Below are 144,179 nucleotides of genomic sequence, written 5' to 3'. Positions count from 1 at the left end.
GAGTTGTAATTGTTGAGTTATAAGAAAACTAAATGTGTGATGATCATCATTATTAGAGCATTGTCCCAGTGAGGAAAGAATGATGGAGACTATGATTCCCCCATAAGTCGGGATGATACTCCGGACGAAAAATAAATAAAAAAAGAGGCCAAAGAAGCCCAAATAAAAAGGGGCCATAAAAAAAGGAGAAAAGGCCCAAACAAAAAATATATAAAAAAATGGGAGAAAAAGAGAGAAGGGACAATGTTACTATCCTTTTACCACACTTGTGCTTCAAAGTAGCACCATGATCTTCATAGTAGAGAGTCTCTCATGTTATCACTTTCATATACTAGTGGGAATTTTTCATTATAGAACTTGGCTTGTATATTCCAATGATGGGCTTCCTCAAATTGCCCTAGGTCTTCATGAGCAAGCAAGTTGGATGCACACCCACTTAGTTTCTTTTTGAGATTTCATATACTTATAGCTCTAGTGCATCCGTTGCATGGCAATCCCTACTCACTCACATTGATATCTATTGATGGGCATCTCCATAGCCCGTTGATACGCCTAGTTGATGTGAGACTATCTTCCCTCCTTTTTGTCTTATCCACAACCACCATTCTATTCCACCTATAGTGCTATATCCATGGCTCACGCTCATGTATTGCGTGAATATTGAAAAAGTTAGAGTATGAAACAATTGCTTGGCTTGTCATCGGGGTTGTGCATGATTTAAATACTTTGTGTGGTGAAGATGGAGCATAGCCAGACTATATGCTTTTTTAGGGATAACTTTCTTTGGCCATATTATTTTGAGAAGACATAATTGCTTTGTTAGTATGCTTGAAGTATTATTATTTTTATGTCAATATAAACTTTTGTCTTGAATCTTTCTAATCTGAATATTCATACCACAATTAAGAAGATTTGCATTGAAATTATGCCAAGTAGAACTCCGCATCAAAAATTCTCTTTTTATCATTTACCTACTCGAGGATGAGCAGGAATTAAGCTTGGGGATGCCTGATACGTCTCCAACGTATCTATAATTTTTGATTGCTCCATGCTATATTACCTACTGTTTTGGACTATATTGGGCTTTATTTTCCACTTTTATATTATTTTTGGGACTAACCTATTAACTGGAGGCCCAACCCAAAATTACTGTTTTTTTGCCTATTTCAGTGTTTCGGATAAACAGAATATCAAACAGAGTCCAAACGGAATAAAATCTTCGGGAACATGATTTTCTCACCGAACGTGATCCAGGAGACTTGGACCCTGCTCCAAGGAACAAAAGAGGCGGTCACGAGGGTGGGGGGTGTGCCCCCTGCCTCGTGGGCCCCTTGTTGCTCCTCCGGCGTACTTCTTCCTCCTATATATACACACGTACCCCCAAACGATCAGAACATGAGCCAAAAACCTAATTCCACCGCCGCAACTTTCTGTATCCACGAGATCCCATCTTGGGGCTGTTCCGGAGCTCCACCAGAAGAGGGACGTCATCACGGAGGGCTTCTACATCATCTTAGCCTCTCCGATGAAGTGTGAGTAGTTTACCTCAGACCTTCGGGTCCATAGTTAGTAGCTAGATGGCTTCTTCTCTCTCTTTGAATCTCAATACAAAGTTCTCCCCCTCTCTTGTGGAGATCTATTCGATGTAATCTTCTTTTTGCGGTGTGTTTGTTGAGACCGATGAATTGTGGGTTTATGATCAAGTCTATCTATGAATAATATTTGAATCTTCTCTGAATTCTTTTATGTATGATTGGTTATCTTTGCAAGTCTCTTCGAATTATCCGTTTGGTTTGGCCAACTAGATTGGTAGTTCTTGCCATGGGAGAAGTGCTTAGCTTTGGGTTCGATCTTGCGGTGTCCTTACCCGATGACAGAAGGGCAGCAAGGCACGTATTGTATCATTCCCATCGAGGATAATAAGATGGGGTTTATTTCATATTGCATGAATTTATCTCTCTACATCATGTCATCTTGCTTAAGGCGTTACTCTGTTTTTAACTTAATACTCTAGATGCATGCTGGATAGCGGTCGATGAGTGGAGTAATAGTAGTAGATGGAGAATCGTTTCGATCTACTTTTCATGGATGTGATGCCTATATACATGATCATGGCTAGATATTCTCATAACTATGCTCAATTCTGTCAATTGCTCAACAGTAATTTGTTCACCCACCGTAGAATACTTATGCTCTTGAGAGAAGCCACTAGTGAAACCTATGGCCCCCTAGTCTATTCTCATCATATCAATCTCCATCACTTTAATCTTGCTTTGCTTTTTACTTTTCTTTTACTTTTTACTTTGCATCTTTATACCAAAAATACCAGAAATATTATATCTATCAGATCTCACTCTCGTAAGTGACCGTGAAGGGATTGACAACCCCTAATCGCGTTGGTTGCGAGTAGCTATCGCTTTGTGCAGGTACGAGGGACTTGAGCGTGGGCTCCTACTGGATTGATACCTTGGTTCTCAAAAATTGAAGGAAATACTTACGCTACTCTGCTACATCATCCCTTCCTCTTCGGGGAAAACCAACGCAAGCTCAAGACGTAGCACCCCTGAGGCAATCCACCACACCACACACTAGAGTAGGGTATTACACCACAACGGTGGCCCGAACCAGTATAAACCTCGTGTCCCTTGTGTTGTTCGTTGTTTCCAGCTTAGATCACGCGAGGAGATTGGACGTAGATCGGTAGGGGAGAGATCTCCGCGCGCCCCCCAGTATTCGAACCTCAAGGGTCTGCCGGAACCCGAAATCCGACATTTGGCATGCCAGGTAGGGGTGTGCCGGAATCTTTCTTCCGCTGCTCGTGTGTAATCTTCCGTCGTTTCCATGGCTGACGCTCGTCGGGCTCGCGCCGAGCGCCAGGCTGCTCTCGCCGCCCGTGTCACCCAGACGGTGCCCATCGGCGGACGCCCTCGTCGTTCCCCATCGCCTGCCGCCAACGCCGCCACCGGCCCGGCGGGGAACGAGCAGCTGGCCTCATCCCAGAATCCTTAGGTACGGCGGGAGGGCTGCACCGCCACACCATCGCTGACTCCAGCCGCTTCGTCGTCTCACACCCGTCGCGCCCCCACGGACACGCACGCCGCCCTGCTCCTGGCAAGAGAGCTCTTGCACTACCGCCCCGTCGACGACCTCTACGAGGACTGGCTCGCCCGCATCACCGTGCTCGTCAGCACCGCAGGGGGCTCCCCCTTGCCGTCCCTCTCGCTGCCTCACCCTCCATTCCGCGTAGGAGGCGGGGATCAGGAGGTGCCTCCACAACCTCCTCCCCAAGAAGGCGCCCTGGCTCCAAGGCGTGCAGCCCCAGGGTGGGACCCTCTGCGTTCGGTGCCTGCGCAGCAAAGAAGGAGCTGCCAAGAGATCCCTCGTCCCCAAGAAGGTGCTCACGCACTCCCAGCGCCGGCGCGCCAAGATCGCGTCCCTGCACCTCCATGCCAAGACCCCCCGCTGCTCCAAGAAGCGGCGCACGGTAATCCCCGGGAACAAGCCCAGCACCAGCAAAAGGCACTGGTGGCCACAGCAGGCTGCCGTGCCCTCACCCCCGAGCTACACGGTGTCGCATGGCCAGGCAAGTTCAAGCCTGACCTGCCCCCTCGCTATGATGGCACGGCGGACCCGACAGAGTTCCTGCAGCTCTATGAGCTATGCATCGAAGCAGCCAACGGAGACGAAAGGGTCATGGCGAACTGGTCCCCCATGGCGCTCAAGGACGGGGTCCGCACCTGGCTCTTGAACTTGGCTCCTGGCACAATCTCCCCCTGGGACGAGATGCGCACTCGCTTCATCGCCAACTTCCAGGGCACTCGCGACCGGCCCCCGGCCGTGAGCGATCTGCGCCGCATCAAGCAGCAGCAAGGGGAAACCCTGCAAAAATACATCCAGTGCTTCAACAATGCTCGCCTCAAGATCCCCAAGGTGACTGAAGAAGCCATCATCTCGGCCTTCTCCGACGGTGTACGCGATGTCAAGATGAAGGAGGATCTAGCAATCCATGAAGACCTGTGCACATCCCTGGAGTTGTTCAACTTGGCGACCAAGTGCGCCAGGGCTGAGGAAGGGTGCCTTTCCCTCCTCGAACTCCCGGCTGCCGACCCAGATGAGAAGAAGCCAAAGGCCAAGGACGTGAAGTGCAAGGGGGCTGCCGTGCTTGCAGCGGAGCCAGACACCAAGCGAGGCAGGGATCAGCCTGAGTCAGCCAAGGGCAGCCTGTACTGCGTGTACCACAACCTCCACACCCACAACACCAACGAATGTCAAGAGCTCAGGGCCGTGAGAGATGGGCGTGTTGGCCGGCGCCCCAAGCGCAACGATAGGGGCTATGGCCGAGGAGGAGGAAGAGGTGGTGGACGATGGGAAGACCGTGGCCCTCGCCAAGGGTGGCGTGACCGACCTCGCGAGGATCACTGGCAGGACCAGCCTCACGAGGGAGGCTTGAGAGATCAGCCTCGTGAGGATCGCCCACACGGCAATGTAGGCCTTCCTCCTCTACCGCCACCGCCAAGGAGGAACGAAGACGAACATCAAGACGAGGGGGCTGGGGGCTTCCAGGAGCCGCGCGTGATCGCTTGCATCTTGGGTGGTGCGCAGGCCCCAGCCTCACAGCGCATCTTCAAGCAGTTTGCTCGCGAGGTGAATGCAGTCCTCCCCAAGCACGAGGCCACGCGCCCTCTTAGGTGGTCTGCGTGCGCTATCATGTTCAGCTCAGCGGATCAGCTCAAGTGCGCGGCAACGGCCGGAGTCCTCCCTATGCTTTGCTCCCCAGTCATCAACAACGTGCAGGTCACCAGGACCCTCATTGACGGTGGAGCAGGACTCAACGTCCTGTCCGTTGAGACGTTCGACAATCTCCAAGTACCGTACAATTAGCTTCAGCCAACCAAGCCATTCTCAGGAGTCACTGATGGTTCCACTATTCCGATAGCGCAGGTTCACCTTCCAGTCACCTTCGGGCAGCGTAACAACTACCGCACCGAGCTCATCGACTTCGACGTCGCCCACATCCGTCTGCCATACAATGCCATCCTCGGGTACCCAGCCCTGGCCAAGTTCATGGCAGTGACTCACCATGGATACAATGTCCTCAAGATGCCAGGAAGCGGTGGAGTCATCACCGTAACCTGTGAAGAAAGGGACGCAGTGTGTTCACTTCAGCGCACGTTCCAAGCCGCAGCAATCGAAGACCCGGACCGCAGGAACAGAAGACTTCCCGAGGCGGCCCTTAAGAAGAAGAAGGTTTCGCCTGGCCCAAGCCATCAGGAGGAAGGCGCCTCTGGAGGTGTTGGGTCAGGATCTACGCCCAATCAGGGAGTGCCACCCTCTCTCGCGAGGGAGGCGCTCGGGCACCACTTGGAGGGGTGCTTCCAGGCACGTTCCCCTCAGGAAGGCACAAGGAAAGGAAGACCAAACCCTCAGGAATTCATCGCAAGCAACACTCAGGAGCTACAGGAGTCGAGAGTCATTCGCGACAGCCGCCGCTTGCCCGCCATGGCCCCACATCCAGGCGAGGATGGTGGGCTGCGTGCCTGCATCGACGTGCCAGGGCTCAACCGAGCCGCGTCTCAGGAGCGCCTCTGGCCTTCACGTGTGGGGCGTTGCGAGGGTCCACCTCATAGCTACGTTCGCATGCCTTTCGGCCTGCCGAACGTGGTCGCCGCTCATCAGCGCCTGCTGAGGAGCATTCTGGAGGCTGAGGAGGTCAGGCATTGTGCGGTCCTGGCGGATATGGAGAAGGCCCTCGGAAACCCACCAGTGCCCCCGGAGCCTCCCGAGGCTCCTGGGCCTGGGGGCTCGTAAGGATCGACGTCTTCATCGCGCATCGTCCACTTCTTCAGCATCACTTCATCTTCAACGACACCAGGTGACATCTTTCTCAGTTCTGCTTTTAGCTTGGAGCACCCATAGGGCCGCATAATTCCCAGGTCGCGTGGGTCCGTCCCTGCGGCATGTATCCGTTTTGCTTATGCTCTTTACTTACCTTGTTGGGGGCGCCCCTCGGGCTGCATCATCCCCGAGCTGCTCGGGCCTGGCCCAGCGGCGTTTGCTTTTCCCGCGTCTACTTAAAATGAATTTCCTCCTGCGTGCTTAACATCCCCGACCTAATCGCCTGCTCGATTGACGCCTACCTATGGAGCCGCTCGCTCTGGCACGGCATTTGCGCACCGGTCCATCCCTACAACACCGATAAATCTGAGTGGTCGAGCTCTGGCCGCGGCAGCCCCGCAAGGCGCCACCTCACCAGGCCCTCAGTGCCCCAATCACTCCCCCGGAGCGACCATAGGTTGGCTGGCAACTGTAACAACATGTCTTGTTTCTCTTTATGATTGGTGTGCAGGACCTACTCCAGGAGCAACGCTAGGGACGTCGCGAGCTGCCTCTCCCTCTCTCCTGCACGGACCGCTTGCATGTTAAAAGGGGGGCGCCTGAGCATCACGACTCATGGGCTCCTACTGGCTCTCCAGCCCTCACCCCCTGGCCTTAACCCACGGCATCGCGACCTGTCATACTAGCGGCGGCTGAGCTCGCTCGAGGGCCGGGACCTGAGGACGTAGAGCATTAAGGAAAGTGCGGGGGAGTGGGAAGAAGCTCGCGAGGACCTAACCCAGCAGCGCCTCAGCTGCCACTGCTCGGGCCAGGCGCTTCATCGAGGAACTACACCAAACTCAAGAGATAAGTCATGCCCTTACAAGAGTTGAACCAACGCAGCGCAAAACCCTCGCCCAGTGCGGCTCTGTCACGACGACGTTACCTTCCTTTCTCGCCCAGCGAGGGCTGCTTGAGCGCTAAAGGGGACCTCCCGAGCATCGCGACTCGGGGGCTCTTACTGGACCTCGGGCCGCTCACCTCCTGGCCTTGACCACGGCATCGCGACCTGGCATACCAGCGACGGTTGAAGCCTGCCTGGGGACTGGGACCTGTCAGCATAGAGCGCCAAGTCCTCGCGAGGATAGAAAGGGGGAGCCAAGCCGAGACAGGACAAGCACCTCGCATTGATTCATATTAAGGATATAATATTCATAAAAGACATGGCAGACGCCTTACATACCCCCGCGGGGTGTTGCTTCGATTCCTCGCAGGGAACAAGAGTATTAATCCAAAGGAACGCTAATCACCTGCACCACCGCAAGGGACGCCATCATCAACAGTGGGCTGCCCAACATTGACGCCAACCCCATCCAGATCAGTGGCGTCGGCGGCTGGACGCAGCTGCCCCGCTCCGAGCACCACGCGAGCTCGGGGGATCGTAGCTATCGCCGCTCGTCTCCGGAGTTGCGAGGACCTCGGGGGAGCCACTGAATTCCCCAGCTCCTCCGCTGCGGCCTGAGGAGCTGCTGGAGGGCCAATGGGCAGGCCAGGTCCTCGCCAGTTCTTCGCCCCTGCCGCTCTCCCTGGGGCAGCACTCCAACCGGCGTCCTTCAGCATCGAAGACCTTGAAGAACATCAGGGAGGCGCCGTTGTATTCAAGATGAATTACGAGGGCGCCTACCGTCCGGCAGACCCGGGCGATTTCGCCCTAGCCCCGGGTCATGAAGACCTTGCCCGGAGGGACGACCGCGCCCTCCGCTTCGGTCGCAAGGGTGCTGCAGTCAGCATGCTGCAGCCAGAGCTCCAGAGCCCCGCTCGGCGGATCTCGAAGGCGAAGGAAGGAGGGAGGCAAATCCAAGAGCCTGGAGGCATGGCGGCGTGGAGCACGAGCTCGCGAGAGGAGCATTCGGCATGGACTCCAGGAGGAACGATGCGCACCACCGTGACTCGCCGGCGTCGATGGCGGCACCGTCGCTGTCACTCGATGCCTTCTCCCCCAGGACCTACGACGTGGGCGTGCAAGGGTAGCGGAAACCCAGGCGGCGGCCGCTCGTACCAGGGCCTCGGTGCCTCCTGCTGAGTACCCTCATCTCGGTGGCAGAGGACCAGCCGCTTCTTCGGCGGAAGTGGGTCAGGACCCTCTCGGGGGGCCTTTCCCTTCTCTTCTGCAGAGAACCGGCGGATTGGTGCCATTGGCGTAAGGAGAAGCAAGAGCGGGGAAGGAGAAGGAAAGGAGCAACATGAAGGGATGGACTGAAGCGGCTCGCACATCCCCGTACTTATAGCTGGAGGAGGCCAATCGCTGAGCACCACGATCACAGGTAATCATGACCAGTTTCTCTGCATGCAGGGACTTGTCAAGTCATGCGGTTGCCGAGGCGTCATGGGGATGCGCAGACGCCCACGTCCAATCAATCGCCACGCGGCGCCAAAGGCCACAGGCTGTTAGGGCCCGCGGCGCTTTGCGATTGCCCCTTCGCTTTCCTGCTAGGCCAAGCCCGGGCGTGCCTTGGGCCCAGGGGCTACTGTTTGTGCTCTGGGAACGGGGGTCCCCAGACTTGCCTGCCTGCGGCCTGCGGCATGGCTCAAGTGGGGCCCCAGTGTGGCCCATCTTCATCAGCTCAAGCTCAAGACCCTCGCGAGGGGCCAAGCCTCGCGAAGCTTCCTCGGAGGCAGCCTCACTAGGCAGGCTCGCAAGGAGGCGGAGACCAGGCGGGCGTCGGCCTGCACAGTGTCCTTGTTTCCCCTTTGGTGCAAAGGGGGCAAGCACAGGCCAAGGCATCAGGCAAAGGTTACCATTCCGGTGCAACAAGACCAAGACCAACAGAGCGGCAGGACGGAGGTCACCGTGGAGCCCAAGACGGCGTCATCACCAGTGCTTTTGGCAGCCGAAGACCACCTTTGGTCAGGATAACTTGTACTAGATGTTCCCCTTCAAAATGGCCAATTGTTGGCGCCCTTCCCGCTCATTATTTGGGGAGAGGCCCAGGGCCTCAATATGTAGAACTAGCCACACAGAGTAGAGGGACGTCTAGAGATCTGGTAGAACCCTAGCAGAGAGAGAGAGAGAGAGAGAGAGAGGCGACTGAACTCACCCAAGCAGTTCATCGCACCAGCTCAAGAACACCTCTCGCGAGGCTGTTCTTCCCTTGTACTGTTCATCATCAGCCCCTGAGGCAATCCTCCACACCACACACTAGAGTAGGGTATTACACCACAACGGTGGCCCGAACCAGTATAAACCTTGTGTCCCCTGTGTTGTTCATTGTTTCCATCTTAGATCACGCGAGGAGATTGGACGTAGATCGGTAGGGGAGAGATCTCCGCGCGCACCCCAGTGTTTGAACCTCAAGGGTCTGCCGGTGCAGATTCTTGCTGACCACAAGAGGTCCTTCCCAAGGTGGGGATAACTTGTGCATATCAGTTTGATCATGGATGAGCCGGAGCACCAGATCGTCCTCTTGAAAAGTTCTGGTCTTAACCTGGCGGCTGTGATAACGTCGGAGATCTTGTTGATAAATCGCCGATCGTGCTGCTGCGAGATCACGCTCCTCATCTAACATGTCCGATGAGTCCTGACGTGCCTTCTCATTATCAGCTTCAACATAAGCTGCCACACGGGGTGAGTCGTGACGGATGTCACTAAGAATAACCGCCTCTCCTCCATAAACCATGAAGAAAGGTGTGTAACCCGTAGATATCTTAGGTGTGGTGTTGATGCTCCATAACACAGAAGGTAACTCCTCCACCCAACAACCCGGTGTTCACTTTAAAGGAACCATAAGCCGGGGTTTAATACCTCTCAAAATTTCTTGATTTGCCCTCTCCGCTTAACCATTAGATTGGGGGTGAGCCACTGATGCTACATCAAGCCGGATGTACTCACATTGGCAAAATTCCTCCATCTCACCCTTTGACAGATTAGTACCATTATCAGTTATAATACTGTGTGGAAAGCCAAACCGGAATATCACCTTTTTGATGAACTGAACCGCCGTGGCCACATCACACTTACTGACTGGCTTTGCTTCTACCCATTTGGTAAACTTGTCAACTGCCACTAACAGGTGAGTCTTTTTGTCCTTGGATCTCTTAAAGGGTCCAACCATATCAAGCCCCCAAGTTGCAAACGGCCAAGTGATTGGAATCATTCTCAACTCCTGAGACGGAACATGAGTGCGACGTGCAAATTTTTGACAACCATCACACCTTTTGACTAAATCCTCAGCATCAGCATGAGCTGTCAACCAATAGAAACCGTGACGAAAAGCCTTAGCTACCAAGGATTTTGAACCGGCGTGGTGACCACAATCTCCTTCGTTGATTTCCCGCAAAATCTCACAACCCTCTTGAGGAGACACACAACACTGAATCGCTCATGTGACGCTGTAACGATGTAACTCCCCATTGACTATGGTCATTGACTTGGAACGCTGGATTATCTGCCGGGCCAAGATTTCATCCTGCGGTAACTCGCCCCGGTTCATGTAAGCCAAGTATGGGACAGTCCAATCTGGTATAACATGCAAAGCTGCCACTAATTGGGCCTCCGGGTCAGGAATAGCCAACTCCTCCTCTGTTGGTATCTTAACCGACGGATTGTGTAGGATGTCGAGGAAAACATTAGGTGGGACCGGTTTATGCTGAGAGCCAATGCGACTTAAAGCGTCTGCCGCTTCATTCTTTCGCCGATCTATATGGTCAACTTGATAAACCTTGAAATAACTAGCCACTATGTCCACCTCTCATCGATACGTAGCCATGAGTGGGTCCTTAGAATCCCAAGTGCCAGATACCTGTTGAGCCACCAGGTCCGAGTCACCGAAGCACTTAACCCGGCTTAAGTTCATCTCCTTAGCCATCCGAAGACCGTGAAGTAGGGCCTCCTACTCAGCTGCATTGTTAGTACAAGGGAACATTAAACGGAGAACATAAAAAAACTTGTCACCTCACGGGGAAGTTAATATAACTCCAGCCCCCGAGCCCTCCAATTGCCTGGACCCATCAAAGTGAATAGTCCAATACGTGTTGTCTGGCTTTTCCTCTGGTGCCTGCAACTCTGTCCAATCATTGATGAAGTCCACAAGTGCTTGAGATTTGATTGCTGTGCGAGGTGTATACCTGAGCCCGTGAGGTCCAAGCTCAATAGCCCACTTGGCAATCCGGCCAGTTGCTTCTCTGTTTTGAATGATATCTCCCAGAGGGGCTGAACTAACCACTGTGATAGGATGGCCCTAAAAATAATGTTTGAGCTTCTGGCTTGCCATAAACACCCCATACACCAGCTTCTGCCAATGTGTATACCTCTGCTTTGATTCGATAAGCACCTCACTGATATAATAAACCAGCCGTTGAACCGGATATTCCTTTCTAGCCTCCTTGCGCTCCACAACAATAGCCATACTAACAGCCCTGGCATTAGCAACCACATACAGCAGTAAAGGCTCTTTATCGATTGGAGCTGCAAGCATAGGCGGTTCAACTAACTGCCTTTTCAGATCCTCAAACACTTTTATCAGCCGCATCGCTCCAGACAAAGTCATCCATTTTCTTTAACATCTGGTATAAAGGGATAGCCTTCTCCCCGAGATGACTGATAAACCGGCTCAAAGCCACAAGCCGGCCGGCTAAACGTTGAACATCATTGATACACGCCGGTTTAGCCAAAGACGTGATTGCTGAAATTTTTTCCAGATTAGTCTCAATGCCCCTGTTTGATACCAGAAAGCCCAAGAGTTTGCCTGCCGGGACACCAAAGACACATTTGTACGGATTGAGCATCATCTTGTAAACCCGGAGGTTGTCAAAGGTTTCTCTCAGGTCATCTATCAATGTTTCCTCTTTCCTGGACTTTATATCACAATATCATCCACATATGCATGAACATTGCGCCCAATCTGCTTATGAAGACAATTCTGAACACAGTGTTGATAAGTCGCCTGGGCACTCTTGAGCCCAAAGGGCATGGAGACATAGCAGAAGGCTCCAAAGGGAGTTATAAAAGATATCTTCTCCTGGTCCTTAACTGCCATTTTGATCTGATGATAACCAGAATAAGCATCCAAAAAACACAAGCGATCATAACCCGCCGTAGCATCAATAATCTGATCAATACGAGGAAGGACAAAGGGATCTGCTGGGCAAGCCTTATTCAAGTCTGTGTAGTCCACAGACATATGCCAAGTGCCGTCTTTCTTGAGAACCAGCACCAGATTAGCCAACCACTCCGGGTGAAAGACCTCCACGATAAACCCTGCGGCCAACAACCGAGCTACCTCTTCACGAATAGCCTTGCGCCTTTCTTCATTGAAACGGCGAAGAAACTGTCTGATCGGTTTAAACTTAGGATCAATATTAAGTGTGTGCTCAGCGAGTTCCCTCGGTACACCTGGCATGTCAGAAGGCTTCCATGCAAAGATGTCCCGGTTCTCACGGATGAACTCGATGACTGCGCTTTCCTATTTGGGATCCAAGTTAGCGCTAATGCTGAACTGCTTGGATGAATCGCCAGGAACAAAATCAACCATCTTAGTGTCTGTGGCCGATTTAAACTTCAACGCCGGATCGTGCTCCGTAGTTGGCTTTTTCAAAGAAGTCATATCTGCCGGATCAACCTTGTCTTTGTAAAACTTCAGCTCTTCCGTGGCACAAACCAACTCAGCATAAGCCACATCACCTTCCTCGCATTCCAAAGCAATCTACCCGCCCCCATGTACTATAATGGTCCCCTTATGACCTGGCATCTTAAGCTGCAGATAAACGTAACACGGCCTCGCCATGAACTTGGCATAAGCCGGTCGCCCAAACAGAGCGTGATACGAACTCTTGATTTTCACCACCTCAAAAGTCAATGTTTCTGACCTTGAATCATGATCATCTCCAAAGGCCACCTCTAGTGCTATCTTGCCCACCGGATATGCAGACTTACCGGGCACCACACCATGAAAAACGGTGTTCGATGGTTTAAGATTCTTATCTGTCAACCCCATACGGCGGAAGGTATCATAGTAGAGAATATTGATACTGCTTCCCCCATCCATGAGCACCTTGGTGAACTTGTATCCGCCAACCTGGGGTGCCACCACTAAGGCCAGATGACCTGGATTATCAACCCGTGGTGGGTGATCCTCTCTACTCCATAAAATGGGCTTCTCAGACCAGTGCAGATACTGATGCACTGCCGGTTCAACAGAGTTTACAGCCCTCTTGTGAAGCTTTTGATCACGCTTGCACAAGCTAGTGGTGAAGACATGATACTGCCCACTATTCAACTGCTTCGGATGGCTCTGATAACCCGACTGCTGCTGCTGATTCCCCTGATGGTTATAACCTCCCTGGTTGCCCTGGTTCCCTTGATTGTTATGGCCAGTTTGATTGCCTTGAAATCCTGAACCGGAGCTACCACCTCCATAACCCGGCCCATGAAGACCACCTCCTGAACCACCGGGCGGGCCATTGTCGTATTGAAACATATTGGAGTTCTTTAACTCTCACATGATATAACAGTCCTTCCAAAGATGTGACGCTGACTTCTCCTTTGATCCATGCTTTGGACAAGGTTGATTTAACAGGCGCTCCATATTGGGGCCTGAACCTCTGCCCCTCTGGGTTGCTTGCCCTTACGACGCTGACCGTTATCCTGAGCATTGGTGTTAGCCACAAAGTCCAAATTATTGTCAACCTTGCGCTTACCATTATTCCCATGACCTGCCGGGTTATGTTGCTGTCCCTTGTTGCCATTTTTCTTTCCTTTCCCCGGTTTGTCCTCCTCTGAGTGAGGGCCTTTGGTATTATCTGAATCGGCATATTTAACCAAAGCGGCCATAAGCGTTGACATATCATTGCAGTGACGTTTGAGCCTTCCTAACTTCTGTTTGAGCGGCAGAAACCGGCAATTGCCCTCCAACGTTAACACTGTGGTATCTCCATTGATGCGATCCGACGAATGTAGAATAGCTGAGACCCGCTTCACCCAATGGGTTGTATACTCCCCATCCTCTTGAACACAAGCGGCCAGATCCACAATTGACATAGGCTGCTTACAAGTAATGACTAATAGATTTTTGCAATAAGTATGTGAGTTCTTTATGACTAATGTTGAGTCCATGGATTATACACACTCTCACCTTTCCACCATTGCTAGCCTCTCTTGTGCCGTGCAACTTCCGCGAGTACCATATACCCACCATATACCTTCCTAAAAAACACCATACCTACCTATTATGGCATTTCCATAGCCATTTCGAGATATATTGCCATGCAACTTTCCACCGTTCAGTTTATTATGACACACTCCATAATTGTCATATTGCTATGCATGATCATGTAGTTGACATCGTATTTGTGGCAAAGCCACCGTTCATCATTTCTTATACATGTCGCTCTTGATTCATCGCACATCCCGGTACACCGCCGAAGGCATTCATATAGAGTCATATTTTTGTTCTAGCATTGAGTTGTAAGTAAATAAAAGTGTGATAATCTTCATTATTAGAGCATTGTCCCATGTGAGGAAATTAAAAAGAGAGAGAAAGGCCAAAAAAGAGAAGGCCCAAAAAATTGAGAGAAAAGAGAGAAGGGACAATGATACTATCCTTTTTCCACACTTGTGCTTCAAAGTAGCACCATGATTTTCATGATAGAGAGTCTCCTATATTGTCACTTTCATATACTAGTGGGAATTTTTTTATTATAGAACTTGGCTTGTATATTACAATGATGGGCTTCCTCAAAATGCCCTAGGTCTTCATGAGCAAGCAAGTTGGATGCTCTAGTGCATCCGTTGCATGGCAATCCCTACTCATTCACATTGATATCTATTGTGGGCATCTCCATAGCCCGTTGATACGCCTAGTTGATGCGATACTATCTCCTTCTTTTTTGTCTTCTCCACAACCACCTTCTATTCCACCTATAGTGCTATGTCCATGGCTCACGCTCATGTATTATGTGAAAGTTGGAAAAGTTTGAGAACGTCAAAAGTATGAAACAATTGCTTGGCTTGTCATCAGGGTTGTGCATGATTTGAATATTTTGTGTGATGAAGATGGAGCATAGCCAGACTATATGATTTTGTAGGGATAAGCTTTCTTTGGGCATGTTATTTTGAGAAGACATAATTATTTTGTAGTATGCTTGAAGTATTATTGTTTTTATGTCAATATTAAACTTTTGTTTTGAATCAAACGGATCTGAACATGCATGCCACAATAAATAGAATTACATGGACAAATATGTTAGGTAGCATTCCACATCAATTTTTTTATCATTTACCTACTCAAGGACGAGCAGGAATTAAGCTTGGGGATGCCTAATACGTCTCCAACGCATATATAATTTTTGATTGTTCCATGCTATTATATTATCTGTTTTGAATGTTTGATATTCATTAATATGCTATTTTATATTATTTTTGGGACTAACCTATTTACCTAGAGCCCAGTGCCAGTTCCTATTTTTTTCCTTGTTTTAGAGTTTCATAGAAAAGGAATACCAAACGGAGTCCAAAAAGTATGAAACTTTCACGATGATTCTTCTTGGACCAAAAGACATCTAGAGGGCTTGGAGTGCACATCAAGAAAGCCACGAGGCGGCCACAAGGTCGAAGGGCGCGCTCCCATCCTTGTGGGCCCCTCGTGACTCCACCGACCTATTTCTTCCACCTATATATTCTCAAATACCCCAAAAACCTTCCAGGGGAGCCACGAAACCACTTCTCCACCGCTGCAACCTTCTGTACCCGTGAGATCCCATCTAGGGGCCTTTTCCGGCATCCTGCCGGAGGGGGATTCGATCACGGAGGGCTTCTACAGCAACACCATTGCCTCTCCGATGAAGCATGAGTAGTTTACCACAGACCTACGGGTCCATAGCTAGTAGCTAGATGGCTTCTTCTCTCTCTTTGATTCTCAATACCATGTTCTCCCCGATGTTCTTGGAGATCTATTCAATGTAATACTTTTCTGAGGTGTGTTTGCCGAGATCCAATGAATTGTGGATTTATGATCAGCTTATCTATGGATATTATTTGAATGTCCTCTGAATTCTTATATGCATGATTTGATATCTTTACAAGTCTCTTCGAACTATCGATTTGGTTTGGCCAACTAGATTGGTTTTTCTTGCAATGGGAGAAGTGCTTAGCTTTGGGTTCAATCTTGCGATGCTCGATCCTAGTGACAGAAGGGGAACCGACACATATTGTATTGTTGCCATCGAGGATAACAAGATGGGGTTTTCATCATATTGCTTGAGTTTATCCCGCTACATCATGTCATCTTACTTAATGCATTACTCTGTTCTTATGAACTTAATACTCTAGATGCAGGCAGGAGTCGGTTGATGTGTGGAGTAATAGCAGTAGATGCTGGCAGGAGTCGGTCTAATTGATACGGACGTGATGCCTATATTCATGATCATTGCCTTAGGTATCGTCATAATTATGCGCTTTTCTATCAATTGCTCGGCTGTAATATGTTCACCCACCGTAATATTTTCTATCTTGAGAGACGCCTCTAGTGAAACCTATGGCCCTCGGGTCTATTTTCCATCATATAATCTTCTATTTTCCATCATATAAGTTTCCGATCTAAAATTTTTGTTTCCTATTTACGTTCTTTGCAATCTTTTACTTTTCATTCCATAAACCAAAAATACCAAAAATATTAGTTTACCGTTTATCCATCTATATTAGATATCATTTTGCAAATAATCATGAAGGGATTGACAACCCCTTTGTCGCGTTGGGTGCAAGTTGGTGTTTGTTTGTGCAGGTATTTGGTGGCTTGTGCATTTTCTCCTACTGGATTGATACCTTGGTTCTCAAAAGCTGAGGGAAATACTTGCTCTACTTTGCTACATCACCCTTTCCTCTTCAAGGGAACAACCAACGCAAGCTCAAGAGGTAGCAATGTGCAACCTCCCCCTGGTTGTGCATGAAGTCGAAGTACATACACATAAGCATGCTGATTCAAGGGCCGAAACAACCGGGAAATAATATTAACCTATATATAGGGCTACTTCAAGAGGAGTTAGACACATTACGGAAAACACCAGCCAAGACATGGGACGCCAGCAAAGGTGAGTATTTCTATATGAGAGCCGTGCTGATAATGATGGTGCACGACTATCTCGATTGCGGATATGTCGCAGGCCAAGTGTGCCATGGATATTGCAGATGCACGCGGTGCATGGATGATACGACATCTCAGCAGCTAACGTTAAGAAAAGATGACGGGTCTGGGAAAATCGTGTACATGGGGCATCAAACATGGCTCGAGAAGGACGACCCGTGGAGAAACCGTGGAGATCTATTCAATGGTGAGGCTGAGCATCGAGGACCTCCACGTAAGCGAAGCGGCGCCGAAATTGACGAGGTGTTGAAAAACTAGGAACAGTGCCCCGCGCTGGGAAAGACGATGAAAAAGGCGCCGAAGCCGCTGCTGAAGGTATGGAAGACGAGGTCTGTTTTCTGGGACTTGGAGTACTGGCACAAACTCGACGCACCTCATTGCCTTGATCAAATGCATATCTGTAGGAATGTCCTTGAGAGCTTGCTTGCGACACTGATGAACATGCCGGATAAGACCAAGGATGGGCCGAAGGCAAGAAAAGACTTGCAAGATTTGAAAATTAGGGAAGATCTGCACATGCCGCCCCGTGAAAAGTCAGAGGAGACGGAGACAGAGGTGCGGAAGAAGAAGGCCAAAAAAGTAAAGGAAGAGGATTATTGCCGCCCTTCTTGCTTCACCATAAGTCCGACTGAGATCGATCAATTCTTTAAGTGCCTTACCGCATTCAAAGTTAGTTCTGGTTACTGTGGCAAGATAAGCAGATATCTAGAAACGAACAAGAAAAGGTTCAGCGGGACGAAGTCACATGACTGTCATGTGATGATGACACAGATACTACCTGTTGCCCTTAGAGGGATAATGGACAAGCAAGTATGTGACACACTTATTGGTCTCTGCAACTTTTTCGACATCATCTCTCAAAAGTCGATCAGTGTGAAGCTGCTCCAAAGGCTACAGGAAGATATCGTTGTGATACTGAATGAGCTTGAGATGTACTTCCCGCCCGCGTTATTTGACGTCATGGTGCATCTGTGTGTCCATATTGTGGACGACATAATAGACCTGGGGCCGTCATTCCTGCACAACATGATTCTGTATCATCAAAGGTTTCATTTGTAACATGTCCCGTCCGGATGGAAGCATCGTCCAGGGCTATCTGACACAAGAGTGCATCTCTTGCTGCGAGAATTTTCTATATGGCGCAGACCAGTCGCCTGGTGTTGGTGTTGGTTTACCCGTTAACAAGCACGATGGGAGGCTCGAAGGAGAAGGTCACTCCAATAGTCGCCATGAGAAAACCGGTATTTCACTACCATGACTATACCCGATGCCAAGAGCGCTACCATGAACTCTACCGCAAAAAACAAGCCATGGGTACATGCTAAGCACGTGACACAATGCTTCTTCATAGCCGACCCATGCAATCCCAGTTGTGTTGTCATGAGGAGAGGCAAAAGGAACATCATTGGAATGGATGGAGTCACCAACGAGGAAGACTACGGCCAGTACGGGAACCCAATGAGGGAAGATGACGATGACGATGAAGTATACGTCAAAAAGAGAATCAATACTACATTACCTAAGAAAGATCATGCTCCATGGAAAAGTCACAATGAGGGGCTCAATTATTCTTCAACGAACAAGAAGGGAAACAAGCTCACTCAAAAACAAAAACGTCGACACTGAGGAACTGTTATTGGTCAAATGATGTAATATATATGTTCCTATTTTGTATAAACACTTAACCATTACGCATGGGTCAAATGATGTAATATATGTGTTCCTATTTTGTATACATACTTAACCGTCAAATGATGCAATATATATATCGCCTTAGTTATAAAAGAGAAAATAAAGGAAAAGAAAATAGAAGAAACAAAACAGGAAAAGTACTATAGGTGCTGGTTATAGTAGTAGCGCTTTTCTGAAAAAGAGCTATAGCTAGTCAAACTAGCAGTTGCGCTTTTTGGCCAAAAGCGCTATAACTAACTTAGCTATAGCGTGTTTTGCCAAAACGCGCTGCTACTATGTTGAGTTAACCCCCCAAATCCCCACTCTCTACTTCTTCCTGCCTCTGCTTCTTCCCCCAAATCCCCACTCCCCCCCGTCGCCACCACAGTCGTGCCCTCACCGCGCCCATGCGCTCGCCCCCAACCCCGGCGCTCCCCCCGACCCCGGCGGCCTCTCCCTCGCCCCGACCCCCACCCCGGCGCTTGCCCCCGACCCCGGCCCCGGCGCTCGCCTCCAACCTTGGCGACCTCGCCCTCACCCCTGACATCCCAACCTCGGCCATCGTCGGGCCTGCCTCCTCGCCCCTGCACCCTTTGTGAGCCCCCACCGCTCCTCCTCTCTCTGCTAGCTAGGTTAATTAGGTTAATTTAGTTAGGTTTTAGTTAGGGCAATAGGTGTAGTAAAAAGAAAAAACAGAATTGATTATAGTGCTAGTTAGCTTAAGTAATTGTTGCTATTTAAATTTTATAGAACCTATGACAAATTTGTTAAAGCAACCGTTGCTATTTAGTTTCAAATATTTTGAAGAAAAATGACTTGTGCTATGTGGTAATGTGAAATTTGGATTTTTTTAGTTTCAACTTTAGGTAGGCTGCATTTTTTTAGTTGCAAATAACTCTTTCTTCCTTTTATATGCAATTTTAAAGTGGACATGTGATATGTGGACATATCATATTTGGAATTTGGACATCTTATATTTCAAAAATGATGATTATGTGCATGCTAAAGGATCCGAGTGGCCTATGTTTCGCCAGAATGTTGATTCATTTCCGTTCCTGTGAATTTCATGCACTCAATATGTCCACTTTTTAGCAAAGGTCATGTCGACATTTCCGTGAATTTTGGCATGACTTGTACTAGAAAGTAGGCATATCTAGTGCCGGGATTTGCTGGGAAATGGCATTCTGGCAAACATAGATCTTTTTTATGTCATTTCTCATTTTTTTTATAGTTTTAGAATTAAATGAGGAGACTTAATCATGGGAAACATGTCGAACAACGAAGAAATCGGGCCTTCTGACCAAGATGCAGACGAGATGGATTATGTGGGTGAACAACAATACCTCAACTTTTTGTCCGCTAAGCACAGTCAAGGTTTGCAGGTCGGCCTCGATGATGGTACTGACGCCGACATAGACACCGTCGGCGCTGACACCGATGGCGGTGCCAAGACTGATGAGGAAGGTACCAGCGGGGAAGATACCGGCGGGGAAGGTGCCGGCATCGATGCCTCTTCCGAAAAGAAGAAGTAGAAGAAGCAGAGGATACGAAAACCTAACAAACTCGACATCGGACGACTGGTGATCACAAAGATGGCCCCTGGCAAGTTTGAGCCATTAGAGCCGGAAGAACCTCGTAAGTTCTATGGGAACCAAGTAGGATGCATCCTACGGGAATGCGCGAGCATCAACGATGATGACTTAAGGAGTAAAGAACATTTGAGGCAGTTGCTCTTGACGAAGTTGCACAAGACATTCAAGTTCCCCGACCGGGATGATAGCATATAACAGCTGTGGGATGATCCAAAGATGAAAAAGATTAACAATCATGTGATGGGCATGTTAACAATGATTTGGCCTCCTGGAAAGGGAGGGTGAAACGAGCTATTGAGGCTGAGGAAGATTTTGGAGGAAAATCCGACACTTACGGAAGAGGAGCTCGAAAAGTTCAAGGACATTTGCGCTACCGAGACAGCCAAGGCTAAGGCTGTGAAATTCAAGAGCCATCAGCAAAAGAACACGGGGAAGCATCGCCTCAGAAGCCGTGGCTACCTTGGCAAAAGGCCCATATGGGATAAGGAGGACACGACCGTGAAGCCGCGGGTCTCCGAGACCCCTTCGCAAAGTTCAACAACCCCTTGGAGTGTGACTTCATTAGGGCCCACTACAAGTGCCACAAGGAAAAGAAGGTTTGTTACACGGACCAGATCACGAGGCAATTGATTAGAATACTGGTAATTATTCTTTTACCACCTTACATTTAGCTCCTGATCAAGTCGACTACACATTTGTAAATGGTTCACGTTCCTTCTGCAGGAGAAGCAACACTAGCTTGCAGCCGAAAGCCCTACTTCACCGATGAGGCCGAAGTGGGACACCCCTCTCAACCGGGCCTTGAACGAACTTAAGGGACTCCCTTTGGGCCAGCGGACGCAATATGGACATCCGGCGCCACGTGGAAGGTGTTTTACAATGAGGGCCTGGAGGACAAGAAGCAGAAAAAGAAGTTTAGTCAGGCGGACATCAATGAGAAGGTGAAGCTTGCTTTTGAGAAAAAAATAGCTAGGGACGCGAAAAAAGCAGCCGAGGAGAAAAATGAGTTGCTACAGCAGGTAGCCGATGCAGCTGTAAATGCCTGCAGAAATTATTTCACTACTAACTTGATCCCGGCTATCATCAACTGGATGAAGGAAAATCCAGACAAGACGATACATGATTTCCCCATGCCCAGTTTCGTCGCGATCAACTCCGTTAACAACACCACCACACCATCACCTGCTCATGCAACCGGGCCTGCTCTCGCACCCGTACCCACTCATAGCAGAACGTCCTCAGTCTCTGGTGCACTAGGCGGGCCTTCGCCTTTGGCTGAGCTCGACGCCCTCATGGTAATTACATGTCGCACTAAGATATATCTAGAATATTCCATTTTAGTTGTCTTTCGGATGTTTTACGCCTCAGACATGTGTTTGCAGGCTGACGAAACCCTGTGCACCGTACTCTACTTGATCAAAGGCCAGAAGATGGACGTGGGAAAGCGGGTAATAACGAAGCCCTTGGAACTCACGTTCCATAGCCAGCTAATGCCCCATGGGCACTTCAGGGTTACCTTGTCGAGTGTGAAATCGGGGCACGAGGATTTGCCTCCTCTAGTATGGCTAGGGGGAGAGGACGACAAGACCCCGCTGCGATTGGAAGCTGCAAGGGTTGGGTGCTGCTATGGCCGAAGAATCTTCTTCGTTTGGAGCCGTCCGAGAGCACACCAATAACCACACATCAACAAGCATGTATGGGGACCACCATCCCGCCTATGCAATTACCAGCGCGTGTAGTGCCGGGTGAGAGCGGCGGACGACGTGATGAAGGGGGTCCAATAGTGGCTGATGTAATCGCCCTCGTAGAACAAAGAATGGATGATGAGATGGAGGAGGAGGACCCAGTGAGTTTCCTCAATACAGGTGCCTATGACAGTGACTTAGATATGCTGAGTCAGCCATATGACGACTCAGGCTATCAGCATGCTAGTGAGGATATGGATGATCTGCCCGGGCAGCAACGTCCTAGCAGGGATTGCAAGAAGTCTCTCTTCATGAAATCCTCACAGGACACGCCTGCAGATGCCGCCTCAACACAACCTCAACTAGCCGGGGGTCATACAGTGCTTAGCCCGACAAGATTGGGGCAGGGGTTAAGGAAGGGTCTAGAAGGTCAGACCAAGAAAAAGGAGAGGAAGACACCGGGGAAGATACGCTCAGCTGCTTACAAACAAGCCAGAGCACATAGCAGCCAGACGGTGGATTTTGATGAGCGTGTACGCATCAAAGGTGCGGCCATGTTCCATGTCACGGGCGAGCCAATGCTACTGCCGAAACCATAGGAGGCACTAAGGGGATCTCAGAAGACTTCACGACCATGTGTTGTCGACTGAGAAAAGCCTACTAGCCTCAAAGGATCCAGGATATCTGGCATACACGGCTCGTGTGCCTGAGGGGAAGTGCTACGTCGACACATGGCCCGCGGAGGTGTTGTTCCTGCGGTTTAACCATATCTTCGAGAAGTTTGTGACAAGGCGGCTCGATTTTACAATCGTCCGCCTTTTTGCGCTACATATGAGCTCTGTCATTAAGAGAGAAGAAGTCTCGCAAATCTGTGCGGCAGATCCATACTACATGCACGAGTCCTTCTTGAGTCGCAGCAACTTTGAGCGTGAAACTACTAGGGAATACGTCCAAAACTTCATGGTACAGAATAAGGACCAGGAAATTGTCCTCCTGCCTTATCATCCAAAGTAAGTCAGTGCCGGACAACCCTTTCGTACATTTCAATCAATCCTTCTCGCTCATATGGAGAATGATTTGAGGAGTTTTTTCCCCGCAGCAACGGACATGCCATCCTTATCGTTCTTTACCCGCGAGTCTGACACGCCGTGTATTTTGACCCTACCAGAAACTACAGAAGAAGGACTACACCCACATTATGAATATTCTAGATGATGCTCTCCAAGGCTTCAGCATTAGGGGTGGCTATCTGCAGATCAGGAAACAAATGAACAAGAAGTTTGGTTTCTCGCATAAAACTAACTTCTGCTGCTTCCATGTACCAAAACCAAGCAAGAAAGTGATGGGGAACGTAGTAATTTCAAAAAAATTCCTACGCACACGCAAGATCATGGTGATGCATAGCAACGAGAGGGGAGAATGTGTCCACATACCCTTGTAGACCGAAAGCGGAAGCGTTAGCACAACGCGGTTGATGTAGTCGTACGTCTTCACGATCCGACCGATCAAGTACCGAACGTACGTCACCTCCGAGTTCAGCACACGTTCAGCCCGATGACCTCCCTCGAACTCTGATCCAGCTGAGTGTTGAGGGAGAGTTTCGTCATCATGACGGCGTGGTGACGATGTTGATGTTCTACCGACGCAGGGCTTTGCCTAAGCACCACTACAGTATTATCGAGGTGGACTATGGTGGAGGGGGGCACCACACACGGCTAAGAGATCAATGATCAATTGTTGTGTCTCTAGGGTGCCCCCTACCCCCGTATATAAAGGAGCAAGGGGGGTAGTGGCCGGCCAAGGGTGAGGGCGCGCCAGGAGGAGTCCTACTCCCACTGGGAGGAGGACTCCCCCCTTTCCTAGTTGGATTAGGACTTGAGGGGGAAGGAGTGGAGGAGAAGGAAGGAAGGGGGGCGCCGCCCCCTCTCCTTGTCCTATTCGGACTAGGGGGGAAGGGGTGCGCGGCCAGCCCTTGCCTCCTCTCCTCTCTTCCACCTAGGCCCACTAAGGCCCATTTGATTCCCGGGGGGTTCCGGTAACCTCCCGGTACTCCGGCAAATCCCGATTTTACCCGGAACACTTCCGATATCCAAACATAGGCTTACAATATATCAATCTTCATGTCTCGACCATTTCGAGACTCCTCGTCATGTCCGTGATCACATCCGGGACTCCGAACAACCTTCGGTACATCAAAACATATAAACTCATAATATAACTGTCATCATAATGTTAAGCGTGCGGACCCTACGGGTTTGAGAACTATGTAGACATGACCGAGACACGTCTCCGGTAAATAACCAATAGCGGAACCTAGATGCTCATATTGGATCCTACATATTCTACGAAGATCTTTATCGGTCAGACCGCATAACAACATACGTTGTTCCCTTTGTCATCGGTATGTTACTTGCCCGAGATTCGATCGTCGGTATGTCAATACCTAGTTTAATCTCATTACTGGCAAGTCTCTTTACTCATTCCGTAATACATCATCCCGCAACTAACTCATTAGTTGCAATGCTTGCAAGGCTTAAGTGATTTGCATTACCGAGAGGGCCCAGAGATACCTCTCCGACAATCGGAGTGACAAATCCTAATATCAAAATACGCCAACCCAACAAGTACCTTCGGAGACACCTGTAGAGCACCTTTATAATCACCTAGTTACATTGTGACGTTTGGTAGAACACAAAGTGTTCCTCTGGTAAACGGGAGTTGCATAATCTCATAGTCATAGGAACATGTATAAGTCATGAAGAAAGCAATAGCAACATACTAAACGATCGTGTGCTAAGCTAACAGAATGGGTCATGTCAATCACATCATTCTCCTAATGATGTGATCCCGTTAATCAAATGACAACCCATGTCAATGGCTAGGAAACTTAACCATCTTTGATCAACGAGCTAGTCAAGTAGAGGCTTACTAGTGACACTCTGTTTGTCTATGTATTCACACATGTATTATGTTTCCGGTTAATACAATTCTAGCATGAATAATAAACATTTATCATGATATAAGGAAATAAATAATAACTTTATTATTGCCTCCAGGGCATATTTCCTTCAGTATCCCACTTGCACTAGAGTCAATAATCTAGATTACACAGTAATGATTCTAACACCCATGGAGCCTTGGTGCTGATCATGTTTTGCTCGTGGAAGAGGCTTAGTCAACGGGTCCGCAACATTCAGATCCGTATGTATCTTGCAAATTTCTATGTCTCCCACCTGGACTAGATCCTGGATGTAATTCAAGCATCCCTTGATGTGCTTGGTTCTCTTGTGAAATCTGGATTCCTTCGCTAAGGCAATTGCTCCAGTATTGTCACAAAAGATTTTCATTGGACCCGATGCACTAGGTATGACACCTAGATCGGATATGAAATCCTTCATCTAGACTCCTTCATTTGCTGCTTCCGAAGCAGCTATGTACTCTGCTTCACATGTATATCCCGCCACGGCGCTTTGTTTGGAACTACACCAACTGACAGCTCCACCGTTCAATGTAAACACGTATCCGGTTTGCAATTTAGAATCGTCTGGATCAGTGTCAAAGCTTGCATCAATGTATCCATTTATGATGAGTTCTTTGTCACCTCCATAAACGAGAAACATATCCTTAGTCCTTTTCAGGTACTTTAGGATGTTCTTGACCGCTGTCCAGTGATCCACTCCTGGATTACTTTGGTACCTCCCTGCTAGACTTATAACAAGGCGCACATCAGGTCTGGTACACAGCATTGCATACATGATAGAGCCTATGGCTGAAGCATAGGGAACATCTTTCATTTTCTCTCTATCTTCTGCAGTGGTCGGGCATTGAGTCTTACTCAACTTCACACCTTGTAACACAGGCAAGAACCCTTTCTTTGCTAGATCCATTTTGAACTTTTTCAAAACTTTTTCAAGGTATGTGCTTTGTGAAAGTCCAATTAAGCGTCTTGATCTATCTCTATAGATCTTAATGCCCAATATGTAAGTAGCTTCACCGAGGTCTTTCATTGAAAAACTCTTATTCAAGTATCCCTTTATGCTATCCAGAAATTCTATATCATTTCCAATCAGCAATATGTCATCCACATATAATATCAGAAATACTACAGAGCTCCCACTCACTTTCATGTAAATGCAGGCTTCTCCAAAAGTCTGTATAAAACCAAATGCTTTGATCACACTATCAAAGCGTTTATTCCAAATCCGAGAGGCTTGCACCAGTCCATAAATGGATCGCTGGAGCTTGCACACTTTGTTAGCTCCCTTTGGATCGACAAAACCTTCTGGTTGCATCATATACAACTCTTCTTCGAGAAATCCATTCAAGAATGCAGTTTTGACATCCATCTGCCATATTTCATAATCAAAAAACGTGGCAATTGCTAACATGATTCGGACAGACTTAAGCATCGCTACGGGTGAGAAGGTCTCATCGTAGTCAATCCCTTAAACTTGTCGAAAACCTTTCGCAACAAGTCGAGCTTTGTAGACAGTAACATTACCGTCAGTGTCAATCTTATTCTTGAAGATCCATTTATTCTCAATTGCTTGCCGATCAATTGGCAAGTCAACCAAAGTCCACACTTTATTCTCATACATGGATCCCATCTCAGATTTCATGGCTTCAAGCCATTTTGCGGAATCTGGGCTCACCATCGCTTCTTCATAGTTCGTAGGTTCATCATGATCTAGTAGCATGACTTCCAGAACAGGATTACCGTACCACTCTAGTGTGGATCTTACTCTGGTTGATCTACGAGGATCAGTAGCAACTTGGTCTGAAGTTCCATGATCATAGTTACCTCATCAAGTTCTACTTTCCTCCCACTCACTTCTTTCGAGAGAAACTCCTTCTCTAGAAAGGATCCATTCTTAGCAATGAATGTCTTGCCTTCGGATCTGTGATAGAAGGTGTACCCAACAGTCTCCTTTGGGTATCCTATGAAGACACATTTCTCCGATTTGGGTTCGAGCTTATCAGGTTGAAGCTTTTTCACATAAGCATCGCAGCCCCAAACTTTCATAAACGACAACTTTGGTTTCTTGCCAAACCACATTTCGTAAGGTGTCATCTCAACGGATTTCGATGGTGCCCTATTTAATGTGAATGCGGCCGTCTCTAAAGCATAACCCCAAAACGATAGCGGTAAATCTGTAAGAGACATCATAGATCGCACCATATCTAGTAAATACGATTATGACATTCGGACACACCATTACGCTGTGGTGTTCCGCGTGGCGTGAGTTGCGAAACTATTCCGCATTGTTTCAAATGTAGACCAAACTTGTAACTCAAATATTCTCCTCCACGATCAGATCGTAGAAACTTTATTTTCTTATTACGATGATTTTCAACTTCACTCTAAAATTCTTTGAACTTTTCAAATGTTTCAGACTTATGCTTCATCAAGTAGATATACCCATATCTGCTTAAATCATCTGTGAAGGTGAGAAAATAACGATATCCGCCACGAGCCTCAACATTCATCGTACCACATACATCTGTATGTATGATTTCCAACAAATTTGGTGCTCTCTCTCCATAGTTCCGAAGAACGGCGTTTTAGTCATCTTGCCCATGAGGCACGGTTCGCAAGTACCAAGTGATTCATAATCAAGTGGTTCCAAAAGTCCATCAGTATGGAGTTTCTTCATGCGCTTTATACCGATATGACCTAAATGGCAGTGCCACAAATAAGTTGCACTATCATTATCAACTCTGCATCTTTTGGCTTCAACATTATGAATATGTGTATCACTACTATCGAGATTCATCCAAAATAGAGCACTCTTCAAGGGTGCATGACCATAAAAGATATTACTCATATAAATAGAACAACCATTATTCTCTGATTTAAATGAATAACCATCTCGCATCAAACAAGATCCAGATATAATGTTCATGCTCAACGCTGGCACCAAATAACAATTATTTAGGTCTAATACTAATCCCGAAGGTAGATGTAGAGGTAGTGTGCCGACCGCGATCACACCGACTTTGGAACCATTTCCCACGCGCATCGTCACCTCGTCCTTTGCCAGTGTTCGCTTAATCCGTAGTCCCTGTTTTGAGTTGCAAATATTAGCAACAGAACCAATATCAAATACCCAGGTGCTACTGTGAGCTCTAGTAAGGTACACATCAATAACATGTATATCACATATACCTTTGTTCACCTTGCCATCCTTCTTATCCGCCAAATACTTGGGGCAGTTCCGCTTCCAGTGACCAGTCTGCTTGTAGTAGTAGCACTCAGTTTCAGGCTTAGGTCCAGACTTGGGTTTCTTCTCCCGAGAAGCAACTTGCTTGTTGTTCTTCTTGAAGTTCCCCTTCTTCTTCCCTTTACCCTTTTTCTTGAAACTAGTGGTCTTGTTGACCATCAACACTTGATGCTCCTTCTTGATTTCTACCTCCGCAGCTTTTAGCATTGTCTCGGGAATTGTCTTATTCATCCCTTGCATATTATAGTTCATCATGAAGCTCTTGTAGCTTGGTGGCAGTAATTGAAGAAATCTGTCAATGACACTATCAACCGGAGGATTAACTCCCAGCTGAGTCAAGTGATTATGGTACCCAGACATTCTGAGTATGTGTTCACTGACAAAACTATTCTCCTCCATCTTGCAGTTGTAGAAATTATTGGAGACTTCATATCTCTCAATCAGGGAATTTGCTTGAAATATTAACTACAACTCCTGGAACATCTCATATGCTCCATGACGTTCAAAACATCGTTGAAGTCCCAGTTCTAAGCCGTAAAGCATCGCACACTGAACTATCGAGTAGTCATCAGCTTTGCTCTGCCAGACGTTCTTAACATTGTCAGTTGCATCAGCAGCAGGCCTGGCACTCAGCGGTGCTTCCAGGATGTAATTCTTCTAAGCAACAATGAGGATAATCCTCAAGTTACGGACCTAGTCCGTGTAATTGCTACCATCATCTTTCAACTTTGCTTTCTCAAGGAACGCATTAAAATTCAACGGAACAACAACACGGGCCATCTATCTACAATCAAACATAGACAAGCAAGATACTATCAGGTACTAAGTTCATGATAAATTTAAGTTCAATTAATCATATTACTTAAGAACTCCCACTTAGAAAGACATCCCGCTAATCCTCTAAGTGATCACGTGATCCAAATCAACTAAACCATAACCGATCATCACGTGAAATGGAGTAGCTTTCAATGGTGAACATCACTATGTTGATCATATCTACTATATGATTCACGCTCGACCTTTTGGTCTCAGTGTTTCGAGGACATATCTTCATATGCTAGGCTCGTCAAGTTTAACCTGAGTATTCTGCGTGTGCAAAACTGGCTTGCACCCATTGTGGATGGACGTAGAGCTTATCACACCCGATCATTACGTGGTGTCTGGGCACGATGAACTTTGGCAACGGTGCATACTTAGGGAGAACACTTTTATCTTGAAATTTAGTGAGAGATCATCTTATAATGCTACCATCAGTCAAAGCAAGATAAGATGCATAAAAGATAAACATCACATGCAATCAATATAAGTGATATGATATGGCCATCATCATCTTGTGCTTGTGATCTCCATCTCCGAAGCACCGTCATGATCACCATCGTCACCAATGCGACACCTTGATCTCCATCATAGCATCATTGTCGTCCCGCCAATCTTATGCTTCCACGACTATCGCTACCGCTTAGTGATAAAGTAAAGCATTACAGGGTGATTGCATTGCATACAATAAAGCGACAACCATATGGCTCCTGCCAGTTGCCGATAACTTGGTTACAAAACATGATCATCTCATAAAATAAAATTTAGCATCATGTCTTGACCATATCACATCACAACATGCCCTGCAAAAACAAGTTAGACATCCTCTACTTTGTTGTTGCAAGTTTTACATGGCTGCTACGGGCTTAGCAAGAACTGTTCTTACCTACGCATCAAAACCACAATGATAGTTTGTCAAGTTGGTGCTGTTTTAACCTTCGCAAGGACCGGGCGTAGCCACACTCGGTTCAACTAAAGTTGGAGAAACTGACACCCGCCAGCCACCTATGTGCAAAGCACGTCGGTAGAACCAGTCTCGCGTAAGCGTACGCATAATGTCGGTCCGGGCTGCTTCATCCAACAATACCGCTGAGGGAATCCTGGATTAAGGGGTCTCCGGACAGCCGGACTATATCCTTTGGCCGGACTGTTGGACTATGAAGATACAAGATTGAAGACTTCGTCCCGTGTCCGGATGGGACTCTACTTGGCGTGGAAGGCAAGCTAGGCAATACGGATATGTATATCTCCTCCTTTGTAACCGACCTTGTGTAACCCTAGCCCCCTCCGGTGCCTATATAAACCGGAGGGTTTTAGTCCGTAGGACAACAGACAATCATACCATAGGCTAGCTTCTAGGGTTCAGCCTCTCCGATCTCGTGGTAGATCAACTCTTGTACTACCCATATTATCAAGAATAATCAAGCAGGACGTAGGGTTTTACCTCCATCAAGAGGGCCCGAACCTGGGTAAAACATTGTGTCCCCTGCCTCCTTTTACCATCTGCCTTAGACGCACAGTTCGGGACCCCCTACCCGAGATCCGCCGGTTTTGACACCGACATTGGTGCTTTCATTGAGAGTTCCTCTATCTCGTCATCATTAGGCTTGATGGCTCCCTCAATCATCGATAGCGATGCAGTTCAGGGTGAGACTTTTCTCCCCGGATAGACCCTTGTGTTCGGCGGCTTCGCACTGTGGGCCAACTCGCTTGGCCATCTGGAGCAGATCGAGAGTTACGCCCCTGGCCACCAGGTCAGGTTTGGAAGCTTAAACTACACGGCCGATATCCGCAAAGACTTGATCTTCGACGGATTCGAGCCCCTTCCTAATGCGCCACACGTTCACGATGCACATGATTTAGCTCTGCCATCGGACAGTGTTCAGGAGATCGTGGCGGCAACCGCTCCGACCCTCAATTCGAAACCAGTTGCGCCATCCATGGACGGGTGGATATACCCCACCATGGAGGCTGCACTCTCATCGGCGATCGAGTCAAGTATCGACCTTACCCTTCACGGGAGCCGTGACGCCGAACTACCGGATTCTTCCTCGGCCACGGACTCCGAACCGCCTACGCCCGTACCTATTGAATCTGACTAGGCGCCGATCATGGAGTTTACCTCTGCGGATATTTTTCAGCACTCGCCCTTCGGCGACATACTGAACTCATTAAGGTCTCTCTCTCTATCAGGAGAGTCCGGGCCGAACTATGTTCGGCAGGATTGGGATGCGGATGACGAAGAAATTCGCCGCCCACCCACCACCCACTTAGTAGCCACTGTCAACGATTTGACCGACATGCTCGACTTCGACTCCGAAGATATCGACGGTATGGACGACGATGCAGGAGACGAACAGGAACCACTGCCCACAGGGCACTAGACGCCCACTTCATCATATGATGTATACATGGTGGACACACCCAACAAAAACAACGACGAGGAACGGAAGGACACAGCGAAGGGTTGTTCCCTCGAGAAGCAGTCAAAGCGGCGGCGTAAGCGCCGCTCCAAATCCCGCCTCGGCAGAAACAACGGTCATATAGACCCAGCGATAGAGCAGGGCGAACCATCGCCCGACCAGGGCAACACGGAGAATCCAACCGAACAACCCGACCCCGTCGAAGATAACAGTCCGGACGATATCACATCGGACAGGCACCCGGAGCAACAGAATGCCCATCAAAGGCTGGTTGCCACTGCGAGGAGTCTGAAAAAGCAAAAGCAAAGGCTCAGGGCTGCACAAGACACACTCAGAATCAGATGGAGCGAAGTACTCAACACTGCAGCGAAGTACGGTGGTAATCGCCACACCAAGAGCTACTCGAAGCGAAAGCTGCTATCTGAATTCGATGAGGAGGCCTTAGATCCCCCGCAATAAAAAAAACAAAACGTCCATCCAGTCGGATAGACGACCTCGTGGCCAACATAGAACGGCAAACGACGCCGCACATAAGCCGGTACGCGATCCACGTGAGGACTCGCATCAAAAGTACGGCGAAACCAGATCCATCTACGGGCCACGCGAGTGCGCTCTGGCATGCAATGCAACACAACAAACATCCCAATACCACGGTACACCCAAATACCGGGGTGCCGCACAACCCCTATGTTTCACCGATGAGGTGCTGGACCATGAATTTCCAGAGGGATTCAAACCCGTAAACATAGAGGCGTACTATGGAACGACAGACCCTGGGGTCTGGATTGAGGACTACATCCTCCATATCCATATGGCTCGAGGATATGATCTCAACGCCATCAAGTACTTACCCCTTAAGCAAGTTTTCAAGTACTTACTCCACCGGATGCAGACGATTTAAGTCATATAACTTAATAGCCCGGAGAGTCAGCCCGAAAGCTTTGGAACAGGTTCCTCACTAAAAAGAACCAAATAGTCGACTGTCCGGACGCCGAAGCCTTAGCAGCTTTCAAGCACAGCGTTCGAGGTGAATGGCTTGCCAGACACCTCGGCCAAGAAAAGCCGAGAACAATGGCAGCATTAACAAGCCTCATGACCCGCTTTTGCGCGGGCGAGGACAGCTGATTAGCCCGATGCAGCACCAGCGACCCAAGTACATCCGAAGTCAGGGACGGAAACGGAAAATCACGACGCAGCAAAAACAATCACCGGAATAAAGAAGACAGCCCGAAGAGAACAGCAGTAAACGCCGGATTCAAAAGCTCTCGGCCAGGTCAGCAAAAGCTGCCCCCCAAAGGCAACAGAGACGAACTGTCCAGCCTAAACAAGATTCTGGACCAAATATGTCAGATCCATAGCACCCCCGATAAACCTGCAAATCATACCCATAGAGAATGTTGGGTCTTCAAGCAGTCCGACAAGCTTAACGCCGAAGACAAGGGGTAGGATACACCAAGCGAAGACGAGGACGAGCCTCGCAAGCAAAGCACTGGGGAACAGAAGAAGTTCCCACCAGAAGTCAAAACAGTAAACGTATTACACGTGACAAAGGGGAGAAACAAAGCGGCACTCCTAGAGACTCATGCCCCAGGGCCTATCACCACGGAGTCCTGCCACTGGTCGTTCCAACCGGTCACCTTCAACCATCGAGATTACTCGGCAAGTATTCGGCGTGCAGGATGGGCTGCTTTGGTATTAGACCCAATAATTGATGGATACCACTTCACATGAGTCCTGATGGACGGTGGCAGCAGTTTAAACCAGATATATTAGGACATAGTCCGCAAAATGGGGATAGACCCAACAAAAATTAGCTGCAACAATACTACCTTTAAAGGAGTAATGCCAGGCCTAGAGGCCCATTGCACGGGCTCCCAGCTACTAGAGGTTATATTCGGCTTTCCCAATAACTTCCGTAGCGAACATTTAACGTTCCACATCGCTCCGTTCCAAAGTGGCTATCAAGCACTACTCGGACGCGAAGCTTTCGCTCGCTTTAACGCAATACCGCATTACGCTTCCCTCATGCTTAAGATGCCCAGTTCACGTGGCATCATTACAGTAAATGGAAATATTGAGAGCTCCTTGCGCGCGGAAGACCGTGCGGCTGTCACCAACTAAAGCAGCTGACAGGTCGTTAAGACCATGGACATGGTTGGACGAGTCCGGTACTGCTATATGTAATTGATACAGGTTTGATGGCTATACCCCTATTACAATACAAGGGGGTCAACGCGCGCGCACAAGTGACAATCAGGCTCAACCTTACTCATATTGTTTATTTAGTATAACTTACCTTTTGCACGGCAACTTTTCAATTAAGTTCCTCTCTTTATCAGATGACCATCGTGCTACAGCCATCAAGAATACGGCACAACGGAGGCACAGGCACAGACGTGCAGCAGGGACCCATTCAAAGGATTCTTTTTAGATTAAGACCTTGCGTAAACCTTTTTTACTGTCTCTTGTTGATACACATCCCTCAGATTCTCAGTACAATTGAGAAGGATGCTGATGTATTGGCATGTGGCCACGTCAAAATATTGCACGTACCTGCACACCATGGGCTTATTACAAAGGGCACTGTTTAGGCCTGGTTTACACCATAAAGACTGAATACCTTAGGGAGTGTTCGGCGTCGCGAGTTTGGCCTTATATGCATCAGCTCCGAATCACGTCTTTGGTCAAATGTTGGGTTTGCTCGGCTCCTGTGTTTTGCTGCCTTACGTTCCGCTCTATCGTGTAAGGCGGCACCAGGAGAACTACTGCGATTGTGCCTTGGTTCATCCGGACGAGCACCTCAGTAGAGAAAGCCAAAAATTGACTGTCATGATATAGCGTGAGACTGGTCAACCACTCAATGACCTATCAGAATCTTCGGGATTCCTTCGCCTTAACGAAGGGACGTTTCCCGGCCAGGCATGTACGCACCCCGAATTCGGATGAGTGCGGAGCCACCAGGGGCTATATAGTAGCCCCACTGTCAAACTCCTCTGGCTAAGTGAAAGTGTTAAAGCATTATAGTATGGTTGCCTAGTTCGCTGCGCTATCACCTCCTTAATGGACCAAGACGTTGGGTCAAGTGTGAACATGCGTCTTCTGCGAACACCCCCGCATTATATGCGTGGGGGCTAAAGCCGACGACTGCAATCTTTCAGGTTATATACATATATAGATAAACGGCCGCACATGAGGCATCATAATACTTTCGGGCAAAAGTATAAATACAGCCTTGATAAACTTAATAAAACATTGTTTTTACAATGGGAATACATGTCACTCAAACATAACATTCTTCGAGAACTGGGCCTCTATCGAACGAGCGCCTTCAAGAACTTCTTCAAAATAGTGCTCGGCAGCCACTCGGCCTATGGCCGAACCCTGCGCCGCAACAGTGGTGGCATCCATCTTTGTCCAGCATGTTTTGACATGGGCAAGGGCCATCCGCGAGCCTTCTATGCACGCCGACCTCTTCATCAGATGAATGCGCGGCACCGCACCAAGGAACTCCTGCACCAAACTAAAATAGTTGTTCGGCTTTGGCCTTTCCGGCCACAGATAATCCACAACAGACCTCATGGCGAGTCCGGACAATCTATTCAGCTCGACCCATTCGGCAAGCCAATCAGTCAATGGAAGCGGACGCTCTGAAATGTGAAATTGTGACTAGAATAGCTTGTCCACTTCACGATCTGTTTGATCTCGGAAGTATTCGGCCGCATCGACAGCACTTGCCGCCAAGTCCAGATATGCGTCCGCCGAACTCCACAGCCGGTCCAGAGAGGCATACTGAGGATCTCCAAACTTCCTCCGTGGCATAAAGGGTTTCCCAGCTGCGATATCCCCGGCTTGACGCAGCTCCTCCTTTTTCGCTCTCATCGCAGAGCGGGTATCTTTGGTCACCATCGTGGCCTTTTCCAGGTCCGTTGCCTTCGCCCGGTTTTCTTCTTCAAGAAGCTGGCAACGGTCGACAGTATCTTTTAACTTTACAGCCATCCTAGCCATTTTCTCTTTGCTCTCGCAATGTGCGGCCTGTTCGGCCCTTAACTCTTCGGCTGCTTGCAAAGCAGCTGCATTGCTACTCCTTGCTTGCTCCTTGGCTCGAGCAAGCTCCGCCCGAAGGGTCTCCATGGTGGCCGCTCCATCTACAGTCACAACATATTAAAGATACTAGCATCATGCTGCTCTTATCATGTGACGATCACCAGAAAGGCCACTCACCCTGTGCCTCGTCAAGCCGCTCGTTGACAAGCACGATGTCGGCATCTGCCGCATCCAGCCGCCACTTTAGTTCGGCATACCCATCAGTCCGGCTAGCCACCGGAGCCTCCACCACCTGCACATAAAGGCAGTCTGGTTATTGCCTGGGACTATGATCCTCTGTTTGCCGCCGTTTTCGACGACAACTAGAGTCTCAGGGGCTACTATCTACACAAGGCACATCTAAAAATGTGTGGTACTTTCAAAAATATACATCATTTCACGTACCTCAAAACCCGTCAGTAGACTCATAAAGGCTTCATGCAGACCGCTTTCGGCGGACAAAATCCTTTCAATCACCGTACCCATCAATGTGTGGTGCTCTTCTGAGATAACCGCCTTCTCCAGCAGATCCCTTCGTACATCCGACCACGCACCAGACGATGCCAGACTCTTTTGATTGCTCTCTTCGAGAGCTGGATACTGAGGACTTCGGGTGGCCATAGTATTACCTTCTGGCCTTGCCGGATTAGGAGAAGCCCTCTGCGACGACACCTCAGGGTCACCCGCTTCATTAGGCGGTGTGGTAGGGGGAGGCGTTTCGCTCTCCATCATCTCCGGAAGAAGATCCCCCGAAGACGAGCTCAGCTGAGAAGGGATAAGATCAGAACTGCAAGATAAATACTTCGGTTATTTTCCTCACAAGTAAGGTAGGATATCTTCACTATTAAATACCTTTTGATTACTTACATCTCGTTAGAGGGCTGATCCCCGCGCGGACATTGTGCGGCAAGAACACCCTCCGAGGCAGGACCCTCTGGCGGAGATTTCTTCTCCCGTTTGGAAACCTTGATTTCCGGATCTTCGGAGGTAGTCCTCTTCCTTCCCCGGGGAGAGAGAATGTCAGATTCTTCCCCTCGGTTATCCTCCCTCGCGGAGGCGCTCATTCCCTCGGTTGGAATAGGTAGTGATGGAGGCCCACTTTCGCCCTCTTTATTCCCCCTTTCATCTTCCTTTGAGGGCACCGAACAAGGTGCTGGCTCGAGCATCTTTTCTACCACCGGATTGTCCAAGCCTTCAGGAAGGGGGGCCGAATACCAAATCATCTTCGCCTTTGTTATCCAGTCCTGGTCAAAGATCGATTCGTCAGGATGATGTCATGATATATAAAAGGACAGTGTGTTCGGCCATGGGATTACTTATTTGGGCAGCGGTGCGGTTGCTGCTCAGGCCCACGTCCTCGATAGTGTCCGGACACTCTATTTGGGGTCCGAAGAACGATTTGTACATCTCCTCATGCGTCATGCCGAGGAAATTCTAAATTGTGCATGGTCCTTCTGGGTTGAATTCCCACATACGGAGGGGCCGGCATTTGCAAGGCTGGACTCGACGAACCAGCATGACTTGCATTACCATAACCAGACTGAAATCTCCCTCAAAGAGATCTCGGATACGGCTCTGCAGTATTGGCACGTCCTTGGCTGGACCCCAGCTCAGTCCCCTGCTAATCCATGACATCAGTTGTGGTGTAGGGCCCGAGCGAAAGGTGGGGGCAGCTACCCACTTGGCACTTCGAGGAGCTGTGACGTAAAACCACTCCCGTTGCCACAATCCGGACACCTCTGGAAAGGAACCCTTTGGCCATGGAGCATCAACAATTTTGCTTATTAAAGCACCTGCGCACGCTGCGTACTGTCCCTCGACCATCTTCGGCTTCACATCGAAGGTCTTGAGCCACAAGCCGAAGTGAGGGGTAATGCAGAGGAAGGCCTCACAGACGACAATAAATGACAAGATGTGAAGAAGGGAGTCTGGGGCTAGATCGTGAAAATCCAGCCCGTAATAGAACATAAGACCGCTGATAAAGGGACCCAGAGCGAGGCCTAGTCCTCGGAGGAAGTGGGAGACGAACACAATGCTCTCATAGGGTTCGAGAGTAGGGACGACCTGCCCTCAGGCGGGCAGCCTATGTGAAATTTCGGTGGTCAAATATCTTGCCTCCCTCAATTCTTGATGTCCTCCTCCGTGATGGAGGAAGACATCTACCGGCCTTGAAGGCTGGATCCGAACATGATTGAAGGTCCGAGGCACCTGACCTTGGCTTTGGGTGTTAGAACTCGAGGCAGGGGAGGGATTCGATTGAGCACGTGTAACACCCTCGATGCGGCTATATCTCCTACGTGTCGAAGCACGACTTAGAGGCATAATCGCATTGAAAACAATGTCGCAAGTGAGGTAATCTTCACAACAACCCATGTAAATAAATAAAGGGGAAAGGTACATAGTTGGCTTACACTCGCCACGTCACGCAAATACATGAACAAGTCATTACATTCATCCAATACACTCGGGGTCCGACTACGGTACCAAAATAAAGATCAACCCCCAAATGCGACAAAGTCCCCGATCGCCCCAACTGGGCACCACTACTGATCATCTGGGAAAGACACATAGTAACGACGAGAGTCTTCATCGAACTCCCACTTGAGCTCGGTCATATCATCTGGAACGGTATCATCGGTCCCTGCATCTGGTTTGGAAGTAATCTGTGAGTCACAGGGACTCAGCAATCTCGCACCCTCGCGATCAAAACTATTTAAGCTTATAGGTAAGGTAAAGGTATGATGTGGAGCTGCAGCAAGCGACTAGCATATATGGTGGCTAACCTATTCACAAAAGAGAGCGAGAAGAGAAGGCAAAAGCACGGTCGAACAACTATGATCAAGAAGTGATCCTAGAACAACCTACGTCAAGCATTACTCCAACACCGTGTTCACTTTCCGGACTCCGCTGAGAAGAGACCATCACGGTTACACACACGGTTGGTGCATTTTAATTAAGTTATGTTTCAGGTTATCTACAACCAGACATTAATAAATTCCCATCTGTCCATAACCGCGGGCACGGCTTTCGAATTCAAAACCCTGCAGGGGAGTCCCAACTTAGCCCATCACAAGCTCACATGGTCAATGAAGGATATTCCTTCTCCTAAGACAATCCGATCAGACTCGGCATCCCGGTTACAAGACATCCTCGACAATGGTAAAACAAGTCCAGCAACACCGCCCGAATGTGCCGACAAATCCCGATAGGAGCTGCACATATCTCGTTCTCAGGGCACACTCAGATGAACACTACGTACAACTAAAACCAACCCTCAAGTTCCCCCGAGGTGGCACTGCAAGTGGCTCTGTTTGGACCAACACTCAGAGGAGCACTAGCCCGGGGGGGGGGGGTTAAATAAAGATGACCCTGGGCTCCGGAAACCCAAGGGAAAAAGAGGCTAAGTGGCGAATGGTAAAACCAAGGTTGTGCATTCCTGGAGGAGTTTTATTCAAGGCGAACTGTCAAGGGGTTCCCATTATAACCCAACCGTGTAAGGAACGCAAAATCCGGGAACATAACACCGATATGACGGAAACTAGGGCGACAAGAGTGGAACAAAACACTAGGCATAAGGCCGATCCTTCCACCCTTTACCAAGTATATAGGTGCATTAAGATAAACAAGATAATATTATGATATCCCAACAATAAACATGTTCCAACAAGGAACGGTCTCCAATCTTCACCTGCAACTAGCAACGCTATAAGAGGGGCTGAGCAAAGCGGTAACATAGCCAAACAACGGTTTGCTAGGACATGGTGGGTTAGAGGTGTGACATGGCAATATGGGAGGCATGATAAGCAAGTGGTAGGTATCATAGCATAGGCATAGCAAAAGGGCGAGCATCTGGCAAGCAAAGATAGAAGTGATTTTGAGGGTATGGTTATCTTGCCTGCAAAGTTTTCAGAGTTGCCTTGATCCTCGTAAGCATACTCAACAGGCTCCTCGTTCACGAACTCGTCTCCCGGCTCCACCCAAACAAGAACAACAAGCAAAAGGAACACAATCAACCAGGTGCAATGCTCAAGCAACATGATGCAAACATGGTATGATATTGCGGCATGCGATATATGATGCATATGCAAGATTTGCAAAGGAATGATTGAACCTCACCTCAACATGGAAATCCAAGAGTGCCACTGGAGAGGGGAGTTGATTTTGGTCGAAATCGATATAAAGATCACCGGAATCGGATGCACGGTTTGGAAATGGCAAGCAAAACAAATATGGCACCGGTCTGCGATAAACAGCAAGTGACCATCTAAATGCATCAAGATAAATATGCTACAACACTCAAACATGGCAACAAAGTACATGACAGGGATCCACTCATGATGCTTGACAAAATATGAACACTGAGCTATGGCTAATTCATCCATTAACAGGTTCAAACAAGCATGACAAAAGTGCAAATGATAACAGGTTTCAGACTTTGTGAAATTAACAACAATCCAGGAATTTATCATCAGGAAGCAATCTTTAGAGCATGAAAACTACATGTTACGGGAACATATCATGGCAAAGAAAGGCATGGCATGAAGCTACTCTAAGCACATAACAAAAGTCCCTTAGTGACCAAGAGCCAAAAGGGATCAGAAAATACAATTGCAAACATGTGAACATAGCAAAAACATAAACAGATTCAGACTTAGTGAAAAACTGGAGCATGCAAAACAGATTAACAAGTAGGCATGTTTGTGAGCTCGATGCACTCACTACAGAGCATGGCATGACAAACTAAGCATACACCCATCAAGAAGACATGGCATATAAGCTAGACATGGCAAGAACAACAACATAACATGCACGGATCAATAGCAACATCCTCGGCAAAATCGCTAAACATGTTAACAATCTGCCAGGAACATTTTTATAAAAAAAGTAGAGAGCTCGATTGACTCAAGCTAGGGTGCTCCATAATTGCAAACAAGGACATGGATGGATAGATCACAACAATATTAACAAAACATCCTTACTGATCATCCTCAAAAGAGGCACGGATCACTAGGAAACATCATGAACATATGGCATAAAAACAAAAACAGGACAAGGACTTAGTGAAATTCTAAGTCCCTGAAATCAGCATCACCGGGTAAGCTACTTTGCATGCTTGTGCTAGTCACCACAAACATCACAAAAATACATGGCATACACCCCTGTAAAGATGGCATGGCATTCATCAAAACACATGTAGAGCTGAGGATCATAGCATGCACACATTAATCATGGCAAAAATGACAAAAGGCCATTTGCTGAAACAGATGTGAAATATTCCTCACATAGCCCTCTTCCAACAGCATTTCGGGCATCAAGATGAGCTCAAATGAAAATGATGCAATGAGATGAAATGATGTACTCATCGAGGCAAACATTTTGATATGCTACACACACGAATTGGAGCTACGGATGCAGAGTTATGGCATGTCAAAGATAGCAAAAAATCTAGGGTTTCGGAGGGGAAAAGTCAACCGAGTGATGCTCCAGATCCAGATCCGGCCAGAGTTACCGTAGCAGGGTGCGGTCTCCGAGGATGGCCGCTGCCGGAGGTCGTGCTCGTCGGTGAAGGAGGTAGCCGGAGCGGAGGGGCTCGACTCGGACAACGAGGAGGCACGGCGGGGTCGCCGGAGCGGCAGGTGCGGCGAGGAGGCGAGGCGCGACCGGGTGGCGCCGGCGTTGAGGCCGCCGCTTGCCGAAGCGGAGGGGCTCGGTGATGGCGCACGGCGGCGTCGGGCGATGGCAGCGGAGGCGACGAGGCGGTCGGGCGGCGCAGGCTCCCAGGCGGCGGGGTGGAGCCGATGGGCTTCGGGGGGCCCCGGCCGTGCCGAGCGGGCTGGCGGGACTGAGGCGGCGATGTGGGGCGCGCGGGGACACGTGGCATGCCCTGGTTGGCAGCGGCGGTCTCGTCCGGTGCGGGCAGACGTGTCCGCGCGCAGAGAGGGATTTTGTAGGGTTTCAGAAGGAGGGGATGATCTGAAAATTTCGGGGGATGCCTTTATATAGAGGTAGAGGGAGCTAGGAAGCTCCAAATGGAGTGGGGTTTGCGGCCATGCGATTGTGATCGAACGCTCTAGATGATGGAAGAGGTTTAAGTGGGTTTTGGGCCAGTTTGGAGGGGTGTTGGGCTGCAACACACACAGGCCTTTCCGGTCCCTCGGTTAACCGTTGGAGTATCAAACGAAGTCCAAATGGCACGAAACTTGACAGGCGGTCTACCGGTAGTAAACCAAGGCCGCATGACAAGTCTCGGACCAATCCGAAAACGTTTAACACCCACACATGAAAAGAGGTAGAAAGGACCACCGGAGGACATAGGAGCGCCGGAATGCAAAACGGACAACGGGGAAAATGCTTGAATGCATGAGACGAACACATATGCAAATGCAATGCAGATGATGACATGATATGAGATGCATGACAAAGACAACAACACACGGAGACAAAAACCCGACAACAAGGAAATAAAAATAACTAAGTGCCAGAAATGGCATGAGTTGGAATACAAATAAGGTAAATTACATCCGGGGTGTTACAACACTCCACCACTACAAAAGGATCTCGTGCCAAGATCTAGGACTGGAAAACTCCGGGTACTCAGAACGGAGGTGGTCCTCGCATTCCCAGGTGGCTTCACGGTCAGAATGATGTGACCACTTGACTTTGAGGAATTTGATTGACTTGTTGCGAGTCTTGCGCTCAGTTTCTTCAAGAATATCAACGGGGTGCTCACGATAAGAAAGGTCTTCTTGGAGATCAATGTCTTCGAAATTGACGGTGCGGTCAGGGGTCTTGAAGCACTTGCGGAGTTGAGACACGTGAAACACATCGTGCACGTTTGCAAAGTTGGAGGGAAGCTCAAGTTGATAGGCGAGATCGCCTCTCTTGCTGACGATCGTGAAAGGACCCACGTATCTAGGGGAAAGCTTCCCTTTGATACCGAAGCGACGAGTACCTTTCATTGGAGAGACGCGGAGGTAAACATGGTCTCCGATCTCGAAAGCCAAGTCACGATGCTTACTATCATAGTAGCTCTTCTGGCGCGATTGCGCTGCTTTGGGATTATCGCGAATGACTTTGCACATCTCTTATGCCTCTATGATCAAGTCATTTCCAAGGAGTTGATGTTCAGCAGTCTTTGACCAGTTAAGAGGAGTATGACACTTCCTGCCATAGAGAATTTCAAATGGGGCCTTGCCCGAACTCGCTTGAAAGCTGTTGTTGTAGGAGAACTCGCCATATGGAAGACAATCTTCCCACTTCATACCGAAAGAGATGACGCAAGCCCTAAGCATATCTTCAAGAATCTGATTGACACCTCGACTTGGCCACTATTTTGGGGATGAAAAGCTGTGCTGAAACGGATGTTGGTGCCCATGGCCTTCTGAAAAGAATCCCAAAACTTCGAGGTGAAGATGCTGCCACGATCTGAAGAAATCAACTGCAGAATGCCGTGTAGAGAGACAATCCGAGAGGTATATAGCTCTGCCAATTGAGCTGCTGTGATGGATTCTTCGATAGGAAGGAAATGAGCCACATTAGTGAGTTTGTCAATGACAACGAAGATAGCATCATTGCCACGCTTGGACTTTGGAAATCCAGTCACGAAGTCCATCTCAATGTGGTCAAACTTCCATTCTGGAATGACAAGAGGTTGGAGGAGACCATCTGGTCATTGGTGTTCTGCCTTCACTCTTCTGCAGACATCACATTCATTCACGAACTGAGCAATCTCACGCTTCATTCGAGTCCACCAATACGACTGCTTGAGGTCATGGTACATCTTTGTACTACCAGGGTGGATAGAGAGGAGTGAATTGTGAGCCTCGTTCATAATGACTTTACGAAGGTCACCTTTAGGCACAACAATGCGATCCTCGAAGAAGAGAGTATCCTTGTCATCAAGGCTATAGCACTTGTACTTGGGTTGTCTCTTGGCAATCCCAATCTTCACCTTCTTCACCATAGCATCAAGAAGTTGAGCCTCGCGAATCTGATCTTCCAAAGTAGGAGAGACTTGGAGGTTTGCGAGAAATCCTTGAGGAACAACTTGCAGATTGAGTTTGCGGAAAGCTTCACAAAGCTCCGGTTGGTAAGGCTTGAGAATCAAACTATTGCAGTAGGCCTTCCTGCTCAATGCGTCAGCAATTACATTGTCCTTGCCTGGAGTATATTCGATACTTGGATTATACTCTTGAATCATTTCGACCCAACGAGTCTGCCTGAGGTTGAGATTGGGCTGAGTGAAGATGTACTTGATACTCTGGTCATTGAAGATGTCCACTTTTCTTCCCAATAAGAGATGTCTCCAAGTTAAAAGAGCATGCACAACTGCCGCCAACTCGAGGTCGTGAGTGGGGTAGTTCTTTTCATTGGGCTTCAACTGGCGAGAGGTATAAGCCACAACTTTCTTCTCTTGCATCAACACTGCACCAAGACCTTGAAGAGAAGCATCACAGAAAACCTCAAACGGTTTGGATTCATCAGGAGGAGTCAGAACTGGATTAGTGACTAACTTCTCTTTTAGGGTGTTGAAAGCGATGTCACATTCAGGAGACCAGACGTACTTGACGTGCTTCTGGAGAAGGTTGGAAAGAGGCTTCGCGATCTTAGAGAAGTTCTCGACGAACCTTCGACAATAGCTTGCGAGACCAAGGAAGCTGCGGAGTTGCTTCACGTTCTGAGGTGGTTCCCAATTCACAATTGCAGACACCTTCTCAGGATTCACAGCAATGCCCTTGGCAGAAATGATATGCCCAAGGTAGAGAACCTCATCGAGCCAAAACTCGCACTTTGAAAACTTGGCATAGAACTGATGTTCTCTGAGCTTATCCAGCACCAAATGCAAGTGCTTTGCATGATCTTCCTTGTTCTTGGAAAAGACCAAAATGTCATCGCGGTAGACCAAGACAAAGTCATTTTTGTAGGCATTGAAGATGAAATTCATCATGCGAGAGAATGTTGGAGGAGCGTTGACAAGGCCGAAAGACATGACCGTGTATTCATATGACCCATAGCTTGTTCTGAATGCTGTCTTAGGGATATCTTGCTCACGAATGCGAATCTGATGATAGCCCATACGGAGATCAAGCTTGGAGAATACTTGAGCACCTTTGAGTTGTTCAAACAGCTCGTTGATGTTGGGAAGTGGGTACTTGTTCTTTATGGTCTTCTTGTTCAATGGACGGTAGTCGACACAAAGTCGGTCCGTTCCATTCTTCTTCTTCACAAAAATAACTCCACAACCCCACAGAGAAGAACTAGGTCAGATGAGACCCATTCGCTCTTGAATATCGAGTTGTTTCTTCAGCTCCTTCAACTCATCAGGTCCAAGCTTGTAAGGATGTTTGCAAACAGGTTCCGTGCCAGGCTCAAGATCGATGACAAATTCAACTGGGCGGTGCGGAGGCATTCCTGGAAGCTCTTCTGGAAAGACGTCTTGATATTCGCAAATGACTGGAATTTGAGAGATGGCATCCAGCTCACCCTTCTCATTGAGAGAAAACAGACGGATGGTATCATCACGAGCGGCAAAGACAATTACATCCTGAGACGAATGAGTCAATTGAATCTGTCTGGCAGCACAATCAAGCTGAGCCTTGTGCTTAGAAAGCCAGTCCATTTCTAGAATAAGATCAATATCCGAGTTACCAAGGACCACTAGAGAGGATAGAAACTTATAGTCACCCAATGTGATAGAAACATCCGGGACGCAATTGTTAGATGTCATTTGCTTGCCCGGGGACACAATCTTCAACGGGAAAGGAATCCTTTCGGTCACAAATTCATGCTTGGCAACAAATGGTCTTGAAATTAAAGAAAGCGATGCACCAGTGTCAAAAAGAACTTTTGCAGGAACATCGTTAACAGGAAGGTTACCCATGATGACATCTGACGAGTCCTCTGCATGAGCTGCATTCAGCAAGTTGACCTTGGCGTGCTTGAGGTTATGCTTGACCACTGCAGTACTTGCAGATCTCACAGGAGGAGGAGGAGGAAGACGCCTCTGATTGAAGCATTTGTTGGCATAGTGACCCTTCTGTTGGCACTTCTTGCACGTGACCTCTGAAAGCGGACGGTGATACAAAGCACTTGATCTTGGAGCTTGAGACGAAGTCTTGTTCTGAAAGCCTGGGTTGGGTGGGTGGGAAGATCCATTGCCACCTTTGCTCTTCTGTTGATAAGGCTGACAGAACGGAGGAGGAGGCAGCCAATACTTTTGTTGCTTAGCCACTTGAGTAGAGGAAGAAGGAGTTGCATCTCTAACTCGCTTCGTGGAAGCATCGCACTTCAGTTGGGCGGCCTCTTGCTTCATTGCCATGTTGTAAAACTCATCGTACTTCTTGGGCTCAAAGAGGACGAGAGCTAGCTGGAGTTCTTCTCTGAGACCACCCCTGAACTGGTATATAATGCTCTTCTCGTCAAGGACGTCTTGCTTAGCGAAACGGGCAAGCTTCTGAAACGTGATGTTGTACTGGTAAACAGACATAGTGCCTTGCTTCAGGTTGCGGAATTCCTCACGCCTGCTTTCAACCACACTCCGAGGAATGTGATGAGCTTTGAAGTCTTGACGGAATTCATCCCAGGTAATCGCACGGCCTCCTCTGGAATCTTTGTATTGCTGAAACCATTCTGCAGCTTGGTCTTTGAGTTGGAAGGAGGCAAACTTGACAAAGTCCTCAGGCCTGACGTTACTGCACTCGAAATGCTTGCATATGTCCACGAGCCAATCATCAGCGTTTGAGGCCTCGACACAGTTGCTGAAGGTCTTTGGCTGGTTAGCAAGGAACTGGTTGTGCTCTTGCAGAATTTGTGTGATCAGCTGCGTGTTTGCATTGGTAGCGGCCATCATAGCTTGCCATGCCTCCGGAGGTGGAGGTGGTGGTGGCGGATCCTGATTCTGATTGTTTCCCTTAGCAGGAGCTATCCTGAAGAGGGTGACATCCATTAGCATATTGACAGAAATATATTCAAGCTGAATCAAATGGATAGAAATTGCAACTTATAGTCTTCACATCCGAACAAAATGAACAAATGAATTCCAATTGAAATGGTCACATTTCCATAAATTGAGAAGCCACTTGAATAGATGTTGAAGAAAAACAACAAGGTACGGACAAGAACAAATACTTGGTGAGGATTACCCAATCCCAAACCAAATATCCGCGGAAGAAGAACTAGAGCTACAAGAATTCCCACCTATGAAACTCCCGAACCTTTACGGTTATGCAATCAGGTGTTGGGGATACAGGGGAAGCATAATATCTCACCCAAAGCTAGCAAATCGTACATCCAGCTGTATCCATCCTTCAACACATAACCAAGAAACCTTCGGAAATCATTTACCTAAACCTTCGAAAAGCATCCGATATACAAGTTATGGCAATACTCCCGAACTCCCGGCCCAGTACTGGGTGGCGTCGAGGTTATCTCACCAAAAACTGCATAAAAGAGATTTTCGATGTCGGCGAAACTCAGGTATTCTAGAATCTCAACGATAAAATTGTGACGACAACACCTCGGAGCTCAACTCCCCAGGACACTGCCACAACCCCTAAATGACAGGAGGCACCAAGAACAATGTTCTTGTCATAAAACCATCATAACGATTCCATGATACCCACGTGATCCTATATTTTTTTAGTGAAATTTGAGAAGAGAAGAGTCAAAACTCTACGTCAAGATGCCTCACCAGAGCGACGAAGGGACAGAGGAGTAAAAAAATTCCTAACTCTCCGATATATATAATCCTAAATGACTCAAAACATTTTTTCTAGACTCAACCATGCCAACGATTCGATCAAGCAGGGGGCTCCTAAGGTCGGGGAAGGCTCTGATTACCAACTTGTAACGCCCTCGATTCGGCTATATCTCCTACGTTTCGAAGCACGACTTAGAGGAATAACTGCATTGAAAACAATGTCGCAAGTGAGGTAATCTTCACAGCAACCCATGTAAATAAATAAAGGGGAAAGGTACATAGTTGGCTTACACTCGCCACGTCACACAAATACATGAACAAGTCATTACATTCATCCAATACACTCAGGGTCCGACTACGGTACCAAAATAAAGATCAACCCCCAAATGCGACAAAGTCCCCGATCGCCCCAATTGGCACCACTACTGATCATTTGGGAAAGACACATAGTAACAATGAGAGTCTTCATCGAACTCCCACTTGAGCTCGGTCATATCGTCTGGAACGGTATCATCAGTCCCTGCATCTGGTTTGGAAGTAATCTGTGAGTCACAGGGACTCAGCAATCTCGCACCCTCGCGATCAAAACTATTTAAGCTTATAGGTAAGGTAAAGGTATGATGTGGAGCTGCAGCAAGCGACTAGCATATATGGTGGCTAACATATTCGCAAAAGAGAGCGAGAAGAGAAGGCAAAAGCACGATCAAACAACAATGATCAAGAAGTGATCCTAGAACAACCTACGTCAAGCATTACTCCAACACCGTGTTAACTTCCCGGACTCCGCCGAGAAGAGACCATCACGGTTACACACGCGGTTGGTGCATTTTAATTAAGTTATGTTTCAGGTTATCTACAAGCGGACATTAACAAATTCCCATCTATCCATAACCGCGGGCACGGCTTTCGAAAGTTCAAAACCCTGCAGGGGAGTCCCAACTTAGCCCATCACAAGCTCTCACAGTCAACGAAGGATATTCCTTCTCCCAAGACAATCCGATCAGACTCGGCATCCCGGTTACAAGACATCCTCGACAATGGTAAAATAAGTCCAGCAAATCCGCCCGAATGTGCCAAAAAAATCCCGATAGGAGCTGCACATATCTCGTTCTCAGGGCACACTCAGATGAACACTACATACAACTAAAACCAACCCTCAAGTTTCGCCGAGGTGGCACTGCAAGTGGCTCTGTTTGGACCAACACTCAGAGGAGCACTGGCCCGGGGGGGTTAAATAAAGATGACCCTCGGGCTCCTGAAACCCAAGGGAAAAAGAGGCTAGGTGGCGAATGGTAAAACCAAGGTTGGGCATTGCTGGAGGATTTTTATTCAAGGCGAACTGTCAAGGGGTTCCCATTATAACCCAACCGTGTAATGAACGCAAAATCTGGGAACATAACACCGATATGACGGAAACTAGGGCGACAAGAGTGGAACTAAACACTAGGCATAAGGCCAAGCCTTCCACCCTTTACCAAGTATATAGGTGCATTAAGATAAACAAGATAATATTATGATATCCCAACAATAAACATGTTCCAACAAGGAACGATCTCCAATCTTCACCTGCAACTAGCAACGCTATAAGAGGGGCTAAGCAAAGCGGTAACATAGCCAAACAACGGTTTGCTAGGACATGGTGGGTTAGAGGTTTGACATGGCAATATGGGAGGCATGATAAGAAAGTGGTAGGTATCGTAGCATAGGCATAGCAAAAGAGTGAGCATCTAGCAAGCAATGATAGAAGTGATTGCGAGGGTATGGTCATCTTGCCTGCAAAGTTTTCAGAGTTGCCTTGATCCTCGTAAGCATACTCAACGGGCTCCTCGTTCACGAACTCGTCTCCCGGCTCTACCCAAACAAGAACAACAAGAAAAAGGAACACAATCAACGACGTGCAATGCTCAAGCAACATGATGCAAATAAGGTATGATATGCGGGATGCGATATATGATGCATATGCAAGATTTGCAAAGGAGTGATTGAACCTCGCCTCAACTTGGAAATCCAAGAGTTCAACTAGAGAGGGGAGTTGATTTCGGTCGAAATCGGTATAAAGATCACCGGAATCGGATGCACGGTTTGGAAATGGCAAGCAAAACAAATATGGCACCGGTCTGCGATAAACAGCAAGTGACCATCTAAATGCATCAAGATAAATATGCGACAGCACTCAAACATGGCAAAAAAGTACATGACAGGGATCCACTCATGATGCTTGACAAAATATGAACACTGAGCTACGCTAATTCATCCATTAACAGGTTCAAACAAGCATGACAAAAGTGCAAATGATAACAGGTTTCAGACTTTGTGAAATTAACAACAATCCAGGAATTTATCATCAGGAAGCAATCTTTAGAGCATGAAAACTACATGCTACGGGAACATATCATGGCAAAGCAAGGCATGGCATGAAGCTAATATAAGCACATAACAAAAGTCCCTTAGTGACCAAGAGCCAAAAGGGGTCAGAAAATACAATTGCAAGCATGTGAACATAGCATAAACATAAACAGATTCATACTTAGTGAAAAACTGGAGCATGCAAAACAGATTAACAGGTAGGCATGTTTACGAGCTCGATGCACTCACTACAGAGCATGGCATGACAAACTAAGCATACACCCATCAAGAAGACATGGCATAGAAGCTAGACATGGCAAGAACAACAACATAGCATGCATGGATCAATAGCAACATCCTCAGCAAAATCGCTAAACATGTTAACAATCTGCCAGGAACATTTTTATAACAAAAGTAGAGCTCGATTGACTCAAGCTAGGTTGCTCCATAATTGCAAACAAAGACATGGATTGATAGAGCACAACAACAAAACATCCTTACTGATCATCCTCAAAAGAGGCACGGATCACTAGGAAACATCATGAACATATGGCATAAAAACAAAAATAGGACAAGGACTTAGTGAAATTCTAAGTCCCTGAAATCAGCATCACCGAGTAAGCTACTTTGCATGCTTGTGCTAGTCACCCAAACATCACAAAAATACATGGCATACACCCCTGTAAGATGGCATGGCATTCGTAAAAACACATGTAGAGCTCAGGATCATAGCATGCACACATTAATCATGGCAAAAATGACAAAAGGCCATTTGTTGAAACAGATCTGAAATATTCCTCACATAGCCCTCTTCCAACAGAATTTCGGGCACCAAGATGAGCTCAAATGAAAATGATGCAATGATATGAAATGATGTACTCGTCGAGACGAACATTTTGATATGCTACACGCACGAATCGGAGCTACAGATGCAGAGTTATGGCATGTCAAAGATAGCAAAAAATCTAGGGTTTCGGAGGGGAAAAGTCAACCGAGTGATGCTCCAGATCCAGATCCGGCCAGAGTTACTGTAGCAGGGCGCGGTCTCTGAGGATGGCCACCGCCGGAGTTCGTGCTCGCCAGCGGAGGAGGTAGCCGGAGCGGAGGGGCTCGGCTCGGACGACGAGGAGGCGCGCCGGAGGGCGGCGGGGTCGCCGGAGCGGCAGGTGCGGCGAGGAGGCGAGGCGCGGCCGGGTGGCACTGGCATTGAGGCCGCCGTTTGCCGAAGCGGAGGGGCTCAGCGATGGCGCATGGCGGCGTCGGGCGATGGCGGCGGAGGCGACGAGGCGGTCGGGCGGCGCAGGCTCCCAGGCGCGCGGGGTGGAGCCGATGGGCTTCGGGGGCCCCGGCCGGGCCGAGCAGGCCGGCAGGACTGAGGAGGCGATGTGGGGCGCGCGGGGACACGTGGCGCGCCCTGGTTGGCGGCGGCGGTCTCGTCCGGCGCGGGCGGACGTGTCCGCGCGCCGAGAGGGATTTTCTAGGGTTTTGGAAGGAGGGGATGATCCGAAAATTTCGGGGGATGCCTTTATATAGAGGTAGAGGGAGCTAGGAAGCTCCAAATGGAATGCGGTTTGCGGCCACGCAATCGTGATCGAACGCTCTAGATGATGGGAGAGGTTTAAGTGGGTTTTGGGCTTGTTTGGAGGGGTGTTCGGATGCAACACACACGAGGCCTTTTTGGTCCCTCGGTTAACCGTTGGAGTATCAAACAAAGTCCAAATGGCACGAAACTTGACAGGCGGTCTACCGGTAGTAAACCAAGGCCGCATGACAAGTCTCGGACCAATCCGAAAACGTTTAACACCCACACACGAAAAGAGGTAGAAAGGACCACCGGAGGACATAGGAGCACCGGAATGCAAAACGGACAATGGGGAAAATGCTCGAATGCATGAGACGAACACGTATGCAAATGCAATGCACATGATGACATGATATGAGATGCATGACAAAGACAACAACACACGGAGACAAAAACCCGACAACAAGGAAATAAAAATAACTTAGTGCCGAAAACGGCATGAGTTGGAATACAAATAAGGTAAATTACATCTAGGGTGTTACGGCACGGGAGGGAAAAAAGTAACAGCCTTCTCCTTTTATAAAGAGGGTGAATATCAAGCGTCCTCCTTGTGGCCGTTTGGGACTTGAATAAAATCTAGGAGTCCTAGGCACGGTTGGGTTACCCACGTCCGTATTGATGAGAATCCCGTAATAAGCGGAACACGATCTCTGCTTTGACAAGACGTGTCAAGAAACCGCCTCGCGTTATGTGCGGGGCTGGTTAAAGAAAAACGGTTCAAATAATTACCGGGCCGTGGCGTGATGTCATGCTACCAACACGTGTCAACAGATTAGATTTGTGGTAATATTATTCTCTCTACGGTGGTATGTGGAACTTATTTTGCAGGGTCGGACACTATCCTTGTATTCAAATTCTTCCGTGGTGTATTCGGAGGAGGAACCCGCCTTGCAATGACGAAGATTACACTGCGCGCCGGACTCATCGTCATTGTAGCCTGGTTCAGGGGCTACTGAGGGAGTCCTGGATTAAGGGGTCTCCGGACAGCTGGACTATATCCTTTGGCCGGACTATGGACTATGAAGATACAAGATTGAAGACTTCGTCCCGTGTCCGGATGGGACTCTACTTGGCGTGGAAGGCAAGCTAGGCAATACGGATATGTATATCTCCTCCTTTGTAACCGACCTTGTGTAACCCTAGCCCCCTCCGATGTCTATATAAACCGGAGGGTTTTAGTCCGTAGGACAACAGACAATCACACCATAGGCTAGCTTCTAGGTTTCAGCCTCTCCGATCTCGTGCTAGATCAACTCTTGTACTACCCATATTTTCAAGAATAATCAAGCAGGACGTAGGGTTTTACCTCCATCAAGAGGGCCCGAACCTGGGTAAAACATCGTGTCCCCTGCCTCCTGTTACCACCCGCCTTAGACACACAGTTTGGGACCCCCTACCCGAGATCCGCCGGTTTTAATACCGACAACCGCTGAACCAAAGTATGACATGCTGGTAAGCAGTATGACTTATATCACCCACAACTCACTTGTGTTCTACTCGTGCATATAACATCAACGCATAAAACCAGGCTCGGATGCCACTGATGGGGAACGTAGTAATTTCAAAACAATTCCTACGCACACGCAAGATCATGGTGATGCATAGCAACGAGAGGGGAGAGTGTTGTCCACATACCCTCGTAGACCGAAAGCGGAAGCGTTAGCACAACGTGGTTGATGTAGTCGTATGTCTTCACGATCCGACCGATCAAGTATCGAACGTACGACACCTCCGAGTTCAGCACACGTTCAGCCCGATGACGTCCCTCGAACTCCTATCCAGCTGAGTGTTGAGGGAGAGTTTCGTCAGCACGATGGCGTGGTGACGATGTTGATGTTCTACCGATGCAGGGCTTCGCCTAAGCACCACTACAATATTATCGAGGTGGACTATGGTGGAGGGGGGCACCGCACACGGCTAAGAGATCAATGATCAATTGTTGTGTCTCTAGGATGCCCCCTGCCCCCGTATATAAAGGAGCAAGGGGGTGTGGCCGGCCAAGGGAGAGGGCGCGCCAGGAGGAGTCCTACTCCCACTGGGAGTAGGACTCCCCCCTTTCCAAGTTGGATTAGGACTTGAGGGGGAAGGAGTGGAGGAGAAGGAAGGAAGGGCGCCGCCCCCCTCTCCTTGTCCTATTCAGACAAGGGGGGAGGGGCGCCCGGCCAGACCTTGCCTCCTCTCCTCTCTTCCACCTAGGCCCACTAAGGCCCATTTGATTCCCGGGGGGTTCCGGTAACCCCCCCGGTACTCCAGTAAAATCCCGATTTTACCCGGAACACTTCTGATATCCAAACATAGGCTTCCAATATATCAATCTTCATGTCTCGACCATTTCGAGACTCCTCGTCATGTCTGTGATCACATCCGGGACTCCGTACAACCTTCGGTACATTAAAACATATAAGCGTGCTGACCCTATGGGTTCGAGAACTATGTAGACATGACCGAGACACGTCTCCGGTCAATAACCAATAGCGGAACCTGGATGCTCATATTGGCTCCTACATATTCTATGAAGATCTTTATCGGTCAGACCGCATAACAACATACATTGTTCCCTTTGTCATCGGTATGTTACTTGCCCGAGATTCGATCGTCGGTATCTCAATACCTAGTTTAATCTTGTTACCGGCAAGTCTCTTTACTCGTTCCGTAATACATCATCCCGCAACTAACTCATTAGTTGCATTGCTTGCAAGGCTTAAGTGATGTGCATTACCGAGAGGGCCCAGAGATACCTCTCCGACAATCGGAGTGACAAATCCTAATATCGAAATACGCCAACCCAACAAGTACCTTCGGAGACACCTGTAGAGCACCTATAATCACCCAGTTATGTTGTGATGTTTGGTTGAACACAAAGTGTTCCTCCGGTAAACGGGAGTTGCATAATCTCATAGTCATAGGAACATGTATAAGTCATGAAGAAAGCAATAGCAACATACTAAATGATCGTGTGCTAAGCTAACGGAATGGGTCATGTCAATCACATTATTCTCCTAATGATGTGACCCCGTTAATCAAATGACAACCCATGTCAATGGCTAGGAAACTTAAACATCTTTAATCAACGAGCTAGTCAAGTAGAGGCATACTAGTGACACTATGTTTGTCTATGTATTCACACATGTATTATGTTTCCGGTTAATACAATTCTAGCATGAATAATGAACATTTATCATGATATAAGGAAATAAATAATAACTTTATTATTGCCTCTAGGGAATATTTCCTTCAGAAAGATGGATTCTACCTCCTCCATCTCATGATTGAGTTCAGCATGGATCACCAAAAGCTTCACATGACAAGAAGAAACGATGATCATATCCGCCAGTGGGTAGAATCTCATGGATAAGCGGATTATAAACTTAGGGATGACTTATTTCGCATTCAGAGGGACATTGCGATTATCATCATGAAAGAAGTCATCAATGAGAAGGGGATCTTCCACCACGACCCTATATCGCGAGCTGACGTCCGAACTCGCATAGACATGCAACGTCAGGACCTCACGCCATTCAAGAAGCTAGGGTCCATCCTCGATGATATGGAAGGATGGAACTTCTAGGGATTTAGGATGTCAATGATGATGATGATATGTGTCGGTTGAACTTGTATACTTTCTGTAGCGATGAAACTTTGTGATGTCCATGTTCCCTGCCGAGCTTGCGTAACACTACTTTGTTAGTTTGGTACGATGACCTGCGTACCTCTAGTTAATTAGTTTGCGTACTATATGTTGCATCTAGTTGCTAACCCTTTCTTTTCCGTGTTGCTCTAGTATATTTTGTTGCATATGATTGTATATTCTCTTGATGAAGATGCATATCTAACAGGTACCTAGATTCTTGATGGTGAAGAAGCAGTGCTATGTCATGTACAAAGGGAAGGTTCCAGGAGTGTACGACGAGTGGCCTGAGTGTCAGGCGCAAGTGGATGGGGTCTCGGGCGCCAGCCATAAAGGCTTCAAAAGCAGACAAGAAGCAGAAGCTAGTTACTTGAGTTCACGCTAGCGCGAGAGAGGACTCATAACCGCCGCCTCATGTACTGCATAGTTCTGCTCTCACTCGTAGTAATAGCTCTTCTCGCGTATATCAATGTTTATATGGATGACGATGTAGTTGCAAGTATTCGAGACTTGTATCACTATTTTCGAGGTGATGACGAGAGACCAATTTGTGTTGGATGATGATTATGGTGATGACATGATTTGATGAGACTATTTGTATGTATATGCTATGATTACATTTTTATCTGTATGATATGCTAGAGATTATTCTATAAAGCCCTAAACAAAATTCAGGAGCAAAAAATATGGAGCAGGAAAAAATTCAAACACTAACAACAGTAGCATGGGGTATGGCTTCACTAGCAGCGAGTTCTTAGCAGTAGCGCTCTTTGTTCAAGGGCGCTACATCTATTAGCAGCAGCGCTTGTTGGAGACCGACGCTGCTACTATCCCTAGATAGCAGTAGCGCGGGTCAAACCACGCTACTGATAAGCATTAGCTATAGCGCTATATCAGTAGCGCGGCCACCCGCGCTACTGCTAAGCATTTAACCCGCGCTACTGCTAGGCTTTTCCCTAGTAGTGCATGATCACCTACATTCAACTAAATATATATGCCCAGATATTTCCCCACCACATGATGCTTGCCAAGAGAGAAAACAAAAATGGAATAGAGAAGAATAGTATTGACACTTGCATAAAAGTAAATACATGACGTAAAAGATAGGCCCTTCACCGAGGGAAGCAGAGGTTGTCATGCGCTTTTTGTTTTTGGATGTGCAAGATCTTAATATAAAGGAACACCACTTTATATTGCCCCTTGTGATAGCAACCTTTATTATGTGCTATGTTGCTTTTATTTCTTCACTATCACAAGTTCGTATAAAGCTTATTTTCCCTTACAATAAAAGATCATACATATTTAGGAGCAATTTTTATTGCTTTTGCACCGATGATAACTTACTTGAAGGATATTATTCAATCCATAGGTAGATATAGTGGACTCTCATGACATGAAACTAAGTTTAATGTTTTTTTTGGATGCACAAGTAGTATCTATACTTAGTGCAGATTTTTTGGCTACCAAAAGATATTAAGAAAGCACCACATGTTGGAGGATCCATGACAATATAACTTCTATGTGAATATAAGCAAACATAACTCATTACTTTGTCTTCCTTGTCCAACGTCAACTAATTGGCATAGAATATGTTAATGGGGGCTCACAATCATAGAAGATGTCCAAGATAGTATATTTATATGTGAGACCTGATGCGGCTTGAAACTCCGTCGGTATTTCTCCAAAGAGGAACAGATGATGTAGCACAACTATGGTAGGTATTTCCCTCAGTTATGAAACCAAGGTATCAATATTGTTGGAGGACCAAGCAAGACTGTGTAAACGGTACCTGCACACAAAGATCAAATACTTGCAACCCGACGCGTAAGAGGGGTTGTCAATGCCTCCTCGGTAAAAAGATAAATTGTTTTGTGATAGATTGGATGAATAGATCTTGATAAATTGTGAAATAAAATAAATAAAGAAAAAGTGCAGCAAGGTATTTTTTGGGTTTTTGGGAATATAGATCTGAAAACAAAAATGGAAAAAGATAGATCAGAAAGCAAATATGATAAAAGATAGACCCAGGGGCCGTAGATTTCCCTAGTGGCTATAGGATCGAAAGTATGTCTAGAGGGGGGTGATTAGACTACTTGACGAAATAAAAATCTAACCTTTCCCAATTTTAGTTCTTGGCAGATTTTATCAACTTTGCACAAGTCAAGCAATCAACCCACGCATGCAATTCTAAGAGTATAGAAGCGGAAAGTAAAACAATTGCATATGAAGGTAAAGGGAGGAGTTTGAGAGAGCAAACGCAATGTTAACACGGAGATTTTTTATCCGTGGTTCCGATAGGTGGTGCTATCGTACATCCACCTTCATGGAGACTTCAACCCACGAAGGGTAACAGTTGCACGAGTACACGGAGGGCTCCACCCACGAAGGGTCCATGAAGAAGCAACCTTGTCTATCCCACCATGGTCGTCGCCCACGAAGGACTTGCCTCACTCGGGTAGATCTTCACAAAGTAGGCAATCTCCTTGCCCTTACAAACTCCATGGTTCAACTCCACAATCTTGACGGAGGCTCCCAAGTGACACCAAGCCAATCTAGGAGACACCACTCTCCAAGAGGTAACAAATGGTGTGTTGATGATGAACTCGTTGCTCTTGTGCTTCAAACGATAGTCTCCTCAACACCCAACTCTCTCTCATGGGATTGAATTTGGTGGAAAGAAGATTTGAGTGGAAAGCAACTTGGAGAAGGCTAGAGATCAAGATTTATGTGGTTGGAATGGAATATCTTGACCTCAACACAAGTGTAGGTGGTCCTCTCTCAGAAATGTATGTTGGAAGTGTAGGCATGTTCTGATGGCTCTCTCCACGAAATTAGAGTTGGTGGAGGGGTATATATAGCCTCCAAACAAAATCTAACCGTTACACACAAATCACCAAACTCGGTGGGACCGATTCAGAGAACTCGGTTAGACCGATTTAGTTCAAAATGTGAACGTTAGGATTTTCGGTGGGACTGACACATCAACTCGGTGGGTCCGATTTCGTTAGGGTTAGGGAATAACGTAATCTCGGTGAGACCAATTACACAAACTCAGTGAGACCGATTTTGGTAATAGACTAACCAGAGAGTTGGCCAGGCAAACTCGGTGAGACCGATTCGCTCATCTCGGTTGGACTGAAACGTTATGAAAGGGAAACAGAGAGTTCGTTGCAATCTCGGTGGGACCGATCGCTCATCTCGGTTTGACCGAAATGTTATGAAGGGAAATAGAGACATTACAATCCCATCTCGGTGAGACCAAGATCCCTATTGGTGAGACTGAAAATACTAGGGTTTCTGGCAGTGGCTATGTCAAGAGAACTCGGTGGCGCCGGATAGAAAGATTCGGTAGGGCCGAGTTTGACTTTTGGTTTGGGACATATGTGGATATGAGAAAGTAGTTGAGGGCTTTGGAGCATATCACTAAGCATTTCGAGCAAGAAACTCATTAAGCAACACCTCACCCCCTCTTGATAGTTATTGGCTTTTCCTATGGACTCAATGTGATCTTGGATCACTAAAATGAAAAATGTAGAGTCTTGTGCTTTGAGCTTGAGCCAATCCTTTTGTCCTTAGCATTTTGAGGGGTCCACTTTCTAATCCATGCCATGCCAATCATTGAGCTTTCCTGAAATATTTATCTTGAAACATCATTAGCTCAATGAGCTATATGTTGTTAGGAATTACCAAAACCACCCAGGGATAGTTGCACTTTCAATCTCCCCATTTTTGGTAATTGATGACAACATATAGATCAAAGCTTCGACAAATGATAATAAGATTGAAAAACATCGTCGCTTTGAGAAGTATGTGATAAGCAAGAGCTCCCCTAAATTTGTGCATTATTTAAAATTTTCTTTTGAATGCAAATGCACAATCGATTAGGATCATGGGTTACTCTTCCATGTCACATACATCTTGGTGGAGCGCTCAAAATGATAGAAATTAAAAGCATGCACTCATCACCAAGAAAGTGAATGATCATATAAGGATATAAGAGATAATATCATCCAACAAGCATTAAGGGTAGCATATGATCAAACACATGATCAAACAAGTATCTCACAAGGACATAAAGTATCTCACACAAGCACACAATAAAGAAGTTCAACCATAAACAAGAGAGATAAAAAGCAACACTCTCTCTCGAAGCCTATGATCTATACATTTTTCTCCCCCTTTGGCAACAAGTTACCAGAAAGTTCAAAAATGCATACTGCTAAATGTCTCTCAGGCTTGATCTTCGGGAGGTGGTGTAGAGAGAACTCCAAGGATGAAGGCATCAGTTGAAGTTGTTGGAGCTGATGGAGTGGCTGCTGGTGGTGGCACTGGAGTTGTAGCTGCTGGTGCTAATGTTGTAGCTCTAGTATCTGTGACTAGCACTGCAACAGATCTCTGGCTTCAACGCACTCTAGCAAAAGCATCTATGGTTGACTTGCCCTTCTTCTCCTCCACTTCCTCCTGAAGTTTCTCAACTGCTGACTGAATCTCAGTTACTTTGACATCAAGATCATAGAATTTCTGCTCAATGATCCTCTCCAAGCTCTCTTGGTTTGAGTCAGGGTGGCCAAGCCCTTCTCAATCCTCAAAGTGGATTGGATCAGATATCCAATCTCATCTTGCTTGGTCTTCAAGAACACTTGAGATGCCTCTTCAACAGTTGGCATCCTTGCAGCTTTCTCAGCTTTAGCTTTGGCTTTCTTCTCATGTGCTTGAACTGATGATGGTTCATTATCATCCATCACAATTGTGTTGTCTTCAAATTCAGGGTATATGGCCAGGTGCTCCTTATCTAATAGATATTTGCATGTGCCCATCTTGGAGTTGACAAGCTCTTGAATTTGTGGGGCATACCCACATCTTTTGTTCTGATCAGCTGTTGTCCTTTTGATTGTCTCTACAATCAGACTCATGACTTTGAACTTTTGAGGCACGTCAAACAAATGTAGCAAATTGATAGCACGGCCTATGATCATCTTGTGATCTCCTGACTTGGGTAGCAATGTGTGCCTTAGGATGCAGTTGATGGTAGGCAGACCAGACAACAAGAAGTGGACAGATCCAAACTTATGAGTCTCTAAAGCATCATCTGGGATCTCTTTGTACATGTGTGCCATAGTGTTGTGGTCTTTCTTCTTCTCGGCATAAACATCCAAGTCATCCTCATGTTCTTCTGGGGCATTGATCAACTGAGCCCATTCTTCAACAGTGCATTGGTACCTTGTACCTTCAGACATCCAAACCATCCTTCCATCTGGATAGAAGTGAGCTGTGGAGTAAAACTACATGATGAGCTCACCATTCCACTTGGTGAGCTTATGGGAAACAAATGTATCAACTTCACATGCTTTGAAGCTGTCATATACTCCTGGATAGTGATCTTCATTCTCCTTGATGTACTCCCAGTCAACCCATCTCATGTCACACACTATGGGCTTCTTGTCAAGTAGGACAGTCTCATAAAAGTCTTGTTGTTCCTTTGTGTGGAACCTGTAATCCACAGCAGTTCTCCTCCTCACAAGATATGGATCAGACTGTCTCCACAATATCAGTCCTGAATCCTTCCTGATCTTCATATTTTCTGCAACAGGATGTGCATCATTGTGGTCAGGGATCTTGGGCTTGAGCTTCCTTAGCACTTGGGCTTCATCTTCTTCTTCATCAACAGTCTCAGGCACTGGGGCCTTGTTCTTTTCTGCACCTGGAATGTTTCTAGTGCTTCTCTTTGGAGCAGACTTCTGAGCTGGAGCTTTGGGAGCAGACTTGGGCTTTGATGGAGCAGCCCCTGATCTGATTGCATCTCCCATAAGCTTCTGAGCTTTGGGTGTTGGTGCAGCATCCACTTCCTCTTCTTCATCATCTCTCATCATTGATGGCTTGCCAATAACTCTGGCAATGGTCTTCTTGAAACTTTATTTCCTCTTCTTGCCTTCACCTCCTTCTTTGGGTTCAAGAGTGAACTCCATTGTTTCTTGAGTGGAGGCTCTAGATTTTGACATTGGAACTCTTCTTGCTGGAGCCTTTGTCTTCATTCCAGGCTTACTTGCAGCAGCTGTGCCATACTCCTTTTTCAGCACCTTTTTCCTTGAAGTGGCTTCATCCCCAACAGCCACATAATCTTCATCCTTAGAATCTGAGGTTTTCTTCTTCCTTGTCATGGTAGTTGCCTTTGGCAGGTTACTAGGTGTGCTCCTGCTGCCCTCATTATAGCTGCTGGAGGGACTAGTGCCCTCACTCATCTGAACCTGCTCTTCACACTTGTTCTGACTGTCACTTTGATCATACATCTTCAGGAAAACTGTCAACAAACCATGTGAATAGGTTGTAGATGAGGTAGAGTAGATGAGCATCACAAAGTACAGAGGTTTTGCAAAACAGTTGAGTCAAAAAGCTTAGTTTTAGTTCTCTACAGAAGTGATCTCAGAGATACCGAATTGATAAACTCGATGATACTGAAGCAACACTTGGAACCTAAACTAGTGAACTCGGTTGGGCCGAGTCACAGTTCGGTGGTACTGAGATTGCTAGGGTTTCACAGAATCTTGAACTCGGTCACACCGATTTGCACATTTCGGTCGGACCGAAAAGCGCATGTGCAATGGCCAAGGCCAAATTGGTGAGACCGATTTCTACAGTTCGGTCGGTCTGAGATGAGTTCTACGGAGAGCTAACCCTAAAATTTTCGAATCAATCTAGACCTAAGGAAGTTTTAGCTGGATGGATCAATCTCAATCGTGGCAGAAAACATGACATTGTCCTTGTGCTAGGAATCGGAGTGAAAAAGACAGCACAAGGGGTCGAACACTTACCCTAGAGCGGCGAGTGTTCGCTACAGCGGAAACGGCGGAGCAGATTGCTATTGACGGCAGTGGAGACCAGCGGAGGGAGGTCGCTGGCGGCGAGAGGACGATCCGGAGACCCGAAGAGGCAGAGCAGGTTACGTGTGGGTGAAGGGTTTCAAAAAATTTTCCAAAATTTGACCCGTCAGTATACATAACCTGACCCTGTCAGTGTGATTGAGTGGAACAACTCAGTGGCACCAAGATGCAAAACTGCAGGCAGTTACTACAACTCGGTGTGACCGAAAGGTTAAGGTTCTAATCGGTTGCACCGAGATTGAAAACCTAGATCAACTAAGTGATCTCGGTAGGACCGAAAAGGATTAATCGGTCAGACCGAAATGCACAAAGAGGTTTTGGAAGTTTAAGTCTATGACGAATCGGGGACTCCGAGTGCCCCTCACATAGAGTGGTTCGAATCTGACTTGATCAAAGTTTGTGATGTAGCATGAATAGAGTTTGAGACGAGGAAAGCATAGATAGCTAGAGGGAGTTCTTAGGCATTCTTGTCCATCCATTTGGCAAAAGGGGAAAATCCAAACAATCAAAGCAACAAATGGTTGTCCTTGAATGAGCAAAATATGCAACCAACATGCTCACTCAATAAGATGGCAAATGAAATATGTGACAAAGCATGCACAAACACTCTAGCATCTATCAAGCAATTTGGCGATGACTAGGTCATCTATATGTGCGTATATTGACTTAGGATTCAAATGAGAACATTTGATCGTAGGTCATACTCATCGTTTAAGCACAAGTGGGGTTGCCACTTTTACATAAAGCATGTTGTGTTCACACCATTAGAGTTGCTTTAGCTCCATTGATTAAAGTAAAGCTCCCACTAGATGTGATATCCCCCCTAAGAGGGATGAACTAACCTTAGGTTTTGTCGATGATGACTTCATGTAGGTGTTGAAGTTGTAGATGCTCAATGTTGATGTAGATCCTTTGGAGCAATCCTTTGGAGTGAGTTGCACTTTCAATACCTACACGGGTTAGTCCCACAAGGAACAAACAAGGATATCCATAGACATACAGTGATATTCACATGAGATGATGTCCATGAATGCATTAGGTTACCTTGTCCCTTGTCTTACCAACAAGAGGGTTTGTGACTCCTTGAACTAGTGCAAGATATGGAAGTTGTTTGCACTTGTCCTCGCCAAAATGATATGAGTGAAGTATGTTGGCGGAGTCACCCTCAAGAACTCTCTAGTTCTTCTTCTTCTTCAGGATCCACACCATCTTGATTGGAATCCTTGGAGTTGTAGTCATACTTGATGAAGTAGAACTTGATGTAGTCTTGGGAACCCACTTGACCAAGTCCTTAGGTGCTTCTTCAAATGCATCAATCTCCTCTTGAAGCTTGTCCTTGCCTTTTTGCTTATGGTCTTGTGGTGGAAGATCATCTTGAGCTTGTGTTCCTTGGAAAGAAGTAGGATCATACTTCTCTTGTTGAGGAACAAATTTCGTCTTGGGGTATTGATCTTCTTCCCACTCAACTCCATTGTCATTGAGCTTTCGTTCAAAACCAACACCTTGATTCTTCTGGTGCCTTCCTTGCTTGCGTACAATTTCCTCAAATTGCTTACTTCCGACAAGGCTCTTGTAAACACCTTTCTCTATAATTCCCTTCAATAAGCTATTTTCTTGCTCAATTGTAACTTGGATAAGAGAATCATTAGTGGAATCAAGAGAGCTACTAGAAGCAACAACATTGGATTTAGCATGATTGTTGTTACTACTAGATGAAGAATCTTTCTTGTTCTTGCTGCTAGATTTAACTTGTGGCATGTAAGTAGACAAGAGTAAACGCTTGGCAATGTAAGAAGAACTTTTCTTGCGAAAATCATCATTGATTGCCTTTAAAAACTCATGCTCTTGCTCAAGGATAAGCTTTTCAAAGCGTAGCTTCTCATGAGTCTTTAAAAGTTCTCGATGATCTTCCAAGGTAGTTTCATGAGCTAACTTAAGAGTGTTTAGTTCTTTAGTTAGACGCTCAATCTCCTTCTTATCATCGTCATTCGTTTTATCTTGATTAGCATGATTAATAGCAAGTTCTTCATAGTTTTCATTACTAGAGTTGTCAACAAGTAAATCATCATCTCCTAGCAAATGATCTTCATCACTATTGAAATCAACATACTTGGGGTGTGTTACCTTTGGACCCTTAGCCATGAAGCATCTTCCAATTCCTTCATTTGGTGAGTCAAATATGTCGTAGGAGTTGGTTGTCACAAGTGCTAGTCCGGTGACACATTCATCTTGAGTATATTCGGAGTCGGAGTGATAACTTCTTTTGGAGTGATCACCGGAGTCGGAACCAGATACCCATTCACCAACATGAGCTTGATGTCTTCCTTTTGTGTAGCTCCTTGATGACTTATCCTTCCTGTCTGAATCCTTGCTTCTCCGAAAGGGTCTTCATTCATAACAATCATACCTACTCCTTCTCTCTCTTGGTGGTGATTATTCTCTTGTACTCCTTTTGGGAGAATCTTCTCTTCTTTTGTAGGGAGTCGTACACTCATTGGAGTAGTGTCTTGGTCTTCCAAAATTGTAGCAATTTCTTTCGCGACTTGAAGATCTCTTGTTTTTGTAGGATCTTGACTTGGAGCTTCTTTCCTTGCTCCTTTTCTTGTAGAATTTGTTGAAGTTCGTCACCATTAAACTCAATTCTTCATTGAAGGTTTGCTTCTCACTTGATGATGTGGGAGCTTCACATGAGGCTTTGTAAGCACCACTTGACTTGTTGTGGAGCTCTTCCTTATCCTTGAGTGACATCTCATGAGCAACAATTCTTCCAATGACTTCCACTTGCTTGAGATCTTTGTAATTGGGCATCATTTGGATCAATGTGAACACGGTATCATATTTTCCATCCCAGGCTCTTAAGATCTTCTTGATGATGAATCTATCGGTCATCTCTTCACTTCCTAAGCCGGCAATCTGATTTGTGATGAGAGCAAGCCTAGAGTACATTTCAGTGACGCCTTCACCATCCTTCATTTTGAACTTGTCAAGTTGACTTTGAAGCACATCCATTTTGGATTCCTTGACGGAGTCGGTACCTTCGTGCATATCAATCAAAGTATCCCAAATTTCCTTTGCATTCTCAAGACGAGTGATTTTGTTGAATTCTTCGGGGCAGAATCCATTGAAGAGAATATCACAAGCTTGAGCATTGTATTGCAGGATATTCAACTCTTCTGCGGTAGCTTCACGTTTTGGTTCTCTCCCATCAAAGAATTCACCTTGCAAGGTAATACACACAATAGCCCAAATGGCCGGGTTATGTCCAAGAATATGCATTTTCATCTTATGCTTCCAACTAGCAAAATTTGTACCATCAAAGTAAGGACCTCTACGGTGGAAATTTCCCTCGCTAGACGCCATACTCTCCTAGGTTGTGAGACCAAGGCTATGACCACCAAAAGCTATGGAAATCAAAGCAAATGGAGACCAAAGCTCTGATACCACTTGTAGGATCGAAAGTATGTCTAGAGGGGGGGTGATTAGACTACTTGACCAAATAAAAATCTAACCTTTTCCCAATTTTAGTTCTTGGCAGATTGTAGCAACTTTGCACAAGTCAAGTAATCAACCCACACATGCAATTCTAAGAGTATAGCATCGGAAAGTAAAACAATTGCATATGAAGGTAAAGGGAGGAGTTTGAGAGAGCAAACGCAATGTTGACACGGAGATTTTTTATCCGTGTTTCCGATAGGTGGTGCTATCGTACATCCACGTTGATGGAGACTTCAACCCACGAAGGGTAACAGTTGCACGAGCCCACGGAGGGCTCCACCCACGAAGGGTCCATGAAGAAGCAACCTTGTCTATCCCACCATGGCCGTCGCCCATGAAGGACTTGCCTCACTCGGGTAGATCTTCATGAAGTAGGCAATCTCCTTGCCCTTACAAACTCCTTGGTTCAACTCCACAATCTTGACGGAGGCTCCCAAGTGAGACCTAGCCAATCTATTAGACAGCACTCTCCAAGAGGTAACAAATGGTGTGTTGATGATGAACTCCTTGCTCTTGTGCTTCAAATGATAGTCTCCGCAACACTCAACTCTCTCTCATAGGATTGGATTTGGTGGAAAGAAGATTTGAGTGGAAAGCAACTTGGAGAAGGCTAGAGATCAAGATTTATGTGGTTGGAATGGAATATCTTGACCTCAACACAAGTGTAGGTGGTTCTCTCTCAAAAAATGTATGTTGGAAGTGTAGGCATGTTCTGATGGCTCTCTCCACGAATGAAGAGTGGGTGGAGGGGTATATATAGCCTCCACACAAAATCTAACCGTTACACACAAATCACCAAACTCGGTGGGACCGATTCAGAGAACTGGACGGACCGATTTAGTTCAAAATGTGAACGTTAGGATTTTTGGTGGGACCGACATGTCAACTCAGTGGGACCGATTTCGTCAGGGTTAGGGCATAACGTAATCTTGGTTAGACCGATTACACAAACTCGGTGAGACCAATTTTGGTAATAGACTAACCAGAGAGTTGGTCAGGCAAACTCGGTGGGACCGATTCGCTCATCTCGGTTGGACCGAAACGTTACGGAAGTCAAATAGAGAGTTTGCATTGCAATCTCAGTGGGACCGATCGCTCATCTCGGTTTGACCGAAATGTTACAAAGGGAAACAGATAGATTACAATCTCATCTCGGTGAGACCGAGATCCCTATCGGGTGAGACCGAAAAGACTAGGGTTTCTGGCAGTGGCTATGTCAAGAGAACTCGATGGCACCGGATAGAAAGATTTGGTAGGGCCGAGTTTGACTTTTGGTTTGGGACATATGTGGATATGAGAAAGTAGTTGAGGGCTTTGGAGCATATCACTAAGCATCTTGAGCAAGAAACTCATTAGCAACACCTCACCCCCTGTTGATAGTATTGGCTTTTCCTATGGACTCAATGTGATCTTGGATCACTAAAATGAAAAATGTAGAGTCTTGTGCTTTGAGCTTGAGCAAATCCTTTTGTCCTTAGCATTGTGAGGGATCCACTTTCTAATCCATGCCATGCCAATCATTGAGCTTTCCTAAAATATTTATCTTGAAATAGCATTAGCTCATTGGGCTATATGTTGTTAGGAATTACCGAAACCACCCAGGGATAGTTGCACTTTCAGTGGCTTCTCTCGAGAAATAGCACACGGTGGGTAAACAAATTACTATTGGGCTATTGATAGAAGAACAAATAATTATGACGATATCCAAGGCAATGATCAATATATAGGCATCATGTCCAAGATTAGTAGATCGACTCCTGCCTGCATCTACTACTATTACTCCACACATCGACCACTATCCAGCATGCATCTACTGTATTAAGTTCATGGAGAAATGGAGTAATGAAATAAGAACGATGACATGCTGTAGACAATATCTATTCATGTAGGAATAGACCCCATCTTGTTATCCTTAATAACAATGATACATGCATGTATTATTGCCCCTTCTATCACTGGGAAAGAACACTGCAAGATCGAACCCATCACAAAGCACCTCTTCCCATTGCAAGAAAAATCAATCTAGTTGGCCTAACTAAACTAGAGATCCGGAGAAGAAATATGAGGCTATAAATAATCATGCATATAAGAGGTCAAAGAAGACTCAAATAATATTCATGGATATAAATCTGATCAAAAACTTGAACTTCATCGGATCCCAACAAACACAGCGCAAAAAATTCATTACATCAAATAGATCTCCAAGAGACCGTTCTATTGAGAATCAAAAAGAGAGAAGAAGCCATCTAGCTACCGCCTACGGACATGTAGGTCTACGGTGAACTACTCATGCATCATTGGAGGGGCACCAATGAGGATGATGAAACCCTCCGTGATGGTGTTAGATTGGATCTCATGGTTCTAGAACTTGCGGCGGCCGGAATTGTGTTTCGTCGACTCCCTAGGGTTTCTAGAATATTTTGGAATTTATAGAGCTAAGAGGCGGTGTAACGGATCTACATGGGCCCCATAACCCATCAGGGCATGCCTAGGCCTCCTGGCGCGCCCTGGTGGGTTGTGGTCCCCAAGGGCCTTCCCTGGTCCACTTTCTTGGCTCCAAAGTTGTCTTTTGGTCCAAAAAATCTCCAAAAAGTTTCACTGTGTTTGGACTCCGTTTGATAGGGATATTCTGCGAAGTAAAAAACCAGCAAAAAACAACAACTGGCACTGGGCACTATGTCAATAGGTTAGTCCCAAAAGATGATATAATGTTACTATAAAATGAATATTAAACTCCCAAGATTGATAATATAACAACATGGAATAAGCAAAAATTATAGATACGTTGGAGACGTATCAATATCCCCAAGCTTAATTCTTACTCGTCCTCAAGTAGGTAAATGATAAAAATAGAATTTTTGATGTGGAATGCTGCGTAACATGATCATCACATATTCTTTTCTTTTTTAGCATGGACATTTGGACTTTATATTGTTCAAAGCAATAGTCTAGTATTGACATGAAGATTTCAATACTCAAGCATATTAACAAGCAACCATGTCTTTAAAAATATCAACACTAAAGAAAGTTATCCCTAGCCCATCATGCTCAATCATTGATCCACTCACGAAACACACTCGAATATTAGCTACATAGTGCCCCCTAGTCGGTGCTTTATAAGAGAAGATCGAGACTCAAAACAAAAATAAAAATTGCATAAAAGTAAATAGATAGGCCCTTCGCAGAGGGAAGTAGATGTGCTAGAGCTCAAAGCTTAAATTGAGAGATAAAATTTTTGAGAGGCATACTTTTCCCGTCAACGAAAATGACTGAGTAATTCCTAACATTTTCCATGCTAGATATATCATAGGCAATTCCCAAACATAAAAGAAACTTTATTCCTTTTTCCACTATACTTTCACATTCCATGGTGATACGTCTCCAACGTATCTATAATTTTTGATTGTTCCATGCTATAATATTATCTATTTTGGATGTTTAATGGGCTTTACTATGCACTTTTATATTATTTTTGGGACTAACCTATTAACCGAAAGCCCAATGTAAATTGCTGTTTTTTTGCTTATTTCAGTGTTTCACAGAAAAGGAATATCAAATGGAATCCAAACGGAATGAAACCTTTGCGAGGATCTTTTTTGGAATAAACGTGATCCATGAGACTTGGAGTGGACGTCAAGGAAGCAGGGAGGCGGCCACGAGGTAGGAGGGCGTGCCCAGGGGGCCAGGCGCGCCCCCAACCTCGTGGGCCCCTCGTAGCTCCACCAACCTACTTATTTCGCCTATATATACTCTTATACCCTAAAACCTTTGAGGAGAGCAAAGAAACACCTTTTCAACCGCTGCAATATTCTGTACCCGTGAGATCCCATCTTGGGGCCTTTTCCGCGCTCCGCTGGAGGGGGATTCGATCGCAGAGGGCTTCTACATCAACACCATAGCCTCTCAGATGATGTGTGAGTAGTTTACCACAGACCTTCAGATCCATAGTTATTAGCTAGATGGCTTGTTCTCTCTCTTTGGATCTCAATACAAAGTTCTCCTCGATCTTCTTGGAGATCTATTCGATGTAACTCTTTTTGTTGTGTGTTTGCCGAGATCCGATGAATTGTGTGTTTATGAACTTGATTATCTATGAATATTATTTGATTCTTCTCTGAATTCTTAGACGCATGATTTGATATCTTTGCAAGTCTCTTAGAATTATCAGTTTGGTTTGGCCTACTAAATTGATCTTTCTTACAATGGGACAAGTGCTTAGCTTTGGGTTCAATCTTGCGGTGTCCTTTCCCAGTGACAGCAGGGGCAGCAAGGCACATATTGTATTGTTGCCATCGAGGATAAAAATAAGGGGTTTATACCATATTGCTTGAGTTTATCCCTCTTCATCATGTCATCTTGCCTAAAGCGTTACTCTGTTCTTATGAAGTTAATACTCTAGATGCATGCTAGATAGCAGTCGATGTGTGGAGTAATAGTAGTACATGCAGAATCGTTTCGGTCTACTTATCACGGATGTGATGCCTATATTCATGATCATTTCCTTAGATATCATCATAACTATGCGCTTTTCTATCAATTGCTCGACAATAATTTGTTCACCCACCATAATACATGCTATCTTGAGAGAAGCTACTAGTGAAACCTATGGCCCCCGGATATACTTTACATCATATAAGTTTCCAATCTACAATCCTAGTTTACTATTTATTTTGTAATCTTTATTTTGCAATCTATACCACAAAAATACCAAAAATATTTATCTTATTATCTTTATCAGATCTCACTTTTGCAAGTGGCCGTGAAGGGATTGACAACCCCTTTATCGCGTTGGTTGCAAGGTTCTTATTTTTTTGTGCAGGTACTAGGTGATTTGCGTGTAGTCTCCTACTGGATTGATACATTGGTTCTCAAAAACTGAGGGAAATACTTATGCTACTTTGCTGCATCACCCTTTCCTGTTCAAGGGAAAACCAATGCACGCTCAAGAGGTAGCAAGAAGGATTTATGGCGCCGTTGCCGGGGAGATTTGCACCAAGTCAACTCAAGATTTGATCTCCCGTCAACTAGACATTTCTAGCGCCGTTGCCGGGGATATCTACACTCAAGCCAAGACATACCAAGTACCCATCACAATCTCTTATCCCTCGCATTACATTATTTGCCATTTGCCTCTCGTTTTCCTCTCCCTCACTTCACCTCTGCTGTTTTATTTGCCTCTTTTTTGTTCGCCCTTTTTTCACTTGCCTCTTGTTTTCTTGTGTGTTGGATTGATTTTTTGTCAAGATGGCTCAGGATAATACTAAATTGTGTGACTTTTCTAGTACCAACAATAATGATTTTATTATCACTCCGATTGCTCCTCTTATCGATGCTGAATCTTGTGAAATTAATACTGCTTTGCTGAATCTTGTCATGAAAGATCAATTTGCTAGCCTTCCTAGAGAAGATGCCGCAACCCATCTAAATAGCTTTGTTGATTTATGTGATATGCAATAGAAGAAAGATGTGGATAATGATATTGTTAAATTGAAGCTATTTCTGTTTTCGCTTAGATATCGTGCTAAAACTTGGTTCTCCTTTTTGCCTAAAAATAGTATTGATTCTTGGAATAAGTGCAAAGATGTTTTTATCTCTAAGTATTTTCCTCCCGCTAAGATCATCTCTCTTAGAAACGATATTGTGAATTTTAAGCAACTTGATCATGAGCATGTTGCACAAGCTTGGGAGAGGATGAAATTAATGATACGGAACTGCCCCACACATGGTTTGAATTTATGGATGATTATACAAAAAAATTATGTTGGACTGAATTTTTCTTCTAGAAATCTTTTAGATTCAGCCGCGGGAGGCACTTCTATGGAAATCACTTTAGGAGAAGCTACTAAACTCCTAGATAATATTATGGTTAATTATTCTCAATGGCACACCGACAGATCTACTAGTAAAAAGGTTCATGCGATAGAAGAGATTAATGTTTTGAGTGGAAAGATGGATGAACTTATGAAGTTGTTTGCTAATAAGAGTTCTTCCTCTGATCCTAATGATATGCCTTTGTCTACCTTGATTGAAAATAATAATGAATCTGTGGATGTGAATTTTGTTGGTAGGAACAATTTTGGTAACAACGCGTATAGAGGAAACTTTAATTCTAGGCCTTTCCTGTGACGCCCCAGATTTGACCGTACACTAATCATACACGCAGACGTGTACGACCAAGATCAGGGACTCATGGGAAGATATCACAACACAACTCTACAAATAAAATAAGTCACACAAGCATCATATTACAAGCCAGGGGTCTCGAGGGCTCGAATACAAGAGCTCGATCATAGACGAGTCAGCGGAAGCAACAATATCTGAGTACATACATAAGTTAAACAAGTTTGCCTTAAGAAGGCTAGCACAAACTGGGGTACAGATCAAAAGAGGCGCAGGCCTCCTGCTGGGATCCTCCAAAACTACTCCTGTTCGTCGTCAGCGGGCTGCACGTAGTAGTAGGCACCTCCAGAGTAGTAGCAGTCATCATCGACAGTGGCGTCTAGTTCCTGGACTCCATCGTCTAGTCGCAACAATCGAGTATAGGAAGGGGGAAAAAGCGGGGCAAAGGAACCGTGAGTACTCATCCAAAGTACTCGCAAGCAAGGATCATAGACGAGTCAACGGAAGCAACAATATCTGAGTACAAACATAAGTTAAACAAGTTTGCCTTAAGAAGGCTAGCACAAACTGGGGTACAAATCGAAAGAGGCGCAGGCCTCCTGTCTGGGATCCTCCTAAACTACTCATGTTCGTCGTTAGTGGGCTGCACATAGTAGTAGGCACCTCCAGAGTAGTAGCAGTCATCATCGATAGTGGCGTCTGGTTCCTGGACTCCATCATCTGGTCGCAACAATCGGGTATAGGAAGGGGGGAAAAGGGGGCAAAGCAACCGTGAGTACTCATCCAAAGTACTCGCAAGCAAGGAGCTACACTACATATGTATGCATTGGTATCAAATGGAAAAGGGGTATCATATGTGGACTGAACTGCAGAATGCCGGAATAAGAGGGGGATAGCTAGTCCTTTCGAAGACTACGCTTCTGGTAACCTCCATCTTGCAGCAGGAGAAGAGAGTAGATGGTAAGTTCACCAAGTAGCATCACATAGCATAATCCTAACCGGCGATCCTCCCCTCGTCGCCATGTGAGAGAGCGATCACCGATCGTATCTAGCACTTGGAAGGGTGTGTTTTATTAAGTATCTGGTTCTAGTTGTCATAAGGTCAAGGTACAACTCCAAGTCGTCCTGTTACCAAAGATCACGACTATTCGAATAGATTAACTTCCCTACAGGGGTGCACCACATTTCCCAACACGCTCCATCCCCTTTGTCCGGACACACTTTTCTGGGTCTTGCCTGGCCTCGGAAGATCAACACATCGCAGCCCTACCTAGGCACAACAGAGAGGTCAGCACGCCGGTCTAAATCCTATGGTACAGGGGTCTGGGCCCATCACCCATTGGACACCTGCATGTTGCATGGGCGGCCGGAGAGCAGAGCTAGCAACAACCATTACAAAGGAAGTTGTGTTACGCGGTCCAACCCGGCGCGCGCCGCTCAGTCGCTGACGTCACGAAGGCTTCGACTGATACCACGACGTCGAGTGCCCATAACTGTTCCCACGTAGTTGGTTAGTGTGTATAGGCCAGTGGCCAGACTCACATCAAATACCAAGATCTCGTTAAGCGTGTTATTTTGACATAACCGCGGACGCCGACCAGGGCCAGGCCCACCTCTCTCCTAGGTGATCTCAACCTGCCCTGTCGCTCCGCCTCAAAGTAACAGTCGGGGGCCGTCGGGAACTCAGGCCCCCCACTACCTGGATGGAGCCACCTACCCCTTTAGCCCCCAACACCGGAATCACTTGCGGGTACTGAATGAGCCGACACGACTTTAGTCACCACAAGTATCATATATAAAGTATATAATATATACCCGTGATCACCTCCCGAGTGATCACGGCCTGATAGTATAGCAAGGCGGACAAACAAGAGTGTAGGGCCACTGATGATAAACTAGCATCCTATACTAAGCATTTAGGATTGCAGGTAACATATCAACAGCTGTAGCAACAATGACAGGCTATGCATCAGAATAGGATTAATGGAAAGCAGGAACATGCTACACTACTCTAATGTAATAAGTATAGAGAAGAGTAGGCGATATCTGGTGATCAAGGGGGGGGGGGCTTGCCTGGTTGCTTTGGCAAGAGAGAGGGGTCGTCAACATCGTAGTCGTACTGGGTAGAAGCGGCATCGGTCTCGTAGTCTATCGGAGAGAAGAGGGGGAAGAAACAATGAATATAATGCAAACAGAAGCACAACGATGCATGACATGACAAATAGCGGTGCTAGGGGTGCCCTAACGCGGTATGAGGTGGTATTGGTGAAGGGGGAAACATCCGGGAAATTATCCCCGGTGTTTCGCGTTTTCGGACAGATGAACCGGAGGGGGAAAGTTGCGTGTTCGCTATGCTAGGGATGTGTGGCAGACGAACGGGCTGCGTATCCGGATTTGTCTCGTCGTTCTGAGCAACTTTCATGTACAAAGTTTTTCCATCCGAGCTACGATTTATTTTATATTAATTTTTAAAAGATTTAAATTAATTTTAGCATTTATTTAATTTATTTAATTGAACATTATCCAGAACAGTGCCTGCTGACGTCATCATGACAGCAGCAGTTGACCTGGTCAACCTGACAGATGGGTCCCACCTGCGAGGGACTATTTAGCTAGTTAACAGTATTTAATTAGGTTAATTAATCATACTTAGTTTATTTTTAAACATAATTAATTAAGATAATTATTTAGTTAATTAATTAATTAATATTTTATTTATTTATTTATTTTAAGTATTTTTTTAATTTAATTAATTTTTTCTATTTTCGAGTGGACCCCGCATGTCATTGGCCACGGCCTTAACGGGCACGCGTTACGGGCTTCGGGGAGGGCGAGGCACGGGCGGAGAGCTGGGCTGGCGGTTGCGGTGAGTGGATGCAGGCGCGGCCAATGAGGTCAGGGGCGGGTGCAGCGGTGGCCAGCGTGGCTCAGCGGCGGGCACACACGAAGGCGAGCGGGGGTGCGGTTGGTCGTAGCGGCGACAACAGAAGGAGAGGCAGCGGCGCAATGGAGCAAAGCAGCAGCGGGAGGAAGCCGAGAGGTCGGCAGCGGCCACGCGCGCGGGGGCGAGGCCCGAGCATGGCGAGCGCGCATGGGGGAAGACCGGGGGGTGGGCGCCGGATCGTGGCTGCGGGCGCGTGACGAGCAACTAGGTGGGGAACAGAGCACGTGGGCGTGCGCGGGCAGGGTGGGCGAGCAGGGGATGGTGACCGCGAGCGCGGCCGGTGGCGGGCGAAGCGGGACGAGGGCGGGCGCGCGAGCATGTGGGAGACAGGGGAGAGAGAGGAGGGGCACGTGCTCACGGCGGGTCATAGGGTTTCGGGCAGCGGGGCGTGGGGAGGTAGACAGGGACGATGTCGTCGAGGAGGCAGTCCGACGAGGTGGCCGTCGACGAGGTAGGCCGCGGCGGTGGCGGTTCCATCCCGATCCTGTTCGGGTTGAGAGAGGAAGGGCGCCGTGCGGGACACGATGGAGAGGCGGGCGCCGACGAGGTGGGCAATGTGGAGCACCGGCGACGACAGGGCTGCGAGGTGCGATGGGGACGGCGACGTGCGCCTCCTGATCCAGATCGGGAGGGAGAGACAAGGGAGGGGGGATCGAGTGGTGGGGGTAGTGGGCTAGGTCACGGTTAGGGTTGGGGGTTGTACATGGGGTGGCTTTGCCAGTCGGGCGGCCCATCGGCCTGTTGGGCCGAGGCCCAGATGGGGGGTTCCTTTCCTATTTTTTTGTTTTACTTTTTCTTTTCTGTTTTAGCTAATTGTTTGGGCAACAAATGAGTTTTGTAAAACATGAGAGTTGGCCCACAAATCACAACACAATATATCCTACCACCAAAAACTAGTTTAGGCTAAATATCATTTCATATTTATTTTGTATTAATAAAAAAGTTATTAAATAATGTTTTGAGTCATCGTTTGAGGTTGTCTAAGTCACTTATTAACTTTCAATAATGTTGTTTACAATTTTATCATAGCCTCTGATTTATCTACTATTTATTGAACATTTTAGTTTTAATATTTAAAAACTTTTATTGTTTGCTTGATTTTAAATTTTGAATTTGAAACGTTTTTGAACTAATGTGAGATTAGCAACAATAACCGAGGTGACGTGGCATCGCTAACGTGGGATTACTGTAGCTTAATTATCCGGGCATCACAATTCTCCTCCACTACAAGAAATCTCGTCCCGGGATTTAAGAGATGGAGAAGGGGAAAATGTCTGGTTACGAAATTCTAACGAATCTTCTCGGTCTTGGTTGCTCTTCTCGAAGAAGTTAATCCCTTTCGTTGATGTCTTTATTTCTATGCTTCAGGTCATCATGATGAAGTCGGCATCCTTTCTTTGGGAACTCGGTCGTACTTACGAAAGAATAAGGGGGTATACCAGAAGAATGGACCTCTACAAGGTAGACTATCTGGTAGATATCATCGGGGAAGGTGGCAGAAAGTAACTCTCAAATTGAAACTTAAGAAATATCGAGAGCAAAGTAAGGAGGTATCATGGGAAGTTTTGAGCGGGCATGCAATCGATCGATGGCTGATGCAAGGCGAGAAAGGGGTTCAGAGCAATGAGAATAAATATTGCGTTTGATACCAGAATATATTTCTGGGAAAGTGACCCCGTGAATTACATACGAAGTCAAGTGCGAGGGATAACTTCGGAGATAGAGGTGTACAGGAGAGTCAGGTTTCGATCCTGGGACCTGTGGGTTATGGGCCCACCATGTGCGTTAACGGTAGGAAGGGCGGTGACGTCTTGCATGACCATGTAGGAAAGACATGTCAGCGGATAGCATGTCAGTCATGTCGGCAACAACGTCGGTACCAAGGGCGAGGGACGAAGATAACCATCTTCCTTCTTGTTGAATCAGGCGGGCCAATAGGAAAAGTTCTCGTCCATCGGTGGTTACCGGAATGTCAACAACAGTAGTAACAGGGTCTTACTGATAGAATTGTACACCGAGGTGTTTACCTAAGCAGGAGAAAATTACTGCTTAGATCATATAGCTCACAAGAAGGTTTAAACAAACCAATGGAAAGGAAAAAAGTGATTATCAGGTTTAAACAGAATAATGGAAAGGAAAATGTGTTTAAACACATATTTCAAGGGTATATCCTTCCCAAGGACAAGCAGAGCATGATATCCATGACAGGATATAATGTAGAAAACCCTTTAGGCGAGGGGAGAGAAATTTCATGACATTACCCATACAACGGTGTTAGGATATTTGATAAGGAAAATTTAGCATTGTGCTTCAAATGTTCTTATTGAAAATCGGAGTACCACATACAAGCTTCGAGATAGCATTGACAAGGTCTTTAAGCAAAGGTCAGACTTTGGATACAGAAAGGATCCATCAGGAACCACTCATAGAATAAGTGTTCCAATTTCCTCATGAAAGAATGAATAACCTTGCTAAAAAGGAAACTATAACAATGGGTCCTCCGGTCAGGTGCGCTAGGCATGACATCACCTTACTGAGCTATACAAAATCCAATGTTACGGCTTTTGGAAAATGTTCCAACCATCATATCTAACCGAGATTCAGTTCTGATTGGTGTTAGGATACCTCAGACTCATGATGCCTGAGAAGGAAAGGTGCAACACAATTGATGAGATGACATTGTAAAATTCTTAGGAAATGAACTATGGAAGCGAGTTCTGAAACAAGAGTTCATCATTAAATCAAGGAAATGATGAGGGGATGGCTGATGGACTCAACGACAATTCCTCGAGTTTTACTAAAAGATGGATTTCCACAATTTTGTGAACAAGGAGATAACATTTGTCAGATCAAATGATATAATGGTGTATGCTCAAGGAATGCATACACAATTAAGCATTGATTGAAAGGTGCACCCGAAATATTGGCTTAGGTAGCATGATCAATGTTTAGAATGGTGATTCAATAACCAACACACCAAGAACGAAACTATCATTCATTATCTTACAAGCAATAAGGTTGCTAGTAATTTTGAATTTTACACATCACACTTCAATCGTCGGTATTCCGGTTGGAAACAATACGGGGACCAAGAGATGAATGTAGATGGAGGGATGTATCAATTGTATCAAGAACTCTCAAGAGGTGGTGAAATTCCCACGACATTCTTGACATAAATGTGGTAATATTCCAAGGTAAAGAAGAACAAATGTTGGATAGCAATGAACTCAAGGTATAACACAAAATACGATCAAGTTTATGTTGGAGGGATGGCAATAAAGTGGCCGATGATAACACAAATCATCAAGGGCAAGGATGGTATTCCTCGTCACGAATTCAATTGATATCCTGGAAGAGCTCAGAATGTTGATGATGATCATGACACAATTGTCGAGAGATTTCATGAAGATGTAATTGATGGCGATGACATCAAGTCAAAGGAATGATGATGTGAAATGTTATTGGAACCATGGATACGGCATCAACTCAGAATCAAGCTTGCTGTTCAAGGTGAGATGATATGACAAGGAAGATTGACGTAAGCTTAGCTCATCGTCGAAAGCTGTGCTTTGGGAATAAGTACCAGGTGGCATAGTTTAAAATTTAGCACAAGGTGATAGCCGATTAGCCTAGGATTGACAAGCTCGAGTACAAACTCGTGAGTAAAGCAGATTACTAAGAGTTGTTTAATCATGGTGCGGACCCGATTTAGTTATCGGTGTCCTCGAGTGACTAACAAATCGGAACCAGGAAACATTGGAATCGTGAGGAATAATACTCAATGAAGGCTCATAATAAGCAACATGGTTCGATGATATTATCAAGATACCAGAGGGTAATACTCGGAGGTAGAGCAAAATAGAGGGTTGATAAGTGTATTGATCTGCAAAAGACAAGTACTTTAACTTGTTCGAGAAAAGGAATCAAGGAATATCAATATGGCCGAAACCATAGTTGCAAGGGATCCAATTCAAAGACACCGAAAGAATTATCCAACTAATTAAAAGTTTTTCAAGAAGCTTCCATGATAAGTTCCACATCGGGTCCATGGGCATGAACACAAAGTTCAAGGTCGACTCCCACTTCTCCAATGCATAACTTTCAGTCACTTCTCATTTTCGAAGAAATTATAATGTCGAAATTTTATTTAGCAAAATACCAGAAGAGTATGACTCGTGAAAACTTTCGAGTTCACACATATTAAGGAAGGCATAGGTTCAACCCGTCAGGGTACCATGGAAACATATACCACAAGCTTCAATAGTAAATACCACCAGCTCGAAAACAGAGCATGGTTGAGAAAACAAATGATACAGCTTACCAAAGGCTTTATGTATTAGGGAAGGAATTTCCCAAGGTTTTCGTAAACGAAGGACACCGTCGGATGATAAATTCAGCAAAGGATCTGACGGTCCATAACCGAGCTGATGTGAGCATCGGTACCCAACCAGAATAAGAAGGGATGCAAGGAGATCAGACTATAGAAACAACTGACTAATTCAAAGCCGAAATGCAAAGGAATTATGATCTTCAAATCAAGGGATCAGAAGCAAACACTCTGATCAAGGATGGATAAGTTGAGTAGGCTTAGGGGTACAATCGATGGCAATTTGATTGGTCGAGATCCAGCTCATGTTTAATATGACGTCTGAGCCGAAAGGATGAATTCTAGGATCTGATTGAGGATTGCGAGCATTCGCAACATATCAAATCAAGGGACTCGAAATGATAATTACAAAGGAAGCTAATGAATATTGCTAGCCATATGGAACACAACCACAATGCACGCAGACAAGTAATTGCAGAGTAATAGCGGACAGAGATTTATCGAAAGATCAGATAGTATTTCAATGTGTCTTGTAAATCATATGAACAACGGAGGAAGAGAGGATACTCGGTAAGTGCGAGTAATTATCCGTAGGGGTATTCAGGTTGCAAAGAACTGCAAGGGCAGTGGGTACAAAGTATTTTTGGAACAATAGAGAGAATTTCGGGGTATCTTGTAATAACAAGATTAACTGGGAATAAAAGTAAGGATGACAGGTGTATGTATTTATCCATAGGGATATTTCAGTGGTAGGGGATGGCAAAAGCAATGGGCACAAAGTCTCGAGAGAACAACAGAGAGTATCTTTGGAATCCTTCGGTACAACAGGAGATCATCTGTAATAAGGGGCTCTCCGGGTGGATGTGATCACGAGACCCTAATGTTAGAGTTAGTAAAAATCATTTCACCCGGATAGAAGAGAGATCAGAATCCCAGAGTATAGACGAGGAATAAAAGATCCTAATACCACCCAACGGCGATGTGGGCCCATCGGCCGCACAACCATGTTAGTAAAACAGATTTCATCGACTAGACTGAACTTTGGCTGAGGAGTGTGGAAGGGGATTCCTACAGGCAGTCGGCTCTGATACCAACTTGTGACGCCCTAGATTTGACCGTACACTAATCATACATGCAAACGTGTACGACCAAGATCAGGGACTCACGGGAAGATATCACAACACAACACTACAAATAAAATAAGTCATACAAGCATCATATTACAAGCCAGGGGCCTTGAGGGCTCGAATACAAGAGCTCGATCATAGACGAGTCAGCGGAAGCAACAATATCTGAGTACAGACATATGTTAAACAAGTTTTCCTTAAGAAGGCTAGCACAAACTGGGATACAGATCGAAAGAGGTGCTAGCTGATAACCCACAAGTATAGGGGATCGCAACAGTTTTCGAGGGTAGAGTATTCAACCCAAATTTATTGATTCGACACAAGGGGAGCCAAAGAATATTCTCAAGTATTAGCAGCTGAGTTGTCAATTCAATCACACCTGGAAACTTAATATCTGCAACAAAGTATTTAGTAGCAAAGTAATATGATAGTAGTGGTAACGGTAGCAAAAGGTAATGGTAGCAAAAGTAATGTTTTGGTATTTTGTAGTGATGATAGCAATAGCAACGGAAAAGTAAATAAGCGAAGAACAATATATGGAAAGCTCATAGGCAATGGATGGGTGATGGAGAATTATGCCGGATGCGGTTCATCATGTAACAATCATAACCTAGGGTGAGACAGAACTAGCTCCAGTTCATCAATGTAATGTAGGCATGTATTCCGAATATAGTCATATGTGCTTATGGAAAAGAACTTGCATGACATCTTTTGTCCTACCCTCCCGTGGCAGCGGGGTCCTAATGGAAACTAAGGGATATTAAGGCCTCCTTTTAATAGAGTACCGGACCAAAGCATTAACACATAGTGAATACATGAACTCCTCAAACTACGGTCATCACCGGTAAGTATCCTGATTATTGTCACTTCGGGGTTAACGGATCATAACACATAATAGGTGACTATAGACTTGCAAGATAGGATCAAGAACTCTCATATATTGATGAAAACATAATAGGTTCAGATCTGAAATCATGGCACTCGGGCCCAAGTGACAAGCATTAAGCATAGCAAAGTCATAGCAACATCAATCTCAGAACATAGTGGATACTAGGGATCAAACCCTAACAAAACTAACTCGATTACATGATAGATCCCATCCAACCCATCACCGTCCAGCAAGCCTACGATGGAATTACTCACGCACGGCAGTGAGCATCATGAAATTGGTCATGGAGGATGGTTGATGATGACGATGGCGATGGATTCCCCTCTCCGGAGCTCCGAATGGACTCCAAATCAGCCCTCCCGAGAGATTTTAGGGCTTGGCGGCGGCTCCGTATCATAAAACGCGATAAATTCTTCTCACTAATTTTTTCTCCCCGAAACCAAATATATAGAGTTGGAGTTGAGGTCGGAGGAGCTCCAGGGGGCCCACGAGGTAGGGGGCGCGCCCTAGGGGGGCAGGCGCGCCCCCACCCTCGTGGATAGGTTGTGGGCCCCCTGGCCTTCATCTTTTGCAAGGATTTTTTATTATTCCCGAAAAGTTGTTCCGTGAAGTTTCAGGTCATTCCGAGAACTTTTGTTTCTCCACATACATAACACCATGGTAATTCTGCTGAAAATAGCGTCAGTCTGAGTTAGTTCCATTCAAATCATGCAAGTTAGAGTCCAAAACAAGGGCAAAAGTGTTTGGAAAAGTACATACAACGGAGACGTATCAACTCCCCCAAGCTTAAACATTTGCTTGTCGTCAAGCAATTCAGTTGATAAACTGAAAGTGATAAAGAAAAACTTTTACCAACTCTGTTTGCTCTTGTTGTTGTAAATATGTAAAGCCAGCATTCAAGTTTTCAGCAAAGATTATAACTAACCACATTCACAATAACGCTTAGGTCTCAAGTTTACTCATATCAATGGCATAATCAACTAGCGAGCAATAATAATAAATCTCGGATGACAACACTTTCTCAAAACAATCATAATATGATATAACAAGATGGTATCTCGCTAGCCCTTTCTGAGACCGGCAAACATAAATGAAGAGCACCTTTAAAGATCAAGGACTGACTAGACATTGTAATTCATGGTAAAAGAGATCCAGTCAAGTCATACTCAATGTAAACTAACAGTAATGAATGCAAATGACAACGGTGCTCTCCAACTGGTGTTGTTTAATAAGAGGATGATGACTCAACATGAAAGTAAATAGATAGGCCCTTCACAGAGGGAAGCATGGATTTATAGAGGTGCCAGAGCTCGGTTTTGAAATAGAGGTGAATAATATTTTGAGCGGTATACTTTCATTGTCAACATAACAACCAAGAGATGGCGATATCTTCCATGCTACACACATTATACGCGGTTCCCAAACAGAATGGTAAAGTTTATACTCCCCCTTCCACCAAAAAGCATCAGTCCATGGCTTACTCGAAACAACGAGTGCCTCCAACTAACAAGAGTCCCAGGGGGAGTTTTGTTTACAATTATTTTAATTTAGTTTCATAAAGCATGTGACTGGGCATCCCGGTGACTAGCCATTTTTCTCGTGAGTGAGGAGCAGAGTCCAGTCCTCTTGAGAATAACCCGCCTAACATGGAAGATACGGACAACCGTAGTTGATACATGAGCTATTCGAGCATACAAAACAGGATATTTATTTGAAGGTTTAGAGTTTGGCACATACAAATTTACTTGGAACGGCAGGTAGATGCCATATATAGGTAGGTATGGTGGACTTATATGGAATAACTTTGGGGTTTATGGAGTTGGATGCACAAGCAGTATTCCCGCTTAGTACAGGTGAAGGCTAGCAAAAGACTGGGAAGCGACTAGCTATAGAGCGACAATGATCATGAACATGCATTAGAATTAATCAACACCAAATGCAAGCATGATTAGGATATAATCCACCATGAACATAAATATCGTGAAGGCTATGTTGATTTTGTTTCAACTACATGCGTGAACATGCGCCAAGTCAAGTCACTTAAATCATTCAGAGGAGGATACCACCCTATCATACCACATCACAACCATTTTAATAGCATGTTGGCACGCAAGGTAAACCATTATAAGCTCCTAGCTAATCAAGCATGGCACAAGAACTATGATCTCTAGTTGTCATTGCAAACATGTTTATCCATAATAGGCTGAATCAGGAACGATGAACTAATCATATTTACAAAAACAAAAGAGGTCGAGTTCATACCAGCTTTTCTCATCTCAATAAGTTCATCATATAATCATCATTATTGCCTTTCACTTGCACGACCGAACGATGTGGATAATAATAATAGTGCACGTGCATTGGACTAAGCTGGAATCTGCAATCATTCAATAAACAGGAGAAGACAAGGCAATATGGGCTCTTTTGTTAGATCAACAATAATGCATATAAGAGCCACTTGAACAATTTAATTAGGGTATTCTCCTATCGACCCCAAAGAAAAGAAAAGAAATAAAACTATTTACACGGGAGAGCTCCCAACAAGTAAAAGAAGAACAGGAAATCTCTTTGGGTTTTCTTTTTAATTACTACTACAAGCATGGAAAGTAAACTAATTAAAATCTACAACTAATTTTTTGGTATTTCTTAAGGTTTATCAAACACACAAGAAGAAATCATAAAAAGGGAAATAAACTAGCATGGATGATACAATGAAAAAGTATGAGCGCCGACATCTGGCAATGAGTATGTGAACATAAATGTAATGTCGGTGAGAAATACATACTCCCCCAAGCTTAGACTTTTGGCCTAAGTTGGTCTATGGCCACGGCTGGCCTGGCAGATATCCATAATAATAGTTGGGGTCGTACTGAGATCCAGCGGCTATCGCCTCCTGAGCTGCAGCGTGGCGACGAGTGGCCTCCGCCCTCTCATACTCATCTGCCTCCTCTCTGGTAATAACATATCTTCCTTTTGACTGATAATCAAAGAAGGCAGGAGCAGGGAGAGTAATATGGACAGCACGGCGTCTGTCAAAGATTAAACGATACTGGAGAGGTGATTCATTCCTCTCGACAAACTGGTGGTGAACCATAGCATTAAAATCTGAATAAGCAGGAGGCAACTCAATATCATCTTCGCGTATGGCTATACCAAGAAATTAGCTATGCGGGTTGCATAAATTCCACCAAAGAAATCTCCATTAAATCTATTAAGATGTAACCTACATGCAACAATGGCTCCCAAATTATAAGATTTATCTCCTAACACAGCACTCCTAAGAATACTGAGGTCATGAACACACATGTGACATGCCTCATCTTTACCATTAATGCATCTACCTATGAAGAGAGCAAAATAATGTATAGCAGGAAAGTGAATGCTCCCTATGGTAGCTTGTGTTATATCTCTAGATTCCCCCACAATTATACTATCAAGAAAATCTCTAAATTCAGATTTGCGAGGTTCCCTGACACTGCCCCATTGTGGAAGTTTGCAAGCAGTGGTAAAATCCTCTAAGTCCATAGTGTAAGAATTTTCATAAAGATCAAACATGACAGTTGGAGAATTACGTGAAGATGAAAATTCAAACCTCCTCACAAAGGAACTAGCGAGATAGTGATACTGGCTGCACTTTTCTTCCTCGAAGCTCACAAGATCAGCATTACGCAAATATGCGTTAAATTCTTCCTTAATTCCTGCTCAATCCATAAAGTTTTCAGAAGGCCACTCACAAGGACGCACTGAGCGTCTCTTGGTGGCTCTTCATCAGCATCACGCATTGCAAGTATGGGTCCTTGCTTCCTTGAAGAACCACCTTGGAAAATTTTCCTAAGCATATTTCTTCCTCTGAAAAATTCCTGAAATTTTTAGTAACTTCAAAATAAAAGTATACCAAACTCAATAATATTGATAGCAACTACTCCTACAAGTGCCTAGGGCCTATATCATGCATCAAAACTACTTTTGACCATATAAATTTGGCATGCAAGCTCAAGAACAGGGTCGCCTAAGCAGCAAAAATTTGCAATGAATAAAGCACTAGAACAAAAACTAATTGGACCAATGGAGGAGTCACATACCAAGGAACAATCTCCCCAAGTAGTTTTGTGAGAGGTGCTTTGAGCAAGGAGATAGAAAATGGCAGCAAAATGAGCTTGGACTCGGGTTTGAGCTGGATATTCGTGTTTGGGGGAGGAAGAAGGAGTGTGTGGGTGAAAGGATAAGTGGAGGAGGGCCACCATGGGCCCACGAGGCAGGGGGCGCACCCAGGGGGTAGGGCGCGTCCCTGACCCTCGTGGCCAGGTGGATGACCCCCCCTGCTGTGTTCTCAGTGTCAAATATTCTCAAATATTCTAGAAAAAATCATATTTAAATTTCAGGGCATTTGGAGAACTTTTATTTTCAGGGTATTTTTATATTGCACGGATAATCAGATAACAGAGAGAAAACACTATTTTTATTCTATTTAATATAAATAACAGAAAGTAAAAGGAGGGTACAGAAGGTTGTGCCTTTAAGTTTCATCCATCTCATGCTTATCAAAAGGAATCCACTAACAAGGTTGATCAAGTCTTGTTAACGAACTCGTTCCGAATAACATGGAACTGGAGAAATTTCGTATAACACTATGTTACCTCAACAGGGATATGCACATCCCCAATAATAAGAATATCATATTTCTTCATGACAGTCGGAAGAGGAAATTCAAAACCTCCAAATATAATCGATGGGATTTTTCCAATAGAGTTGATACTATGAACTTGAGGTTGTTTCCTCGGAAAGTGTACCGTATGCTCATTACCATTAATATGAAAAGTGAAATTGCCTTTAGTGCAATCAATAACAGCCCCTGCAGTATTCAAAAAGGGTCTTCCAAGAATAATAGACATACTATCGTCCTCGGGAATATCAAGAATAACAAAGTCCGTTAAAATAGTAGCGTTTGCAACTAAAACAGGCACATCCTCACAAATACCGACAGGTATAGCAGTTGATTTATCAGCCATTTGCAAAGATATTTCAGTAGGTGTCAACTTATTCAAATCAAGTCTACAATATAAAGAGAGAGGCATAACACTAACACCGGCTCCAAGATCACATAAAGTAGTTTTAACATAGTTCTTTTAATGGAGCATGGTATAGTGGGTACTCCTGGCTCTCCTAGTTTCTTAGGTATTCCACCCTTAAAAGTATAATTAGCAAGCATGGTGGAAATTTCAGCTTCAGGTATCTTTCTTTTATTTGTAACAATATCTTTCATATACTTAGCATAAGGATTCATTTTGAGCATATCACTTAATTGCATACGCAAAAAGATAGGTCTAATCATTTCAGCAAAGCGCTCAAAATCCTCATCATCCTTTTTCTTGGATGGTTTGGGAGGAAAAGGCATGGGTTTCTGAACCCATGGTTCTCTTTCTTTACCATGTTTCCTTGCAACAAAGTATTTCTTATCATAACGTTGATTCTTTGATTGTGGGTTATCAAGATCAACAGCAGGTTCAATTTCTATATCATTATCATTACTAGGTTGAGCATCATCATGAACATTATCATTAACATTATTACTAGTTTCAGGTTCATTACCAGATTGTGTTTCAGCATCAGAAATAGAAATATCATTTGGATTCTCAGGTGTTTCAGTAATAGGTTCACTAGAAGCATGCAAAGTCCTATCATTTTCTTTTTCTTCCTTTTAGAAGGACTAGGTGCATCTATATTATTTCTCTAAGCATCTTGCTCAATTCTCTTAGGGTGGCCTTCAGGATACAAAGGTTCCTGAGTCATTCTACCAGTTCTAGTAGCCACTCTAACATCGTTATCATTATTCTTACTATTCAATTCATTGAGCAAATCATTTTGAGCTTTAAGTACTTGTTCTACTTGAGTGGTAACCATAGAAGCATGTTTACTAATAAGTTTAAGTTCACTTTTGATGTTAGCCATATAATCACCCAAGTGTTCAAGCATATTTGAATTGTATTTCAATTGTCTACCAAAATAAGCATTGAAGTCTTCTTGCTTTGCCATAAATTTATCAAACTCATCTAAGCATGGGCTAGCAAACTTAGTAAATGGGATTTCAGCTTTATCACATCTATAGAGAGAATTTACCTTTACTACGTGTGTCGGGTTATCAAGATCATGTGTTTCTTCAATAGTAATGGATTAAGATCATATGTTTCTTCAACAGGCGGTAAATTAAGACCGTGTATTTCTTCAATAGGAGGGAAATTCTTAACATCTTCAGCTTTAATACCTTTTTCTTTCATATATTTGTTTGCCTCTTGCATATCTTCAAGACTGAGAAATAGAATACCCCTCTTCTTCGGAGTTGGTTTAGGAATAGGCTCAGGAGTTGGTACATGAACTGGTTCAGGAAGTGTCCAATTATTTTCATTTGTCAACATATTATTCAATAGAATTTCAGCTTCATCCGGTGTTCTTTCCCTGAAAACAGAACCAGCACAACTATCCAGGTAATCTCTGGAGGCATCGGTTAGTCCATTATAAAAGATATCAAGTATTTCATTTTTCTTAAGAGGATGACCAGGCAAAGCATTAAGTAATTTGAGAAGCCTCCCCCAAGCTTGTGGGAGACTCTCTTCTTCAATTTGCACAAAATTATATATATCCCTTAAAGAAGCTTGTTTCTTATGAGCTGGGAAATATTTAGCAGAGAATAAATCATATCCTGTGGACTACGCACACAACCAGGATCAAGAGAATTAAACCATATCTTAGCATCACCCTTTAATGAGAACGGAAATATTTTAAGGATATAAAAGAAACGAGTTCTCTCATCAGTAGTGAACAGGGTGGCTATATCATTTAATTTAGTAAGATGTGCCACAAAAGTTTCAGATTCATAGCCATGAAAAGGATCAGATTCAACTAAAGTAATTATATCAGGATCAACAGAGAATTCATAATCCTTATCAGTAACAAAGATAGGTGAAGTAGCAAAAGTAGGGTCAGGTTTCATTCTAGCATTAAGAGATTGCTACTTCCATTTAGCTAATAACCTCTTGAGTTCGTATCTATCTTTGCAAGCTAAAATAGCTAAAGAAGCTTCTTTATCAAAAACATAACCCTAGGGAATAACAGGTGAGTCTTCATCATCACTTTCATCAATATTATCATATTCAATATTTTCATTCTCTCTAGCCCTAGCAAGTTGTTCATCAAGAAATTCACCAAGTGACACAGTAGTATCAAGCATAGAAGTAGTTTCATCATAAGTATCATGTATAGCAGAAGTGGCATCATCAATAACATGCGACATATCAGAACGAATAGCAGAAGCAGGTTTAGGTGTCGCAAGCTTACTCAAAACAGAAGGTGAATCAAGTGCAGAGCTAGATGGCAGTTCCTTACCTCCCCTCATAGTTGAGGGATAAATCTTGGTTTTTGGATCTCTCAAGTTCTTCATAATGATAAGCAGATATAAATCCTAAGTGACTCAAAGAATAGGGGATCGCAACTTCTATTCTCCCCGGCAACGGCACTGGAAAATAGTCTTGATAACCCACAAGTATACGGGATCGCAACAGTTTTCGAGGGTAGAGTATTCAACCCAAATTTATTGATTCGACACAAGGGGAGCCAAAGAATATTCTCAAGTATTAGCGGCTGAGATGTCAATTCAACCACACCTGGAAACTTAATATCTGTAGAAAAGTATTTAGTAGCAAAGTAATATGATAGTAGTGGTAACGGTAGCAAAAGGTAATGGTAGCAAAAGTAATGTTTTTGGTATTTTGTAGTGATGATAGCAATAGCAAAGGAAAAGTAAATAAGCGAAGAACAATATACAGAAAGCTCGTAGGCAATGGATCGGTGATGGAGAATTATGCCGGATGCGGTTCATCATGTAACAATCATAACCTAGGGTGACACAGAACTAGCTCCAGTTCATCAATGTAATGTAGGCATGTATTCCGAATATAGTCATATGTGCTTATGGAAAAGAACTTGCATGACATCTTTTGTCCTACCCTCCCGTGGCAGCGGGGTCCTAATGGAAACTAAGGGATATTAAGGCCTCCTTTTAATAGAGTACTGGACCAAAGCATTAACACATAGTGAATACATGAACTCCTCAAACTACGGTCATCACCGGTAAGTATCCCGATTATTGTCACTTCGGGGTTAACGGATCATAACACATAATAGGTGACTATAGACTTGCAAGATAGGATCAAGAACTCTCATATATTGATGAAAACATAATAGGTTCAGATCTGAAATCATGGCACTCGGGCCCTAGTGACAAGCATTAAGCATAGCAAAGTCATAGCAACTTCAATGTCAGAACATAGTGGATACTAGGGATCAAACCCAAACAAAACTAACTCGATTACATGATAGATCCCATCCAACACATCACCGTCCAGCAAGCATACGATGGAATTACTCACGCATGGCGGTGAGCATCATGAAATTGGTGATGGAGGATGGTTGATGATGACGATGGCGATGGATTCCCCTCTCTGGAGCCCCGAACAGACTCCAGATCAGCCCTCCCGAGAGGTTTTAGGGCATGGCGGCGGCTCCGTATCGTAAAACGCGATAAATTCTTCTCTCTGATTTTTTTCTCCCCGAAACCAAATATATAGAGTTGGAGTTGAGGTCGGAGGAGCTCCAGGGGCCCACGAGGTAGGGGGCGCGCCCCCCACCCTCGTGGACAGGTCGTGGGCCCCCCTGGCCTTCATCTTTTCAAGGATTTTTTATTATTCCTGAAAAGTTGTTCCGTGAAGTTTTAGGTCGTTTCGAGAACTTTTGTTTCTGCACATAAATAACACCATGGTAATTCTGCTGAAAACAACGTCAGTCCGGGTTAGTTCCATTCAAATCATGCAAGTTAGAGTCCAAAACAAGGGCAAAAGTGTCTGGAAAAGTAGATACGACGGAGACGTATCCAGGCCTCCTTCGTGGGATCCTCCTAAACTACTCATGTTCGTCGTTAGCGGGCTGCACATAGTAGTAGGCACCTCCAGAGTAGTAGCAGTCATCATCGACAGTGGCGTCTGGTTCCTGGACTCCATCATCTGGTCGCAACAATCGTGTATAGGAAGGGGGAAAAAGGGGGGCAAATCAACTGTGAGTACTCATCCAAAGTACTCGCAAGCAAGGAGCTACACTACATATGTATGCATTGGTATCAAATGGAAAAGGGGTATCATATGTGGACTGAACTGTAGAATGACGGAATAAGAGGTGGATAGCTAGTCCTTTCGGAGACTACAATTCTGGTAACCTCCATCTTGCAGCAAGAGAGGAGAGTAGATGGTAAGTTCACCAAGTAGCATCGCATAGCATAATCCCAACCGGCGATCCTCCCCTCGTTGCCCTGTGAGCGAGCGATCACCGGTCGTATCTGGCACTTGGAAGGGTGTGTTTCATTAAGTATCCGGTTCTAGTTGTCATAAGGTCAAGGTACAACTCCAAGTCGTCCTGTTACCGAAGATCACTACTATTCGAATAGATTAACTTCCCTGCAGGGGTGCACCACATTTCCCAACACGCTCGATCCCCTTTGTCCGGACACACTTTTCTGGGTCATGCCCGGCTTCAGAAGATCAACACGTCGCAGTCCTACCTAGGCACAATAGAGAGGACAACACGCCGATCTAAATCCTATGGCGCAGGGGCCTGGGCCCATCGCCCATTGCACACTAGCACGTTGCGTGGGCGGCCAGAGAGCAGAGCTAGCAACCTCCATTAGAAAGGGAGTTGCGTTATGCGGTCCAACCCGACGCGCGCCGCTCAGTCGCTGACATCACGAAGGCTTCGGCTGATACCACGACGTCGAGTGCCCATAACTGTTCCCGCGTAGTTGGTTAGTGTGTATAGGCTAGTGTCCAGACTCAGATCAAATACCAATATCTAGTTAAGCTTGTTATTTTGACATAACTGCGGACGCCGACCAGGGCCAGGCCCACCTCTCTCCTAGGTGGTCTCAACCTGCCCTGTCGCTCTGCCTCAAAGTAACAGTCGGGGGCCGTCGGGAGCTCAGGCCCACCACTACCTGAATGGAGCCACCTGCCCCTTCAGCCCCCAACACCGGAATCACTTGCGGGTACTCAACGAGCTGACCCGACTTTAGTCACCACAACTATCATATATAAAGTATATAATATATACCCGTGATCACCTCCTGAGTGATCACGGCCCGATAGTATAGCATGGCAGACAAACAAGAGTGTAGGGCCACTGATGATAAACTAGCATCCTATACTAAGCATTTAGGATTGCAGGTAAGGTATCAACAACTGTAGCAACAATGACAGGCTATGCATCAGAATAGGATTAACGGAAAGCGGTAACATGCTACACTACTCTAATGCAAGCAGTATAGAGAAGAGTAGGCGGTATCTAGTGATCAAGGGGGGCTTGTCTGGTTGCTCTGGCAAGAGAGAGGGGTCGTCAACATCGTAGTCGTACTGGGTAGCAGCGGCGTCGGTCTTGTAGTCTATCGGAGATAGGAGGGGGAAGAAACAGTGAATATAATGCAAACAGAAGCACAATGATGCATGACATGACAAATAGCGGTGCTAGGGGTGCCCTAACACGGTATGAGGTGGTACCGGTGAAGGGGGGAAACATCCGGGAAAATATCCCCGATGTTTTGCGTTTTCGGACAGATGAACCGGAGGGGAAAGTTGCGTGTTCGCTATGCTAGGGATGTGTGGCGGACGAACGGGCTGCGTATCCGAATTCGTCTCGTCGTTCTGAGCTACTTTCATGTACAAAGTTTTTCCATCCGAGCTACGGTTTATTTTATATTAATTTTTAAAAGATTTAAATTAATTTTAGCATTTATTTAATTAATTTAATTGAACATTATCCAGAACAGTGCATGCTGACGTCAGCATGATGTCATCATGACATCAGCAGTTGACCTGGTCAACCTGACAGATGGGTCCCACCTGCCAGGGACTGTTTAGCTAGTTAACAATATTTAATTAGGTTAATTACTTATTAGGTTAATTGGTCATACTTAGTTTATTTTTAAACATAATTAATTAAGCTAATTATTTAGTTAATTAATTAATTGATATTTTATTTAATTATTTTTTAATTTAATTAATTTTTTCTATTTTCGGGTGGACCCCGCGTGTCATTGGCCAGGGCCTTAACGGGCGCGTGGTTACGAGCTTCGGGGATCCGGGCGTCGCCCGTTTGGTGAAACCGTACAGGGCAGGGGGGTCAGCGCGCGCTAGCTGGCGGCGAAGCGCCAGCGGCAACGGGACGAAGCAGCGCGGGGGCGTGCAGGAGCGCGAAGGGCGAGGCACGGGCGGAGAGCTGGGGCGGCGGCCGCAGTGACTGGATGCGGGCGCGGCCAATGAGGTCAGGGGCGGGCGCGGCGAACGGCCATAGTGGCTCAATGGCGGGCACGCATGAAGGCGAGCGGGGGCGCGGTTGGTCGCAGCGGCGACAACAGAAGCAGAGGCAGCGGCGCAACGGAGCAAAGCAGCAGTGAGAGGAAGCCGAGCGGTCGGCAGCGGCCACGCGCGCGTGGGCGAGGCCCGAGCATGGCGAGCGCGCATGGGGGAAGTGGGCAGGCGCGGTGAAAGACCGGGGGGTGGCCGCCGGATTGTGGCTGCGGGCGCGCGACGAGCAGCTAGGTGGGGAACATAGCGCATGGGTGTGCGCGGCGGGGTGGGTGAGCAGGGGATGGCGACCGCGAGCGCGGCCGGTGGCAGGCGAAGCAGGACGAGGGCGTGCGCGCGAGCGTGTGGGAGACAGGGGAGAGAGAGGAGGGGCGCGTGCTCATGGCGGGTCGTAGGGTTTTGGGCAGCGGGGCGTGGGGAGGTAGACGGGGACGACGTCGTCGAGGAGGTAGTCCGGCGAGGTGGTTGTTGACGAGGCAGGCCACGGCGGTCACGGTTCCATCCCGATCATGTTCGGGTTGAGAGAGGGAGGGCGTCGTGCGGGACGGGACAGAGAGGCGGGCGCCGACGAGGTGGGCAACGTGGAGCACCGGCGATGACGGGGCTGCAAGGTGCGACGGGGACGACGACGTGCGCCTCCCGATCCAGATCAGGAGGGAGAGACAAGGGAGGAGGGATCGGGTGGTGGGGGTAGGGCTAGGTCACAGTTAGGGTTGGGGTTATACAGGGGGTGGTTGGGCCGGTCTAGCGGCCAATCGGCCTGCTGGGGCGAGGCCCAGATGGGGGGGTTCCTTTCCTCTTTTTTTGTTTTGTTTTACTTTTTCTTATTTTTTTTGTTTTCTATTTTAGCTAATTGTTTGGGCAACAAATGAGTTTTGTAAAACATGAGAGTTGGCCCACAAATCACAACACAATATATCCTATCACCAAAAACTAGTTTGGGGTAAATATCATTTCATATTTATTTTGTATTAATAAAAAGGTTATTAAATTATGTTTTCAGTCATCGTTTGAGGTTGTCTAAGTCACTTATTAACTTTCAATAATGTTGTTTACAATTTTATCATAGCCTCTGATTTATCTACTATTTATTGAACATTTTAGTTTTAATATTTAAAAACTTTTATTGTTTGCTTGATTTTAAATTTCGAATTTGAAACATTTTCGAACTAATGCGAGATTAGCAACAATAACCGAGGTGATGTGGCATTGTTAACGTGGGAGTACTGTAGCTTAATTATCCGGGCGTCACATTTCCCTAGTAATTCCTCTAATAATTATGGTAATTCCTACAACAACTCTTATGGAAATTTTAATAAGATGCCCTCTGATTTTGAGACTAGTGTTAAAGAATTTATGATTTCTCAAAAGAATTTCAATGCTTTGCTTGAAGAAAAATTGCCTAAGATTGATGAGTTGGCTAGGAACGTGGATGGAATATCTCTTGATGTTGATTCTTTGAAACTTAGATCTATTCCACCTAAGCATGATATCAATGAGTCTCTCAAAGCCATGAGAATTTCCATTGATGAGTGCAAAGAAAGAACCGCTAGGATGCGTGCTAAAAAGGATTGCTTTGTAAAAAGCGTGTTCTTCTAGTTTAGATGATAATAATGATGAAGATCTAAAAGTGATTGATGTGTCCACTATTAAGTCTCTGTTTCCCAATATGAATCTTGATAAAGATGGGACTGGAGATGAGTCAACCTTAGTTAAAACGCATCCCAATGATTCAGAGTTTTTAGATCTTGATGCGAAAATTGGTAAAAGTGGGATTGAAGAGGTCAAAACTTTACATAGCAATGAACCCACTATTTTGGATTTCAAGAAATTTAATTATGATAATCGCTCTTTGATAGATTGTATTTCCTTGTTGTAATCCGTGCTAAATTATCGTCATGCTTATGATCAAAACAAAGCTTTCACTAAACATATTGTTGATGCTTTACTGCAATCTTACGAAGAAAAACTTGAATTAGAAGTTTCTATCCCTAGAAAACTTTATGATGAGTGGGAACCTACTATTAAAAGAAATATTAAAGATCATGAATGCTATGCTTTATGTGATTTGGGTGCTAGTGTTTCCACGATTCCCAAAACTTTGTGTGATGTGCTAGGTTTCCGTGAATTTGATGATTGTTCTTTAAAATTGCATCTTGCAGATTCCACCATTAAGAAACCTATGGGACGAATTAATGATGTTCTTATTGTTGCAAATAGGAATTATGTGCCCGTAGATTTTATTGTTCTTGATATAGATTGCAATCCTACTTGTCCTATTATTCTTGGTAGACCTTTCCTTAAAACGATTTGTGCAATTATTGATATGAAAGAAGGAAATATTAGATTCCAATTCCCATTAAGGAAGGGCGTGGAATACTTTACTAGAAATAAAATTAAATTACCTTATGAATCTATTATGAGAGCCACTTATGGATTGCATACCAAAGATGATAATACCTAGATCTATTCTTGCTTTTATGCCTAGCTAGGGGCGTTAAATGATAGCGCTTGTTGGGAGGCAGCCCAATTTTATTTTTTATTTATTGTTTTTTGTTCCTATTTAGTAATAAATAAATCATCTATCCTCTATTATGATTGTGTTTTTATGTTTTAATTACTGTTTGTGCCAAGTAAAGCCATTAGGATCTTCTTGGATGATTGTTGTTTGATCTTGCTGAAAAAAACAGAAAGTATGCGCTCACGAGAATAATTTTCGTTTTCAACCAGAGAGCGATAAAATACTGGTTCCAACTGCAGTAGATCAATATACAAATTATTTAGGTCGTCCTAATTTTGTAGAATTTTGTGTGTTACATAAGTATTTGAAACCTACGGATTACTACAGACTATTATGTTTTTGACACATTCTGTTTTTCGTGTGTTGTTTGCTTATTTTGATGAATCTATAGCTAGTATCGGGGGGTATGAACCATAGAGAAGTTGGAATACTGTAGGTTTATCACCAATATAAATAAAGAATGAGTTCACTACAGTACCTCAAGTGGTGATTTGTTTTCTTATACTAACGGAGCTCATGAGATTTTTTGTTGAGTTTTGTGTTGTGAAGTTTTCAAGTTTTTGGGTAAAGATTTGATGGATTTTGGAACAAGGAGTGGCAAGAGCCTAAGCTTGGGGATGCCCCGGAAGGAATAACCTCTTTCGTCTTAGTCTATCAGTAACTTTACTTGAGGCTATATTTTTATTCACCACAAGATATGTGTTTTGCTTGGAAGTCTTGTATGATTTGAGTCTTTGCTTTTTAGTTTACCACAATCATCCTTCTTGTACACACCTTTTGGGAGAGACACACATGAATTGGAATTTATTAGAATAATCTATGTGCTTCACTTATATATTTTGAGCTAGATAATTTTGCTCTAGCACTTCACTTATATTTTCTAGAGCACGGTGGTGGTTTTATTTTGTAGAAATTATTGATCTCTCATGCTTCACTTATATTATTCTGAGAGTCTTTTAGAACAGCATGGTAATTTGATTTGGCTATAAAACTAGTCCTAATATGATAGGCATCCAAGATGGGTATAAAAAAACTTTCATATAAAGTGCATTGAATACTATGAGAAGTTTGATTCTTTATGATTGTTTTGAGATATGAAGATGGTGATATTAGAGCCATGCTAGTTGAGTAGTTGTGAATTTGAGAGATACTTGTGTTAAAGTTTGTGATTCCCGTAGCATGCACGTATGGTGAACCATTATGTGATGAAGCTGGAGCATGATATATTTATTGATTGTCATCCTTATGAGTGGCGGTCGGGGACGAGCGATGGTCTTTTCCTACCAATCTACCCCCCTAGGAGCATGTGCGTAGTACTTTGTTTAGATAACTAATAGATTTTTGCAATAAGTATGTCAGTTCTTTATGACTAATGTTGAGTCCATGGATTATACGCACTTTCACCCTTCCACCATTGCTAGCCTCTCTAGTACCGTGCAACCTTCGCCGGTACCATAAACCCACCATATACCTTCCTCAAAACAGCCACCATACCTACCTATTGTGGCATTCCCATAGCCATTCCGAGAGATATTGCCATGCAACTTTCCACTGTTCCGTTTATTATGACACGCTTCATCCTTGTCATATTTCTTTGCATGATCATGTAGTTGACATCGTATTTGTGGCAAAGCCACCATTCATAATTTTTCATACATGTCACTCTTGATTCATTGCACATCTTGGTACACCACCGGAGGCATTCACGTAGAGTCATATTTTGTTCCAAGTATCGAGTTGTAATTCTTGAATTGTAAGTAAATAAAAGTGTGATGCTCATCATTATCAGAGCATTGTCCCAGTGAGGAACGGATGATGGAGACTATGATTCCCCCACAAGTCGGGATGACACTCCAAACGAAAAAAGAGAGAAAAAAGAGGCCATAAAAAGGCCCAAATAAAAAATGATAGAAAAAGAGAGAAGGGGAAATGCTACTATCCTTTTTCCACACTTGTGCTTCAAAGTAGCACCATGATCTTCATGATACAGAGTCTCTTATGTTGTCACTTTCATATACTAGTGTGAATTTTTCATTATAGAAGTTGGCTTGTATATTCCAATGATGGGATTCCTCAAAATGCCCTAGGTCTTCGTGAGCAAGCAAGTTGGATGCTCATCCACTTAGTTTCTTTTGTTGAGCTCTCATACATTTATAGCTCTAGTGCATCTGTTGCATGGCAATCCCTACTCACTCACATTGATATGTGTTGATGGGCATCTCCGTAGCCCGTTGATATGCCTAGTTGCTATGAGGCTGTCTTCTCCATTTTGTCTTCTCCACAACCAGCATTCCATTCCACCTATAGTGCTATATCCATGGCTCACGCTCATGTATTGCGTGAAGATTGAAAAAGTTTGAGAACATCAAAAGTATGAAACAACTGCTTGGCTTGTCATCAGGGTTGTGCATGATTTAAATATTTTGTGTGATGAAGATAGAGCATAGCCAGACTATATGATTTTGTAGGGATAGCTTTCTTTGGCCATGTTATTTTGAGAAGACATAATTTCTTGGTTAGTATGCTTGAAGTATTATTATTTTTATGTCAATATTAAACTTTTGTCTTGACTCTTTCGGATCTGAATATTCATGCAAAAATAAAGAGAATTACATTGAAAATTATGTTAGGAAGCATTCTACATAAAAAATTCTGTTTTTATCATTTACCTACTCGAGGACGACCAGGAATTAAGCTTGGGGATGCTTGATACGTCTCCAACGTATCTATAATTTTTGATTGTTCCATGCTATTATATTATCTGTTTTAGATGTTTAATGGGCTTTACTATGCACTTTTATATTATTTTTGGGACTAACCTATTAACCGAAAGCCCAGTGCAAATTGCTGTTTTTTGCCTATTTCAGTGTTTCGCAGAAAAGGAATATCAAACGGAATCCAAACGGAACGAAACCTTCGTGAGGATCTTTTTTGGAACAAACATGATCCAGGAGACTTGGAGTGGACGTCAAGGAAGCAGCGAGGCGGCCACGAGGTAGGAGGGCACACCCAGGGGGGCCAGGCGCATCCCCCACCCTCGTGGGCTCCTCGCAGCTCCACCGACCTACTTCTTTCGCCTATATATACTCTTATACCCTAAAACCTTCGGGGAGAGCAACGAAACACCTTTTCCACCGCCACAACCTTCTGTACCCATGAGATCCCATCTTGGGGCCTTTTCCGGTGCTCCGATGGGGGGGGGGAGAGCAACGAAACATCACGAAGGGCTTCTACATCAACACCATACCCTCTCCGATGATGTGTGAGTAGTTTACCACTGACCTTCGGGTCCATAGTTATTAGCTAGATGGCTTCTTCTCTCTCTTTGGATCTCAATACAAAGTTCTCCTCGATCTTCTTGGAGATCTATTCAATGTAACTCTTTTTGCGGTGTGTTTGCCAAGATCCGATGAATTGTGGGTTTATGAACTTGATTATCTATGAATATTATTTGATTCTTCTCTGAATTTTTATATGCATGATTTGATATCTTTGCAAGTCTCTTCGAATTATCAGTTTGGTTTGGCCTACTAGATTGATCTTTCTTGCAATGGGAGAAGTTCTTAGCTTTGGGTTCAATCTTGCAGTGTCCTTTCCTAGTGACAGCAGGGGCAGCAAGGCACATATTGTATTGTTACCATCGAGGATAAAAAGACAGGGTTTATATCAGATTGCTTGAGTTTATCCCTCTACATCATGTCCTCTTACCTAAAGTGTTACTCCATTCTTATGAGCTTAATACTTCAGATGCTTGCTGGATAGTGGTCGATGTGTGGAATAATAGTAGTAGATGCAGAATCATTTCGGTCTACTTGTCACAGATGTGATGCCTATATTCATGATCATTTCCTTAGATATCATCATAACTATGCGCTTTTCTATCAATTGCTCGGTAGTAATTTGTTCACCCACCATAACACATGCTATCTTGAGAGAAGCCACTAGTAAAACCTATGGCCCCCGGGTCTACTTTACATATAAGTTTCCAATCTACAATCCTAGTTTACTATTTATTTTTCAATCTTTATTTTCCAATCTATACCACAAAAATACCAAAAATATTTATCGTATTATCTTTATCAGATCTCACTTTTGCAAGTGGCCGTGAAGGGATTGACAACCCCTTTATCGCGTTGGTTGCAAGGTTCTTATTTGTTTGTGCAGGTACTAGGCGATTTGCGTGTAGTCTCCTACTGGATTGATATCTTGGTTCTCAAAAACTAAGGGAAATACTTACGCTACTTTGCTACATCACCCTGTCCTCTTCAAGGGAAAACCAACGCATGCTCAAGAGGTAGCACATGGCTAGCCGTAACCACAGGTACCATCCATACCAACAATTTCCAAGGAATTTATTATTTGACAACATAAATTAAATTTCTTTTTTATTTCGGGACCAAGCATCCCTATTACCGCCGTACTCTCGTGGAATGGAAAGTGAATAAACACTAATTTTGAGAATAATACATCTAGCATGGAAAATATTGGCCACCCCCTGCCACTTCATGAGCAGTACGAGGACACAAAAAGGAAATTCATTTTGAAAAATTAGAGGTGGCACATACAAATTTACTTAGAACGGCACGGAAATACCGCATATAGATAGGTATGGTGGACTCATATGGCAAAACTGGGTTTAAGGATTGTGGATGCACAAGTAGTATTTCTAGTTAGTACAAATGAAGGCTAGCAAATATATTGAGAAGCATCCAACCAAGAAACGAAAATTCACATAAACAAGCATTAAGCATAACTAACACCGAATAATGCACCACAAGTAGGATGTAATTTCATTGCATAACTATTGACTTTCGTGCTTGCATAGGGAATCACAAACCTTAACACCAATATTCTTACTAAAGTATAATTACTCACCAACATGACTCACATATCACTATCATCATATCTCAAAATTATTACAAAGAATCAAGTTTCTTTTGTCCAATGATCTTCATGAAACTTTTTATTATATCCCTCTTTAATATCTATCATTGTGAGACTAGTTCCATATGTTGCAATTGCTTTTGATAGGCTCAAACAAATTTAAGTGAAGAAAATGAGCATAAAAAAATTTCATCTCTCAAAATAATATCAGTGAAGCATGAGAGAATTTCTTTAAAAAATTTACTAACTCTCAAATAAATCTAAATGAAGCACAAGAGCAAATCCATAGCTCAAAATTTTTAAGTGAAGCACATAGAGCAATTCTATTAAAACATAGCATAATTTTGGCTCTCTCAAATAGGTGTGTCCGGCAAGGATAGATGAAACAAACTAAGAATAAAAACAAGCAAAGGATCATATAATACAAGATGCTCCAAGCAAAACCCATGATATGGGACAACTAAAAATATAGCTCCAAGTAAAATTACCGATGGTCGTTAGAAGAAAGAGGGGATGCCTTCTGGGGCATCCCCAAGCTTAGTTGCTTGGTTATCCTTGAATATTAACTTGGGGCGCCATGGGCATCCCCAAGCTTAGGCTCTTTTCACTCCTTATTTCTTAATCCATTGTGATCTCACCCAAAACTTGAAAGCTTCAATCACACAAAACTTAACAAAACCTTCATGAGATCCATTAGTATAATAAGGAAAATCACCACTCTAAGTACTATTGCAAACCCATTCATATTTTATTTTTGCATTATATCTACTGTATTCTAACTTTACCATGGCTTATACCCCCAGATACAATCCATAGATTCATCAAAGTAAGCATACAATGCAAAGAAAACAGAATCTGTCAAAAACTGAATAATCTTAGTAAGCTGGAAACTTCCTATACTTCTGTATCTTCAAAAATTCTAAAAAATTAGGACAAAGTAGGATATTTGTATATCAATCTTGTTTAAAAATTCTGAATTTTATCACGCTTCTGTAAATTTAAACAATTCTGTTACTAGGCGCAAGAGTTACTGTAACATCATCCCAAAGGCTTTACTTGGAACAAACACTAATGAAAACATAAAAACACAATACTAACAGTAGCATAATTGAGCCAACACTCAAGAACAGAAAGAAAAGGGAAAAAATAAATTTTATTCATTGTGTTGCCTCCCAACAAGCACTATCATTTTATGCCCCTAGGTAGGCATAATGCATATGTTCAAGTATTGTCATATTTAGTTTTCGCCCCATAGGATGCCCTCATCATGGATTCATATGGTGGCTTGATTCTTGTTCTAGGGAAGTGTTCCATACCCTTTCTTAGTGGAAACTCAAATTTAATATTCCCTTCTTTCATATCAATCACGACACCTATAGTTTGTAAAAACGGTCTACCAAGTATAATGGGACAAGACGGATTGCAATCAATATCAAGAACAATAAAATCTATGGGCACATAATTCCTATTTTCAAGAATAAGAAGATCATTAATTCTTCCCCTAGGTTTTTAATAGTAGAATCCGCCAAATGCAAATTAAGAGAACATTCTTCAATATCAGTAAGACCAGGCACGTCAGAAAGAGATTTCGGAATTGTGGAAACACTAGCACTGAAATCACATAAAGAAAAACACTCATAATTTTTAATCTTGACTTCATGGTCGGTTCCCACTCATCATATAATTTTCTAGGAATTGAAATCTCTAATTCCAACTTTTCTTCCAAAGCTTTCATCATGGCATCTACGATATGTTTAGTAAAAGATTTATTTTTTTGATAGGCATGAGGTGATTTATCATGGACTGCAAAAAAGAAATACATTCAATCAAAGAGAAATTATCACAATTAAAATCTTTGTAATCCAAACGAGTGGGCACATCACTAGTTAAAGTTTTGACCTCTCCAAACCCACTTATATCAATTTTTTCAACAAGATTTTCACCCTCTGAAATATTGAGACGCCTTCTAGCTAAAGTCGACTCTTATTCAGTCCCTTAATCATCAATTTTAATCATACTAAACAAGGAATCATTACAATAAACACCAATCATTTTAAGATCTTCATCATTTTTATGAAAGCAATCGGTAGAAAAAGCTCTTTCTAAAAAAATCTCTTTTAGCTCTAAGCATAACGGTTCTTTTCTCACTTTCATCCATAGAAATATATAAAGCTTTAATTCATTCATTGATATCAACCTTAGGTGGAAAAATTTTAATCTTGAGATTTTCTACATCATGGGAAATTCTATAAATGCTTCTAGACATATCATCACTCTGATTCAATTTTTCTTCTATCGTATTGTTGAAAACTTTTTGAGCATTGATAAATTATTTAATATTACTCTCAAGATCAGATCTTATTGTATGAAGAATTATATAAGAATTACCATAATTATTAGAGGAATTTCCAGGAAAAGGCCTAGGATTAAAATTACCTCTATAAGCACTATTATTAACAAAATTTCGTGAGACAAAATTCACATCTACGGGATCACTATTTTGCTCAATCAAAGTAAACGAAGGCACATTATTAAGATCAATAGGAGCACTTTTACTAGCAACTAATTTCATAAGAGCATCAAATTTTTCACTCAAAGTACTAATTTCTTCAGCCGAATTAACATTTTTCCTAGTAGCTGATCTTTGGGTATTCCATTGCTAATAATTTGCCATAATATTATCAAGTAATTTAGTAGCTTCACCCAAAGTAATCTCCAAAAAAGTACCACCCATGGCAGAATCTAAAGGATTTCTAGAAACAAAATTCAATCCCGCAAAAAAATTTGTATGATCATCCAAAGATTTAAACCATGACTAGGACAATTTCTTAGCATCAATTTCATTCTTTCCCAAGATTGTGCAACATGTTGATGCTCAGGTTGCCTAAAATTTATGATTTGGTTTCTAAGGAAAATAATTTTTGTGGCGGAAAATACTTAGTAATAAAAGTGTCTTTGCACTTATCCCAAAAATCGATACTTTTGCGAGGCAAAGAAGAAGACCAATTTTTTGCACGACCTCGCAAAGCGAAAGGAAACAAGTTCAACTTCACAATATCATTGTTCACATCTTTTTTCTTTTGCATATCACATAATTCTAGTAATGTGTTTAGATGGGACACGGCATCCTCATTAGGAGTACCGGAAAATCGATCTGTCATAACAAGATTCAACAAAGCGGCATTAATATCACAAGATTCCGCACTAGTGGCCGAAGGAGCAATCAGAGTGCTAATAAAATCATTATTGTTGGTATTGGAAAAATCACACAATTTGTTATTTTCTTGAGACATCATAACTACGCAAACAAAACATAAGCAAAGAGATAGATTTGACAAGAAAATGGCGAACGAAAAAGAGGGCGAATAAAATGATAAATTTTGTAAAGTGGGGAAGATGAAAACAAGAGGAAAATGGCAAATAATGTAAATTGCAAGGAGATGAGATTTGTGATTAGGAACCTGATAGATGTTGATGATGTCTCCCGGCGCCAAAGATTGGCACAAGAGACTTCCTTGACTTGATCCTTGTCGGGGGAAACGACACTTATGGGACCGTCGGGGTCCTTTTTTGCTACGGTTGGCGGGCACGGGGTTATCAAAGAGCAGGTCTAGAAGCCAGCACGAGGATTGTTTACCCAGGTTCGGGCCGCAAGGATGCCTAATACCCTAGTCCTGCTTTGGTGTATATTTGAGTGTTCTTGAGCTCTTTAAATAGCTACGAAGCGTGCGTTGTCCAAAAGATCCGAATCCCCTCCCAGTATGTCGCGGGCCTCCTTTTATAGCCAAAAGGGGCTGGCACAGCGACACACAGGAGGTGGAAAGGTATACAATGTACAAGCTTATCGCCTGTCATCACAGGACAAAGTGCATTAAATGCACTACTTAGGTGTCCACTTGCTTTATCGGGGCAGTAACAAGGCCCATCCCGTCCATCGCTGCTCCACCCTACTCCGACACGCGTCCAGGCCAACGAGGCATGCATCGCCACGTAGGCTGGCAGGCTGCTGAGTTGGCGTGGTGGTAGGGTATCCATGAAGATCTGCATGCCGCCACGCTGGTGCTTAGCTGGTTGGATTAGTATCCACGTACTGCGACGTGGGTACCTGCTTCAGTTGGTGGGTTGGCCACTGAGCTGGGGCGGTGATGGGACGGCAAGGTCTTGCCGTGGTCCCGCATATATTCCCGGCAAGGATCTTGCCGGGGTCTTGTGAGCGCCCCTAGAAAGAGTCTTACCGGGGCCTTGTGAGCGTCTTCGGCAGGGAGCCTTGCCGGGGCCTCATGGGCATCCTCGGCAAGGAGTCTTTCGATTGTCTTCTCTTTTTGTCATCATCTAGTCTTGTAGGCTCTCGGTCTTCACAAAGATTGGCATGCCACCATGGAGGTGCCTCCCAAGCCTCGGTTCCAAAGTGGTCGATGGTGTTGGAACCATTGGGCTCAAGGGTGGCGACTCTGCTGGTGTCGGGCAAGTTGCCCCGGCAAGGCTCTTGCTGGTGCTGCAGAGGCCAGCCCGTCAAGTGCCTTGCCGCAGGAGTCCACCTCGCCCTCCTGCTCTTCGAGTTTCTGGCTTGGTGTTGTTCTGGTTGTGTTTGCACTTCTGCTTCCTTCCTCTGGCCTGCTAAGTGTGGCCACAGGCGCGACTCTAACTGCCCGCGCACAAGTAAAGGGGTACAAAAGAGAGCCCCCACTTTTGTGCACCGACAGGAGCCCCCGGTCCTGGGCCATACATAAGCGCGACGCGTTGTTGGGCTAGGCCCAAAACGGTGCGCGGGCATGCGGGGCCGAGTTTTACTGATGTAACTCCCTCGCCCGTCGCACTTCCCCATGACCCGTGTTGAATGCGTGACGCGGGGGTCGTGCGTGACGTGACCTCAGCATGCTTGCGTCACTCCGCGGTTTCAGTAGTAAAGAGGCGGTTTGCGTTCTCCTCACAAAAATAGAGGAAACTGCATAGGCGCGGCTCATTTACTAAGTAGACTTGGGTCGAGGCCATCATGGCACCCGCGCTTTACGATCACGGGGCGCAAAACAACCGCTCCACTTGCCATCTGAGTCTTGGCTCGCCCGCCACTTGTCCTCCATGCGTCGGGAAGGGCGGGCGGCGGATACAGAGGGTGTGGGCTTTAATGTCGGGGCGAGGGGACGTGCACTGCTAATTGGGGCAGTGGGTCGGCCCCGTCCCATTGTGCCTCCGGCGGCTGGATTGGTCGATTGGGGCGGTCGTGTTCAAGCTCGTTCGGCCTCGTCCCTCTATATAAGAGGAGAGGGACAGTGCCTTCTCGCACCCATCTCCTCTCAATCTAATCTCTTTTCCTCTCTTCGTCATGGCGAGAGGGCGTGGTCGGGGCCGTGCCCCTGTGGAGGCGACCATGTATTCCTCCCGCCAGAGGGTGGCGGCGGTCAAAGAAGAACCGAACGTCCAAGATGAAGGCCACGCTAGTGGCAGAGGCGCCGGTCGGGCCCATGGTCGGCGAGGTGGTCGAGGCAGAGGCGGGCGTGGATGGGGGACACCCGCGTCATCATCATCCCTGTCTCCATCTCCTCCGTCGTCTCCTCCTGCTTCATTGAGCGTCCATGCCGGGGATACGACGTTAGAGTTCATGCTGCGACTGCGCGGGCCGCCGTGCAGTCGTCTTCATCTTCCCGAAGCGTTTGCGAGGGTGCTGGAGATCGACCAGCCACCGAGGCTAAGGCTTCACATATAGGGGTGTTGCCATGGCGACATGTGGCTGAACACAGGGTTCCCCGTCCCTCACGTGATGCTTCTCTGTCGGGGCTGGAAGACTTTCGCACGTGCCCATTTCTTGATGGATGGGCACGTCCTCTATTTCAAGCTAGCTGAGAGCGACCTGCTCTCCGTCAAGGTCTTTGGGCGCTCGGGACGTAGGCTAGGGTGCTATGCCGAGAGCTCGACCGATGGAGAAAGCTTCTCTTCCGGTGAGAGTGACGAGGAGGACAGGGACATCGACGACGGGGGTAGGGGGCGGGAGGATGATGGGTCTGTCGGCGTTCTGGGAACGGGGGTCCCCAGACTTGCCTGCCTGCGGCCTGCGGCGTGGCTCAAAGGGGGGAGCCAGCACGGCTCGTCTTCACCAACACAAACCCAAGAACCTCGCGAGGGGCCAAGCCTCGCGGGGCGGACGACGTGGAGCTTCCTCAGGCACGGCCTTGTCAGGCTGGCTCACGAGGAGGCAGAGAGATCAAGACGGGGTACCTCATGAGGTGCCCGTGACGCAAGCCATGACGACTCAGGGCGCCAGGCGGGTGCCAGCCCGCGCAACGTCCTCCTTCCCTCTTTGGTGCAAAGGGGGCAAGCGCAGCCGCGGAGTACCGAGGCATCAGGCAAAGGTTGCCATTTCGGTGCAACGAGACCAAGACCAGGAGGACTACGAGACAGAGGTCACCGTGGAGCCCAAGATGGCGTCATCACCAGAGCTTTGCACAAGCGAAGACTGCTTTTGTTAGGATAGCTGATACTTGCTGTCCCCCTTCAAATTAGCCCGCCATTGTTGGCTCCCTTCTCGCTCAATATTTGGGGAGAGGACCAGGGCCTCTATAAATAGGACTAGCCACCCCCAGGGTAGGGAGGATCGAGAATCAGCCAACCCAGAAACAAGCTGGGGTCGAAATCAGGGTCGGTCAGTTGGAGGAAAGCAGAGAGAGAGAGAAAGGAGACTGAACTCCACCGAGCAATTCATCGCCCCAGCCAAGAACACACCCTCGCGAGGCTGTTCTCCCTTGTATTGTTCATCATCATCAGCCCAAGAGGCAATCCACCACACCACACACTAGAGTAGGGTATTACACCACAATGGTGGCCCGAACCAGTATAAACCCTGTGTCTCTTGTGTTGTTCTTTCCTTAGTTTAGATCCTAGCATGGCGGAGGGGTGCAGGTAGGTAGGGGGCGAAATCTCCGCCGCACCCCAGTGTTCGAACCTCAAGGGTCTGCCGGAACCCGAAATCCGACATTTGGCGCGCCAGGTAGGGGTGCGCCGGAATTCATCTTCCACCTCCCCGTTCTCCTCCGACCATCACGCCCATGTCTGATGCTCGTCGGGCCCGCGCCGAGTGCCGGGCCGCACTCGCTTCCCGCGTCGCCCAGACGGCCCCTGTCGGCGGGCATCCACACCGTTCCCCATCACCTGCCATCAACGCCGCCACCGGCCCGGCGGGGGATGGGCAGCAAGCATCGTCCCAGCATCCATCCGTGCGGCAAGACGGCCGCACCGCAACTCCCTCGATCACCCCAGCTGGTTCTTCGTCCCGCACGCTCCGCGCGCCCATGGAGGCTCGAGATGCACTCATCGCGGGAAACGAGCTCCTGCGCTACCGTCCCATCGACGATGTCTACAAAGAATGGCTCGACCGCGTCGCCGAGCTCGTCCGCGCCGCAGGGGGCTCTCCTGCGCCGTCCGTTCCACTGCATCGCACCCCGCCCCGCGCGGGCGACGAGGCTCCGGCGGCGCCCCGGCCGCCTCCTCCTCAAGAAGACGCCATGGCCCCAAGACGTGTGGCCCCTGGGCAGAACCCGCTCCGTCAGGCGCCAGCGCGGCAAGAGCAGAGCTGCCAGGAAGTCCCTCGCCCGCAAGAAGCTGCCCGGGCGCTCCCTGCTCCAGCACGTCGCGACCATGCTCCTGCTCCCGCGCGTCAAGACCCCGCGCTACTCCCAGCTGCAGCGCGTGGGGACATGCAAGACCAGGCTCTCTGTCATCCAAGACCTCCCGTGGCCATAGCAGGCTGCCGCGCCTTCACCACCGAACTACGCAGTGTAGCATGGCCCGGCAAGTTCAAGCCAGACCTGCATCCTCGCTACGACGGCACGGCTGACCCTGCAGAGTTCCTCCAGCTCTATGAGCTAGGCATCGAAGCTGCCAACGGAGACGAGAAGGTCATGGCGAACTGGTTCCCCATGGCACTCAAGGACGGGGCCCGCACCTGGCTCCTGAACCTGGCTCCAGGCACAATCTCCTCCTGGGAGGAGATGCGCACCCGCTTTATCGCCAACTTCCAAGGCACTCGCGACCGGCCACCCGCCGTGAGCGACATGCGCCGCATCAAGCAACAGCCCGGGGAAACCCTGTAGAAGTACATCTAGTGCTTCAACAACGCACGCCTCAAGATTCCCAAGGTGACTAAGGAGGCCATCATCTCGGCCTTCTCCAATGGCGTGCGCGACGTCAAGATGAAGGAGGAGCTGGCGATGCATGAAGACCTGTGCACTTCCTTGGAGCTGTTCAACTTGGCAAACAAGTGCGCCAGGGCTGAGGAAGGGCGTCTCTCCCTCCTCGAGCCGCCTGCCGCGGACCTAGAAGAGAAGAAGCCCAAGGCCAAGGACGTGACGCGCAAGGGGGCTGCCGTGCTCGCGGCAGAACCAGACACCAAGCGGGGCAGAGATCAGCCCGAACCCTCCAAGGGCAGCCGGTACTGTGTGTACCACGACCTCCACACCCACAACACCAACGAATGTCAAGAACTCCGAGCCGTGCGAGAACGAAGGATCGGCCGTCGCCCCGACCGCAGTAAACGGGGCTACGGCCGAGGAGGAGGAAGAAACGCAGGACGCTGGGAAGACCGTGGGCCGCGCCAAGGGTGGCGCGACCAACCTCGCGAGAGAGGATGGAGGGATCAGCCTCGCGAGGGAGACTGGAGGGATCAGCCTCGCGAGGATCGCCCGCAAGGCAACGCAGGCCTCCCACCGCTGCCGCCACAGCCAAGGAGAAACAAGGACCGCCACCAGGACGAGGAGGCTGGGGGCTTCCAGGAGCCGCGCGGGATCGCCTGCATCTTGGGCGGAGCACAAGCCCTAGCCTCTCAGCGCATCTTCAAGCAGTTCACCGGCGAGGTGAATGCAGTCCTCCCCAGGCTCGAAGCCACACGCCCCCTCAGGTGGTCGGCGTGCGCCATCACGTTCAGCTCAGCAGATCAGCTCAAGTGTGCGGCAACAGCCAGAGTCCTCCCGATGCTTTGTTCCCCAATCATCAGCAATGTGGTGGTCACCAAGACCCTCATCGATGGAGGGGCAGGGCTCAATGTCCTGTCCGTGGAGACGTTCAACAACCTCCAAGTGCCCTACAGCCAGCTTCAGCCAACCAAGCCCTTCTCCGGTATCACTGATGGCTCCACAGTCCCGATTGGGCAGGTCCGCCTCCCTGTCACCTTCAGGGCACGCAACAACTACCGCACGAGCTCATTGACTTCGACGTCGCTCACATTTGCCTGCCATACAATGCTATCCTTGGGTACCCAGCGCTGGCCAAGTTCATGGCCGTAACTCACCACGGCTACAACGTCCTCAAGATGCCAAGAAGCGGCGGAGTCATCACGGTGCCCTGTGAAGAGAAGGACACGGTGTGTTCCCTGGAACGAGCCTTTCAGGCCGCGTCACTGGAAGACCCGGATCGTGGAAGCAGGAGGCCTCCCAAGACCACCCCCAAGAAGAAGAAGACATCATCCAGCCCGACCACTCAGGAGGCAGGCCCCTCTGGGCCCGCGCCTGCCCAGGGGGAGACTCCCTCCATCGCATAGGAAAGCGCGCCCGGCGCCCTCCTCAGGCAGGGCTCGGGGGCTCTCCCCTGGAGGGCCACAGACCTGGCTAGGGTCACGAGGGAGGCGCTTGGGCACCACATGGAGGCGTGTTTTGAAGCATGTTTTCCTCGAGAAGGAGCAAGGCAAGGAGATCCAGATCCTCAGGAGTTCGTCAGCAAGGCCATTCAGGAGCTACAGGAGGCAAGAGTCATGAAAGGCGGCCACCGCTTGCCAGCAGTGGCCCCCCATCCAGGCGAGGATGGTGGGCTGCGCGTCTACATCGACATACCAGGGCTCAACCGGGTCGCCTCTCTGGAGCGCCTCTGGCCCTCGCGAGTGGGGCGCTGCGGAGGTCCACCCCACAGCTACGTTCGCATGCCTTATGGCTTGCCGAACGTGGCTGACGCGTACCAGCGCCTCATGAGGGGCATCACAGAGGCACGAGAGGCCAGGCGTCCTGTAGCCCTGGTAGAGATGGAGATGGCCCGCGAGGAGCCGCCAGCGCCTCCGGAGCCTCCTGAGGCCCCTGGGCCTGGGGGCTCGTGAGGATCGGCTCCCGCACCTGCTACACCAACACCCGTTCGTCCTCAACATCATCAGGTGACATCTTTCGAGTTTTACTTCCAGCTGGGAGCGCCCCAGGGCTGCATTATTCCCAGGCCGCGTGGGTCCGTCCCTGTGGCATGTATCTCTCTATTCCATGTTGTTAGCTTACCTTGTTGGGGGCGCCCCTCGGGCTGCATGACCCCCCCCAAGTCGCTCGGGCCTGACCCAGTGATGTCCGCGTTCCCAACATCTCTTTGAACGAATCCACTCCTTCGTGGCTAATGTGTTTTACCCAGTTGCCTGCTTAGCTGACGCCAACTAACGAAGCTGCTCCCAAACGGCACGACGCTTGCGCATGGGTCCGTCCCTGCAACACCGACAAACCTGGATGGCTGAGCTCTAGCCGCGGCAGCCCCGCATAGCGTCACCTCGTCAAGCCTTCAGCGCCTCACTACCCCTCGGAAGCAACCCACGGCTGACCGTCAATTGTCATGGCAACCCTTTGCTTCTTCTATGATGGACCTGCAGGACCTTCTGAAGGAGCTGCGTCAGGCGAGGCCCTTGCGGTGTCTCCTTCGCTCTCGTCCACGCGAACCGCTTGCACGTTAAAGGGGGGTGCCCGAGCATCGCGACTCAGGGCTCCAACTGGCTCTCCAGCCCTCACCCTCTGGCCTTGACCACGGCATCGCGACCTGGCATACCAGCGACGGCTGAGACTCACTCGAGGGCCGGGACCCGAGGACGTAGAGCATAAAGGGGAGAAAAAGCGAGAGGGGAGAGATACACGAGGACCTCGCCAAGAAACCTCACGCCTGCCGATGCACGGACCCGGTGACACACTAGGGAGCGGCCCCTGATCCTCGAGATAAGTCATCGCCCGGAAGCGCCAGCTACCGTGGCGCCAACCCCACACCTAATGCTATCCCATGTTAGCGACGCATCTCTCCTTTCTCACCGAACGATGGCTGTTTGGGCGCCAAAGGGGACCTTCTGAGCATCGCGACTCAGGGGCTCTTACCGGACTCCGGGTCACTCACCTCCTAGCCTTGACCACGGCATCGTGACCTGGCATACCAGCGACGGCTGAAGCCGCCTTGGGACTGGGACCTGTCGACGCAGAGCACCAAGCCCTCGTGAGGTTCGAAAGGGAGGACTGAGCTAAGATGGAATGAGCAACTCGCGCAATTCTACGACAAGGGTTATATATACAAGACAGAATCACAGGCACCTTACAAGCCCCTACAGGACGCGTTTTTGATTCCTCGCAGGGAACGGATCCTAAAGGGACACAAACTATGCGCGTCCCTGCAAAAGACGCCATCATCAACAGTGGGCCGCCAAGCACCGATGCCAACCCCATCCAGATCAGAGTCGGCGGCGGCCTGACGAGCCTGCCCTGCTCCAGGAGCGGCGCCGGCTCGGGGGCTCGTAGCTGTCGTCGCTTGTCTCCGGAGTCGCGAAGAGCTCACCGGAGTCGCTGGAACCTCCGACGCCTCCACCGCCTGAGGAGCCTCCAAGGGAGTGGGTGGCGTGCCCAGTCCTCGTCACAGCAGGGCCCTGGCCACCTTCCCCGGGGCAGCACTCCAGCCGGCGCCCGCTCGCATCGAAGACCTTGAAGAGCATCACCGAAGCACCATCGTAGTCCAAGTGGATCGCGAAGACTCCCCTTGTCCTGCAAACCCGGGCGATCTCCCTCCAGCCCCGGGTCATGTAGACCTCGCCCGGGGCAACGACCGCGACCTCTGCCTCGGTCGCGAGGGTGCTGCATCCGGCGTGCTGCAGCCAGAGCTCAAGGGGCTCCCCCTTTGGGATGATGGAGGCGAAGAAGGGAGGAAGGCGGATCCAAGACTGAAGAGGAATGGCGACGTGGAGCACGAACTCTTGGAAGGAGCCCTCGGTGTGGACCCCGGGGGGGACGACCCACACCTTAGTGACCCGGCGGCGCCGATGGCGGCGCCGCCCGTGGCGGTCAGCATCAACTCCTTCGGGGCCCTCGATGTGGGCGTACAATGGAAGCGGGAACCCCGGCGGCGCCCGCTCGCCCCATGGCCTCGGCACCACCTGAAGGGCCCCTTCGTTCGGGCCACGGGGGATGAGCCGTTTCTTCGGCAGGAGAGGGTCTGGCCCCTCTCGGGGAGCCTTTCCCTTCTCTGCCGTCGAGAACCGGCGGATCGGAGCCATCGCGGCAAGACGGAGCAAGGATCGGGAAGAAGGAGAAGCAAGGAGGGGTGGACTGGAAGGGCACGCGCTGTTCCGTACTTATGGCCGACGAAGGCCAACCGTCGGCCTCCACGATCGCAGGTAATCATGACCCGTTTTTGCATGCAGGACTTGTCCCATCCGTGCAGCTGCCGAGGCGTCATGGAGAAGTGGAGGCGCCCACGTCTAGTCATCCGCCACGCGGCGCCCAAGGCCGCAGGCTGTTAGGGCCCGCGGCGCTTCGCTCTTGCCCTTCCGCCTCCCTGCACGGCCAAGCCCGGGCGCGCCTTGGGCCCGGGGGCTACTGTCGGCGTTCTGGGAATGGGGGTCCCCAGACTTGCCTGCCTGCGGCCTGCGGCGTGGCTCAAAGGGGGGGGCCAGCACGGCCCGTCTTCACCAACACAAACCCAAGACCCTCACGAGGCGCCAATCCTCGTGGGGCAGACTACGCGGAGCTTCCTCAGGCACGGCCTCGTCAGGCTGGCTCACGAGGAGGCGGAGAGATCAAGGCGGGGTACCTCACGAGGTGCCCATGACGCAAGCCATGACGACTCAGGGCGCCAGGCGGGTGCCAGCCCACGCAGCGTCCTCCTTCCCTCTTTGGTGCAAAGGGGGAAAGCGCAGCCGCGGAGTACCGAGGCATCAGGCAAAGGTTACCATTTTGGTGCAACGATACCAAGACCAGGAGGACAACGAGATGGAGGTCACCGTGGGGCCCAAGACGGCGTCATCACCAGAGCTTTGCACAGGCGAAGATTGCTTTTGTCAGGATAGCTGATACTTGCTGTCCCCCTTCAAATTAGCCCGCCATTGTTGGCTCCCTTCCCGCTCAATATTTGGGGAGAGGACCAGGGCCTCTATAAATAGGACTAGCCACCCCAGGGTAGGGAGGATCAAGAATCAGCCAACCCAGAAACAAGTTGGGGTCAAAATCAGGGTCGGTCAGTTGGAGGAAAGCAGAGAGAGAGAGAGAGAGAGAGAGAGAGAGAGAGAGAGAGAGAAAGGTGACTGAACTCCACCGAGCAGTTCATCACCCCAGCCAAGAACAGATCCTCGCGAGGCTTTTCTCCCTTGTATTGTTCATCATCATCAGCCCAAGAGGCAATCCACCACACCACACACTGGAGTAGGGTATTACACCACAACGGTGGCCCGAACCATTATAAACCCTGTGTATCTTGTGTTGTTCTTTCCTTAGTTTAGATCCTAGCATGGCGGAGGGGTGCAGGTAGGTAGGGGGAGAAATCTCTGCGCGCACCCCAGTGTTCGAACCTCAAGGGTCTGCCGGAACCCGAAATCCGGCAGGGTCTAACTAGGCGTCGGACACAGTGCCCCTGGGCGACGCTGGTAGCACCATCGTGTGCATCGCCGGCTCTTGGAACTTCTCGGGGCCGCCTCCTTGGGTGGTTGGCGTGGGAAGGCCAGGGAAGACGAAGAGGGCGGGTGGCAGGCCGTCAAGTCATAGTACATGGGCACCGATGCCTTCGTCGCGTATTGCCGGCCCGCTGCCACCTCTTTCGGCTGTTCTCCCGGCACCATCACCAGCCCTCTTCCGGACGGCCACCGGGATGTTCTTTTGGTGTCTTCTGCCGCTCGTACCTCGCCTAGGCACTCCTTTTGCCATCTGCCTTCTTATACAATTTCCTGAGGAGAGGGACAAGAAAAGGGATTACGGGCATCTGGTCTCTTTTTAGTTTTTAAGCCTACGAGCCTTAGTAAGATCTAAACCTTGTAACCCCCCTGCTCATGTATGCATTCCGTATGGATTGTACTTGTCAACAACGTATTAATGAAGAGAAGGGTGTTTTCCATGTTTCTTTTGCGCGTGGGCGAGGCCCGCACCAAGGAATGAGTTCTCGTTATTTTAAGATAAACATTTTGACCCGACAACTAACCTTGCCACCCTCCTATCCCATAGCTCGACTACGCTCACGCCCTTGGCAGAGGTAGGGGCAAAGTGGGATTGGGCCCTTCACCCATTCCCTTCCTATCGTGCTATGACAAAGTCCCAGTGATGACCCACAAGTATAGGGGATCTATCGTAGTCCTTTCGATAAGTAAGAGTGTCGAACCCAATGAGGAGCAGAAGGAAATGATAAGCGGTTTTCAGCAAGGTATTCTATGCAAGCACTGAAATAAGTGGTAACAGATAGTTTTGTGATGAGATAATTTGTAACGAGCAACAAGTAACAAAAGTAAATAAAGTGCAGCAAGGTGGCCCAATCCTTTTTGTATCAAAGGACAAGCCTGGACAAACTCTTATATAAGGAAAAGCGCTCCCGAGGACACATGGGAATATCGTCAAGCTAGTTTTCATCACATTCATATGATTTGCGTTCGGTACTTTGATAATTTGACATGTGGGTGGATCAGTGCTTGGGTGTTGTTCTTACTTTAACAAGCATCCCACTTATGATTAACCTCTATTGCAAGCATCCGCAACTACAACAAAAGTATTAAGGTAAACCTAACCATAGCATGAAACATATGGATCCAAATCAGCCCCTTATGAAGCAACGCATAAACTAGGGTCTAAGCTTCTGTCACTCTAGCAACCCATCATCTATTTATTACTTCCCAATGCCTTCCTCTAGGCCCAAATAATGGTGAAGTTTTATGTAGTCGACGTTCACATAACACCACTAGAGGCTAGACAACATACATCTCATTGAAATATCGAATGAATACCAAATTCACATGACTACTAATAGCAAGACTTCTCCCTTGTCCTCAGGAACAAACGTAAATACTCACAAAGCATATTCATGTTCATAATCAGAGGGGTAATAATATGCATAAAGGATCTAAACATATGATCTTCCACCAATTAAACCAACTAGCATCAACTACAAGGAGTAATTAACACTACTAGCAACCTACTAGCACCAATCCCGGGCTTGGAGATAAGAATTGGATACAAGAGATGAACTAGGGTTTTGAGGTGAGATGGTGCTGATGAAGATGTTGATGGAGATTCCCCTCTCCCGATGAGAGGAGCATTGGTGATGACGATGGTGATGATTTCCCCCTCCGGAAGGGAAATTTCCCCGACAATGGCGCCAGAAATTAGTCTTGATAACCTAGAAGTATAGGGATCACAACAGCTTTCGAGGGTAGAGTATTCAACCCAAATTTATTGATTCGACACAAGGGGAGCCAACGAATATTCTCAAGTATTAGCAGCTGAGTTGTCAATTCAACCACACCTGGAAACTTAGTATCTACAGCAAAGTGTTTAGTAGCAAAGTAATATGATAGTGATGGTAACGGTAACAAAAGAGTAACGAAAGCAAGGTAATATTTTTGGTATTTTGTAGTGATTGTAACAATAGCAACGGGAAAGTAAATAAGTGTAAACCAATATATGGAAAGCTCGTAGGCATCGGATCAATAATGGATAATTATGCCGAATGCGGTTCATCATGTAACAGTCATAACATAGGGTGACATAGAACTAGCTCCAATTCGTCAATGTAATGTAGGCATGTATTCCGAATATAGTCATACATGCTTATGGAAAAGAACTTGCATGGCATCATTTGTCCTACCCTCCCGTGGTAGCGGGGTCCTAATGGAAACTAAGGGATATTAAAGCCTCCTTTTAATAGAGAACCGGAACAAAGCATTAGCACATAGTGAATACATGAACTCCTCAAACTACGGTCATCACCGGTAAGTATCCCGGTTATTGTCACTTCGGGGTTAACGGATCATAACACATAATAGGTGACTATAGACTTGCAAGATAGGATCAAGAACTCTCATATATTGATGAAAACATAATAGGTTCAGATCTGAAATCATGGCACTCGGGCCCTAGTGACAAGCATTAAGCATAGCCAGGTCATAGCAACATCAATCTCAGAACATAGTGGATACTAGGGATCAAACCCTAACAAAACTAACTCGATTACATGATAAATCTCATCCAACCCATCACCGTCCAGCAAGCCTACGATGGAATTACTCACGCACGGCGGTGAGCATCATGAAATTGGTGATGGAGGATGGTTGATGATGACGACGGCGACGAATCCCCCTCTCCGTAGCCCCGAACGGACTCCAGATCAGTCCCCCGAGAGGTTTTAGGGCTTGGCGGTGGAGTTTCGTCCCGAAAGGTTACTTCTTATTTTTTTCTCGAGGAAAGACTTCACATAGGAGAAGATGGTCATCGGAGAGCCACCAGGGGGCCCACGAGGTAGGGGGCGCGCCCTAAAATAATATCTTGACAAATGAAAATAATTGGGCACCTCCTGAGCCAACTCCTGCTCCAATTAATGATCCTATTCCTAAACCAACTCCGAAGAAGAGAGGTGTCCTATTTCTCAGTCCCGAAGATATGCAAGAGGCAAAGAAATCTATGAAAGAAAAAGGTATTAAAGCTGAAGATGTTAAGAATTTACCTCCTATTGAAGAAATACATGGTCTTAATTTACCGCCTACTGAAGAAACATATGATCTTAATCCTTTATTTATCGAAGAACCTCCAGACCCTGATAACCCGACACAGGTAGTAAAGGTAAATTCTCTCTATAGATATGATAAAGCTGAAATCCCTCCTACTAAAATTGCTAGTCAATGCTTGGATGAGTTTGATAATTTTATGTTTAAGCAAGAAGACTTCAATGCTTATTTTGGTAGATAATTAAAACAAGATGCTGATATGATTAAATACTTGGGTGATTATATGGCTAATATTAGAGGTGAACTTAAACTTGTTAGCAAACATGCTTCTATGGTTACCAGTGAAGTAGAACAAGTACTTAAAGCTCAAAAGGAATTGCTCAATGAGATGAATAGTAAGAAAAATGATAATGTTGTTAGAGTGGCTACTAGAACTGGTAGAATGACTCAGGAACCTTTGTATCCTGAAGGCCACCCTAAGAGAATTGAGCAAGATTCTCAGAGAAATAATATTGATGCACCTAGTTCTTCTAAAAGGAAGAAAAAGAAAAATGATAGAACTGTGCAAACTTCTAGTGAACCTATTGTTGAACCACCTGGTAATCCAAATGATATCTCTATGTCTAATGCTGAAACACAATCTGGCAATAAACATGAACCTAATGAAAATTTTAACGATGATGTTCATAATAATGCTCAACCTAGTAATGATAATGATGTAGAAATTGAACCTGTTGTTGATCTTGATAACCCACAATCCAAGAATCAACGTTATGATAAGAAAGACTTTGTTGCTAGGAAACATGGTAAAGAAAGAGAGCCTTGGGTTCAGAAACCAATGCCTTTTCCTCCCAAACCATCCAAGAAAAAGGATGATGAGGATTTTGAGCGCTTTGCTGAAATGATTAGACCTATCTTTTTGCGTATGCGATTGACTGATATGCTCAAAATGAATCCTTATGCTAAGTACATGAAAGATATTGTTACAAATAAAAGAAAGATACCAGAAGCTGAAATTTCTACCATGCTTGCTAATTATACTTTTAAGGGTGGAATACCAAAGAAACTTGGAGATCCAGGAGCACCTACTATACCATGCTCATTAAAAGAAACTATGTTAAAACTGCTTTAAGTGATCTTGGAGCCGGTGTTAGTGTTATGCCTCTCTCTTTATATCGTAGACTTGACTTGAATAAGTTGACACCTACTGAAATATCTTTGCAAATGGCTGATAAATCAACTGCTATACCTGTTGGCATTTGTGAGGATGTGCCCGTTGTGGTTGCAAACATTACTATTTAACGGACTTTGTTATTCTTGATATTCCTGAGGACGATAGTATGCCTATCATTCTTGGAAGACCTTTTATGTAGGATCGAAAGTATGTCTAGAGGGGGGTGATTAGACTACTTGACCAAATAAAAATCTAGCCTTTTCCCAATTTTAGTTCTTGGCAGATTTTAGCTATCTTAGCACAAGTCAAGCAATCTCCACACAATACAAGCAAGCATGCAAAAGAGTATATGAGCAGCGGAAAGTAAAGCATGCAACTTGCAAGAATGTAAAGGGAAGGGTTTGCAGGATTCAAATGCAATTGGAGACACAGATGTTTTTGTCGTGGTTCCGATAGGTGGTGCTATCATACATCCACGTTGATGGAGACTTCAACCCACGGAGGGTAACGGTTGTGCGAGTCCACGGAGGGCTCCACCCATGAAGGGTCCACGAAGAAGCAACCTTGTCTATTCCATCACGGTCGTCGCCCATGAAGTACTTGCCTCACTAGCGGTAGATCTTCACGAAGTAGGCGATCTCCTTGCCCTTACAAACTCCTTGGTTCAACTCCACAATCTTGTCGGAGGCTCCCAAGTGACACCAAGCCAATCTAGGAGACACCACTCTCCAAAAAGTAACAAATGGTGTGTTGATGATGAACTCCTTGCTCTTGTGCTTCAAATGATAGTCTCCCCAACACTCAACTCTCTCTCACAGGATTTGGATTGGGTGGAAAGAAGATTTGAGTGGAAAGCAACTTAGGGAAGGCTAGAGATCAAGATTCATATGGTTGGAATGGAATATCTTGACCTCAACACAAGTGTAGGTGGTTCTCTCTCAGAAAATGTGTATTGGAAGTGTAGGTATGTTCTAATGGCTCTCTCCACGAATGAAGAGTGGGTGGAGGGGTATATATAGCCTCCACACAAAATCTAACCTTACACACAATTTGCCAAACTCGGTGGGACCGAATGGTTAAACTCGATCGGACCGATTCAGCAAACCTAGTGACCGTTAGGATTTTCGGTGGGACTGAGATGCAACTCGGTAGGACCGATATGGTTAGGGTTAGGGAATAACGTAATCTCGGTGTGACCGATTACACAAACTTGGTGGGACCGATTTTGGTAATAAGCTAACCAGAGAGTTGGTCAGGTAAACTCGGTGGGACCGATTCGCTCATCTTCGTGAGACCGAAATGTTACAAAAGGGAAACAGAGAGTTTACATTGCAATCTCGGTGGGACCGATCGCTCATCTCGGTAAGACCGAAACATTACGAAGGGAAATAGAGAGATTACAATCCCATCTTGGTGAGACCGAGATCCCTATCGGTGAGACCGATTTGCCTAGGGTTTGTGGCAGTGGCTATGACATTTGAAACTCGGTGGCGCCGGATAGAAAGAATTGGTGGGGCCGAGTTTGACTTTTGGTTTAGGTCATATGTGGATGTGGTTGAGGATTTTGGAGCATATCACTAAGCATTTTGAGCAAGCAAGCCATTAAGCAACACCTCATCCCTCCTTGATAGTATTGGCTTTTCCTATAGACTCAATGTGATCTTGGATCACTAAAATATAAAATGTAGAGTCTTGAGCTTCAAGCTTGAGCCAAACTTTTTATCCTTAGAATTTTGAGGGATCCACTTTCCTCATCCATGCCATGCCATTCATTGAGCTTTTCCTGAAATATTAATCTTGGAATAATGTTAGCTCAATGAGCTATATGTTGTTAGGAATTACGAAAACCACCCAGGGATAGTTGCACTTTCATTTTCTTAATACTGCAGGGGCTGTTATTGATTGCAACAAAGGCAATGTCACTTTTCATGTTAATGGTAATGATCATACGATACACTTTCCGAGGAAACAACCTCAAGTTCATAGTATCAATTCTATCGGAAAAATTCCATCGATTATATTTGGAGGTTTTGAATTTCCTCTTCCTACTGTCAAGAAGAAATATGATATACTTATTATTGGGGATGTGCATATCCCCGTTGAGGTAACCTAGTGTTATTCGAAATTTCTCCGGTTTCATGTTAATCGGAATGAGTTTGTTAACAAGACTTGCTCAACCTTGTTAGTGGATTCCTTTTGATGAGCATGAGATAGATGAAACTAGAAGCACAACCTTCTGTACCCTCTCTATACTTTCTGTTATTTAGTCGAAATAAAGTAAAAATAAATAATTTTCTGTCTGTTATCTGATTAGCCGTGCAATATAAAAATACCTCGAAAATAAAAGTTCTCGAAATGCCCTGAAAATTAAATATGATTTTTTTTCTAGAATATTTGAGGATTTATGGAACAAAGAACACACCAGGGGGGCCAACCACCTTACCACGAGGGTGGAGGGCGCACCCACCCCCCTAGGGCGCGCCCCTGCCTCGTGGGCCCACAGTGGCCCTCCTCCACTTATTCCTGCACCCATCCTCTTCTTCTTCCTCCCACACACACGAAAAACCAACTCAAGCACGAGTTCCGGCCCTCTTTGCTGCCATTTTCGATCTCCTTGCTCAAAGCACCTCTCATAAAACTGCTTGGGGAGATTGTTCCTTGGTATGTGACTCCTCCACTGGTCCAATTAGCTTTTTGTTCTAATGCTTTATTCATTACAAATTTTTGCTGCTTAGGCGACCATGTTCTTGAGCTTGCATGTCAAATTTATATGGTCAAAAGTAGTTTTGATGCATGATATAGGCCCTAGGCACTTGTAGGAGTGGTTGCTATCAATATTATTGAGTTTGGTTTACTTTTATTTTGAAGTTACTAAAAATTTCAGAATTTTTCAGAAAATGATGAGGAGATTATTGAGGGGCTCATCGAGCCAAAGCTCGAAGGAAAAGGTACCGAAGCCTAAGTATAATTTGCCGCGCACCGCGGAGGTTCGGGCGTGTGAATGGCCTTCAGAGGATTTCTTGAGAGCAGCTGGGATTTATGAAGATTTTCATGAGTTGGCTCATAATGCAGGCCTCACTGCTTTCCTCCATGACCAATGCGATCAATATCTCTTAGTCACAAATATCTTTGTGCAAAACTTTCATTTTCATTCTAGGAACTCACCACCTACGGTGGAGTTTCATTTATATGATGAGCATAAGGAGATGTCACTTTATGATTTTTGTCGGATTTGTTTAGTCCCTTTTGAGGGCAAGACAGAAGAACCACATCGTGATGATGTGGAGGGATTTATTGATACTATCACTGTAGGGGAAACTAGGAAGGTTTCCGATGCACGAATCACTAGCATACATTTTCCTGTCTTACGTTACTTTGCATTATTTGCTAGTCGTTGCTTAATTGGTCGCGGAAACTGTGGAAACCTTAGTATCCCTGATATTATTATTTTGCTCCAAGGTTATACAGTGATAACACTTTTAGTATGGGCGGTATTATTGCTAAACGGTTAAGTCTGAACCGTACAAAGGGCCCCATCTTTGGAGGCATCTATGCTACATGCCTAGCTGCGCATTTTAGCATACCTATTAGGCATGCTCAAAAGGAAGAAAAAGTGCTGCCTCGTGTTTATCTAGATTATAAAAGTATGGTGGCACATGATTTTATTATTAAGAATAGGGCAGGAGAGCTTAAATATCAATTTTTCTTTAATAAACATCATCCTGAGACTATTACCTTGCCTGCTCCTTCTTTGTTTGATTTGACTGTAGGCATGTACCTTGTTCCGTTGACGGCTATCCACGCCTACCGGAACCCTGCACCAGCCGAGGAGACAGAACCAGAACCACAATTTGATCCTTCACGACAGTCTAACTATCAGTGGGATCCGGAGATGATTGCCAGCCAGTGGCAATCGGAGCCTTCTTCTTCTTCATCACAGTACGACCCCAACAACTATTATTATGGATATCAGCCAGGCCAGCCGTGGCCATAGACCAACTTAGGCCAAAAGCCTAAGCTTTGGGGAGTATGTATTTCTCACCGAGATTACATTTATGTTCACACACACTCATTGCTAGATGTCGGTGCTCATACTTTTTCATTGTATCATCCATGCTAGTTTATTTCCTTTTTATGCTTTCTTCTTGTCTGTTTAATAAACCTTACGAAAAACCAAAAAAATTAGTTGTAGCTTTTAATCAATTTACTTTCCATGCTCGTAGTAGTAATTAAAAAGAAAACCCAAAAATATGTCACGTTCTTCTTTTGCTTGTTGGGAGCTTTCCTGTGTAAATAGTTTTATTTCTTTTCTTTTGTTTGGGGGTCAGTAGGAGAAGACCATGATTAAATTGTTGAAATGGCTCTTATGTGAATTATTGTTTATCTGACAAAAGAGCCCATATTGCTTTGTCTTCTCCCGTTTATTGAATGCTCGCAGATTCCAGCTTAGTCCAATGCACGCGCACTCTTATTATTATTCACATCGTTCGGTCGTGCAAGTGAAAGGAAATTATGATGATATATGATGGACTGACTGAGATGAGAAAAGCTGGTATGAACTCGACCTCTTTTGTTTTTGTAAATATGATGAGTTCATCGTTCTTGAGTCACCTTGTTATGAATAAACATGTTTGCAATGACAATTAGAGATCATAGTTGCTTGTCCCATGCTTGATTAGCTATGAGTTATAATGGTTTACCTTGCGTGCCAACATGCTATTAAGATGGTTATGATGTGGTATGATGGGGTGGTATCCTCTTTTGAATGATTTAAGTGACTTGACTTGGCACATGTTCACGCATGTAGTTGAAACAAATCAACGTAGCCTTCATGATATTTATGTTCATGGTGGATTATATCCTACTCATGCTTGCATCCAATGTTTATTAATTTTAATGCATGTACATGGCTGTTGTCGCTCTCTAGTTGGTCGCTTTCCAGTCTTTTGCTAGCCTTCACCTGTACTAAGCGGGAATACTGCTTGTGCATCCAAACTCCTTAAACCCCAAAGTTATTCCACATGAGTCCACTATACCTCCCTATATGCGGTATCTACCCGCCGTTCCAAGTAAATTTGTATGTGCCAAACTCTAAACCTTCAAATAATCATCATGTTTGGTATGCTCAAATAGCTAATGTATCAACTAGGGTTGTCTGTATCTTGCATGCTAGGCGGGTTATTCTCAAGAGGAGCAGACTCCGCTCCTCACTCACGAGAAAATGGCTGCTCACCAGGATGCCAGTCCCATGCTTTATGCAAACTAAATCAAAAATAATTGCAAAACAAAACTCCCCTGGGACCTGATGTATGTTGGAGGCACTTGCTGTTTTGAGCAAGCCATGGATTGATGTTTGTTGGTGGAGGGGGAGTATAAACTTTACCATTCTGTTTGGGAACCGCCTATAATGTGTGTAGCATGGAAGATATCGCCATCTCTTGGTTGTTATCTTGACAATGAAGTATACCGCTCAAAATATTATTCACCTCTATTTCAAAACCGAGCTCTAGCACCTCGACAAATCGCTGCTTCCCTCTACGAAGGGCCTATCTATTTACTTTTATGTTGAGTCATCACCCTCTTATTAAAAGCACTAGCTGGAGAGCGCAACTGTCATTTGCATTCATCACTGTTAATTTATATTGGGTGTGACTATGATTGGATCTCTTTTACCATGAATTATAATGTCTAGTCAGTCCTTGATCTTTAAAGGTGCTCTGCATTTAAGTTTTGCGGTCTCAGAAAGGGCTAGCAAGATACCATCTTGTTATATCATATTATGATTGTTTTGAGAAAGTGTTGTCAGCCGAGATTTATTATTATGGCTTGCTAGTTGATTATGCTATTGATATGGGTAATCATGAGACCTGAGAATTATTGCAAATGTGGTTAGTTATGATCTTTGCTGAAAACATGAATGCTAGCTTGACATATTTATAACAGCAAGAGCAAACAGAGTTTGTAAAAGTTATTATTTATTTCTTTCAGTTTGTCAACTGAATTGCTTGAGGACAAGCAAGGGTTTAAGCTTGGGGGAGTTGATACGTCTCCGTCGTATCTACTTTTCCAAACACTTTTGCCCTTGTTTTGGACTCTAACTTGTATGATTTGAATGGAACTAACCCGGACTGACGCTGTTTTCAGCAGAATTGCCATGATGTTGTTTTATGTGCAGAAAACAAAAGTTCTCGGAATGACCTGAAACTCCACGGAATATCTTACAATAAATGATAAAAAATCCTCGCCAAAGATGAATACCAGGGGGCCCACACCATTTCCACGAGGGTGGGGGGCGCCCCCCTAGGGCACACCCCCCTACCTCGTGGGCCCCCTGGAGACCTCCCGACTCCAACTCCAACTCTATATATCTGCTTTCGGGAGAAAAAATAGGAGAGAAGAAATCATCATGTTTTACGATACGGAGCCGCCGCCAAGCCCTAAAACCTCTCGGGAGGGCTGATCTGGAGTCCGTTCGGGACTCCGGAGAGGGGGATTCGTCACCGTCGTCATCATCAACCATCCTCCATCACCAATTTCATGATGCTCACCGCCGTGCATGAGTAATTCCATCGTAGGCTTGCTGGACGGTGATGGGTTGGATGAGATTTATCATGTAATCCAGTTAGTTTTGTTAGGGTTTGATCCCTAGTATCCACTATGTTCTGAGATTGATGTTGCCATGACTTTGCTATGCTTAATGCTTGTCACTAGGGCTTGAGTGCCATGATTTCAGATCTGAACCTATTATGTTTTCATCAATATATGAGAGTTCTTGATCCTATCTTGCAAGTCTATAGTCACCTATTATGTGTTATGATCCGTTAACCCCGAAGTGACAATAATCGGATACTTACCGGTGATGATCGTAGTTTGAGGAGTTCATGTATTCACTATGTGCTAATGCTTTGTTCCGGTTCTCTATTAAAAGGAGGCCTTAATATCCCTTAGTTTCCACTAGGACCCCGCTGCCACGGGAGGGCCAAAATAGCTACCAGAAAAGAGCTTGATGTCTACTACACAACCTTCTTCTTGTAGACGTTGTTGGGCCTCCAAGTGCAGAGATTTGTAGGACAGTAGCAAATTTCCCTCAAGTGGATGACCTAAGGTTTATCAATTCGTAGGAGGCGTAGGATGAAGATGGTCTCTCTCAAGCAACCCTGCAAGCAAATAACAAAGAGTCTCTTGTGTCCCCAACACACCCAATACAATGGTAAATTGTATAGGTGCACTAGTTCAGCGAAGAGATGGTGATACAAGTGGTATATGGATAGTAGATAAATGTATTTGTAATCTGAAATTATAAAAACAGCAAGGTAACTAATGGTAAAAGTGAGCGTAAACGGTGTTGCAATGTGTTGAAACAAGGCCTAGGGTTCATACTTTCGCTAGTGTAAGTTCCCTCAACAATAATATCATAATCGGATCACATAACTATCCCTCAACATGCAACAAAGAGTCACTCCAAAGTCACTAATAGCGGAGGACGAATGAAGAGATTATGGTAGGGTACAAAACCACCTCAAAGTTATTCTTTCCAATCAATCTGTTGGGCTATTCCTATAAGTGTCACAAACAGCCCTAGAGATCGTACTAGAATAACACCTTAAGACACAAATCAACCAAAACCCTAATGTCACCTAGATACTCCAATGTCACCTCAAGTATCCGTGGGTATGATTATACGATATGCATCACACAATCTCAAACTCATCTATTCAACCAACACATAGAACCTCAAAGAGTGCCCCAAAGTTCTACCGGAGAATCACGACGAAAACATGTGCCAACCCCTATGCATAGGTTCATGGGCGGAACCCGCAAGTTGGTCACCAAAACATACATCAAGTGATCACGTGGTATCCCATTGTCACCACAGATACGCATCGCAAGACATACATCAAGTGTTCTCAAATCTTTAAAGACTCAATCCGATAAGATAACTTCAAAGGGAAACCTCAATTCATTACTAGATAGTAGAGGGGGGAGAAACATCATAGGATCCAAATATGATAGCAAAGCTCGTGATACATCAAGATCGTATCACCTCAAGAACACGAGAGAGAGAGAGAGAGAGAGATCAAACACATAGCTACTGGTACATACCCTCAGCCCCGAGGGAGAACTACTCCCTCCTCGTCATGGAGAGCACCGGGATGATGAAGATGGCCACCGGAGAAGGATTCCCCCTCCGGCAGGGTGCCAGAACGGGTCTAGATTGGTTTTCGGTGGCTACGGAGGCTTCTGGCGATGGAACTCCCGATCTATTGTTCGTTCTAGAAGTTTTAGGATACGTAGGTATATATGGGTGAAAGAAGTACGTCGGTGGACCGAAGGGGGGGCACGAGGCAGGGGGCGCGCCCTAGGGGGCTGGGCGCGCCCCCCACCCTCGTGGGCACCTCCCTTCTTTCCTCACGTGCACTCCAAGTTTTTCCGGTAGCTTTCCTTCCAAAAATAACTTCTCCAGTTGATTTCATTCCGTTTCGACTCCGTTTGATATTCCTTTTCTTCGAAACACTAAAATAGGCAAAAAAACAACAAATCTGGGCTGGGCCTCCGGTTAATAGGTTAGTCCCCAAAATAATATAAAAGTGGATAATAAAGCCCAATATTGCCCAAAACAGTAGATAACATAGCATGGAGCAATCAAAAATTATAGATACATTGGAGACATATCAAGCATCCCCAAGCTTACTTCCTGCTCGTCCTCGAGTAGGTAAATGATAAAAGAAAGAATTTTTGATGTGGAATGCTAGTTGGCATAATTTCAATGTAATTCTTCTTAATTGTGGTATGAATATTCAGATCTGAAAGATTCAAGACAAAAGTTCATATTGACATAAAATAAATAATACTTCAAGCATACTAACTAAGCAATTATGTCCTCTCGAAATAACATGGCCAAAGAAAGTTCATCCCTACAAAATCATATAGTTTAGTCATGTTTCATTTTCGTCACACAAGAATGCTCTCATCATGCACAACCCCGATGACAAGCCAAGCAATTGTTTCATACTTTAGTAATCTCAAACTCATAAACCTTCACGCAATATATGAGCGTGAGCCATGGACATAGCACTATGGGTGCAATAGAATATGATGATGGGGGTTATGTGGAGAAGACAAAAAGGAAGAAAGTCTCACATCAACGAGGCTAATCAATGGGCTATGGGGATGCCCATCGATTGATGTTAATGCAAGGAGTAGGGATTGTCATGCAACGGATGCACTAGAGCTATAAATGTATGAAAGCTCAACAAAAGAAACTAAGTGGGTGTGCATCCAACTTGCTTGCTCACGAAGACCTAGGGCACTTGAGGAGGCCCACTGTTGGAATATACAAGCCAAGTTCTATAAATAAAAATTCCCACTATTATATGAAAGTGATAACATGAGAGACTCTCTACTATGAAGATCATGGTGATACTTTGAAGCACAAGTGTGGTAAAAGGATAGTAACATTGTCCCTTCTCTCTTTTTCTCTCATTTTTTGGGCTTTCTCTTTTTTTGGCCTTTCTCTTTTTTTATTCCTCACTTGGGACAATGCTCTAATAATGACGATCATCACACTTCTATTTATTTATAACTCAATGATTACAACTCGATACTAGAACAAGGATGACTCTATATGAATGCCTCCGGCGGTGTACCGGGATATGGCAATGAACCAAGAGTGACATGTATGAAAGAATTATGAACGGTGGCTTTGCCACAAATACTATGTCAACTACATGATCATGCTAAGCAATATGACAATGATGAATGTGTCATGATGAACAGAATGATGGAAAGTTGCATGGCAATATATCTCGGAATGGCCATGGAAATGCCATAATAGGTAGGTATGGTGGCTGTTTTGAGGAAGATATAAGGAGGTTTATGTGTGAAAGAGCATATCATATCATAGGGTTTGGATGCACCGGCGAAGTTTGCGCCAACTCTCAATGTGAGAAAGGGCAATGCACGGTACTGAAGAGGCTAGCAAGGATGGAAGGGTGAGAGTGCGTATAATCCATGGACTCAACATTAGTCATAAAGAACTCACATACTTATTGCAAAAATCTACAAGTCATCAAAAACCTCGGCACTACGCGCATGCTCCTAGGGGGATAGATTAGTAGGAAAAGACCATCGCTCATCCCCGACCGCCACTCATAAGGAGGACAATCAAATAACACCTCATGTTTCAAATTTCTTACACAACGTTTACCATACGTGCATGCTACGGGACTTGCAAACTTCAACACAAGTATTCCTCATATTCACAACTACTCAACTAGCACGACTTTGATATTATTACCTCCATATCTCAAAACAATCATCAAGCATCAAACTTCTCTTAGTATTCAAAACACTCATAAGAAAATTTTACTAATCTTGAATACCTAGCATATTAGGATTTTAAGCAAATTACCATGCTATTAAGACTCTCAAAATAATCTAAGTGAAGCATGAGAGTTCATCTCTTTCTTCAATATAAAACTACCACCATGCTCTAAAAGATATAAGTGAAGCACTAGAGCAAATGACAAACCACTCCGAAAGATATAAGTGAAGATCAATGAGTAGTCGAATAATTATGCAACTATGTGAAGACTCTCTAACATTTAAGAATTTCAGATCTTGGTATTTATTCAAACAGCAAGCAAAGCAAAATAAAATGACATTCTAAGAATGGCAAACATCATGTGAAGAAGCAAAAACTTAGGATCAACCGAAACTAACCGATAGTTGTCGAAGAAGAAAGGTGGGATGCCAACCAGGGCATCCCCAAGCTTAGATACTTGAGACTTCTTGAAATATTATCTTGGGATGCCTTGGGCATCCCCAATCTTGAGCTTTTGTGCCTCCTTAATTCCTCTCATATCACGGTCTCCCTAAATCTCAAAAGCTTCATCCACACAAAACTCAACAAGGACTCATGAGATAAGTTAGTATAAACCATTGCAAAAAACTTATCATACTCTACTGTAGAAAATCACTAACATTATTATTAAACATTGAATACTAAATGTCTCTGCATATTTAATAGTCCTATCCTCAAATAGAATAATTAAAGAAGCAAACATATGCAAACAATGCAAACATAGCAGCAATCTGCCTAAACAGGATAGTCTGTAAAGAATGCTGCAACATCCATACTTCCCTAACTCCAAAAATTATCAAAGAAAATTCCCACTGTATCAAATTTATCAGATCTTAATATGCAAAGGGTTTCAACATTTTATCACATTCTGACTTTTCTAGGGAATTATTTCAACAGCGGTAAACTTTCTGTTTTCAAACAGCAGCAAGAAGACTTGTAAAATAGGCATAGTAAAGGCTATCAATGCCACTTTTATTGAAATAAAAGATGCAAAACATTGTTCTAAATAACATCAAGAAAATCCTAACAAAATAAATTGACTCTCCAAGCAAAACACATATCATGTGGCGAATAAAAATATAGCTCCAAGTAAAGTTACCGATGAACGAAGACGAAAGTGGGGATGCCTTCCGGGGCATCCCCAAGCTTAGGATCTTGTTTGTCCTTTAATATTACCTTGGGGTGCCTTGGGAATACCCAAGCTTAGGCTCTTACCACTCCTTGTTCCATTGTCCATCGAATCTTTACCCAAAACTTGAAAACTTCACAACACAAAACTTAACAGAAAACTCGTAAGCTCCGTTAGCGAAAGAAAACAAAACACCACTTCAAGGTACTGTAATGAACTCATTATTTATTTATATTGGTTTTAAACCTACTGTATTCCAACTTCTCTATGTTTTATAAACTATTTTACTAGCCATAGATTCATCAAAATAAGTAAACAACACATGAAAAACAGAATCTGTCAAAAACAGAACAGTCTGTAGTAATCTGGATCAAACGTATACTTCTGTAACTCATAAAATTATCAAATAACTTGCTGGACCTGAATAATTCATCTATTAATCATCTGAAAAAATAATTAACTAAATATCACTCTCCAAATAAAAATGGCAGCAATTCTCGTGAGCGCTAAAGTTTCTGTTTTTTACAGCATGATCAACAAGACTTTCCCCAAGTCTTCCCAAAGGTTCAACTTGGCACAAACACTAATTAAAAACATAAAACCACATCTAAACATAGGCTATATGAATTATTTATTACTAAACAGGAGAAAAAAGCAAGGAACAAAAATAAAATTGGGTTGCCTCCCAACAAGCGCTATCGTTTAACGCCCCTAGCTAGGCATGATGATTTCAATGATGCTCACATAAAAGATAAGAATTGAAACATAAAGAGAGCATCATGAAGAATATGACTAGAACATTTAAGTCTAACCCACTTCCTATGCATAGGGATTTTGTTAGCAAACATACGTCTCCAACGTATCTATAATTTTTGATTGTTGCATGCTATGTTATCTACTGTTTTGGGCAACATTGGGCTTTATTATCCACTTTTATATTATTTTTGGGACTAACCTATTAACCGGAGGCCCAGCCCAGAATTGCTGTTTTTTTTTTTGCCTATTTCAGTGTTTCGAAGAAAAGGAATATCAAACGGAGTCGAAACGGAATGAAATCAACTGGAGAAGTTATTTTTGGAAGGAAAGCTACCGGATGGACTTGGACCCCACGTCAGGAGCCAAGGAAGGTGCTCACGAGGGTAGGGGCACCCCCCTAGGGCGCGCCCCCTGCCTCGTGGGGCCCCCAAAGCTCCACCGACGTACTTCCTGCACCCATATATACTCACGTACCCTAAAACTTCTAGAACAGAGAATAGATCGGGAGTTCCACCGCCAAAAGCCTTCGTAGCCACTGAAAGCCAATCTAGACCCGTTCCGGCACCCTGCCGGAGGGGGCAATCCCTCTCCGGTGGCCATCTTCATCATCTCGGTGCTCTCCATGACAAGGAGGGGGTAGTTCTCCCTCGAGGCTGAGGGTATGTACCAGGAGCTATGTGTTTGATCTCTCTATCTCTCTCTCGTGTTCTTGATGTGGTACGATCTTGATGTATTGCGAGCTTTGCTATTATAGTTGGACCTTATGTTTCTCCTCCCCCTCTACTCTCTTGTAATGAATTGAGTTTCCCCTTTGAAGTTATCTTATCGGATTGAGTCTTTAAAGATTTGATAACACATGATGTGTGTCTTGCCGTGCGTAGCTATGGTGACAATGGGATACCATGTGATTCACTTGATGTATGTTTTGGTGATCAACTTGCGGGTTCCACCCATGAACCTATGCATAGGGGTTGGCACACGTTTTCGTCATGATTCTTCGGTAGAAACTTTGGGGCACTCTTTGAGGTTCTATGTGTTGGTTGAATAGATGAATCTGAGATTGTGTGATGCATATTGTATAATCATACCCACGGATACTTGAGGTTACATTGGAGTATCTAGGTGACATTAGGGTTTTGGTTGATTTGTGTCTTAAGGTGTTATTCTAGTACGAACTCTAGGGCTGTTTGTGACACTTGTAGGAATATCCCAACAGATTGATTGGAAAGAATAACTTTGAGGTGGTTTCGTACCCTACCATAATCTCTTCGTTCATTCTCCGCTATTAGTGACTTTGGAGTGAATCTTTGTTGCATGTTGAGGGATAGTTATGTGATCCAATTATGATATTATTGTTGAGGGAACTTACACTAGCAAAAGTATGAACCCTAGGCCTTGTTTCAACACATTGCAATACCGTTTACGCTCACTTTTATCATTAGTTACCTTGCTGTTTTTATAATTTCAGATTACAAATATTCATATCTATCATCCATATACCACTTGTATCACCATCTCTTCGCTGAACTAGTGCACCTATACAATTTGCCATTGTATTGGGTATGTTGGGGACACAAGAGACTCTTTGTTATATGGTTGCAGGGTTGCTTGAGAGAGACCATCTTCATCCTATGCCTCCTAGGTATTGATAAACCTTAGGTCATCCACTTGAGGGAAATTTGCTACTGTCCTACAAACCTCTGCACTTGGAGACCCAACAACATCTACAAGAAAAAGGTTGTGTAGTAGACATCAAGCTCTTTTCTGGCGCTGTTGTCGGGGAGGTGAGTGCTTGAAGGTATATCTTTAGATCTTGCAATCGAGTCTTTTAGTTTCTTGTTTTATCACTAGTTTAGTTTATAAAAGAAAATTACAAAAAAAATGGAATTAAGTTTGCATCATACGCTTCATCTTTTTATTATCTTTCATGAGTATGATGGAAAGGATAATTGTGCTCAAGTGCTAGAAGAAAAAATCTATAAAATGTTTGGCACTAAATATTTGAATAATGAGCATGATTGCAATGTTGTTAGTATGAATTCCTTGAATATCCATGATACTAATGATATGCAAAGCCACAAGCTTGGGGAAGCTATGTTTGATGAAGATAATATTTTTTGCCCCCCAAGTTTTGATGAGCAAATTTATAATGATGATAGCATGCCTCCTACCTATGATGATTATTGTGATGATACTTATGCTATAAAAAGTAGTGATTATATTTATAAAACTTGTCATGATTATGGTTACCCATTTTCTGAACATAACTCTTTTAATGTAGAAACAATTTATAGTCTTCGAGTTTCTTATGATACTCCCACTATTATTCATGAGAAGAATTTTGCTTATGTGGAGAGTAGTAAATTTTCTATGCTCGTAGATCATGAAAAGAATTCTTTATGTGATAGTTATATTGTTGAATTCATTCATGATTCTACTGAAAATTATTATGAGGGAGGAATATATGCTTGTAGGAATTGCAATAATATCAAGTTTCCTCTCTATGTGCTTAAAGTTTTGAAGTTATGCTTGTTTTACCTTCCTATGCAAGTTGATTCTTGTTCCCACAAGTTGTTTGCTCACAAAATCCCTATGCATAGGAAGTGGGTTAGGCTTAAATGTGCTAGTTATATTCTTCGAGATGCTCTCTTTATGTTTCAGTTCTTATCTTTTATGTGAGCATCGTTGAAATCATCATGCCTAGCTAGGGGCGTTAAACGATAGCGCTTGTTGGGAGGCAACCCAAATTTATTTTTGTTCCTTGCTTTTTGTTCCTGTTTAGTAATAAATAATTAATCTAGCCTATTTTTATATGTGGTTTTATGTGTTTAATTAGTGTTTGTTCCAAGTAGAACATTTGGGAAGACTTGGGAGAAGTCTTGTTGATCATGCTGTAAAAAACAGAAACTTTAGCGCTCACGAGAATTTCTGCCATTTTTATTTGGAGAGTTATATTTAGTTAATTATTTTTGAGGATGATTAATAGATAAATTCCCCAGGTCCATCAATTTATTTGAGAATTTTATGAGGTCCAGAAGTATACGTTTGATTCAGATTACTACAGACTATTCTGTTTTTGACAGATTCTGTTTTCATCGTGTTGTTTGCTTATTTTGATGAGTCTATGAGTAGTATCGGAGGGTATGAACCATAGAGAAGTTGGAATACAGTAGATATTACACCAATATGAATTTAGAATGAGTTCATTACAGTATCTTATGATGGTGATTTGCTTTCTTATACTAACAGAGCTTACGAGTTTTCTGTTAAGTTTTGTGTTGTGAAGTTTTCAAGTTTTGGGTAAAGATTCGATGGATTATGGAATAAGGAGTGGAAAGAGCCTAAGCTTGGGGATGCCCAAGGCACCCCAAGGAAATATTCAAGGACAACCAAAAGCCTAAGCTTGGGGATGCCCCGGAAGGCATCCCTTCTTTCGTCTACTTCCATCGGTAACTTTACTTGGAGCTATATTTTTATTCACCACATGATATGTGTTTTGCTTGGAGCGTCAATTTATTTTGTTAGGATTTTCATTCTGTTATTTAGAACCATGTTTTGCATCTTTTATTTCAATAAAAGTGGCATTGATAGCCTTTACTATGCCTATGTTACAAGTATACATGTTGCTGTTTGAAAACAGAAAGTTTACCGCTGTTGGAATAATTCCCTAGAAAAGTAAGAATGTGATAAAATGTTGAAACCTTTTGAATATTAAGTTATGATAAATTTACTACAGTGGGAATTTTATTTCATAATTTTTGGAGCTAGGGAAGTATGGATGTTGCTGCATTCTTTACAGACTGTCCTGTTTAGGCAGATTGCTGTTATGTTTGCATTGTTTGCATATGTTTGCTTCTTTAATGATTCTATTTGAGGATAGGAATATTAAATATGCATAGGCACTTAGTATGCAATGTTGAATAATAATTTTAGTGATTTGCTACAGTAGATTATGATAAGGTTTTTGCAATGGTTTATACTAACTTATCTCAGGAGTCCTTGTTGAGTTTTGTGTGGATGAAGCTTTTGAGATTTAGGGAGACCTTGATATGAGAGGAATTAAGGAGACACAAAAGCTCAAGATTGGGGATGCCCAAGGCACCCCAAGATAATATTTCAAGAAGTCTCAAGCGTCTAAGCTTGGGGATGCCCCGGTTGTCATCCCACCTTTCTTCTTCAACAATTATCGGTTAGTATTGGTTGATCCTAAGTTTTTGCTTCTTCACATGATGTTTGCCATTTTTAGAATGTCATTTTATTTTGCTTTGCTTGCTGTTTGAATAAAATACCAAGATCTTAAATTATTAAATGTTAGAGAGTCTTCACATAGTTGCATAATTATTTGACTACTCATTGATCTTCACTTATATCTTTCGGAGTAGTTTGTTGTTTGCTCTAGTGCTTCACTTATATCTTTTAGAGCACGGTGGTGATTTTATTTTGTAGAAATAGATGAACTCTCATGCTTCACTTATATTATTTTTAGAGTCTTTAGAATAGCATGGTAATTTTCTTAAACAATCCTAATATGCTAGGCATACAAGAATAGTAAAAACATTCATATAAGTGTATTGAATACTAAGAGAAGTTTGATACTTGATGATTGTTTTGAGATATGGAGGTAATAATATCAAAGTCATGCTAGTTGAGTAGTTGTGAAATTGAGAAATGCTTGTGTTGAAGTTTGCAAGTCCCGTAGCATGCACGTATGGTAAACATTATGTAACAAATTTGAAACATGAGGTGTTATTTGATTGTCTTCCTTATGAGTGGCGGTCGGGGACGAGCGATGGTCTTTTCCTACCAATCTATCCCCCTAGGAGCATGAGCGTAGTGCCGAGGTTTTTTATGACTTGTAGATTTTTGCAATAAGTATGTGAGTTCTTTATGACTAATGTTGAGTCCATGGATTATACGCACTCTCCCCCTTCCATCCTTGCTAGCCTCATCGGTATCGTGCATTGCCGTTTCTCACATTGAGAGTTGGTGCAAACTTCGCCGGTGCATCCAAACCCCGTGATATGATACGCTCTGTCACACATAAACCTCCTTATATCTTCCTCAAAACAGCCACCATACCTACCTATTATGGCATTTCTGTAGCCATTCCGAGATATATTGCCATGCAACTTTCCATTGTTTCGTTCATCATGACACATTCATCATTGTCATATTGCTTAGCATGATCATGTAGTTGACATAGTATTTGTGGCAAAGCCACCGTTCATAATTCTTTCATACATGTCACTCTTGGTTCATTGCATATCCCGGTACACCGCCGGAGGCATTCATATAGAGTCATCTTTGTTCTAGTATCGAGTTGCAATCATTGAGTTGTAAGTAAATAGAACTATGATGATCATCATTATTAGAGCATTGTCCCAAGTGAGGAATAAAAAAAATAGAGAAAGACCATAGAAAAAGAAAAGGCCCAAAAAATGAGAGAAAAAGAGAGAAGGGACAATGTTACTATACTTTTACCACACTTGTGCTTCAGAGTAGCACCATGATCTTCATAGTAGAGAGTCTCTCATGTTATCACTTTCGTATACTAGTGGGAATTTTTCATTATAGAACTTGGCTTGTATATTCCAACAATGGGCCTCCTCAAGTGCCCTAGGTCTTCATGAGCAAGCAAGTTGGATGCACACCCACTTAGTTTCTTTTGTTGAGCTTTCATACATTTATAGCTCTAATGCATCCGTTGCATGGCAATCCCTACTCCTTGCATTAACATCAATCGATGGGCATCTCCATAGCCCATTAATTATCCTAGTTGATGTGAGACTTTCTCCTTTTTTTGTCTTCTCCACATAACCCCCTCATTATATTCTATTCCACCCATAGTGCTATGTCCATGGCTCGTGCTCATATATTGCGTGAAAGTTTATAGGTTTGAGATAACTAAAGTATGAAACAATTGCTTGGCTTGTCATCGGGGTTGTGCATGATGATAGCATTCTTGTGTGACGAAAATGGAGCATGACCAAACTATATGATTTTGTAGGGATGAACTTTCTTTGGCCATGTTATTTTGAGAAGACATAATTGCTTAGTTAGTATGCTTGAAGTATTATTATTTCTATGTCAATATGAACTTTTATCTTGAATCTTTCATATCTGAATATTCATACCACAATTAAGAAGAATTACATTGAAATTATGCCAAGTAGCACTCCGCATCAAAAATTTTGTTTTGTCATTTACCTACTCGAGGACGAGCAGGAATTAAGCTTGGGGATGCTTGATACGTCTCCAACGTATCTATAATTTTTTATTGCTCCATGCTATGTTATCTACTGTTTTGGGCAATATTGGGCTTTATTACCCACTTTTATATTATTTTTGGGACTAACCTATTAACCGGAGGCCCAGCCCAGAATTGCAGTTTTTTTGCCTATTTCAGTGTTTCGAAGAAAAGGAATATCAAACGGAGTCGAAACGGAATGAAATCAACTGGAGAAGTTATTTTTGGAAGGAAAGCTACCGGATGGACTTGGACCCCATGTCAGAAGCCAAGGGAGGTGCTCACGAGGGTAGGGGCGCGCCCCCTGCCTCGTGGGGCCCCCGAAGCTCCACCGACGTACTTCCTACACCCATATATACTCACGTACCCTAAAACTTCCAGAACAGAGAATAGATCGGGAGTTCCGCCGCCAGAAGCCTCCGTAGCCACCGAAAGACAATCCATACCCGTTCCGACACCCTGCTGGAGGGGGCAATCCCTCTCCGGTGGCCATCTTCATCATCTCAGTGCTCTCTATGGCAAGGACGGAGTAGTTCTCCCTCGGGGCCGAGGGTATGTACTAGTAGCTATGTGTTTGATCTCTCTCTCTCTCTCTCGTGTTCTTGAGGTGGTACGATCTTGATGTATCACGAGCTTTGCTATTATAGTTGGATCTTATGTTTCTCCTCCCCCTCTACTCTCTTGTAATGAATTGAGTTTCCCCTTTGAAGTTATCTTATCGGGTTGAGTCTTTAAAGATTTGAGAACACTTGATGTATGTCTTGCCGTGCGTATCTGTGGTGACAATGGGATACCAAGTGATTCACTTGATGTATGTTTTGGTGATCAACTTGCGGGTTCCGCCCATGAACCTATGCATAGGGGTTGGCACACATTTTCGTCGTGATTCTCCGGTAGAAACTTTGGGGCACTCTTTGAGGTTCTATGTGTTGGTTGAATTGATGAATCTGAGACTGTGTGATGCATATCGTATAATCATACCCACGGATACTTGAGGTGACATTGGAGTATCTAGGTGACATTAGGGTTTTGGTTGATTTGTGTCTTAAGGTGTTATTCTAGTACGAACTCTAGGGCTGTTTGTGACACTTATAGGGATAGCCAACGGATTGATTGGAAAGAATAACTTTGAGGTGGTTTCGTACCCTACCATAATCTCTTCGTTCGTTCTCCGCTATTAGTAACTTTGGAGTGACTCTTTGTTGCATGTTGAGGGATAGTTATGTGATCCAATTATGATATTATTGTTGAGGGAACTTACACTAGCAAAAGTATGAACCCTAGGCCTTGTTTCAACACATTGCAATACCGTTTACGCTCACTTTTATCATTAGTTACCTTGCTGTTTTTATAATTTCAGATTACAAATATTCATATCTATCATCCATATACCACTTGTACGACCATCTCTTCGCCGAACTAGTGCACCTATACAATTTGCCATTGTATTGGGTGTGTTGTGGACTTAGAGGATTTCACTTTTGCTTGCAAACTTCCACAATGGGGTAGTGTTAGGGATCCCCCTAAATCTGAATTTAGAAACTTTCTTGCTAGTATAACTGTAGGGGAGTCTAGAGATATAACGCAAGCTACCATAGGGAGCATTCACTTTCCTGCTATACATTATTTTGCTCTCTTCATAGGTAGGTGCATAAATGCTAAGGATGAAGCATGTCACATGTGTGTCCCTGACCTTAGCATTCTCAGGAGTGCTGTGTCAGGAGACTAATCTTATCATATGGGAGCCATTGTAGCTTGTAGGTTGCATTATAATAGATATAATGGAGATTTCTTTGGAGGAATTTATGCAACCCGCTTAGCTAAATTTCTTGAGATAGACGTTCATGAAGGAGACATGGAGTTGCCCCCTGCTTATTTAGATTTTGATTCTATGGTTTCTCACCATTTTGTTGAGAGGAACAAATCGCCTCTCCAGTACTGACTAATCTTTGGCAAATGCCGTGCTGTCCATATTACTCTCCCTGCTCCTTCTTTCTTTGATTATCAGGCAAGAGGAGGATATACCATTACCAGAGAGGAGGCAGATGAGTACGAGAGGAGAGCGGAGGCCACTCGTCGCCACACTACAGCTCAAGAGGCGATAGCCGCTGCATCATAGTACGACGTCAACAACTATTATTATGGATATCAGCCAAGCCAGCCGTGGCCATAAACCAACTTAGGCCAAAAGCCTAAGCTTGGGGGAGTACGTATTTCTCACCGACATTACATTTATGTTGACACACACTCATTGCTAGATGTAGGTGCTCATACTTTTTCATTGTATCATCCATGCTAGTTTATTTTATTTTATGCTTTCTTCTTGTGTGTTTAATAAACTTTAAGAAAAAACCCAAAAAAATTAGTTGTAGCTTTCAATTAATTTACTTTCCATGCTTGTAGTAGTAATTAAAAAGAAAACGCCAAAATATTTCCTGTTCTTCTTTTGCTTGTTGGGAGCTTTCCCGTGTAAATAGTTTTATTTCTTTTGTTTCTTTGGGGGTCGATAGGAGAAGACCATGATTAAATTGTTGAACTGGCTCTTATATGCTTTATTGTTGATTTAACCAAGAAGCCATATTGCTTTGTCTTCTCTTGTTTATTGAATGCTCGCAGATTCCAGCTTAGTCCAATGCACACACACTCTTATTATTATTCACATTGTTCGGTCGTGCAAGTGAAAGGAAATTATGATGATATATGATGGACTGACTGAGATGAGAAAAGCTGGTATGAACTCGACCTCTTTTGTTTTTGTAAATATGATGAGTTCATCGTTCTTGATTCAGCTTGTTATGAATAAACATGTTTGCAATGACAATTAGAGATCATAGTTGCTTGTTCCATGCTTGATTAGCTATGAGTTATAATGGTTTACCTTGCGTGCCAACATGCTATTAAGATGGTTATGATGTGGTATGATGGGGTAGTATCCTCCTTTGAATGATTTAAGTGACTTGACTTGGCACATGTTCAAGCATGTAGTTAAAACAAATCAACGTAGCCTTCACGATATTTATGTTCATGGTGGATTATATCCTACTCATGCTTGCATCCAATGTTTATTAATTCTAATGCATGTACATGGCTATTGTCGCTCTCTAGTTGGTCGCTTCCAAGTCTTTTGCTAGCCTTCACCTGTACTAAGCGGGAATACTGCTTGTGCATCCAAACTCCTTAAACCCCAAAGTTATTCCATATGAGTCCACTATACCTCCCTATATGCGGTATCTACCTGCCGTTCCAAGTAAATTTGTATGTGCCAAACTCTAAACCTTCAAATAATCATCATGTTTTGTATGCTCAAATAGCTCATGTATCAACTAGGGTTGTCTGTATCTTCCATGCTAGGCGGGTTATTCTCAATAGGAGTGGACTCCGCTCCTCACTCACGAGAAAATGGCTGGTCACCTAGGACCTGATGTATGTTGGAGGCACTCGTTGTTTCGAGCAAGCCATGGATTGATGTTTGTTGGTGGAGGGGGAGTATAAACTTTACCATTCTGTTTGGGAACCGCCTATAATGTCTGTAGCATGGAAGATATCGCCATCTCTTGGTTTTTTATGTTGATAATGAAAGTATACCGCTAAAAATATTATTCACCTCTATTTCAAAACCGAGCTTTGGCACCTCTACAAATCCCTGCTTCCCTCTGCGAAGGTCCTATCTATTTACTTTTATGTTGAGTCATCACCCTCTTATTAAAAGCACTAGCTGGAGAGCACAACTGTCATTTGCATTCATCACTGTTAATTTATATTGGGTGTGACTATGATTGGATCTCTTTTACCATGAATTACAATTTCTAGTTAGTCCTTGAAATTTAAAGGTGCTCTGCATTTATGTTTTGTGGTCTCAGAAAGGGCTAGCGAGATACCATCTTGTTATATCATATTATGATTGTTTTGAGAAAGTGTTGTCATCCGAGATTTATTATTATGGCTTGCTAGTTGATTATGCTATTGATATGGGTAATCATGAGACCAGAGAATTATTGGAAATGTGGTTAGTTATAATCTTTGCTGAAAACTTGAATGCTAGCTTGGCATATTTATAAAAACAAGAGCAAACCGAGTTTGTAAAAGTTTTTCTTTATTTCTTTCAGTTTGTCAACTGAATTGCTTGAGGACAAGCAAGGGTTTAAGCTTGGGGGAGTTGATACATCTCCATCGTATCTACTTTCCCAAACACTTTTGCCCTTGTTTTGGACTCTAACTTGTATGATTTGAATGGAACTAACCCGGATTGACGCTGTTTTCAGCAGAATTGCCATGATGTTGTTTTATGTGCAGAAAACAAAAGTTCTCGGAATGACCTGAAACTCCACGGAATATCTTACAATAAATAATAAATAATCCTCGCCAAAGATGAAGACCAGGGGGCCCACACCCTTGCCACGAGGGTGGGGGCGCCCCCCCTAGGGCGCACCCCCTACCTCGTGGGCCCCCCTGGAGACCTCCCGACTCCAACTCCAACTCTATATATTTGCTTTCGGGGAGAAAAAAATAAGAGAGAAGAAATCATCGCGTTTTACGATACGGAGCCGCCGCCAAGCCCTAAAACCTCTTGGGAGGGCTGATCTGGAGTCCGTTCGGGGCTCCGGAGAGGGGGATTCGTCACCGTCGTCATCATCAACCATCCTCCATCACCAATTTCATGATGCTCACCGCCATGTGTGAGTAATTCCATTGTAGGCTTGCTGGACGGTGATGGGTTGGATGAGATTTATCATGTAATCGAGTTAGTTTTGTTAGGGTTTGATCCCTAGTATCCACTATGTTCTGAGATTGATGTTGCTATGACTTTGCTATGCTTAATGCTTGTCACTAGGGCCCGAGTGCCATGATTTCAGATCTGAACCTATTATGTTTTCATCAATATATGAGAGTTCTTGATCCTATCTTGCAAGTCTATAATCACCTATTATGTGTTATGATCCGTTAACCCTGAAGTGACAATAATCGGGATACTTACTGGTGATGACCGTAGTTTGAGGAGTTCATGTATTCACTATGTGATAATGATTTGTTCTGGTTCTCTATTAAAAGGAGGCCTTAATATCGCTTAGTTTCCATTAGGACCCTGCTGCCATGGGAGGGTAGGACAAAAGATGTCATGCAAGTTCTTTTCCATAAGCATGTATGACTATATTCGGAATACACGCCTACATTACATTGACGAATTGGAGCTAGTTCTGTTTCACCCTATGTTATGACTGTTACATGATGAACCGCATCCGGCATAATTATCCATCATTGATCCAATGCCTACAAGCTTTCCATATACTGGTTTACGCTTATTTACTTTCTCGTTGCTATTGTTACAATCACTACATAATACCAAAAAATACTTTGCTTTCATACTCTTTTGTTACTGTTACCATAACTATCATATTACTTTGCTACTAAACACTTTGCTGTAGATACTAAGTTTCCAGGTGTGGTTGAATTGACAACTCAGCTGCTAATACTTGAGAATATTCTTTGGCTCCCCTTGTGTCGAATCAATAAATTTGGGTTGAATACTCTACCCTCGAAAGCTGTTGCAATCCCCTATACTTGTGGGTTATCAATACTAATTCCTGGCGCCGTTGCCAGGGAAACCCCATGTACTTTTGGCGAGGATTTTTCATTATTTATTATAAGGTATTCCGTGGAGTTTCAGGACTTTTGGAGTTGTGCAGAATAGGTCTCTAATATTTGCTCCTTTTCCAGTCCAGAATTCCAGCTGCCGGCATTCTCCCTCCTTATGTAAACCTTGTAAAATAAGAGAGAATAGCCATAAGTATTGTGACATAATGTTAAATAACAGCCCATAATGCAATAAATATCGATATAAAAGCATGATGCAAAATGGAAGTATCACCCAGCCCAAAGTAAGGTTTTTGGACACGAGAAAGAGGGAACGTGATGGTAGGAGGGGGGTGAAGTCTCGTACGTTCAAGTTTCATACGGAAGTAGGGAGTGGGGGATGAAAGACTTATCTGATTTTGCAGCCCCCGGCAATCTTGGCTTGCCGTGGTCGGATCTTTGGATCTGCAGCCCCCGGCAACCTCGGCTTGCCAGGGTCAGGGCGCCGACATGTTCTCTTTCCTCCAAACAGCTCGACAGAAATGTTCATGTATCCTGTGAACCAAAAAGGATGGGAAGGGACAAAGAGATGCACACTCGACCTCTATGCTAGGGGTTAGTCGCCGCTAAGCACTATTGACCCTAACCGAGGGAGAGGCTCAACCTAGCATGCATGCTGAAACTTAGGGCGCCAGCGCTTCATTTATTTATGCTCAGGGTCAGCGCCTGGCTTTGTACAAAGGGTTACATGCCTTGCCGGCAAGGCTTGTACAGAAAGGTGGCCTGCCGGGAGGCCCAACAACCGCGCCTTATGGGTAAAACTTGCGAAGATGTTCGATGTTCCAGAAATTGCTTACTGAAATTCCATCTTTGGTATCCAGGCGAACTGTGCCTGGCCTAGTGACTCGTATTACCCGATAAGGGCCTTCCCACTTCGGTGTCAACTTGTTGGAATTCTTGGCCGATTGAACGTGCTGAAGAACAAGGTCGCCTTCCTCAAAGCTTCGGGCATGAACCTTGCGGCTATGGTAGCAGCATAAGGCTTGCTCGCACAGCCGCCCGAAGACGATCTTCCTCAAGGAGTGTTGCGTCATCTTGCCACAGTTTCTCTTGCTCAAGCTCATCATAAGCGAGCACTCGGGGTGACCCGTATGTGAGTTCCATGAGGGGAACTGCTTCTGCCCCGTAAACGAGGGAGAAGGGTGTCTGGCCGGTGGCTCGATTTGGTGTTGTTCTGATCGACCAAAGAACCGCCGACAATTCATCAATCCAGCGCCTTCTGCACTTGTGTAGCCTATCAAAGGTCTTTGTCCAGAGGTCTCACAATACTTCAGCATTTGCCCTCTCAGCCTGGTCATTGCTTCATTGTAGAGCTTGAGCTGGTTGATGAAGCATCTTTGGATGGAACTGACACGCTTCACACTTTGCTACTAGTGCAGTTGCATCCCGGAGGGCAGTGGGCCAGAAGAAACCTTGTCGGAATGCCTTGCCGGCAAGGGCTCTTGACCCTATGTGGGAGCCACATATGCCTCTGTGTATCTTTGCCAACAGCTCCAGTCCTTCCTCCCGGGGAATGCACTTCAATTTCACACTGTTTGGCCTTTTCCTGTACAGAACGTCGTCGACGAACTGATACATGGCAGACCGATGGGCTACTTTCTCCGCTTCTTCCTGCTCCTCAGGGAGTTCCCCTGTTTGGAGAAAACGAACGGTATGTTGTGCCCATGCCGGAGCCTGAGGCTCGACGGCAAGGACAAAAGGCATCTCCTCTGCCATGGGGGTGGCTGTCTCCACGGCCAGGGCTTGACGCCCTGCCGGAGTCTGTTGCCCCATGACAGGCTCAACGTCCCTGGCAGCATTTCTTCCGTCCTTGCCGGGGAGAGTGGCCCCCTAGATCTCTTCATCGGGCATTGAGGTTCATTCTGCAATGAACTCTACCCAGACTCTACTCTGGATTGTCGAAGTGCCTTTAAACTTCAAATAAAAACTCGACAGTTCCAAGGCCCATTCCACAATCCTCCCGGTTGCGTCTGAGTTATGCAATACCCATTGCAACAGGAGGCGGGTGACGACGGTGATCTCATGTGCTTGGAAGTAACGACGCAGCTTCCTCGAGGCCATACGGAGGCCGAAGAGCAATTTCCGCACACCGGAGTACCTTGATCTTGCCCCCTACGAAAAGGGAGCTGACAAAGTAGACCGGGTGCTGCATCATCTTCTTCTTCTGCACCACTTCATTTAGTTGCGCTGCTTCCGCTCGGGTGGCGTTGCTCATAACGCACGGCGTGGGAAGAGCATGTTGCGGGCGCCGGCGTAGGCGTCCTGGACGTCGCCGCGCCGCCCGTAGGTGGTACGCCGCCGCCCTTGGAGGGCCCCGCGCCGCCTGCGGGGGGCACAACTCCGTCTTTGGATTTGGTGGCGTGCATCTCGTTGCCTCGTGCACGAACGATGCCGCTCGCCAGGCTTTGGCTGCCAAAGTGATGTGGGTGCTCACGAGCCGCGCCTCGGCCTCTGTCTGCGACCGTCCCATCGCTTGCCTATAGTGGCATGGGCCGTTCGGCCCCCGACGAACCGATCGACGTGATCATCTTCTTCTTGGGAGCCATGGTGACGAAGAACTGCTATACTAACTGTTAGACCAGATTTTCACAACTGCGCCCCCCTACCTGGCGCGCCAGAGATGTCGGGGCAAATGACACTTATGGGACCACCGGGGTCCCTTTTTGCTACGGTTGGCGGGCGCGAGGTTGTGCAAAGAGCGGGTCAAGAAGCCAGCACGAGGATCGTTTACCCAAGTTCGGGCCGCAAGGATGCGTAATACCCTAGTCCTTCTTTGGTGTATATTTGAGTGCTCTTGAGCTCTTGAACTAGCTACGATGCGTGTGTCGTCCAAAAGATCTGAATCCCCTCGTAGTACGCCGCGGGCCTCCTTTTATAGCCAAAAGGGACTGCCACAGTGGCACACAGGAGGTGGAAACGTATACAA

This window comes from Triticum dicoccoides, chromosome 1A (genome assembly GCF_002162155.2).
Source record: "Triticum dicoccoides isolate Atlit2015 ecotype Zavitan chromosome 1A, WEW_v2.0, whole genome shotgun sequence".
Taxonomy (NCBI): Eukaryota; Viridiplantae; Streptophyta; class Magnoliopsida; order Poales; family Poaceae; genus Triticum; species Triticum dicoccoides.
This window is presented reverse-complemented; position numbering follows the sequence as displayed.